This window comes from Melanotaenia boesemani, chromosome 17 (genome assembly GCF_017639745.1).
Source record: "Melanotaenia boesemani isolate fMelBoe1 chromosome 17, fMelBoe1.pri, whole genome shotgun sequence".
NCBI lineage: Eukaryota > Metazoa > Chordata > Actinopteri > Atheriniformes > Melanotaeniidae > Melanotaenia > Melanotaenia boesemani.
In genome coordinates, this window is record NC_055698.1 from 11,136,474 (window position 1) to 11,280,652 (window position 144,179).

The 144,179-nt window shown below is 39.5% G+C and overlaps 2 protein-coding genes across 6 annotated transcripts; one reads left to right on the top strand and one right to left on the bottom strand.

Annotated features, from left to right (window-relative positions):
- The first annotated feature begins 2,234 nt into the window (after positions 1-2,234).
- Positions 2,235-20,188, top strand: col9a2 (procollagen, type IX, alpha 2). The gene is made up of 32 exons (XM_042012239.1): positions 2,235-2,457; positions 3,752-3,826; positions 4,368-4,403; positions 4,976-5,038; positions 6,020-6,073; positions 6,342-6,377; positions 8,600-8,623; positions 8,728-8,781; positions 8,887-8,940; positions 9,920-9,970; positions 10,054-10,110; positions 10,189-10,242; positions 12,703-12,756; positions 12,851-12,904; positions 13,350-13,403; positions 13,484-13,537; positions 13,640-13,693; positions 13,781-13,834; positions 13,916-13,969; positions 14,612-14,656; positions 14,735-14,788; positions 14,877-14,930; positions 15,011-15,064; positions 15,140-15,211; positions 15,470-15,505; positions 15,603-15,647; positions 16,060-16,092; positions 16,236-16,382; positions 16,464-16,518; positions 16,669-16,857; positions 16,938-17,015; positions 19,091-20,188. The coding sequence occupies exons 1-32, from the start codon at positions 2,386-2,388 to the stop codon at positions 19,294-19,296; spliced, it is 2,076 nt and encodes a 691-aa protein (XP_041868173.1). The 5' UTR covers positions 2,235-2,385; the 3' UTR covers positions 19,297-20,188.
- A 1,084-nt stretch (positions 20,189-21,272) lies between these two features.
- col16a1 (collagen, type XVI, alpha 1) lies at positions 21,273-119,674 on the bottom strand. 5 transcript variants are annotated; one of them, XM_042012234.1, is made up of 71 exons: positions 119,329-119,674; positions 112,556-112,677; positions 100,178-100,246; positions 99,979-100,096; positions 90,033-90,156; positions 89,016-89,297; positions 87,930-88,010; positions 71,699-71,767; positions 66,925-66,957; positions 63,276-63,311; positions 63,127-63,177; positions 62,835-62,867; positions 62,632-62,676; positions 62,131-62,169; positions 61,964-62,026; positions 61,119-61,163; positions 60,933-61,028; positions 60,716-60,754; positions 57,031-57,075; positions 56,887-56,922; positions 56,663-56,785; positions 55,935-55,970; positions 55,435-55,470; positions 55,073-55,201; positions 54,821-54,865; positions 54,429-54,464; positions 54,290-54,343; positions 51,881-51,931; positions 51,660-51,794; positions 50,907-50,942; positions 49,857-49,964; positions 47,044-47,166; positions 46,908-46,961; positions 46,426-46,467; positions 46,178-46,213; positions 46,042-46,095; positions 45,889-45,957; positions 45,745-45,798; positions 45,370-45,396; positions 44,671-44,727; positions 44,352-44,393; positions 44,128-44,190; positions 41,639-41,683; positions 39,166-39,210; positions 38,879-38,998; positions 38,611-38,652; positions 38,443-38,514; positions 38,312-38,356; positions 37,794-37,838; positions 36,127-36,180; positions 35,979-36,032; positions 35,818-35,871; positions 35,687-35,731; positions 35,537-35,590; positions 35,420-35,455; positions 35,258-35,320; positions 35,098-35,169; positions 34,942-34,995; positions 34,811-34,855; positions 32,227-32,271; positions 31,971-32,024; positions 31,794-31,847; positions 31,659-31,709; positions 31,113-31,202; positions 30,947-30,982; positions 29,218-29,262; positions 27,061-27,255; positions 26,771-26,834; positions 26,427-26,603; positions 26,249-26,326; positions 21,273-22,866 (listed from the first exon to the last, which is right to left on the bottom strand). In XM_042012234.1, the coding sequence occupies exons 2-71, from the start codon at positions 112,629-112,631 to the stop codon at positions 22,673-22,675; spliced, it is 4,818 nt and encodes a 1,605-aa protein (XP_041868168.1). In that variant the 5' UTR covers positions 112,632-112,677; positions 119,329-119,674; the 3' UTR covers positions 21,273-22,672. The 5 variants fall into 5 exon arrangements, with proteins under 5 accessions (XP_041868168.1, XP_041868169.1, XP_041868170.1 ...); XM_042012235.1 differs by lacking the exon at positions 66,925-66,957; XM_042012236.1 differs by lacking the exon at positions 63,276-63,311.
- Between the last annotated feature and the right edge of the window lie 24,505 nt (positions 119,675-144,179).

A 144,179-nucleotide genomic window follows, 5' to 3' on the forward strand; every position in this document is an offset into this window, starting at 1 on the left:
GAGGAGCATGGATGTCCAGGAGAGTGTGAAGACTTTTGTCATAAAAAGAAACCAGGTCATCAGGTGAGCAACAGGAAGATACACTGGGAAAATTATTGATATCAGATGTGAAAGTTTCGATGTTTATGTCCTTTATATTACGAAAGGAGATGATGCGAGGGAGTATAATTTTAGACAGCTGCACCTTGATGTTAAAAGTGATGAGCTGGTGATCAGAAAAAGCAACAGAATGAGATTTACAACCAGTAGGGGCGATACCAGAGCAGCAGACTAAATCCAGAATATGTTTTTTACAGTGGGTTGGAAAATTAATGTATTGATGAAGACCAAAGCTGTCCAGGCAGGACGAGAAGTCCCTGGAAAGAGGAGCACTGTCATTGTCCAAATGAATATTGAAGTCACCTAGAATGATCAAGTTGTGGGAGAGGGAAGAAAGATGGGTAAGGAGGAGGGAGAAATCATTCAAAAAATCCTTGTTATATTTTGGAGGACGGTAGACGGTGGTAACGACTGTGGGAGAGGGACCGGGCAGCAGTGATGCAGAATACTCAAAGGAGGAGAAGACCGGAGCAGCAGGAATCGGCACAACTTTCCAGCTCTCACGATGGAGCAATGCAAGACCTCCACCGCGTCCAGAAGCACGAGGCAGGCAGACGTAAACAAAGCCCGGCGGGACGGACTCATTTAGAGAAATAAAATCATCAGGCAGCTGCCAAGTCTCTGTCAGGCATAAAAAGTCAAGATTATGATCTACAATAAGATCTCTTATTAAAAGGCCCTTATTGTTGAGAGAGCGTATGTTCAGAAGACCAAAGGTGGCGGTCGCGTGGCTGCTTTTGCAGGCAGAGTTACCTGCCCTTGGCAAACTAGCCAGGGTGGCGCAGTTAGCATCCCGGCGAATGATCGGAGAGCGTCGGCGTGAGGTGAGTAAGGTCGGTATTGAGGACCCGGAGATGTTGTAAAGCTGCTTGCCACGCGATCCACGGTGGACGTACCTCCGGCAGGGCTGGAAGAAGATCTCCGGAGGAATGGGGAGACCAGAAGGAGGCTGGAAAACGTCGACATGGCGTCGGAGCTTCAGAAGTTCAGCAACTGAGTACTGGAACAGTGCGTCTACCATGCAACAACACAGAGGTCACATTTTGAAAAACAGTGCTGCACAGAGGCTCCCAAATGCAAACTGCAATTGATTTCTGAAGGAATTGATGTTTTGTGTTATTTTTGGCATTTGAAACAGAGAAATCCTGAATTAATATTGATTTTAAGAGTGAGAGGTGCACAAGCGGAAATGAAAAACAAATAGACCGCAGCATAGAATCCACCACTGAAATGATTCAGTGCAATAAATAGATTTCAATTAAATGCATCTCCTTTCAGCATCCTCATTATTTCATCTGTTGTCACTAAGGACCAAATATGTCATCCTCAGCTTTAAATGGAGGCTTCCACAGCAACCAAACCACTCTGCACATATTAATGTGCATTTGCTGCCATCTTGTGGACTCAAGCAAGTGTTTATTTTGGTGTAATGTAGTATCTGTGCAATAGGTGTCACTGTGAGGTCATTTTTCACATCTCCATGTATTTTGTTTATTCTCCTTTCAATAGCCTCTTTGGATTAGTGTGGGAACTCTGCTCCACTGTGTAAAGTGACCGCTAGATGTCAGTAAACGAGTCAGCTTGAAAAGCAAAAAACAGGTAAGCGTTTAAATAGTGTTTATCCCTTTGTGTCAAAAGTTAAGCCCAGTTTTGGATGGACTCCTTTTTATTTGTTTTTTTTTTCTCTCTAAAGAGATTTACCATATAAACCATCACTGAAGAGTGTTTAGGAGTATTCACATCTGCATGCAAGATTTATCCTCCGGCTTGTAGAAACAAGACATCTGCAGAGAGAGTCAGAAACTACTAAACCTGCACAAAGGCCTGCAATTACATTTTTGTTCAGTTTTATATGTAGAAGGAACTTAATTGCTTTTAAAAACCTGTTAAAAATACAAATACATACATGTTTCAGTCATAGTGACAGAATCTGTTTGATGATTGAATTTGTGACTTTATTGCCACCACAGGATTAAAACAAAACCCTGAAATGTTGACTTATTGACTTTGTGTTTGCGTTGTGTAACTAAGGGTCTGTGTGTATGTTCTTCTGCTTTGAGGGGCCGGCACTGGGGGCAGGATTACACCTCCCTCTCTAATCAGCCCTGCACTCCTTCTCCACCCTCCTCATCCATCCATCCCTCTCCCCTCTCAGCTCTCTCCTCCAAAGAGGATTTTTTTTTCCTTTTCTCACTGTGCCGGCCTGGAGAGGAGTGAAGGAGCGGAAAGAGGAGCAAGAAGAGAGGATTTGCTGATCCGAGGAGAGACGGACAGGGGAGAGGGACCATGGCTGCTCTCTCTGCCTTGCTGAAGACCTGGGTTATACTGCAGACCTTGTGCCTGGCTCTGGCCCAAGTGGTGAGTGGACAGAGGGGGCTAAGGCTTGCTCTGCTCAGGTTTACCTCGCTTATTCAGGGGGTTCAGGGGATAAGGGCCCCCAGAAACGGGCCAGCAGGCTTTGGATATCTTCAAGAGATGTTATAGGTAGTGTGGAGTCGTGTGTGCAGGTTGAAATGATGACAATATTGGAGTCTGGCAGCAAAGATCTATAACTGGAGAACGCCTGGCTTTATAGCTTAAATGTGACAGAAAATGAGTTTGAAAGAGTTTTTCTTCTGTGGAGACTAAGAAAACTGGACTACCTTGTATGGATTATCAGCCTTTTCATGTGTGGACTTTTCCCAGGAGCTTTTAATAATAGGGTGGATTTGACCTTTCTTTAGTTACCACTTTGAGGCCAAGAGGAGCTTGATTTTCCAAAGAAATAAGTAAAACAATTGACCTTTTTTTTTAAATTTCCCTGAGGGAAGCAAATTTGAAAGATAAAAATCGATGTGGACTGACACACAAATGCAAACTTTGCCCACCATGTGTGAAAGCCCCCTCCTCCTGTCCTATTTAAACCAGCACCTGTGCATTTTTTATTGACCATGTATTATTTATTTTTTTTTGTTTTTGTAATTGTGTCTTTAACATGCTTGATTAAGCCAACGAGGAATTGAAATCGTTATCATGTGACACGCTGCTTGATGGCCCAAGACAACATTCGAGACAGGCAGTGGAAGGAGGGGGGTGAGGAGGAGGAGGAGGAGGTGGGGGTGGGGGTAAACAGTGCCAGCCTCATGACCCTCCCTCCCACATTCCTCCTCAATTTATTTAGCTTTACTTCTCATTTCTGCCAATTTAATTCCCTTCTGTCTCATATCTTTACTCACCGTTCTGTTATCATAATGCTTTCAGTGTTTAATCTGTCTATGATACATTAATATGATGTAGGTTTGGTAATCTATAATAATACTTGTCATTTATTTAGATTTATTTGGTTGCTGTAGAGTCATTGGTTTGGAGTAATATGGGCTCATTTTTTATGTAATAATTTAGGTAAAGCTGTATAAATATGTTGGCAAAATTTAATACAAGGCAGCTTAATGTATTTGTTTTAGATATTTACAGAGTGCACATGTATAGAGAAGAAATAAAACCTTATTAAAAAAAAAAAAGAAAACATAATAATTATAACAACTGCTATAATAGCCAAGAATAAAAAGTACTTCTCCAGATATGTAATTGTTGTTGCTCTATAGAATTTCAGCAATTGTACAGTACCATTACTACTATATAATGATTATTTTCCTCTCTTTCTGTGTTTCAGAGGGGTCCACCTGGACCTCAGGGCCAGCCGGGCCCACCAGGCCCCTCTGGCACTCCTGGGTCAGATGGCATTGATGTGAGTAGCCATGATGGTTTGCCCAACAAGTTTTCCCACAAAGGTTCTCATTGTGCTGCAGAAATACCAAACCCAGCTCTGCTTTGTAGGACTGAAGTCTTACCAGCAGAGAGCGCTGCAAATGAAAACACATATGCACAAAAAGAGCTCTGTTCCCGGCTGAGAGAGGGGTCTTTGAGAGGGGACCTGAGTTTGTGTCACAGTAATGTGATACATGGAAGCTATGCTAAGGGTTAACACCAGGCGCTTTGTATGAAAATGTTGGAGGTGGAAGTGGAGGCCACTGAACATATCTATATCTAAGAGATGACTGCATTAGAATGAAAAAGTAGATATTCTTCTTTTTTAAGTTCAAAATACATAAAACATTCATAAGTGCTTTCACAATGAACAACAGGTTGATAAAGATCATGTCATGCATTCCATTCTACTATTTTTTTAAATTAAACAACTACTTTCTAAGAGTTTAGAGGCAGATATTGCATCTCCCATTCACATGCATGTATAATTTAGATTACATGGTTGTGTGTTGTGTTTACAGGGAGACAAAGGACCTTCAGGCCCCCCTGGACCACCAGTAAGTTTACACTGTTTGATTTTCTTAATTTGATTTTGCACCCGCTTTAACTTGTGGTTTACCTGAATTTGAAGTAAACAGAAATTATCCTGCAAAATTATTAGTAAAAGTTTTCTTTTCTCAAAGCATTTTCCCTGATCTTGTTGAGAAAAACATCATGAGGTTGAGGAAAGGACTTAAAACCGACAATCACTCTGCACAAGAATCCACATTTACACTAAAGTGTGATGCAGGGGTTGCAGCGCAGTTGGTTCAGAAATATCTCCCACAAAACACCTTCTCAGCAACTTCTTTTTAAGGCAGGCTTTATTATATAGCATTTCACAGTATAAAATATAGGTTAGTGATTCAGAAAAAAAATTTAAAGGCTCAAAAGTAAAGGATGTTGTCACAAGCTGCTCAAACTCCAGTCCTCATATTTACATGAATAGTAGCGAATAGTGTAGCTTGACTAATTGAAAATAATCAAACCACACCTTTAAATGTTGCAGCTGCAAAACATTGTGTTCTTAAATTATCTCCCTTCATTCCAGTGCTGTTCCTTCATGACTGTACTGTGTGTTTTACTGTAGGGGCAAAAGGGAGAGCCTGGAGAACCAGGTCCAGATGGACCACCGGGGGAGAATGGCATAGATGTAAGTAAGCTGGTGTGTTGTTTTTGGGAAAGATGTTGAAAGATGTGTCAGAAATGAGAAGACGTTCCAGGAAACTTCACCTGAAAACTGATATTCAGCACATTTTGAGCTAAACTAATACTTTTGTCAAGTTTAGTCCATGAATTATTGATGATAAACAGATTTTTAAAGCTACGGTGAGTGGTGATGAATTGTTTGTTTAATCTGCCACCACATGCACGATGATGCCCATTCAGCTTTGAAAGTGTCATGAAGTAATCCCAATTAATTATTTACAAGTACCTTTTTCCAGAGGTTTTTAAAAAGTCACAGCAGATCAGCAGCAGATGCATCTTTGTTGCAAAGATAAATCTGTTTATATAAGAGCTCACTCTGTGTTTGACTGTAAGAATGTGTAAGATGTTTGCACCTGCAGACATTTGACTTCCTAACTGGTTTATTGTCATCAGGCTTATTTAAAACTTAACCCTTCATCTCAATTAACAGTTAACATGGTGACAACTACCATAACATGAATACAATATATATCAAACCCATTGTACTTTGTTCATTATACTAATTACATCTCTAGTAATTACAGGTAACATGCAGACGAGGATAAAGACACAGTTAAATCTAAAAAGGTTTTCAAGCTTTTGTTTCAGATTTACCTGATAATTGGATAACTCACTACTTCTGTCTGTATTCCCCAGAAATTGAAGTGATCACATGCTAATAGAAACACACAAACATACACACATTCCTCAGAGGTTTAGCCAGTAATCCGCCCTGGAATCCCAGTCTCAGGTTTTTTTTTTATTCCTCACCAAACAACGTCAGCTTCGATCAAATGTGTGGTTAACCTCATTTTAAGTCAGCTGTAGCCCCTGGAAAGCATACTGATAGCTGATGGTTTCCTTTTTTTTTAACTCTATTTCCATTTCTATACCTTGACCTCAATATCATGTGTGCCTGCTTTGCTTCGTTTCTGTCTGTCTCCAGGGTTTGATTGGAGCAAAAGGAGATCGTGGCCCAATTGGTAACCCAGGCACAAAGGCAAGTGTTACAACTGTCATCTGAATTGATTATTACTACAAACACACCATTATACAGCAGCTGCATGGAAAAACTGAGGTTGAAAAAACAGCTCATTTACATTTTCCTTATTCTAGTCATAACAAAAACTAAGGTGAATTAATGCAATAAAGTCAGCTCACTTGTAACAGAATGAGATTCATCTAATTAGTTAGTTATGTTTAGTTATAATGTTGTATTGATTTATGTGTTAATGATTTCATGTTTAACACTGTGGTTACATCTGCAGGGTCAACCAGGTCCAAGTGGTGAGCCTGGACCTCCAGTAAGTAAATATATATATATATTTTTTTTCTTTTGACATTGCACTAAAAATAATGCAACACAAATGCAACAAACACATCCTTCATGAATGTTATTTTGATTGTCTGCAGAACATCCAAAAGTAGATCAAAGTCAACTGCATTGTCATTTTGGAGGATGTTGATTGAGATGCTGCAGAAATAAATTACTTTACAGAAGAAGGTGTTATTGTTTTTTAACTGGACCTCACTTGGGACAAATAAGCTAAAAGAAAAAATACAAATTCTGTTGCAAAACTCACTAACAATTAGATATTGTCTAACACAGTAGGAGTAAAAAGTTTGGATACATTCCGACATTCTTGTCCAATGTTCAATGTTTTTAATGTTTGTATTGGCACTAATCACTTTAGGTTGTTTGGTTATGTAATAGATATTTTTTCCTGGTAGCATTAGTATCATATAGTGAGTTAGGGAGATTTATTTAAAGAAATTCAAGCTTCTTGTTTCAAATCTGAGTGATTTTAAAAAGATTAATGTGGCTGCACAAAAAACATTTTTCTAACATTGACATTTTTGTTATTTAGAGGATTCAAAAAGTTGTTTAAAGATGAATTATCTTGGTGATGGAACACCTACCTCTAAATGACCTGTGACACAGAACCCCATGTTTTTTTTTTTTTTGTTTTTTTTTTCTGCATGAGCTCATAAAGCAAATTCTTCAAAGATCCCTGAGTTATTCTGGATTGCAGTTTGCAAGCTTATCCAATGTTCTGTTAAACATTTTTTACTCATCTACTCCTGCCTTGGAAGTTGCTAGACATTGACCAGAGGTTCTGTATGTGAGAACCTGAATGTTTTCAGAAGAGGAAGCGGGCTTTGTTCCGGAGATCATCCTGACCGCACCCTAATAAAAGTCTGACTGCTTTCTGAATGAAATCTTGTCTGATTACAGTATAATTCCCACAGCTCATGATAATAACTATCTTGGCTGATGAGGCTTACTGGTTTTTCCTCTTTTATGTTTGCATCTACATCATTATATACACTTTTATCTATATTGGAGATACATATAAATACAAGAATATTTACATCAACACAAAACCATTGTAGCTGCGCTGTAAACTGTATTGTGGTATTTCAGGAGCATGCTTTCTGCATTATTTCCTTCCTTATGAGCTCTCCCAGTTCCACACTGTAGGCTTTCCAATAAATGAGAACAGGCCTTGGATTAAATGTTTGAACAGGCAAATATGGACAATCATGATCTGATGGTTTTTGGACTAATTTGATTAGTTTTGGTTGGGATGTTTCCTTTATGTCAATCTGAAAAGCTGCTAGTTATAGCTGCCAGATAATTTAGGTAGAGGAACGTACAATATGACCATCTTAAAGGAAGGAGAACTGGTTTATTATAGTGTCACAGAAGATATACTTCCTGTTCTGGAGTAAACATGTTCCCTGTATTTGTATTTATTAAGATGTATGGCTAATGAAGCAACAAAACCACATGAGGATTTTGCAATAGTTGTAAAATGATTTGCGACTGATTGAATTAGGCATTGTTTGACATCTAGTACATTTACTAACAACCATATTGTAACCCAGCTGGTCTCCCATGACAACCTTCCGAATCTCCTCTTTGTCATGCCTCAATGCCTGACCAGCTGTATCCTCTTTTGGTTCACTTCAGCCAGATGTGGCATATGCTTTCTACAGCTGACATGAGTTATTCAAATATAAAGGAGCTACATATCACAACTAAAAGCAAACACTGTGCACAAGCTATGCATGATGTCTAATGCATTTTGACACCACCAGGTGGTGCTCAGTGTCAGGCTACCTGACATCCTTGAATCTAAGTCCAGAGTCACTCAATGTCATGCTTGAATGCAACGCTATTAGTTAATCCTTTGTTTAGCATTAGCATTCCTGTCTAGGGTTTGTGCTGAACAGCCAGTCGGCTTACCCTGCACTGACAACAGATCCTGCCCTATGGGCAGCTTCTCTTCCACCAAGCTTCACTTCCTTAATTACTGTTTCCCTTTTATTCCAAGCAAAAGCCACTGCAAACATGACCTGACTGTGTTTCTGAGCAGTGTTTAATCTGCACTCACACTGTACACATGCATACCCATCTCACTGCATATTCTGGTAATTGGCTTTCACAAATATTAATTGACACTCTGCTGGATTTCCTGCTTGTTTACAATAATTTAAACCTTTGTCCTTTCTGTCCACCCAGGGACTTGGCCTTCCAGGTCTGGCTGTAAGTAACATATCTTGTATCAGACAGTTTGGGCTTTGAAGGATGGAACTAATTTGTGACAGATAAGGTGTTCACATATGATCATTTATATCATCCTGTTATAGGGGGCTCCAGGGCCAATCGGTCTCCCAGGTAAAATTGGACCAATTGGACCAAAGGTGAGTTTTTAGTTGATTGCAAGGCCTTCATGGGTTACAAACACAACCAGCCAGAGCTCTTACATCAAGTAGACTGCTTACTGACCGCTGTTTTCCTGCATTTAGGGTATAATGGGAGCACCTGGACCTCCAGGACTCCCCGGACCTCCTGGCAAGCCAGTAAGTGTGCATTCAGGATTAGTTGATAAAAAAAAAATATCCTGACATATAACATTAGAAATGTGATCTTGGAGCTAAAATTGTTTAAGAAGATAAACAGAATGGAGAACGGGATGGCTGTGGAATTACTGTTGAACATTTAGTGGATGGTTAAAATAACACACAAAAAAAGCATTTGTGGTTTTCTTGAAAGATATCCATTTATGTATTCATTTAAATTTTAGTTGTATTAGCTCTCTCTAGTGGATAAACTATGCTACTGTGCCTCCTAATCCCAACAAATGGAGTGTTACTTAGGTAAACTAACCTCAATCACTCCATGTAACGACAGTCTTTGTGGTAAGACATGTCAAATCAATAAATAAGCTAACACAAGTATACTGAGTTAAATCAAGCATACAGCTCTTATCCATCTGACTAAAGCTGACCTACGCTGCTGAATGGGGATGTGGGAGGAAGGCAATGACAAAGGATTACAGCCATGTTGAATGTCCGTTGGATTGAGAGGAAGCAGTAGTTAAAGTGTGTGTGTTTGTTTAATGATCCAAATTACCGCAACAAGAGCTTGCTTGCTTGTACAGGTTGCAATAAGTGATGAGGTACCGAGATCAGTTCAGAGAATTATGCTTTTAAAGTGTATGTACTCTCCTGTGTGGATTTCTGATTGACTCTAGGAAAGTGAGTGGGGGGTGGTCTTTATTTAGAGTGATTCTCCAAGCCCAGGGGAGTATATTTGTTTAGCTTTAGCGCTGTCCAAGGACAAATAAACCCCCATTAGATCAGTGGGCTGTCTAATCTGACTGTAGCAGGAATTCATCAGCTCCTGCAAGGCTTTGCTTCCTAACTTAATCTATAAACAGAGAGATGAAGAGATAGAGTGGGAATAGTTGGAAAGAAGGAGAGAGTGCTGACTCAGCACATATGGAAAAGAAGCAACTCTTTCAGGCTGGGACCTCCATGTGTCTATTTTTCTGTCTAGGGTTCTCCAGGAAAGTTTATTGGTGCAGAAGAGGGCAGTGCAGACATCCAGGTAAGATCTCACAACATCTAGTTTCTTATAAAAGTTTCTATAGTTAGTTTCTATAACCCATGTTTTTTCTGTCTCTACAACAGTGTCCTCTCACCTGCCCAGCAGGACCCAAAGGCCCCCAGGGACTGCAGGGTGTCAAGGTGAAGAGTGTGTCTGATCACCTTCTGTAAAATTGCAAAATTGTGATGATGCCATCTTGACCGAATTTTGTTCTCTAGGGACACAAAGGACGTGCTGGTGTTCTTGGAGACTCTGGAAGCATAGGAAAAATCGTGAGCGGCAAATAGATCTATCTATCTATCTATCTATCTATCTATCTATCTATCTATCTATCTATCTATCTATCTATCTATCTATCTATCTATCTATTTATCTATCTATCTAGTTGTATAGTGGTGCACATGCAGTCACCACTGAGGGCCAGAGGAGGTGGGGATTAGCTCTAATGAAGCCCACTGTGGCACATGACTGCACTAATCTGGCTGTGATTAGTCAGGCTGGGCCCTGGCCCTGCAGTCTGCATGCAACCAGCTAGATGAAAGAAGTGCTGAGGAGCCAGGTACATGAAGGGGAGGATGAGAGAGTCAGGGTTCGTGCAGCTCTCTCACCTCAGTGCATTAAGCAAAGCTAATGAGCACACAGTGGGCTCCAAGGGAGTGGCTAGCCAAGCCCAAAGAGTTAGCCTCTGATCTTCTCACAGAATGAGCCCTCTGGCAGCGTTCAGATGCTGGAAACATTCAGCTCTCTAAGTAACCACTCCTCTTAGACCATTTTTTTAATAGGACCTACCTTAACTCAAGGTTGCTCTGTCTTTTTTTTAATTGTTATTTTCTTAATGATGAACAGCTGAACTGTTGACACTCACACTGTCTCCAGTCTGTTTTAGGAAACATATTATTTTCTACAAGTCCTCTCATTAAAAGATTAAAGACAAAAAATCATATGTATCTCTAAACTATTGAAAAATAAATTAAATTGATGACCCAAGCCTTGACTGAACAGAATACACAATGATGTAGATCATATTTGATGCACAGAGGAGCAGAGTGATATTTCGAGAAGCATTTCTCTTTTGATGCTCAAATTAAGCTGCAGCAATAGCTACAGACTGAAACATCTTCCCTGACTTTAATTGACTGAGATACTGCATGTGACAAGCAGCAAGTAAATCTGACTGAAAACCTTTGGACACCTTGTAAATACATACGATCAGATGATGATCTTGCCCAAAAACCTCTTTAATCATTATGAGATTATAGTTAAAGGTTAAATGTAAAAATAAATAAATAAATTCTGATTAATTATTTTTTCAGTTAATGTCTCTGCTTCCTTTAAAATGTGAGCCAACTTGTGATTTATTAAAACACATTTAAAATATTGGAACGTGAATACTACTAGGACATAAATAACATTTGCTGATTGCTTGACGGGCTTTGTCAGTGAAAAGTCGACATGCTATATGGAGAATGATGTAGAAATATGATGCTTCTGTTAGTCTTAAACAGCTGTTTTAATACAGGTGAATTGATTTAGATAAGACTACACATAAATATGTTTACTACTGTGTAATGTATAAATATGTTTACTAATGTAATGAATGATATGGGTCCATTTTTATACTAGTCCGTGGCAGAGATGGGAATTAAGCTAGCTCAGCTCAACTTGTTGTAGAGGGCAGAGAGTGTGAACAGCTCCTCAGGCTCTTAAGAGAGTTCAAAAACCCTTCTAGCAACCTTAAAGCTTAGTGAATACACTGCATTTTGTTTGTTTATTTCATCACCTTTGGTTATGCTAATGGAAGTTTTGGTTTTATAAGACAAACAGATTTTATTGTCTTCATGCTAAGCTACATTGATCTCCTCATGTCTCTTACGACATGTTCTGAAACTAGGTTTGTCCAATTTGTCATTTCAAAGAAGGGATAAGGGTTTAGGATAAGGGTTTAGGGAGACACAAAATGTACAAAAAGGGGAAGTATGGAAGGCAGTTGTGTATCTGACTCTCATTGGAAACAACTAATCCCCTAAAAAAGAGAAAAAAAGATGCAGCCGTGGTATGTATTTGACAGTTGTCGCTGTAGGAGTTTTCTTTTTCTTTTTTTCTTTTTTTTTTGCATCTATTAATCTGTTCTGGTTTTTAACATTACTGTGTTTACACATTTTGGTAAACCAGAGGCAAGGAAGTCATTAATATGTTAAATCCTTTGCAGATTTTTCACTGAAAATACACACAACTCTACAAGCAGCCACAAAGCTAAGCTTGTCATTTCTTCTATTTACCACCAAACCTGAGATCAGGAGCTTGAAGTGTTGCCAAACTAAGTTTGCTTATCACAGCACAGCCACATTCCAATATTCCAGTCTCTGTGAAACCAATTTAATCTTTCAGTAGATCACACCTAACATCCTGGTTTGTTTGCATTTTGTGAGAGGGGGCAGGCCCACCATACTTCACAGACTGACATAATTACTGAAGCATCAGATGATTTGACAGTGGGACAACAGGAATGCAGCTCAGAAGTCCATGGCTCTGAAAAAGTGGAAAGTGGGATGAGATAATTAAATTAGCTAGCTCAAACTGGCTAATTATAAAGTAGATTTTTGTTTTTGTTTGATGTTTGACACATTATACAACCATCAAAGGCCAGTTGAGAAATCAAAAGCACCATGAGCCAAACATGCATGAGATTGTGCAAGTTTGGGGAAAGTGAGTTTTTTTGTATTCTTCATCAGGGCCCCAAGGGAGACATAGGCATCTCTGGGGAGCAGGGAATTCCGGGACCCCCGGTAAGCTGAGAACATTTATATTTTTGCTGTTATGATAAAATTTTTAGGATTTTGTCCCATTCTCTGTATCACATTGTTTTATCTTCTTTTTAAGGGTCCAATGGGTCTGAGGGGTTATCCAGGAATGATGGGTCCCAAAGGAGAGGCAGTGAGTACCACTCTTATCACATTTACATGGAACTGCATTGTGTTTTTGCTCTTCTGGATATAAGATGAGCACCTAGGAGGCAGAATTAAACTTGGCTTCACTATACAAACACCATCCATTACCAGCAATGGGGACATATGGAAATGATGCTAACACAAATCTCTCTCCTTATCTAATGAGTTGGGGTTGTGTGGGTCCACTGTGCCTCCATCTGTAGTTAATGATCCGCTGTTGCCATCCGTCTTACTGTTAACATTAGCCGCGTTAGCCAAGTTAGCACCCCGGCCTAGTGCCAAAACAAGAGTGGCTGGCTCACTGTGCAGGTCCTATTAGTGGAGTGAGTTAAGCTCTAATGATCCCTTTATCACAATGAATAGTAGGCTTCTGCAACTTAGCTTCCTCTCTGATCTGAAGTGACTGATGGCACTTTGTTGTTTTCCAACAGGGACCTCGTGGTTACAAGGGCATCAACGGACCTGTAGGAATTCCTGGGCCTCCTGTAAGAATACTCCCACTCAGCAAGTAAATGCTTAGAAAAAACAAATTTAATGTTCTGAAGCTTTTCCTTTTTTTCTGTAGGGTGAGGAGGGACCTCAGGGACCACCTGGAGAGGCAGGAGACAAGGGAGATAAAGTGGGTGATTCTTTTAGAGTTTTTCCTTCAACTTTACTGTACTTCAGAATTTGAATGGAAATGGTTTGAATATTCTGAGGCTGATGCGGTTATCTTCTGCAGGGCAGCCAAGGCATCCAGGGCCCACAGGGAGCAGTTGGCAAAAAGGGAGAGAACGTGAGTGAAGGCGGTTGTTTGTTTGTGCCGATCTGTTCCAAGAGCGTGCCAAATGAACTAATCTGACTCATCTGCCTGCTTTTTCAGGGTCTGCCGGGTATTGATGGAAAAGATGGCACACCTGGCATTCCTGGAATCAAGGTTCACTTCTGCCAGGTTTGATAATGATGAGAAACTTCAACTTGTGTTAAAGACTGAATATTTTTCTTCTGCTTTACGCAGGGTGCTCCTGGGCAGTCTGGGATGCCTGGTCCTCCTGGTCCTCAGGGAGCAGCGGTGAGTTGATGAGGGTGTATTGTATGTATACCACTGATCCCACTTGTTGTCACTCACATCCAACAGAAGAGGATCTATGTCCTTCCTTTGTGTAAGAAAGCTACAACATAAACAAATGAAAGACCAAAGCAGTCTGGGACTTTTGGCGTGCTCTGTTTTCTGGGCAGTCCTCCAGGTTAACAGCGACCCTTTGACCCATACTGTTTTAGAATATAAACCACCTTGAAATCAGAGTCTCCCTCCCACTGCAGGCCATTTATCACAATCAAACCAGTGGGTCACGCTGTGTGTGCGTCATTCTGACTAAGGGGTAATGGAGCATGAGATGCACACTTTGCTGTGTGATCACTACAGTGACACTAACACTGCTGCAGACTCCGATGCTGGAACTTGGCCTGCTTTAGACTGTGTCCCTCTGTGATGCATTGTCACCCACAACAGAACACAGAGCGGTGTGTGGCTGCAGCTGTCACTCAGGCTGTTTTCATTCTTTCATCAGGCAGTAATATTATTAACACTCAACACCATTAGCACCCATACACTAGTATCCACTTTCCTTCCTACTTGCACGTTGAGCTTTACTCAAGGGAGGTGAGAGATGTAGATTTGCACCGTTTCAAATCTTGTTAATTCTGCCTACAGGGATTACCTGGCACTCCTGGAGCAAAGGGGGGACCTGGAGATAAAGTATGTTTTTCATCACATCATATAAACATTTTTCCTTTTTCTTTAATTTTCTATTAATGTATTCTCTTCTCTTGCCAGGGGGAATCTGGACCCAGGGGCCTTGCTGGGATGTCTGGTGCCCCTGGACCTCTGGTGGGTGTATACATTTTGTTTTAAAGGGGTCTTATTCTTTTCTTGTGCCACAGGGTGAATTATTGTACTTTTAACTATATTGTTTTAGGGTGAGCCTGGTATTCCTGGCGAGCCTGGTATGGAAGGAGTCCCTGGGCCTAAGGTACAACCAATAATGTTACAGCAAAATACCAACAGCTGATGTGTTAAACCATACTGACTCACCTTTACTTACTTCTGCAGGGCGACAGAGGCCAGCGGGGAGAGGTTGGGCCACAGGGCATAGTCGGCAAGCCTGTGAGTTGGTTTCCTGTCTTTTCAAATGCATTTTTAGGATGCATTTCTCACATCATTTCTATCATCTTTCAAAAGGGAAACAAAGGAGAAAGAGGGCCCATTGGTGTCCCAGGTGCACAGGGTCTTACTGGAACAAAAGGAGACAAGGTTTGTCAAGTTGTTTGCAGGAACAAAATGCATTCATTGCTGTGTGCAAACCATGTACTGAAAGGCATATGTAATTAAGCAAATCCACCCATTGGGGGCAGTGTTTACCTGCAAATAGAACTGAAATGAACAGATCATTTAAGGAGGTGTGCAACATAACTTATAGTCCATGAATCCTCTTTGTGTTAAAAGGTAAGACAGCTTTTTTAAATTTTTTATTCAGAAGATAATAGATTTATAATATGTTTGTCCTCCCAGGGCTTCCAAGGCAAAGTTGGCTCAAAAGGGGATGTAGTAAGTAACCTATTTTAAACTGTTTTGTTTAAAACAAATTTTCTGCAGGCATCCTCCTCTATTTTCCTTCTCACCACCACTTTTCTGCTGCTTTTAGGGTGACCCTGGTGTTGAGGGATTGGCTGGCGAAAAAGGCGAAAAGGTAAAGATTGTTAAAGCGCTTCCCGAAGCTGTTCTCAAACTTCTTCTTCTAAAGAAAGTAAAACTTTCAGACTTTAGATAAGGAGGTTTAAACAGCTGGTTCTAACGGCATCAAAGCAAAGCAATATATAACGGAGGATGTTGTGTATCACTCTGGGAACCACGGCTAGGTTAAGAAGAAGAACAGGATGCCTGCTTTTGAATTTGCATACAAATCCCTATAATAATCCAGATGGTAGTAAGCTGTTTACACGGCAGTGAAGCAATGATGCACACTCGCTCTTTGAAGGCACATTTTTTAGACATTTGTTCACAATATTCCCTTTGAGTTATTGCTCAATCAGTGTCTCTGAGGTATAAGTGATAAATGGGAGAGATGATGTGAAAATGACCATCTGTCTTTGCTGTGACAGGGCATGTCTGGTGAACCTGGGCCCAAAGGACAGGTGAGTGTTTCACCATGTAGAAATCTGATGATGTTGGATGTGTTTTACGTTCTTTTATCTGTTCTTCTTAGAATACCCCTAAAAACCATACCAATAACAACAACAACAAAAAAAAGAATCTCTTTCTGCTTTTCTCCTTGCAGCAAGGAATTAGGGGTGAAAGTGGACATAATGGACCCACTGGGGATCCTGGTCAACCAGGGGATCAGGGATCACCAGGACTACCGGGTCCAAGGGGACTCAATGGCGAGCGCGGAGTACCCGGCATGCCAGGCATTCAGGGCTCACCAGTGAGTCCAGCTTGCTCTTCATCATTCATTTGTGGTTCATCTTTATCTCTATGATGCTCAGTTTCCTCTTCCTCTCTTCAGGGACGTGATGCGTCCGACCAGCATATTATCGAAGTGGTTTTGAAGATGTTGCAGGGTGAGCATCAAGACCTGAATATTCAGCTTTGATGTATGTAGGGGAGATTAGATTAGCTCATTTTCCAAATCTGCTTTCATCTCATGAGCAATCAGATGCCAGCCATTAAAAGGCATTTAATCATGATGAGGATGCTCTCTTCTGCTTCAGAGAGGCTAGCAGCAGTGGCAGTCAGTGCCAAGAGGGCTGTGCTTGGTGGTGCAGGTGTAATGGGGCCTCCTGGGCCCCCTGGTCCTCCAGGGGCACCTGGTCCTCAAGGTCCACATGGATTACCTGGTCCACGTGGCATCCCTGGTATAATTGGGGCACCTGGGCAGATTGGAAACACAGGACTTAAAGGTGACATAAAAATAACAACAAAAAACAAACACAGTATTCATGCTTTTCTACATTGTTTTTAAATTTTTCATCTTCCTCAGGAAAGAGAGGGGCAAAGGGAGACAGAGGGGATCCAGGTAAACCTCACCCAGGAGCACCAGGACCCCCAGGAATACAAGGTAAGGCCTGAAGCCGTTTCCAGTAGTTGTGTGCAAAGGTTTTGCAGATATGAGATTTAAAGCCAGGCATTAAATTAAATTGCAGGATGTGGAAAGCATGGGCCATATTTGTTTCAAGTATTAATTAATAAAACATGACCAGTTGGAAATGTTGAATTTAGACTGATGGCAGTCTGAGCACAGGTGTGAACATATATAGTATGAAGTGATAGCTAATGGCCAACAACTCCACCCCTAATTTTAAGCTTCATCAGAAAGGAAAGTTTTAAATCTAATCTTAAAGGCAGAAAAGGTTTTGTCCTCCGGAACCCAAACTGGCAGCTGGTTAATAAACAAAAATCACACACACACTTTTGACTGCATCTATATATTGTAGTCCGCAGGACACCGCACTAGTGCTGAACTTAAACTTGCAAGAAGTGCATCATTATACCAATGATGTTAGACTTTTAGGGCTAAAATCAATTATATTGATGTGGTTGACAAGTTGAAGTGACGAAGAACAAGTATGCTGCTTGTGTTTAAATGTAAATGTATGGGTTGAATTTACCATAAAAAGCTGAAGGGTTAAAGATAAACTGATTTTAAGAAGGTTTAAAAAGTTAAATGTCTTGTACAAAGGTTTAGGCACCCTTAAAAGTCAGTACTTCTTAGTACTCCAGGTCTCATTTGACAAGTACCACAGCTTGTTATAGTAGGAAGGACTCTTCCAGGTCTTGATTTTGGGATTGTCACCAACACTTGTTTTTTTTATATTGTGTTAGATTAAGGACATGCAAGGACCCAGCCAAAGTTTGCCACCAGAATTAGCTGGTACTCAATAAAATCCAGAAATGTTCCCTCTGCTGCTGACTTGAACATAAGCTCACAAGATACAGAACAGATGGAAAAGTGCTATTTTATATCTTATATCAGAAAGCTTTTCACACCCTCATCTTCAACAGCAGCCATTTCCAGGAGAGAACACAGAAAAAAAGGATTAATCTTACCTAAGAACTGCCACTATAGTCACCTAAATCTTTTCACAATCAAACAGGGGTTTCTCCTTTTTTAACAATCCTGCTAGCAGTTCTCTTAAAGAGTTGTCTTGATCTCCTAGACCTCAACTTTGCAGCCTTTGTTGCTGCGAACTACCATTTTTTTTAAATCACCTTATTACCTGAGGGAACAGTTCTTTGAAACAGCTTTGCTTTTTTCTCATAACCCTCTGTTGCAGGCATCAAATATTATTAAGAATGTCAGCCACTGATTGTTGAGACAAGGTCATGGTGCTCATTCGGCTTTGATGCATCTGGCTTGAACAGGTCATAACCCTAAATAGTTAATGAAAGCGTTAGACTTTTCAAAGATCAAAAATATGTTGCCTTTTTTTCTCTCTTCTTCCCTCTGTGCACAAAACAAATGATCCCCTGATCTTGCCTGAAATGTTGAGAAGAATGTATTCATCTTTACCTTTTTATTTGCCTTTTGGAGCTCAGTTCATGTTCTATTCACAGATTTATCATTCTGTTTTGCCATCCCTCCAACCGAACGTTTAAGTTACTTGCCTCAAATGTATTGAAATTTATTCACAGTCTGTTTTGGGAAGAAGTTTGTCACATTTTGCTTTTATGTGACAACTTTTCCACCTCAGCAGGGTGTAAACATGAGCATTGTGCAGTCCATTCACTCAGGTTTGCTTTTTTTTATGGGCCAAATGAAAAAAAAAGGTGGATGAGAAGACACAGGTAGAAGGAGAAGAAGGAAAGAAGGGGACAAAAGACAACTGAATGACTTGACATTACATCTCTCGCCACGGGAGAGGCTGCTGAAAGGAATTTTAAAGGCATCATTAACTCCAGTCATTTAACAGATGCTGCTGAATGAGAATGTAATAGGATTGCAACAGATCCTCCTAATTCAAACTGAAGAAAACACACACTCCTGTGCTCATATGCACACGATTTGAATATATACATGCATACATTACTCTTGAGTAATTTGGAATGGGGTTTCCACCATCAATTCTATGCAGCTGTGTTAATCAGAGATCAGTTTAAAATCCCCACTTGACATTGAACCCTCCCACTCCACAGGTCCTCCTGGCATTGATGGTGTGGCTCGGGATGGCAGGCCTGGCGAGAGAGGACCTCAGGGGGCAGCCGGAGAGGCCGGCCACCCTGGTAAGGCAGGCCCTCCAGGTCTTCCAGGATTCTGTGAGGCGGCGATGTGTCTGGCTGCGTCGGCGTACACCTCGCCGAGACTACAGGAGGCAGGAACGTTCAAAGGACCCAATGTTTAGAGACCTGTTTCTCCATCAGCAGCTCACAACACCCAGGAGAGAAGGAAGGAGAGAGACCATTCTTCTTAGTTGGACAACATCAAGAATGAGAGATGGGGGACAATAATAGCATGGTGACTGGATGTATAGCCCCCCCACATACCACCACCATCCCTCCCACTAGATCTGACAACCTGAAGTTTTGACTTGTGGGACAGCGTGATCTTAATCACCCCCAGCATCACCATGACAACAGCAGCTCACAGCCTCCCACATCTTTCTGAATTCTCCAATGTTTTTGGATGATGTCAGTGTCAGTCCCATCCAAATATCCTGTCCTTGTTCCAGCAGCGAGAGAGGAGCAGATTCATCCCTTTGTCTTCCACCAGAACAGTCTGAGCTGAGAGGAGCTGAAATCCAAACATGGTGAAGGTGTTTTTATTTTACACCGTGGTCACTTTAAATGGTTTTTATATAGAAAAGATTTTGTTTTGTTTTGTATAAATGCTTTATCTCTCTTGCAACATCACACCTGAAGCCTTAAAAATGTACAAAAAGGACCAATAAATAATTGCAGCCTTAATTTTTCACTCAGTACTGTATCATAAAATGTCTTTTACCTGTAAGCTTGAGTGAAATCCTTGATTTAACTTGTATACACCCCCCACCCCCAATCCCCCGCTTTCTACCTAAGTCTCATTAGAAACTAACGACTAGCTTTATCTCCTCCTCTTGTTGCCTGGCAACAGCATATCCCAATGGGCACTCCCGTCTCCCACAATGCAGTGCTGTAAATCTTTGTAAATGTGTGTTGATTATTGTGTAGAGAAAAAAAAAAGGAGTGGGCTACGATACGCACCAACAAAAATCCTGTGTTAATGAAATCAGTGACTAATGTGCAGCTCCCAGAGACGTAACGACTTTTCCTCAAAACGAATCAGTTAACGGTCCAAATGTGCTTTCTGTGCCACTGTCAACTTTCCACAGGATGACTGATTTATTTTCATCAAAAGAAGCTATTTATTGTTCTTTATATAATCATCTGTAAAAGAGGGCTTGTGACTGGATGTTCAGCTCATCCCAAACCAATAAAGAGGAACCTTTTGTAAAATCCGATGTTCTTCTGTATCATGCTGGAAATAGAAATTAATCTCTTTGCAATCATTTTATTTTACATTCCTACTGTTAATACTATTTAATATCATCAGTTAATGCATGTAAATAAACTCCCTTTCTTCTGAAGCTGCACATGTTCAGCTTTTGTCAGCGTTCTTGCAATACCATGGCTAAAAGTTACCAACATTCAGCAGTGCTGAGCAATCCCATTCTGATGTTTCTTACAGTGAAATATGGCAGCAATTTTCATTGACATCTCTGCTTTTAGAATCTGTGATTTCTTTTTCACAACAAATATAGAAAATAATAAACCGAAGGAAAAAAAAAGCAAGTCATGCTCAGGCCAAGCATTTTTAAAAGCAGATCAGTCACTGAATTTACATTCTGTTGGGTCACCTTAACATGGGGTTAGTGGCCTCTGGGCCAGAGCTTACATTTAAAAGGGATTGGATGTTTTTTCTTTAAAAGTTGAAATGCTACAAATAACTGGCTGTCTCATCCTTGCAGCTATCAGGTGAAAGGTGGATGCGTCACCTGTATACTAAATTATTAAAGATATATTTATAACTACAAAGATAAAACCACAGATGTACTAAAGAAAGACAACTACAAGTCAGAGACAGAGAAAAAAGCAAATGATTAAATATGAAAAGACAAAACAATTACAAATACACACAAAGTAAATACAAAGAGAAAATGACAGACTGGATGAATACGACAAACAGATAATAGAACTGAGTGGGAATTACAAAGAGACAAAACCACTAAAAACAAAACAAAAAGCACAAAATACTTAAAATAGTTATCAGTGAAAAAAAAAGAAAAGAAAAGAAAAAATAAATAAAAAAAGCCACACATAAACCGACTACTGCAAATTCTTTGAAAAGCATTTTAATTCAGTTAAATATTTCCCAGGGGTTTGCTTTGGAGCAACAAAAGGTCAGACCACAGCTCATAGTTCAAACTTTCAAAAATGACAGTAATGAACATGAAAATTATTACAAATTCCACAGATATAAAAAATGATTAAAATAACAGATGAACCACCCAAATACAGTGAAATGTTAGACTAAAAAGCTGTTAGTGATGCATTTTCTTTTCTCCTAGGTAACTGTGGAGGTTGGTTGGCTGTGATGAGTGGCTGTGCGTCATTACAGTACCTACAGTGAATGGGCTTGACTGTTGCTCATATTTCCATCTTATTCTTACATAGAGTGGTGCCAAATGAAGCAGACAGATGGCTATTAAGGCTACTTTGGAATTAAAATGAGACAAGGCACTTTAAAATGGCTGCATTCTCAGAAATATTGGAGTCAAAAGGACACTAAATGAACTTTAGCAATACATTCACAAAAGCAAAATGCTTTCTGTGTCGATGCAAATTTCTTTTATAAATAATCCGTCTTTTACTGAACACATTATTCTATTTTAAAAGCTTCAAGACCTTAGGAAAAAAAAAATCATTTGGTCATTTGTTGCAAAATAATCACTGACAATAAAAAGAACTATAACCAATAGTTTGCCCAATAACAAAAACCTTTGAGAATTATAAAAAGCCAAATATATATATTTACACATATAAATATATACAAACACTCAATCTATCAAAAAGTAAATGAATGCAATGGGACATCTGATTCAACAGAGCTGAAATACATTTCTGGGGATATTCTCTTACACGTCCAATTCAAATATAAATCACATCTCAACCACCGTGACAGAACATTAGAAATGTATGGGATGTGCTCAGAATAGGAGGAAAGTATAAAGACATGAGAAACGCAGCCAATGCATTACAACAACTGTGTCATGCAACAGACTTAGTCAAAGAAAATGACCAATAAAGAACAACAACAAAGAAATCTATAAAAAAAGAATTAAAGACAAAAGGCAGAGGCCAGAATGAATCAAGGACAAGAAAAGAAAGATGATCATTATTGTTACCTCTCTTGGGTTGTTTTCAAAAGAACAAACAGAATGAAATACAAGTAAAACAGAGGCTAGAACAAAATACAAAGCAGTAATACAGCTATGAAGTGGAAAGAATGATGCAATAAAAATAGCTGCTGGTGTATCTTTGCAGGCCTCAGTTCCAGCGGGACCCTTACAAAGAATTTGTGGGTTTTTACTCAGGTCTCTTCCATTACTCTATGTGGGTAAATTGGTCTATTCAACAACAATAAAGGTAGCTCTTGTTTTCCATCTTGTGGTTACATTTTATAACTTTGGGTAATCATCTTTGGCTTTTTTGCTCCTCCACATTCTGTAGTCTCTAGCTTCTCTACCAGGGGCCTTTGATAGGTGGTCCCTTGGGGCTGTAGTCTGCTTGATGGTTCATGCAGTCCACAGGATTACACCGGCCCTCTGTGCCCTTTGTTCCAGGTGTTCCGGGAGGGCCTGAGACTCCAGGGACACCCTGTTGGCCAACAGGACCAGGTGGTCCCATTTTTCCATAGCCAGGGGGGCCAGGAACACCTGGGATAAAGAAAGGAAATATGAAATCTTGAAGAAATCTGAAAAAAAAAAAACAAAAAAAAACAACAACAACTGGGTCTTTGCTGCAGAAATATTCTTATCCTTCCCCAAAGTTACAGAAACTTTGGAAAAAGTGGTAATCTCAATTCTTCTTGGGCTATAGTCGGAAAAACATGGCACACTTGTTCATAGAATTTGGCAGAATTGTTTAGGTCCATCCAGGTTAGCCAAGAAACATTAGTGTAGAGCCATGTTCTGGCCTCTCTGGTGAAGCATTTCAAGCTTCCTGTATCCAAACTCTAGGTATCTTTGGAGCCTCTTTTCTTGCAGGTTTGCTCTGTGTCATTGTCTCCATTAACATTAACATTCCAGAAAAAAGTTTTCACTCAAGAGTACACCATTGTAGAGGATTCCAGCATCTTCAAAATAAAGATTGGAACTTTTGTTTAATCCTGACTAAATTAAACATCTTTGAAGATTTTTCTCCTTACAGACATACAGTCTCTCTCACTCCCAAAGTGGGGGTCTGACTCAGATTTATGACTTGGTTTCCAGTTCCACAGGTCATCAAAGGTCGACCCTCCAAACCTGGACTGGGGTATACTTAGTTAAGTTATATACAAGATCTGGGAAGTTTCTGAACTTTAATCTTCTGCAACATAAATGTGCCTTTTTAATTAACAAACCAAATGCTTTATGATCCCGGATGCAACTCCTCATCCAAAATGTCCACTTTGAAACAGTTTCTTTCTAAACTTGTGTTTTTCTTTAACTGATAAACAAATCCCCCTTTCCTGCAGCTTTCAGCTCTAATGGGCCAGGACATCTGGACACACCAAGAAACGTTTATCTTACATACCAAAGAGGGTAATAAAGTGATTCAATGTTTCTCTGTGCCCCAGCATAGAAAGGACAAAGACTTTGTATGAAGTAGTAAAAGATTATACTCATTATTTTAGAAGGTTAAGTTTGATTAATTTTCCCATGCGAAGTCATTTGTACATATTTCCTTTTCATTTGTGCATGATTAGACTAGTAATAAATAGTTCATATTTATCCTAAACTGGTCTGGTTATTGTGAACTCCTCCTTTGAGCCATGTTATGGGTCCATTCGACTTAAGAATTCACGTTATTAGCGTCCTGGGACTGATTGATTGATAACTGATTGATTTGACTAGCTTGAATTAATTAATTTATTAAATTAATTAATTTAGTACTCTAATGGTGTCCACACAGCCATTAGATTAGTATAAGGCTATCTGTGTGGTGGTGCTCCCGAGGTATAATCAAAATTTTGACTAATAAGTCATAATTTTATGAAATTTTAAAAATGAATAATTTTGTTAAACATCTTTAATGTTCAATGACGCTAAATTGCTACACCATCCATCCATCCATAATATCCATCTTAGCTGGTTAAAGTATCCCTGTGAGGTCCCACTTTCATGTTCAAATATGTTAGCTTCTGCCTCCAGAAAGCCAGTTAACAAACCATTGGGTGGCACTACTGATCATTTAGTTACAGTAAAAACAAAACAAAAAACCTCTTATTCCCCAGGGTAAAGAAAACTTCTGCATGGACTGAGCCTGCCACATGTGTCTTTGATTGCATGGATGGTCCTGGTAAGGTTACAGGTGCTGGATTTCTTCACAACAGATTGGAATACTTTGTCCTTATGGTCATGCATTGGAAGAATTAAGGTTCTTGCATTTCGCGTTTTTGGCTGTTTGTAATGCTGCAGAAATTTACTTCTTCAGGATGATGTTCTTTGCTCTAGTGGCCTTTCTTATGTCATTGTGGAGACTAGAAAAGGGGTCAGAGAGAGGGGGGGGGGTGGCATACAGCAAAGGACACCAGGCCACCAAACCTGAACAAGCTACATCAGAGCTGTAGCATCTATATACACAACTGGCTACTCAACAATTTAAAATAAAGACCAATCCCTTCTTCAGATCTGTGTCCTGACACTATCGATCCCATCTCGCAGGCCCACAAAAACTTTTTCAGCAACTGCACATGATTATAACTCTGACATACCCTCATGAGAACTTAAGTAAAATTGAACATACCTTCTTCATGATGTCTAATGAATTCAGTTAAGCACAGGGGATTGTGGTGGTTTATTAGGCCGTTCACCTTCTTACTCTGGATTCTATTTTTTGCTTTAGGATGTATGACTAGAAGTGTTCTCATGTTTGGAAAAGTAGTGTGTTTGTCAAAGTTTCTTTTGTTTATGAGTTAATATAGCTTCCTGACCAGCAGTAGGAGTTGTGTGAATTTCCGGGTTAAAATCAGTCCCCATTCTGCCTATTCTGCAAGCCCCAAGAATTCAAGCAGTCAGAAGATTCTTTAACCAAATCCGTTCATTTTCAGGATGATGCTATCCCGGGAGAAAACTCCCTTATTCTGAAATAATGATTAAACAACTACATGTTATTACAAGAAGCCAAAAACAAGAAATGAGTCTACTTTTAAGGGTTGAGCTCTGAATGGTGTTTCCCTCATTCATTATATTTATTGATATTTTATGCTAAGCTAACCTTACCAGCTGCTGAGGGTAGCTTCAAATTTAACATGGATGGCAAAGGGAACAGGGCTTCTGCATATGAAGGTTTATTAAACCCTGAAATACAACTTCTAAAGTAAAATGATCGTCTTTAATGCCACCAGCACAGATTCTAGATGAAGGATTTCTTTTCATTAGCAATAGGATGAAATGATGTCTATGCATCACTTCAGAAGTTATAGTAAATGAGTACACATCAATAACCCTCATCTTTAATGGATGGTGGTATTACTATGTCTGTTTTAAAAGGAATATAAATGAAACATAGGCCATCATTACAGTTCTACTTTGATCATTTTATATGAACACATTTGCTTTTTCAACCCAAATTAAATAAACTGCTCCAAGTACAGTGAATGCAGCAGCCAGTTTGCTAATTTAGTCAGTGCTTTCTGAACTCTAGTGATTAAGGATTCTGGGACATGCTGATTTGACTGGAATTAATTCAAGTGGTAATTTTAATTAAGACAAGTTGAAAATGATGAAAAAATGCTTTCATCATACAGGCAATTTGCTAATCAACAACAAATGAAAACATTTGAAGTAATTGACTACAATTACACAAATGATGCTAATTCTGGGTGTAACATCAGGTTGTATAGAAAGGACTCTCCTGGAAGACTGTAGAACATGCACTTGCCTTACTAAAATGTGAAATGAGAATGATGTTTTAGAATGGCAATCTTTGAATGCCAAACAAGTAGCTAATGATTAGCTACAGGTTCAAGTATATGATAAACTGAGATCGAATAAGAACCATTTGCACACTCCAAAGTTACAACTTACTGATTAATGAACTAATCAGATACACTACCTGGTGCTCCAGGAGGTCCTATATCTCCCATCTCTCCAATTCCCTTGTCACCTTTTGGTCCCTGTGGTCCTCGTAGTCCTAAAGAAAGCAAAGCACACATTCTAACACATGGCAGCTGAACAGTTAACAGTGAGTTATCCTTGATATTTAGCATTAATGTGGTGAGTTAAAGGTTCACCTGGGGGTCCTTGCCCTCCTGGTCGTCCTTCTCTACCGATCTGTCCAGGGAGTCCCGGAGCACCTGGGGCTCCAGGATTACCAGGGGCACCATCTTTCCCAGGGGGTCCAGGTCGACCTGGAGATGCCACCATCTCTACAGGCATCTGCATGCGGGACATGTAGTAGCCCATTCTCTCTGGGGAGAAGACGCACAATGATAACAAAGAAAAAATAATATTCCACAGAGACGAGCAGCTCTGTCCCAAAGCACAAACTTATTCATTTTGTACATATAAAAAGAAAGTAACGCTTTGGCATTTAAATTGTGGCATTATGCACAGCAAACATTCGTGCAATCCTCACCATCAAAGATCTTGATGACCTGCTGGCGAATGAAGTTCTTGATATCATCATAATTGACGACAGCCTATTTAAGAAAAGAGACAAAGAAAAAAAAAAAAAAACAAACATAAATCAGGTAGATAATTAAAATATTCATTATTTACAGGAACAGATGGAGCTAGTGAATGCCTGTGGCCACCGTACTCCAATCTTTGCACAACTGAGTTGAATATAGAATGATTTGGAGCTGACTTGAATTAAAATGAAAAGAAAATAGAATAGTGTTTTGGAGGGATAAAAGTGTGTCTCACATCATTTCCTGGTGACCCTGGAGGTCCAGGGAGCCCGGGTGGGCCATCTGAGCCCGGGTTTCCTCTTTCCCCTCTAGGCCCGACTGGTCCCATTATGGGTTGTGCGTCCTTACCAAGATATCCTCCACCACCCGGTGGGCCTGGTCTACCTCTTTCTCCAGCTGGACCCCTCTGGCCAGGGGACCCTGGCTCACCCTGGTGGAAAACGTACAGAGATCAGGGTGGATAAGACTGGGAGGAAGATATCAGTCATGTTATTTGTTCTTTTGTTCTTCATAAGATTTTATTCAAGTGTTTTCTTTGAAAAAAAATTATACTGCAAAACAACCAAAAATAAAGGTGCAACTTGAATTTAAGTAAGCAAATAGGTACGAGTCTCCTATTGGATAATTAATACATGGATAGTTATCTTTCAACAACACACTTCCCGTGGTTGTGGAAAAGATGTTAGTCTGTTTAAGAAGTGTCAAATCATTGGCATGCATCAAGCAGAGAAAACATCTGAGATTGTAAAAAAACTACTAAAACTGGGTTGAGAACTGACAAAATAATTATTAAAAACTGAAAGGATTGTGGGAAACCATCGTTTTCCTGGAAGAAATGTAGTCAGCAAAAAATCCTGAATGACTGTGAAATCAAATGGAAGAAAAACAACGGTAAAACTCGAAGTTATGTTTAATAATGAAAGAAAGAACATTTCCACAAGCACAATGCAAAGGAAACAATAGGGATTGAGACTATGTGTAGCCATAAGAAAACCAGTCATTAGTAGGGCTCACTAGAGAAAAAGGCTTCAATATGCTAAGGAGCAAAAAGATTGGCCTCAATGGAACAATGGAAGAGGTCATGTGATCTGTTGAGTCCAGATTTACCCCTTTCCAGAGTGATGGGTGCGTCAGGGTAAGACGAGAGGCAAATGAAGGGATGCAGCTATCATGCTAGTGCATACTGTACAGGCCTACGTTGGCAGTGCTATGATCTGGGGTTGCTACAATTGGACAGTTCTAGGTTCATATTATGTGTCCAAAGAATGAGATCAACTGACTACCTGAATATACGGAATGACCAGGATATTCCAGCAATGGATTTCTTTTTCTTCTTTTGGTGATGACTCCTTTGTTTTTTTTGGTTTTTTTTGGCAAGGCAGTTTATTTGTCAAATGGTCTCCACTTTCAAGAAATAGCTTGATAGGTCCACTTATATCAGGAGTACACTGATAATACTAAGCTGTAATACATTGTCATTAACACTGCACTAAACATTTATTCTTTGCTTTCACTCCCTATTATGAGCTTAGTAGTATAGCTTTTTATTTCAACCTTCTCTTCCAACTCTGCAACAAAGCAAGCAGTTAAATATTCATTATTTTATTTATATTTATCAAAATGTAATTAATTTTCTAATTTAAGGAGCGTGCAGTATGAAGATATTATTAAATAGGTTTCTAAGAAGAAACAGGTCTTTTAAGTCAGCTTTTGCCCACGTCTCTATCACTCTCCACACAGCAGAGCTCACCATTGACATTGTGTAAATATACTTAAAAACGACCCTACTACATCACTTAGCGACAGTGATTTATTGAGGACAAAGAAGCCCATAATGGACGTCTAATGTTTACATGTCACCAACAGACAAGTGGCTCCTGAAATGAAGAGGAGGGAGAAGAATAGAGGAGTCAGTTCTTGTCTTTCTCCTCTGTTCTGTGCGGCTAAAACCCTGACAATGCCGTCCTGTCAGCGTGACAAATAGCCTCATCTAGCATCTCCCCTCATGCTTAATAGCATTATCCCAAAGGCAGAAAAATAACTCTATCACTGTATCCACCTACTGTAAGCCGCTGTCTGAGGAGAAGTTATATTGCTACTGCCAGTTTGGAAAGAAGTGAGGCAAAGAGTAAGAGGGGTTGGGTCTTGAGGGGGGTCAGAGGGTTAGTGAACTGATGACCATGTTAAGTGTGGATGCTGAGTGAGCAGAATGGGAGACGGTGGGTGTGTTTACACTATGATTTGGCAGCATAATTCTCCTGGGTTATAGGGAACAGAAATGGGGTGAATCTTGCTTTGTTCAGATGATCTGAAGATGTAATGGATGGTTAAAGCTCAGCTTGATAACACACACACATTCACACAACACCTCACCATGCTGAGTTGGTCTTACCTTTTGACCTGGCTGCCCATTGTCCCCTGGTAAACCTGGTGCTCCCTGTCAAAACAGAAATTATAACCATCAAGGATGGAAAACTTGCATTGATGCGGTATCATTTTCCTGCTTATAATGCAGATATATAGAGAGAGATAAGACCTTAAGCTGTACTTAGCTGCCTAACTGGTCCAAACATTGATAAATTATTGACCCAGTCATGCAGGGGTCGCGCTGATCAAATATTTTCTGTCGTTAACCGTCTTTTTTAAAACGATGACGGAAAAATCTGAAGACCATCTGTCATTTTAAGAGATTATAACTTACATCCTTGACCACTTTGTAGCAAAAGAGCATATTAATAATTTTCTTTCTTAATGCATGTCTTCATTAGCTTCACTTGGAAAAATGACCACTATGGGTCACAGACTAGTGCAGCTAAACCACCGGTACAGAAGGAGCGCATGATGCGGGATTTGGAAACTCGTTATTCAAAGAGTCTTGCAGACTTCTCATCACTTCACTTGCACAAATGTTCCCTGATTTAAAAACTTTGGTTAAAGTGGCGCTTGTAATGGCAGTCTCCAGTGTAGCAGCACAGCGTGGATTCAGCCTCCAGAACATCAAAACAAACGTGAAAAGTCGTCTGTCCAAGGCATAAGTCCAGAACCTCATGACAATAGCCTCTGCAGCAATCCCAATTGAGACATTTTAACACGCAGAAGTGGGAATGCACCTCAAGTTCATGCAGACAAGGCTGGAGATATGAAACTGTGTGTTCAGGCCACAGCAGGTGAACTGTTCAGATTTTAAGTGTGGATTTTCTGTTCAGTTTGGTCTGACTGAATATTAGTTAAAATGATGGTATTTTTATGACCCTGTCAGTCAAAATGACTGACCTGTGGACATGTGAACACAGCATTGTTTGCTAGCCACCATGCACACCAGGAAGAGGAAATATATGTTTCCTCTTTAAATCAGTGTTCTGAGTTCTCATTACATTACATTCACTCAAAAATGGCCCATGCCTGCTAAGCTAAAGCTAACTCTGACAGTGTAATGTGGCAAAACATTATAAACCACATTTAGATAATAGTTGTTCTGGACGCTGATTTGTTAGCATTGCAAACTATCTCTAGTAGCTACAGTATGCTAAAAGAAAAGTTTAGAGACTAATTATACATCATATGCTAATCAACTGTATCGTGACATGTTTGTGTTGCTGACATCTTCTTATATCTGTTTTCTCTTCTTCTGCTCTCTGTTTTTAGATGTATGTAATTTTGATATAGATTAATTCACAATAAAAATCTATAATTCACAAAAAAAAAAAAAAAAAAAAAAAGTTTACCAGTATGGACAGCATCTCTTTTGTAATTTAAAAAAAATTCAAATTCCTATTATTTGTTTATTTACACCCACAACCCTGAATTGGACTAAGCTGTATAGAAAAGCATTAAATTAATATATATTTATATATATATATTTAATACTCTAAAGCTAAATTTCCTAAAAGTGCAGGTCTGGCTGGCAAACGTATATTTGTACATAAAGTATTCGCATTTAAAAATAAAATAAAAGGTGGATTTTATGATTTTAACATATTAAACTGAAGGACTTGCTGATTAATTTAAAGTAACAATAAATAGTTATTGGGGTTAGAAATTGTAATCACTTTACAGATCAAAATTATACATTAAGCCACACCAGTCCCTCAGAGGGAAAACACCAGACAGACAATACTCACATCTTTGCCAGCAGCTCCATCACTGCCTGGCTCTCCCTGAAATTCAAAAACAGAAAAAAAATGTGAGACACATTCATGCAGACTTGTAGTTTCAATTATGTTTATTTCTTTTCTTTTGGGCTAAAGGGACCCATTTGGAACTTGACACAATTGGGAAATTACTAACCAAGGGTCCTGGATGCCCAGGTGGTCCTGGAGGTCCACCCATCCCTGGGAGGCCTCGCTCTCCATGTTGACCCTTATCTCCTTGTATACCCTAGGTAGTAAGCGCAAAAAAATTTCTTTCTGTTGTTTCAAAACTTGGCAGCCAGAGAGAATCCTAAATGTGTCCGGTTTCATCTTTTCTCAGAAAAACACACACTCGCGCAAACCAACATACAGCCTTTAATTTATTATAGCAACCATTTCTAGAGTCGTATTCATTTAAACTTAATAATCTTAAAATTGAGATTCCACAGCTGTGTCTTTTGTTCATCTGTTTTATGTATTTCTTCTCAGACTTTGCAGCTTCTATAACTACTTTTTAATTATGATTAATGTAAATACTGTTTGTGCTCACTTGTTTATTTATTTTATTTTTACTTTTTCTTTCAGCTGCGGGGCAACAACACATTTCCCCGATGGGATTATTTAAGGTTAATTTACTCGAGTTTCATCTTTCAAGTCCTGTTTGATAAACATGAAGGTGAATACATCTTTGAGAGGTTCTTACCACTCCTGCAGGACCAGAAGGCCCTGGAGGTCCTGCTGGTCCTGTGGGACCCTGATAGGGAAAGTAAACATATTACTTAAATTGAACATAAATAAAACAGATTAAAAATGTATTTAAAATAATAGGAGGACTTACAACATGGCCAGGAGGTCCAGGTCTTCCCAGAGCTCCTGGGGTTCCAGGATCACCCTAGAGACATTACTGATTTGAGTCTGGATGCCAAAATGGCTTCACTGATTTTTCTGCATGCACAGATGTGCTTCCTAATGTTTAGCTAATTTGGGTGTAATGATGGAAAGCACAAATACTCACATCATGTCCTTGTCTGCCAGGTGGTCCTGGTGGACCCGTAGGTCCAACGTCTCCCTGGAGAAATGAGAGAATAGTAAAATTGTCAGAGAAGAAGCATGAGAGGAAAACACTTGCATAATAGTAGGACAGTGAAGCAATTATGCAGGACTTTTATCATCATCATCAATTTGGTAAAATAATTAGGCATCATGCACAAATGAGAAGCAACAACTGCAAATACATGGTCTGATGGTAAAGCAGTGAGCTGTTGGCTAACCTTCTGTCCGGGAAAGCCAACATGGCCAGTTTTCCCTTTGAATCCCTGAGGAAAAACATCAAAGAGAATGAGATTGGTAAAGTATAAAAATTCACAAAGTCAAGGCTGCCAAACGAAGAGGCAGACTATCTTTGAAATCCTGAACACCTGCTCTCAGATAGAACACAAACTGAGATATAGAGAGCAAGAGAGATGTGAAAATAGAGAATAAGAGGGCGGACTAGAGGCAGCCACTCATGTCTTCACTGAAGCTGACTACAGTGTGCTCATCACCACTTGTGTCGATTCATGAGACAGAAAGTTAGGTAAATCTAAGAAGAAGGTATCAGGCTTTGAAGATTTAAATGGGTTCACTTCACTGGTGACATTTACAACATTAAGAAGGCACAGTAATGACTGCACATATTAATGTAGTACAGCAAGATGGGTGAGGTGAGTGAAATATCACCAGTCACACGCTGTGTTAATTTGCTTCCAAAGCTGCAGGTAAAACCTTGTACAGGTTAGGAACTCAGATCATCACACCCTGTGTCGCAACATTTCCACACATGAATTAATTTCAAATCCAAAATAAATCACATTTTCTAGTGGCACAAACTATCTTTTGCAATCCATCTCTTGATGAACGGCTCATTAGGAAAAAAGGTTTAGTCATGCAGGCTCATTTGCATTTGTGTGCTGACTGTGAAACAAAAGGCGAGCTGTGGCAGGCCAACTCCAAAGCACTACTTCTTCCTTACATTTTGGAACCACCCAAACAAGCTATTGTATGTGAGCTGATCATGGTGCCAGATGAAAATAAAGGGGGTCAGTAATTTATCAAGTACATCCCAAGAGAAGTAAGAATCTCTGAGCCCAGTTTCCTGGTAATTTATTAGACAATTAATGAGAAATGTTTTGTCAAATTGATAAATGTGAACCCAGAAGAAAGGTCAAGCTAATCTTCTAGGGACTGTGAACATAACAAAAGTCATTGAAGTTTATCCGTTTATGCTGCCACAATACTACAACCTACAAGTCTTATAGAGTAGTAAAAGTCAGTGTAATCAGGAATCATCCTCTGGGGATCATGAATGTGTGCAGTGCACAAAGATTAGCATGTCCTCTACGACACTTTCTCGTAACGTTTTGATTAAAATGCATTTTATGGCTTGTTATACTGACACCGAGACTGGTGTTGATTAAATATGTCAAATAAATCAGTGAATGAGTGATAAGAACCCATCCATGTGTCTTAAGATAGCTGACCTCACTTCTTTTCTTACTGGTAGGGGTAATATGAAGACTTACATCATTTTATTTTGTACCTTGGATTGAAAGCTACAGCCATGAGTGGCAACATGTGGCCTTATGTGGCTGTTGTATTTACAGCTGGCTGACAGAGTTAATAATATTTTTGAAACAGTAATTGTCAAGCCTACTTGAGTCCTGTTAGTGACTTAGAATATATCATGGTAGGAACCTGATTCCAACCGTTTTTTGTTTTTTAAATAATACAAAATGTTATGTACATAATATTTAATGAAAATGCAAGATTTGTTGATATTTTGTACATTTTCATTAATGTGAATGTGGTGGTTTGTACAAATTCATGACACTGATTCCACAGTTTTTCTAAACTTTTCTAGCTAGCTTTTCTGCCTGGGTTCATACTGTGCAGGAGAGACCTAAATTTCACTGATGTGTCCGTAACAAAACACATAGATGTATTTAGAGCTCATTTTAAAGTGGGGATTATGTAGTAGGAGTTTAAATTAAGTTCCAGATGGGAAGCAAAAGCTAGAACTGTGTCAGATTGATGGTGAGTCATTGTGTGCAACAGCATCAGTTGCGACCTGCCAGGACACAGAAACATGGATGAAGGAAGTTATGGCGACACAATATTGAGAGAGGAAGCTAATCGGTAACAAGTGCTATGAGCTGAAAGACTTCTTTTCAAGTATTTCCTCATTTAAAAGTGGATTTTTCATGCTTAAATTCTCCAACATCTTCCAAATATAGCTTCATTATGCTAAACAGTGTGTGAGATTACTAACATACCACTAGCTGATCCCTGGACAATAGTTCCTGTTTTTTGTTCTGATCAATACAGTGTAAGCGAACCATTGCCCTGTTTTATTTTTACTCTAATACATGATGGGAAACTAAGCTGTACTTTAAAACACAATGTTAGCAAACTATTTACCTAACATTGCTGAGGAGCACCCAGGTGATCTGATAGTAATCCTTTTCTAGTCTTTTTTACACCAGTCTAGCTAATAAGGCTATGCTCGGTCATGTCCATTTTTGATCTTCGTGTGGATCCATATTTTTGTTAACATTATCTGTACTTGGCAGCTATACATCACTTCCACTTTCAAGAACTAAATATAGTTCTTGCAATATTTTCTTAAACTGTAAATAGCATGCGTAAATAACCTGCAAAATGCTCCTTTTTATATTATGTGTTTAATATATAAATGCTTTATATTATGTTGCAGTAGATACCACCTGGTGTTCCTGTATGAAGTATATTTCTCAAGTTGTTTTTTTACAGTGGATACTTAGATAATTAAGTCAGATAAATGAGTAATGTGATGCTCACCGGGATCCCTCGAAGTCCTGCTTGGCCTGGAGGGCCTGGCTCTCCCTGGTAATAAAACACGTAGTTAGCATCAACTACATGCATGTGCTTGTGTGGTTACAATGTTCATTTAATTCACATATGAGACTCACCCGCATCCCTGGTTTTCCATCTTTTCCATCAATTCCCTCAATACCGGGGGGGCCCTTTCAATGCAGGCATGAGAAAAGTGCAGATTAGAATTAAAGATTAAAAATGGCATATAATTCATGGGTAAGTGGAATATAGCTTAAAAGTAAAGCATGTACCATCAACCCCGGGGAGCCGGGTGAGCCAAGGGGTCCAACCGGTCCTTGGGAGCCTTGTGCACCATCATTACCCTATGAAAGTACAGAGTTTCAGTTCAGTTCATGTGATGATTTTAAGTTAAGAGAGTTGGAAGTAGTGAATTGTCTTATTTGTACTGACTTTTTCTCCTTTGAGCCCTGGAAGGCCTTCTCTTCCAGGCTTGCCAGCAGGACCTGGGGAGCCCTAAAATGTAAACAAAGCAATATGGACAGGTACAATAGTAATCCTATAAATCGATTCATCAAGCATGCAAGCAATAGAAGAGTTAAAGTGGTTACATACTGGTGGTCCTGAAAAACCTGGCTGTCCTTGGAAACCCTTGAATTATAAAGAACGAAATGTGCTTTATTCATTGTGATTTTTTTTTCAGCCTAAAAACCCAACTTGCATTACACAAACCTGTTCGCCTTTGGGCCCAACAGGCCCTGCTGGTCCCTTTTCTCCTTTAACACCCTGCAGACAGAGGACATTTTCGAAGTTATTACACTTTGATATTCCAAACGGTCGGGCTCTAAATAATCCTTGACAAATTTATGATGAAACACTGACCGGTGAGCCAGCTTGTCCTTGATACCCAGGGTTACCGGGAGGACCCTGCAGAAGGAATCAAATGTTAGCCAGTAATATGCAATTCAAGCTGCAGGTTGACTTTGCATCACAGTGATAGTGCTGCAGCTCACTGATTCTCCTTTCTGTCCACTGCTTCCTGGACTTCCTCGATCCCCTTTCAGTCCCTAACAAAAAGACGGGAGCAGTGAATCAGTGTCAGGAGTGTGTAAACCGGTGAAAGTTGTCAAAATTATGTTGTTCCCTCATCTTTTATAATGAGGCAGGAACTTACAGGCAGTCCAGGTGGGCCCATGGCTCCCGGATAGCCAGGTGTCCCTGGAGGGCCCTGAGGTAAAGATCATACAATCAGTCAAACAGGGAAGCCAATTATTTTCCTACATGTTATAATTTTTCTAGGAAACTGATCAGACGATGCGTACCTGCTCGCCCTTCATTCCTGGCAGGCCGGATGACCCTCGCTCCCCCTGCTGACCCTGTGGATGACAGCAATAAGGACAGATTAGAAAATGAAGAAGAGTATGTAGGAACAGATCCCCTGGTGGAAAAAAAGTCAGTAGCACAGAAAAGAAATGCTTCACTGGTGAGGGACTAAATTTTATTTTGTCCTATGCTCTTTACTTCTGTGATGCTTTAGGGTGGTGATACAAGGAGCATGGGTCTTGTTTTTTTTTCAAATGATTCTGGTACTTTTACATTTTGCTCCTATCTATTTCATTTTACACCTCCTGCAGATTAGATGCAAACCTTAATTCTTTTTCCTACTTTACAATTTAAACAAAAACAAAACCAGTGAGCCCAAACAAACAAAACAACATGTTAAAAAAAAAAGAAAAAAGTACATTGATCTGTGCAAAAATATCCAATGACGAAGGCTCAAAAGGTTACGTGGCAGAAGTTTTTACACAAATGTGTTACTACACGCTTAAATACTCGTTGTGGTTCATGTGACACAACAACAAACTAACTGGCCACCACAGATCTGTCGTCCTTTAATTGTTTTTTGCTTGGATTGTAAAACTACATTTTGGATGTGGATACACATGCTATTATTTCACATTTTTTGGGAAAAATGTGAACTATAAGTTGTCTTGGCAACAGCTCATGCATCATGCAAGGTGGATGTGAAGAACAGAGCTTCTCAAAAATGAGGCAATAAAAGTATAAAAACATGAGAAATACTGACAATTAACTTTGTAATTAAGTAAAATATCTTTTAGAAATGTTAATTTATGGAGCGTTGAAACTAAGAGTGGGGAAAGTTATTCATTATGAGCAACCTCCTCACTACTGAATATGAGTAACACATCCAGGATGCACTTGGCCCCCTTCTCCATCACAACACTGCACACAGACATAGCACCTGCAATGAAGTGCCACAACGCCGCAAATGGAATCCATTCACTGATCACACGGTTCAACCATTTAGCACCTCCATTCTCCTACAACAATGCATTCGTATGAGGGGGGAAGGGGACAGGGAGGGCTCTGTCTGCACAGCCATCACACTTTCCATCTCTTTGATGGCAGAATAATTGAACAACTGGAGAAAAAGACAAGCGAATGGTTCCCTCATCAGAAATAACTTTCATTAAAGAGCCACACACAGCGGCAGAGAGATAAGAGAGAAAAGATGGAATAATCAACAGTGGCTCAATTTAGGAATGAGATGATCTGTGTTTGAGAGGGGAAAAATATTTAGATTAAGATTTGAATCTAATAAACACATAACAAGCTTCAGTTGCCCAATTTTGAGAGTATTTCCAAAAGATTGTTTGTAGTATTAGTTAGGAGTCATTTCCTCTGAAAATTTGTCAGGCATCACAAATACAAGTTTAAATATTCTGAAGACTAAAGAACTTTCCCAGTTTTTGCAGGAAGATAACGTCTAAATTTGTAGCTTATTCTCTGCTATTTGCCTCATCAGTCATTTCATGATGCTCCTGTTACACAGTACAGTGTGACCCACTGGAAAGAGATGATTGCTATCACTTTAACATTTCTTTTTTGTTCTTTTTTCTTATTAACAGCGTTATGGTATCACCACTATCATTTTTTTCTTAAGTGTGGATGTGTGAGCGGAACATACCGATAAACCAGAAGATCCCTGAGGACCTGGGAAACCAGGAGGTCCCTGTGGACAGAGAGGAATTAAGATTTTAAAACATCCAGGACAAGCTAAACCAAGAAACAAACATTAACTCCACTAACACCTCTGATTAAAGCAGGTTTCATCTTGTTCCTGACAGATAGGCGACTACTGCACTGAGCAGTGCAACATGGAGCCAGTGTGTGTTGTGGGAGTTTAGGAGGTCTGTGTTTTGGACCACACTGCGCCAGCAGGGTGCGCTGTGAATTCATGGGAAATGGCAGGCTTAAACCCGACAGTTCTGTCCTAAAATAAAGACAAAGATGTTCTTTTTCCTCAGAAGAGTTCTGCCAAACTACTTTAAGACAGTGTTTACAATGCACTTAAAACGTCTTTTTCCTTAAATTTTCTGTATAAAAAATGATTTCTCAGACTGCTAAGTTATTTATAATCTAAGATGTTGCATCAAACTCTCTAATATATGCATTAGTTGACCTCTGGTTTAAGTTAGCATTTACCATGCTTCCTGGTATTCCAGGCGTCCCTCTTTCTCCAGGTGTACCCTAAAGTAAAATAAGACAGAAATGTAATTCTAATCTTTAGGTCTGTTTGGATACACAGGTTTGAACACTCAATGAAAGAAGCTTACAGGGTCTCCTTTGATTCCTGGTGATCCAGGTGTTCCAGGAACTCCAGGTGTTCCTATACATGATCGATCACCCTGTGAAGAAAGTAAATAACATTCCAGGAAGTGTGCATGTGCAACCATGCATGAGTATAAATGTACATCATCAATATTGCTGTATTTTAAGCTGACCAGTGCTTGCGTTGACTGTTCCCTCTGAAGTCTCTCCAAACACTGAAAGTAAAGACGAATGCCTTATTGTCACACCAAGGGGGAATTACATCAAGCCATGCACTCGAACACAATACAAAATGATGGACTGTCATTTTGCATTCATCAAAGCAGAACAACAAAGCGGCTGTACTATTAGTGACTGCATATGATTCTGAGTGTGAAGAATCATGCGGGGAGGCTGAAAATATTTCAACCAGAGACTTCAAGTCCTCCCTCGAAGTCTCACCCTGTCACAGCTGTCCGAGAGGGCTACACCAGGCTTGCCCTGGTCTCCTTTATCACCCTTGGCACCACCCATGCCTGGCACCCCTGGCAACCCTTGGGAACAGCCCTCTTCACAGCCCTCCTGTGTTACACAAATAGAAACACGTACTGATATATAAAAAAATTTATATATATGTATAAATGAGGCATGCTGATTAAAAGTTGTCATGCAAAACACTGGCAAAGGAAAACGCATAAACAAAACTCCCCTTTGCACAAAAATGTACCATGTTTATGTTCTTTACTCACGTCTCTATTCTCATCTTGAGGCAGTAGGTGTGGTCCAGTGGGGATCTGCAGGGCAAGTGGAAACTGAATTATTACTTTTTAAATTATTTATGGCACCAAATTAATTAAGAGTCTGCAAACTCAACAAAAATATCCCATAATGTGTTCCTCCACAGTGTAATGCTGCAGAAGCTCCAGTCAACCATAATCAAAATTTTCACAATGACATTGTGCATATTACAACAGAAACATCCATCTCTGACATCCATCTGTTTTTTCCTGTTTCTCACATGAGAACCACAGAATCAGGATCCTTAAACATTAGCATGGTAACAGACCTTCCTCTCTGCACACATGCTGGCATAAAAAGTTAAACAAGAATAGTTACATAATGACATCAGTAATGACTCTGCTCTATTTAAGTGTGACTGGAGGACTCTTCTCTCCAATCAAATTCTGGTAATACCTCATGTTTATCTGAACTCTCTGTATTTCTCTTGATTTGTATGGCAGCTTTGTAGTACATACACCAAATTTTTCAAACCAGGAACTAGACAGGATAATGTTAAACTTGTTACTGTTTTATCAGGAAATTTGGTGCTACTGTACCATAACATAAAGCCATTCAGGGCTTGATGTCTGTGAAGTAAACTAAACTTTTTAACATGTCACACTTCATTCATTTACATTTAGCAAGAGGCGGGATATCCACAGAAACTGTCTGGACGTACACAGAGAATATGACCATTAAAACTCATATTTACATCACACAGTTAATTAAGCTAACATGCATGTCTTCAGAGGATGAGAGATACTGTGCAAAACATTCAGACACCTTTTTTTAAAAAGGTAACACAGGCACTATTTTTCTTTGTACTGATGACCATGTGTCTGAATCAATTCTGCCCAGAGAAAACAGCAGGAGAGTACACACAATGTATCAAAGTGTTGTTAAGGCCACATGTGGAGAAAAAGGTGTTATTATGTTTTACCCTGAGCTTTACAATAAAACTACTTATTCTGTACAGTAAAGCACATTTACTGTGCTACCTCCCCAACAAATCAGCAGGACCCTTCCCCCGGATAAAGTCTGTCGATAGCACCAGGCCTGCTTTCAAAGTCATTACAGACCCATTTGACATTGTTCAAACTGTAGCCTGTAACTAGGAAGGCTATTTTATGCTGCATACAATTAGCCATTGGACGAGCTAGAACAAGGCATTTTGCATTAACACTCATGCTGAAAGGAAGGTCCCCTATAATTATTTATGCTATGCACTCTGTGAGTAGGTAACTGAGTGACAATTCAGAGCAGCGTGCTGTTCTGTTTAAAAGACAAATCAGTTTTTAAGTATCCTGAGAGGCAGGCTGCTATTTTCAGAGAAATAGTACCTGTAATACTGAGTAAAAGAAATGAGAGGTGTTAATGAGATTTTTTTTTTTAAAGAAAGAAAGAGAAAGAAAAGCTAAATGTGGAACAGCGCATAAATGGGTGTGTGACGAGTAGAAAGTGCTAACAATTCAGCTGCAAGCAATTCAGTAATAGCTCTGAAGTTCAGCTGCAATCCAGGGAAAATTAAGGTTTCTTCCATTCTGACATGATGATGTGAATCTCCATCGTACCATGGCGAAACGTGCAGTAATTTCACATCAGAAGCGCTGCTATGCTTGCAACCAATCCACTCTTTTCTTCTAAGAGTTCCTAAAACATCTGTCTCCCTTTTCTCCCCTGAAACTGTGACTTTAATTCCCGTGTCGAAGGTGAAACTATCCTTGAGTGCTGGCTGGAGATCAGCATCGATGTTCCCATAATGGAATTAAGCCATAAACACAGTTGAAAGAAACAAAAAGTGGACACCAAATGCAATCAAGAACCATAGATACATTCACAATGCTGCACCTTTTTTGTTTTTTTCCTTGTCTCCTTTGGTGTGTCCTTGCATTTACTATAAGATACTTAACGTATTGTCAATTCAAAGGTTACAAAATGACAAAGGATGGACAACAACAGGCCATACTTCAGATTATTAAATGCCTTCGTGACAAGCAGGCATGTGCATAAGCATTACGTCTTGACACAGACTTATTTAATTTTGCTTGACTTGTCCTTTACTTTGTAAAGACATGAGCAACATTTACCAAGAAGTACAAAAAGTAATCAATTTAAAGGATTTCAGAGATATAAATATACAAGGAAATATACAGTGTAATTTAGGAGCACAGGGTGTATAACCCATTAATGAAACCTACATGTTAGAAAGAAAAACAGTTTTGCAGCTCATACCATTGTTTGGCTTAATTTGTTCCGTTATATAAGCTATTACAGAATTTGCCAATTCCCGAATCAAGCACATATGGAGGGAGGGGTCACTGTGCTTTTAAAATCTCAGTTCTTCACACATGAATTCATTTTGTGCTTTTGTATCACTTATACAAAAGCCCCACCACCACATGGAGAATCTCCTCTCCTCCTGTTCTCTCTATTTTTACTTACGGTGCGTCCAGGCAAACCCGGTTTCCCGTCATTTCCAGGGATACCCTGAAAGAAGGAACTGAGGTTGAACTGGTCTGTTGCCAATCGAGGGGCAGTCACTCCCATCTCAAAGGGGGCAGGCTCAAAATGATGACGCCACTTTTGTTTCCTGCCATGTCTAATGACACTTTTAAAAAAAGTCTCTGTCTCTAATGCATTACTTACACCTTTGACTCTTTGCAGCACAGATAAAAGGATCAATTTATTTGAAGGTCTGTTTAAATTAAAGATTTCACAGATGAATTTAAATCACATTTTAGATAAGCATCAAATCATTTTATGGACTTTGTCATTTCAAACCAGGCCTTCAAATAACTGTTCATGTCTAGGCTGACATTACGAAAGCTCAGTTGCTTCCCACATGGGTTAAAGCTCCAAGCACCAGACAGGTTAGTGCACTTGATCAACACGTTTTGCTTTTTATCCTATTTATGTCCAAGCTTTTGCACACATACTCATTGTCAGTCCATTTCATACATGCATTTTATGGACATTAATCCCCCGTATAAGGATGCAAAGCACTTTAAAGCCTCAAATATACCACAGGCCCAAGCTGAAAGCCTACATCATATGGTGCCACCAGAAAGGTTTCAGAAGCTTTCAAGGTTTTGCATTTTTTTGTTTTAGACTCATCTTAACATATTGTTCTTTTTTCCCCATCAGATCACGCACCAAACTCCACAATAATGTAAAAACAAGCTTTTCAAGTGTTTATTTCAAAGATAAAAAAATAAAATATCCCATTCAAATAAGTATTTTGACCCTTTTTAATAAAATATGGAGTCTGGCACATCCTAGTTATATTCTTGTGATGTTTGTACAATGTGACTCAAGCCCACTTGTGTCTAAATTTATTCACTGTGCATAATTGAAAGGGCACACATCTGCCTAAGTAAGATCTCTTGATATGAGAATGAAAATGCAACAGTGGGGTTGAAAGGTTTGACAGAACAAAGCTGGAGAAGGACATGAAGATTTCGGTTTCACTTTAAAGCGACCAATAGCACAACAGCCCCCCTTATTTCTAAAATGGAAAATATTTGGAAGTACACATGCCCTTTTCTTTTTTCTTTTACCTGACTGTTCAGCCAGTACAGAAACTGAATAAAAATGTTCACCATACTGGTAACTACAATGATCCTCCGTGGATATGGAAGAATCATCAAAGCTAATCTTGGGAATGAAGTGAAAATAAACAAACTCCCCTTGACCAATCGGTTGTGCAAAAATCTTCACCCCTCTTTTGTTTTTTTTTTTTGTTTTTTTTTTTATATATATAGACATGTCAAGAAAACTGTCAAAGTTGCAGTGATTTATTTAAATGTGGAAAAACAAATGGAAAAAGCATAAAAAACTAAAATCATAGAACTTTAACAAGCTTGATCATCTAAACTTTATATACAGCCTGAACTCTCTTATATAAGCGTTCTTGTAATGTCTTCAAGTAATCTTCAGGAATAGTTCTCCAGACTTCTTTCCAGACATTTCAAAGTTTGTCTTTGGATGGTTTCTGCCTTTTGCTCTGTACTGACAAGATGATCCCCCACTGCTTCACTAACGCTGAGGTCTGGGCTCTGGGGAGGATTCATCACTCCACATGACCCGGTGCCACTGACTCACAGTCATTTGCCATACCTCAGCAGTTTCCTCCTGTTTCCTTTTCTTCAGAATGCCTTCTTGACAGCCATGGGTGCCACGGAGAACATTTCTGATGGGACTTTGATAGATGGATCAACAGAAAGGTTTGACACATCTCTGAAGTTCTTTGTTGCATGTTCGTGTTCATTGCATCATTTTCAGGTGCTGTTGTAGATAGTTTTTCTTTTTTTCTAGGCCTGCTCCTTTTTTTTTTTTTTTGGCCTCCACGTGTCAATTTTCCTTACATATGTTAAGGAAAATATTGCACTCCATGCTGAGATGTACCAGGTTTTGGAAAACAAAATTGGAAGAAGTGATGCATTACTGCAGCAGTCAGATTCAAGGACCAAACTTAAAACAAGAGGCAATTAAACTAAAGTCCAAAGCAAAACGGGAAAAAAATAAATCTTCAAAAAGCCTGGAGCGCTTTTTCTCAAGTTTACTCATTTAAACGATCAAGATTTTAGGAAACTCTAGTGTCTTGAAAGGAAATGTGATGGGTGATTCTAGACTTTTGCACTTTGCTGTATGGAAGTTAAATATTTTAGTCTTTTATCTGTAATAAATTTGACAAACACTCCAGAAGAGTTTGCCTTTGAGGAGAAATATGAGCAGTTTAATGAGAGAAAAATTATCAGAATATAATTTAAGATGAGTATAAAACATGACAAATGTGGGAAAACTAAAAAGAGTCTGAAAACTTTCCATCGACACTGTCAAGTAGCTTCTGGTTCAATTCAGACAAAAGGAGCAGCTCCTGAATTGAACTGAAGAATTTTCCTCATCCCCATGTGACTGACCCTTTCTCTTACCTGGGGTCCTTGTAGACCCTGGGGCCCAGGGGGGCCAGGAGGGCCAGGAGGTCCTGGGGGGCCCTGCAACATATAAAAAGCATGACCACAAACAACACTCATTTACCAACCCAAATAAAAGTCTGCTGTGGTTCAAAAAACAGAGTTTGCAAAGACAAAGCAGATGCAAAGCTTTCAAACAAAACCCAAGTTGTCAGACAGTTCTGCTGGCTGACAGATCAGACCTGAGGCCCCGGCCACATGTTTAGTGGAGTTCCTGGAGCTCCCTGGAAGGCAAGAAGAGTCTAAATCAGACTCACAAAGGTGCACAGTGTGAAGTTAAAAATAAATGTCAACAAACGTCAAACACAAAAATGAGGAGGAGAAATAACCGATGAGTTTATGAGTATTTTATGTCATTCCACACTTTTTGTAGAGCCAGATATAACCCTCACAGGGAGAATGCTGTATACCACCACACCGGGTGCAGAAATGCTCTTAAGTAACAGCATGTCCACATGTGCTCCCTCAAATTTATGCATGTCTGAACAAGTGTGTACTCACAGGTCCACCTCCAATCGGAGACACTGGCATATTGCAGTTGCATCTCCCTGGTTCACCCTGGAATATATATCCAAAAGAAACACATGAAGAAACTGATAGTGAAGCTTTTTGCACAATTTCCACCACAGCCTGCAAACCTGTATACTTGCTCTACATTGAAACCACTTCTGCTGCAGAAAGGAAGTCAAGAGGAATGCAAATAAGTTCCAGACAGTTTTGCTGTAGCTTCAAAAGGCAGACTGTGAAAACTCCAAACACTACATCTACCTTCCTGTTCCTTTGCTCTCCTTTTTAAACTTTATTCTTGTTTTTAAATCAGCCTTCAAGAATGCTTGTGTCCCGCATCTTACACCCATAAGCACTTCCTCTATTGTTTAGTCTTTCCCTTCCTCTGTGAGAGTCTGGACGGGAGGCTGTGCTGCATGCTGTAATTAATAGTCTCATTCAAACACTCCCTCTTCAGGCCCCCAAAACTCCTCGTCTGCCAGGAACAGTAGACTTGTCACTGCCGCTGCTACTCTGTCTGTGGCCCCGGGTCGACGTGTGCATGTGCATGTCAGTGCAATTGTCTGAGTGTGTGTCTGAGGCAGAGTAGGGTTGGCGGAGTGTTGAGCCATCTCTCGTGATTACCATCTGTTCCACCCCCTTATACTCAAATCCCTCCAGTTCCCTTCATCCAAAACAAAACGGTAGACTTACTTTGTCCCCCTTAGCTCCATCAAGTCCCTGGAAGAGAAGGAGACAGAGCACACACACACACACACACACACACACACAAAGATAAACACTTAGTTACTCTTTCTTTGTTGTTTTGGTGGAAGGCTCACAGGGCGGTGAGCTGAGTGTGGATCGGGGCACAGAGGATGAGATGGGAGCAGACATTGCCTCTGTTATGGATCCAGGCAAAAATCCTTGGCTACAAACAATGCCTAAATCAAGGACAATTCCCAAAGAAGCTCAAAGAAAATTAATACATAGATTAACATAGACTTTAGTGTGCTTCTTGAGTTTCTACCTAAATTTGCTGACTATGTACGCAAAAACATTCAAAAGTAAAGGAATAAGACAACTCACAGGTCTGCCATCAGGTCCTGTTGGTCCTGCAGGACCAGTGACTCCATCTCTTCCCTGCAAGTCAAAAAATAAATCAGACATATAGCTTGAGAATATAAATGTGTTATATCAGATGCCCATGCCAAAAGATATAATTAATCTTACTGGAGGCCCAGCTGCTCCAAAACCGATTGGCCCCTGTGGCCCAGGAAGCCCCATGTCACCTTTGGAGCCCTAAAAACAGGAAACAGCCCAAGTGAAAGTTTGAACAGGCTCATCAAGATGAAAATATGATTATTTTTCTGCTTTTAAAGTTACCTTTTCCCCTGTAGGGCCAACAGGGCCAGGCGGTCCTTTGACACCAGTAAGTCCCTGCAGAAAATGCATGGATTAGACCAAATTCTGAATAGTTAATGCAGCTGCAGAGGGCTTTAGAAGTTTAAGATAAGCTTACTGCAATTCCTGGAAGTCCCCTCAGTCCCTGATCACCCTGTAACACACATCAAAAAAGACAAAGCATGAGGTTTAGATGGTCAGAGGAGAAATCAAGACTAAACCGGGGATTGACTTCTCCAGTCTACATCAAAGATACATTATTTCACAATAAGTTAAAGAGTCTGAGAGAGAGAAGGACCTGGGTTACTCTTAGATCGTCATTTACTAAGTTAATGATTCTGCTTTTTTTCCTCCTAGGAGTCTTACCTGTGGTCCAGGAAGGCCAACTCCTGCAGCTCCAGCTTCTCCCTTAAGAGGGCAAAATACATCACAAATCAGTATGATAGTGATACAACACATAAAAAAGCAAGTTTGGCAAGGCAAGTTCATTTCTATAGGACAATTCAATGACAGGCAGTGCTTTACAGGGAGATTAAAACATCACCACAGGGAAGAAAATAACAAGGATAATGTACAATTAAAAACAAAAGAGAAAGGAAGAAAAAAGAACATTAGATAAAAACAGTATTTGAAACATAACTGAGTATAAAAATTCAAGCTTAAAAGAAACAGTGCAGATTTAGACATTTTAAATATTTAAATGCAGCAGGTGAGTCTTTAACCTGGATTTAACTAAACAAAGCGTTTCAGCTGATCTGAGGCTTTCTGGGAGTTTGTTCCAGAAAGAAGACAATTTTCTGCAAGAGTATCATCAACAGGAACATTTAGAACAATAAATTGATTCATACCTTACTTCCTTTGGGACCGGGGGGGCCCTGTACACCTGGTAAACCTGGTTTTCCCTGGGAAACAACATTTATGAACTAAGCATCAGTATTCCCAGAGTACAGAGGTAAAAATAAAGAAAAAACACAATTCTCTCACATTTTTGCCAGACTTTCCTGCTCCCGGGGGCCCAGGATCTCCCTTGTCTCCTTTGGGGCCAGGCATAGCTATACCATCATTACCGACCGCAGTGCTGAGAGCGCAGCTGGTGCAAGCATCCCCCTGAGAAAACAAATTCAAACCATAATCCAGGACTTTTGGTAGAATAAAACTTGGGGGAAAAAAAAGTAATTGCTCCCATTTAGATCATCAGTTTCACGTTTTTAAGCGCTGGAATCTAACCTGTAATAAGCCTTGGTAAAAGTACAAAAAACCCAATTAGCTTTTTGTGATGCCCGTCCCCCAGTTTGAGAACCACTGGATTAATTGCACAAGCCACATCTGGGCCCAGTGTGCTCTGGCTCGAATTTAAAAACCTTACTAGCCTGGACTCGGAGTGGCTTCCTGGCTTGAGCTGGAAGGTTACCTGGCCTTGTACTCTGTTCTTTTGATTTGATTTATCTTACATAAATTATATTTTTGTAAATAACCACTTTGTGCCTGCCTCTCTTTTTGTTACAGCCATTGAGCCAGGCTGTAACAAGTAGTGGCTTGTCGCTTGTGATTGACCTGGTGTAGGTTGCAGTGCAGCTGATTGATGGTGACCGCATGACTGCCATTTTCCTGGATGGAGTGGTTGATAGTAATGCTTCCGTGCTTGGTTGTAAATTGTTTTGATGCAGCAGTCGCTTACATTATTGTTTCTGTGATTTCTGTGTTGCATGTGGTAAGTAATTGTGTTTAGTTGAGTTTACGTTGCTGGCCTGTTGTGATGTGAACCTGTGGGGTTTAGTCGGCTAATCCGGTGCACAGCGCGAGTAATTCACTGTTGTTCTGTCTCTGTAGGTTTCAGAGCGGCTTCCCTTTGGAGTTCGTTTGGGAGGATCTGGTAGTGTGGTGTCGACAGTGACTAGAGCAGTTGTCTAGGTAGCGCGTCCAATGTTGTGGGTGGAGTTGCTGCTTATCCAGTTGCTACACTGGGCTTGTGGGTTTTAGATACCCACCACTGGCATTTGAAGACTAGATGGAGAGCTTAGTCAGATCCTGGTAGGCAGCTAGAGGGACTGGACTTTGGCTTTTTTTTTTTTTTTTCTTACATCAGTCATGTTGCCCTGTTTTGGTAGTTTGGGCTGATGTTCTGGCATTATGGCTACAGTTGAGGAATTTTGAAAGCTCTGTCTGAGGAGTTGTTGGTGCCCTGTTCAAGGCAGCAGCAGTTAGCAAAGATTGCAGAGATTGGATGTTGGTGATAAACGCTTAAAGGAGAATATAAAAGTGATTTTGAAAGAGAACTTGGTAAAAGCTAGAGTTCTTCAGTCAAACCTGCAAGCTGTTGGTCTGGATTTGGGTGGCGCTGCAGCTGGAGGAAGTACTGGGTTGACGTTTGCACAGCATGAGACCTTACTTATGTTGCAGGCTGAGATTAAAAAGCTTGAGCATGAGGAGCACAAATTAATGCTGCTTAGCAGGGGACAGGTTTCAGCTTCTTTCCCTGGACCTTTTTTTTTTCTTTTTCTTTTTACTTTTCTGTGACTCTCCACTTCGTTCCCCAGTTTTACTCTATAACTCAGTTTTAGCTGACAGTAAAGATTAGTCTGATGCTGAGCACACATTGCTGCTGCAGTAAGTGCTAACCGGTAAGGTGCAGGTAGCATCCTCAACTCTTGGTGTGGCTCAGAGTAAGTCACAGTGATGTTGAAAGCTTACAAGTTGCTGCCTGAAGTGTATGGGGTTATTAGGGTTGTTATGGCCTACTGATGTTATTTATGATATAAAAAAAATCAAGATCACTTATTGTATTTTGATATTAGCAGATAAAATCAGAACATATTTGACTGCAAATTGGATGCATGCCTTTTATAGCTCCTCCTTCCTGCTTTGATAAGGAAAGAGAATGCCCAGATGCTACAACTCGATCAGCATTAATAAAATAAATAACTTAGACTAATCAGTAGATGCGAAACAGAAATAATTGTAATCAGGTGTTATTAGCCCACTGCATTCTTATTGTCACCCTGATGTGATCTTTGAATTTAAATTTGACAAACAGATCAGCCGGTCAAGGGAAGCTTTTGTCATTTAAGTCTTCTTAGTAAGGTGAAGGCCCACATCCCTTTGCATGATTTTGAGTGATTCAAGCTTTTACATCTTGTTTAGATTGCTGTAATTTATTATGTCGTGTTGATGAATCATCACTTCACCGCCTGCAGTCTGCCTTTTGACAGGGAAGAAAAGGTGTGATGACATTATACCTGCGCTGGCCTCTCTACACTGGCTTCCAAATCATTAAAGTTAAAAGTTTCTTACTTGTTTCTAATAGTCTCAAAGGCATGGTGCCATCTTACCTGTCTGAACTTTTACAGCCTCATACTCCATCCGGAGCTCTGAAGTCTATGAATCAGTGGACTTTCTTAGATCCAGGCTAAAAGGCAGAGGTGATAGAGCCTTTTCAGTTATGGCTTCTAAGAAATGACCTGCCTTTACAAGTCAGAGTAACTCAGTCTCTTGATCTTGGCTTATAGATGTGGTTAAGTAGCATTCTTTTTTATTTTTTTATTTTATTTTTTGTCATGCAAGTACTGTTTTTGTCTTACAAATTTATTTTAACACTGTTTATTTGAACTATATTTATCGCTGTCCTGGATATTTGTGTGTGTGTGTGTGTGTGTGTGTGTGTGTGTGTGTGTGTGTGTGTGTGTGTGTGTGTGTGTGTGTGTGTGTTTGTTTAGACTTGTTCTGCTTGTGCAGCAACCGTGGCTTTTAAATGTACTATAGAAATAAACTTGACTTGATTTGATTGTGCTTGCATGTACCTTTTCTCCCTTTAAGCCTCTTAATCCATCCTGACCAGGCTCTCCAGGCAAACCTGGCACTCCAGGAGCCCCATTCAGTCCTTTGTCTCCTTGGTCCCCTTGTTCACCCTGGTAACATCACAAGACAATAATCAAAGGAGAGACCATAAGCCCCTTCTAGTAAAGTTAGAAGGGATTTTTTTATGGGTTGACTCCCAGTGCTTTGTTTACACTGTGCACCTGTAAGAGACTCAGAATAATTCAATATGTAGTAGCACATCTGCTGTGATTGTACTTATTGTGAGCTGGTTGAAGGTTTAATTAACTGTTCCAAGCATGATTTAGCAAACACTGTACAAGAACAGAAATGCATGCAACAGATGCTAACAGCAGCCACAACATTTTGGTGAAATATTCTTTTAGAAACATGACTTCAACAAAATAATTCCAACTACATTTCTTTAAAAATACATGTGGTGATGTTATTGACTTTAACAAAGAACCTCATGAAGCCAAAATCTGATGATTTATTTTACCCTCAACTACCAGCAATAGTGTCAGTCTCAGTATTCCAGTAAATACTTTGAAGAAGAAACTGAGTTATTCCTCTGGATGAGTTTGAAGGTGATTTAACGCAGCCTGGCTCTGTTGATGGCAGATTTACATCTCAGATTTTTGGGTGGGTTAAGGTGAAAAGAATGTTCTGAAAAATAGACTTGCTGGTCTAAAATAAAAAGCTGAGCTCCCCACTTGGCATCATTTGGGTTGAGACTCCTGCCGACACAATCTTGATCTGAGTAATGTTAAATTAATTAATAACATCTGGCTTTCTCAAAATCTCCTCTTTCAGGTTTTTCAACTGATAATTCAAGGAGGACTCTTTGTGATATGTGGACAATGACTTATTTAAAAACCAGACATTGTCCAAGAAGCTTGAATAGTTGGTTTTAATTACTCAGCTGGCAACAGGGCTCTAAAATGTGGCCATTCAGGAGTAAACAGATTGGAAAACAACACAGAGTACAGCTTTTTATAGAGTGGATCCATAAAAGACTTAAGCAGGAAACTTACCTTTTCTCCTTTAGCACCAGCCAGACCTGGTGGCCCCTGTATGGAGCAAAGATACAAGCACAGTCATCTGCAAGCCTCTCTCCATCCAGGTAAAATAAAAACTTTTGACATAAAGCCAACCACAGAAGCGTACAGCATATAAATGAGAGGTGTGACATGAGCCAAACTGAATTTATTATACTTAGCAAAACTGCTGCGGTACAAGAAGAATCTCTGCATATTCTGTTTACACAATAAGCATTATGGGTTGATTTGCCCTGAGGGGGGATCTTTCAGCATCGCAAACTTTTCACTCATCCAGATGGCAGTTAATCTGTTCAGCAACATAGCAAGCCAAGAGGCCACCCTGGCCCTGTGACTTCAATGACTAATCATGATGAAGATCCATAATGTATGTAATGGTGTATGCAATGTTTGAATTTCTTTTTTTCTTTTTTTTTCCATTTGTTCTAAGGTTGGCCTGTTCCATGTTCCAGTCAGTCAGGCTGTGTTCAGCCATACTGGTGTCATGGAAATTTTCTAATTATGCTGAAGATCTCTATGGAAGTCTTGCTCTAAAATTTCATGGGGTAAACTGATGTTGGAAGTCTAATAAACTCTTCTGCTCCTGATTTTAGGTATTTAAAGGGGATCATACTGCCTCTGTAGGATGGGGAAAAATCCTAAAAACTACATCTATGTTATTCTACAAATTGAATTTCAATGTGTATTTTTTCGGGTTACAGATATCTTTTTCTAAAAGAAAAGTAGCACCTGTTTGCCATCAGCCCCAAGACCTGTGGGTCCAGGTGGACCTGGGGGGCCAGGTTCACCTTTTGTTCCCTTAAGCACTGTAAAGTCGGTGGATTTGCTTCCAGCCTCTGATGGTTGGCACACACCACACTCGCCCTAGGGAGGACCATAGAGTCACGAAGGTTAGTTTAAATATCAGTTAAGTTAAAAGATACATAACCAACACATTTTCCTACCCTCACCTTTTCACCCTTTTGGCCAGGGATACTTTCACCAGATGGTCCTTGTTCTCCCTGTAAAAAGATAAATATAATATTAAAGTCTCATTAAATTATATGAAGTATGAAATTACATTATCAAGAAAAAATGTGCATGTGTTAATGGGATTTTTTTCCACAATCACATGACTTGCATATGCACATTAATCAGAATGACTGAAAGCTTATGAGATAAGCATGAGTTTTTTTTTTTCTTTGCACAAATTGAAGAAAAAAAGAAATACAATAAAAGTGTTCAATAACCCAAAGAGTAATCTGCCTTTTCAGCTCAGAGTGCATGACTGATTGTTCAATGAGAATGCTTTGGTAGAATTTTCAATTCCTTAGTGTGAAAATTCAAACTAATTTATTTATCTAGCTGATAAATAAAAATAATACCTTGCCTTGATATATAATTTTATTGGTGGTTTTGATTGATTTGTAACTTGGTTTGCTGCTGTCTTGGTCAGGACGCTCTTGTAAATGAGATTCTTAATCTCAATGAGGTTTTTCCTGGTTAAATAAAATTAAATAAAATAAAATAAAGATACATATATATATATTTATGAAGCTCCTCCACCTTTATGGTAAAGGTTTTGCAATAATGAGGCTATGAAATATAGTTTCTTTTAATTTTTTTTTTTCAAGTGGGTTGTGCAATTAAGTAGTCAGCATCTTACTTGCAGTACTGCTTCTCAATTTGGAGAAAAAAAAAAGAAGTCAAGCTATCAGCTGTCCCAGCAGCTTCTGGGACCCTGGACACCCTGGACCGACTGCTAGTCTATCACAGGGCTAACACAGGGGTAACATGCCAACTCCTTGTCACCATCTAATGTTCAAATTTAATAAGTGCTTCAAGCAAATGCTGCAGTGTGGATTGTTAGCCTGTTTCACTTTAGACTTAAGCATTTACATATGCACTATATTTTCTCAATGATGATGCCCATGTTATGCTGGTAGTGCACACAGCCAGCCTACAAAGAAAGAAAGAATCATTGAACACGGTCTGCAAAACACTGGTGTTGTAGATGTTAAAAGGTAAAAATGTACAATTGCCTGAACAACTGTAAGGTTATGTAAACAACAAAAAGGCATTAGTTGTATCCCAATTTTGAGTAAGTGCTAGCTTGACTAGTGCATCCAAAATTCCTCTCTGCATCTCCACACTGATTGTGACTTTCTGAGTGAAAGTTAATTACAGAATGATGGGGGAAATCAGCGCTCTTATACTCTGCTAACAAACTTCAACAATTTACATGCCAATACTACTTTTTAGCCAAAGTTACTTCTGCAGGGGAGAGGTGGAGTAGGTTGGTATAGCTGTTGTGCATTGATGGATCCTACCTGAGTCAGTCCTGAGTCTTGAACGGTGCCCTTTCTGAGTGCTGAGCCAATGTATGTACTATATGTGTGCTCAGACATGGTCAGGCAATGTTTAAATCCCTCACCTTTTTCCACCATTTCATTACATTTAATTTTATATCCCGAGTAAAATTAGCCCAGAAAGAGAACTCAGTCTATTACAACATGGAAAAACATGCCCAATGCTTAAAAACAATGCTACTACAGACAGCTGGGCCACGCTATCATTTTCAAGTGACTTTGAAGTCAATTGTTAAAAGTTTCTTTGAAAGAAAATTCCTCTTGGGCTTGTTGCCATTGACTGATTTAGACCAAATGACCACAGCTTTGTGGTGCTATCAGTTGGTAGTCGTGCATTATGAGTTCGCTTCAACAGAGCCTCACAAACCGAGGTGTTTTATTCAGCTGTTTCAGTTAATCTTTCAAATACAAGACTTTGAAATACACATAAAATGAAACTGAACTCATAAGTGAATGCTTTCTAACTGAAATAACCTGAACGCATCTAAATAGCAGCCATGATGATATCTGCTCAAATTCTCTAAAATACAAGAGTTTTATAAACTGCTTTAGCCTATCACATGACTGAACTACTTTTTGTACAAGAAAGGACACAATTTCATCCCAAAGTTTTTATGCTGTTGCAACCTTCAAAGCGATGCTCTATTATATTTATTTTGTCATACTAACTGTGACTTGTATAGATAAATATGAGGACAGGAGCATGAATGAAGCCTGTGACAACAATATTTTTCACTGCCAACACTCATAATAAAGTAATACTTTCTATTTTACTACACTTAAATGTAGTTTCACTACTGTAGACTCACATCACAGCATGGTCTCACTGATTCTCACTGCAGCATGGTTGGCTTTTATTTCTTCCTTACAAATTTCTCTTACCACCTTTTTTCAACCTCATGACATTTTCCAACAAGGTCATGAATGAGCTTAGGAACAACATAAGGTTAGGAGTGTATTTTTCATATTTTGCTACTCAACCATAACCTCTATCTTACTCTGTTCTCCTACCTTTGCACCTTTCTGTCCGTCCTTGCCACTGGGTCCCCTTGGTCCAGATTTGCCCTATCACATGATCAAATTTTATTTTATAGCACTGCCATTATGTGAACCAAAATAATCATTTTTAAAGTAATGAAGCTGAACTTACCGGCTTACCATCAGCTCCTGTGCTGCCTGCACTCCCCTGCAGACAGTCAGGGGAAAAAAGAAAAAAAAATACCCTGAATTTTATGAATTGATAAAAATGGATGGGTTTTTAAATTGGTAATTCACCCTTCATAGTAAGTTGCACCCTACAGGCTGCCATGTCAAATGATATTGGTTTTTGAGTATCTAGGCTTTTTGCTAATAAGTTTCCTGCTGAGGAAAATCCCTATGGTAGACAGTTTGGGCCCTGAGATTAGTACACCGCTGTGATTATCTTCCTGATCATGTCTATTAAGAGCTCCAATCAGAAACCTGGGTGAGTTCCTGTTATATAAGCCATGTCTGCTATTGAGGTCAGCCACTTTTACTACTATTTCTGTTTATGTTTCTTACCTGCTCTCCTTTAAGGCCAGGTGAATCTACATTTCCTGGGTCCCCCTGTGGAACAGAAAAATCATACAATATATCACTTTAATGAAGATGCTTATTACAGCTCGTATATGCAAGAAAGCACACCAAGGCAAGCAAAATCAGAAAGAGAAATGTAGTCAAACAAAACATCTACCTAGCCAGTTTCTTTTGTGGATTTTGTACTGCATATATTTTTTTCTTCCTCTTAGTAAAAGTAAAGCAAACCAGACTTACTTGCTCTCCTTTCTGACCAGTCCCAGGCTCTCCTTTCTCACCCTTCTGCTGCATGGTTTGGGCCAGGACATTGGGGCCAAGGTTAGGAGTTAGGTCTCCAAGCGTGGGGCACACAGAACATGACTCTCCCTAAAGCATGATGACAGAGATTGTCTCAAATATTTCATCCACAGTATTTCTCTTTGAGAAAAGAAAAGCTGAGCTAATGGGTATAAATGTTCTGGAGCTCAAAGGCAAAGAGCAACATGAGCAAGACAAGGAAAAATCACAAAGCATAGTTAAGTAATTAGGCAGACAGCTAAATAATGCAGCCTAAACTAGAAATCTTTAATTCTCAAATATAAGACAGGCACTTAGCTAACCTTTTCTCCTTTGGTGCCATCTGATCCTGGTTCTCCCTGAAAAAGCAAACAAACAAAAAAAAACAAAACAAAAAAAACCAGACATCCATGAAGGCAAATTAATCCTAGCCTGCTCTGCCAAGTATGTTTGCTTTGAGATGTCTTGTCTGAACACGGCAGTGGAAGCATTCTGGTCAATGCAATTAGGCAGATGTCAGACTATATCAGTAATGTTAGTGTGGGTGTGAGTTGATGGCACTGTGTGGACTTTGTTTTTAAGCTTTTACAAACAAGTAATTGGTTAGACCTAAACCTGTGTGAAAGCTAGGTGTATGTGTGGGCTTTTGGATTTTGATTTTGCACAGTTTGGCTCAGCTAGATTTGCTTGCATCCATTTCTTCTACACTGCTGATGTTAGCATATCTGTATGTGTAGGAATGCAGATGAGCATGTATAGGTCACACCTCCACAGAATAAGAATTAACCATAAATTATGAATAAAAGAGGGGGGAAGTCTATACCTTCTGTCCAGCTTTTCCATCTGTACCTTGAGGTCCCTGGTAAATACAGAGGCAGAGCAAAGCAAAAGTTTATGGGGGAAGATTCAGAAGTAAGAATATTGTTAGTTGAGCTTTGCAAGGAAGAGGTCATATCTACTTCTTCCTCTCTATTGCTGTACCTCTTTCTCCCTCTACTGTAACCAGGTATGACAGAATGATGCTGGCACTATTGGAAATCGTTGCACAGAGAATCTCATAAGGCTCAAGATTTATATTCTATTGCTCCCTACACACAAATCATTCTCTATTTCAGCTGCTGGAGTAGATGGGGGTTGCAGAAAGAGAAATAAAGAGAAACATAATGTGCAAAATGCTGAGTTTGGAGTCACTAGAGAGACAAAAAGAAGAGTTAAGATTACACTAAAAAGGAAACACTTCTCTTGGTGACTAAAGTTTTGACAGCATATCATGTCTTCTACCCTTGAGCTACTGAAACAATATGAGAATTACAAGGGCAAATACAACCTCAGGGTGGAAATAAATGCCACATGTTTTTCTCGGAACGATAAGGAAAATTAAATATATATGCTATCAAATAAGAGCTCAAGGTTCAGTTGTCAGATACAACTCAGGTCGTGTCTAGATCTCTCTAATAAAACATGCAGTAAGATCATAAAAATGTAAAGCTGAGGATTCCAGACAAGTACAGAATACATTACATTATATTACAGTCTAACTGATGTACTTACAGGATGTCCTCTTTCTCCTCGTCCTGGTAATCCAGGCTCTCCTTTAGTGCCAGGCTTCCCTTGCAAAGCCACTGTGTTGCCAATATCTGTTGATAGGACTGGACACACTTCGCAAGGATCACCCTGAAAATTAAACACAAAATCAAATAAACAAAAGCGTCGATGAGACAAGACAAAGATGAGCAGATAAAAAGATTAAGGACACTGTTTACATTGTATTATACCTTCTCTCCTTTAGCCCCTGCTGGTCCTCTTGGTCCCTATGAAAACAGCAGAATGCTTGTCAAACACTTATGGATTGAGATATTACTGATTGTTGAAATTTCATACACACCTTTACCAATCAATGTTTAAAAAATGTCTCTTACTGGATCTCCTGGCAGCCCGTCATTTCCTGAAGGTCCAGTTTCTCCCTATAAGCAAAAACTAAAACTTGAAAATCACTCATAAGAGCTATGGTATTATTTTGAGTTTGGCAGCCAAAGGATTTTCCAAAAATTCCTGTAATACTCCCTGGACGGTACCCATGTTTTGCTCTGTATAAAAACTGAAACAATGATGGTAATATTTACCACACAGCACAACTGAGAGCCAAATTTACAGTAGACCCATATTACAGTGAGCTGCTACTTTGTAATGTTGGACTTTTCATCCATTTTTAAGTTAAATACTTAAAATTTATTTTAAGCAATTGAAGTAAACTTTCAACAATTTATCAGTTAACTTTGAGAGTTAATATTTTAATGCACTGTTTATCCAGTACATGTACTGAAGAAGCCATTTTCAGCTTGTGGATTTAGCTATTTTTCTGTTATAGTAAACTAACTACAAAAAAACAAACAAACAAACAAAAAAAAAAAAACAAGCTTGGTTTCTCAGTTAGGAAGAGGTACATTAGTGAAAGAACAAGTGCTCAGTTTGTTGAGGCCATTGCTATGTTACCAAAAACCAATGCAGAGTCAGTTGATGGACTCCTGGATCATTTTAATTTTAAAACTGACAACGTAATGGATGCTGTTGCAAAAGTAAGAATCAAGAGCACCTTGAGCAAACAGAAAACACCACGACAAAACACCAGTATGCTCACAAACCTAAAGAGAGAATGCAGAAAAGCCAAACTTAAGTGGTGGAATACAAAACGTCAAATTCACTATGAGCTGTACGAACAAAGCCTTTGTAACTATAACAATGAGCTGTACAAGGCCAGATAGCTGCATTTATCTAAAATTATTAACAAGAATGTCAACAATTCCTCCTGCACAGATAAGCCCAGCGCTCCTTTCCACTGAGAAATGCAACTAATTTGACAACATTTTAAGCCACTTCTAAAAAAAAAAGGACTCTAGATGCCTCTATAATGAAAAACTATAGACCTGTATCTAACCTCTATTTTATATCAAAGGTTATTGAGAAAGTTGTATTTCACCAGCTTAATGACTTTTTAAATGAAAGTGGAAATCTTGATAAATTTCAGTCCAGCTTCCGACCTCATCACAGCACTGAAACAGCTCTGGTCAAAGTGTTAAATGACATTAGGTTGAACACTGATTCTGGTCAGGTATCAGTCTTGGTTCTGTTGGATCTCAGTGCTGCGTTTGATACTGCAGATCACAGACTCCTGTTACACAGGCTGGGAAACTGGTTTCGACTTTCTGGATAGGTCCTTAACTGGTTCTGATCGTTGGAGGCTGGAGTAATTTTGTTACAACCAGCAGCTATGAATCTGAGCCATGACTGGCCATGACTTGGGAAGTCCCCCAGGGGTCAGTCCTTGGAACTTTTCTGTTCAACTTTTATATGCTCTTTTCGGGTCATTTTATATTGTTAGGTATTGTTTAATGTATTGTACTGTGAAACACCCCCTCTTGTTTGTGTTACTGCTGCCATGTTGGCCAAGCCATGCCCGTAAAAGCATGTGCCTGGTAAAATAAAGGTTAAACAAAATAAATAAATAAATAAATATTCCAGGTTTGATTGCAGCCCAATAGACTTACTGTGTCAGAGTCTGGAGCAAATAAACACCTGGATGAGACAGAATTTTCTACAATTAAGTGAAGACAAAAGTGAGATTATTCTGTTTGGTAGCAAAGAAAAGAGGGTCAGCATTGGTTAACACCCACACAACCACATTCTTGACCTTGGAGTGTTGATAGACTCAGATCTGACTTTCAGCTGCCACATCAAAGCTGCCACTAAGACAGCTTTTTACCAGCTCAGAAACATCAACAGAATTAAAAGTTTAATCCATGCATTCATCTCCAGTAGACTGGATTACTGTAATGCTCTTTTAACAGAACGTCCTAAGAAGAGCATTAAACATCTGCAGCTCATCCAGAACGCTGCTGCTAAAGTTATAGCCAGGACAAACAGATCTGAACACATCACACCAGCTTTAAAATCTTTACACTGGCTTCCAGTCAGTCACAGAAGAGATTTTAAAACCCTTCTGATTGTTTAATCTCAGGTTTAGGCCCAGAATACATCTGTGATATGTTCAGAGAATATAAAACTAGCAGAGCTCTTAGATCAAAAGACTCTGGTCAACTAGTCCAGACCAGAGTCCAGACTAAAGAATGGAGAAGCAGCATTTAGCTGTTATGCTGCAAACAAGTGGAACAAACTACCAGTGGAGATTAAACTTTCACCAAATCTAGATCCTTTTAAATCCTGGTTAAAAACATGTTGTTTTTCTGTTGTGCCTATGCATGAAATCTGCACAGTAACTTATAACTTAACTTTTAATGCTTTCGATGTATCATTTATTATGGTTTTATTGAGATTTTTACTATTTGTTGCTGTCTTTTGATAATTTCTTTGCACCATTTGTAACGCTTTTAATGTTTTATGTAAAGCACTTTAAATGGTCTTGTACCTGAAATGTGCTATACAAATAAATTTGCCTTGCCTTACCTAACTATCCCAAACTATTATGCATTAATTTAAGGTATTATTCTGTTTGTCTGTCTTATTTGTTTATTCATTATTCAAGCCAACTAGTTCAAGTTTGATAAATTTTTTTCCAAATAATTTAAATTTATGTTAATTTCAGTCATTAACATTTAAAGAGATTTGTGGAAAATTTAGCAATTTCAAAAGCTATTTTTTCTGGGGATATTTCTCTAACACAGTGATTCTTAACATTTTTGAGCCAAGATAACATTTATTGGTGTTTGCGAACCCTCACCTGCTCCCCTCCAGACAAGCTTGTGATGTGCCAAAAACAAGGTGTTGAACCAAAAATTGCAGCCCTTAACAAATGTGTGCTTGACATCGAGATGAAAGTGCTTCGGTGATAAAAAAAACTTGCTCCGTCTTCAAACGCAACATTTTCGTTGATTGTTCTTCTTTGTAATTCTCAAACTTTAGTTTAAAAGGCCGACAGGTTTTTTTTTTTTGGATTCCTCCATCCACTGTGGTCACAATCATGTATTCTGCATATGAAATGACTTCTTCTGGTTTTCTGGCAGTGGGCATGCAACAATTTGATGCATTACCACCACTGATAAAGAGTGTAGATCAGCTTTTCTTGCCAAAGTAATGTCAAATTCAGATTTTTAATATGCCATCAAAAATAACTTGTTCTTTATGCATTTTATGCATTAATTTGTGAAAAAAATAACACCACAGATTGACGTTGCATCAACACCTTCATTTTGACAACCCTAATAAACAGACATAATTTATTTGATAAATTTATATTTATATATGTTTTTTTACAATAATATGGCAACCCCCTGAAATTATCATGGGACCACAAAGAGGGTCCCAACTTACTTATTTACTTGTCTTAATTCATAAGATAGCATTGACCATGTTATTTATATCTCAGTTGTTAGTCGCCCCACAAACTAATTATTTTATTATTTGGGCTCGACCATTTTTAATTTTTCATATGTTTTTTTTTGTACATCTGTTTTTACTTTTAGGATGTGTACAACTATCTACTGGCACCTATAGAGATACATGCAGATGTAAAAGTACACCTGACAATAATCTCTATTAGAGATGTGAAGAACAATGCAAAAAAGGTTATATTTCAAAATGCAATCCTACCTTTTCTCCCTTTGCACCACCTGTTTCACCAGGGGGACCCTGTCATGATACAAGTTGATAAAAGATATTTTCAGAGTTTGTCAAGGACAATGAAACAAAACTTAAACAGCACTGCCAAATCAAAGAGAAGAAGTATGAAGACATAACGATAATTACAGTGACGACACCATCCAATAATTGACCATATCCTTGATTTTTCCATTCAAAGCAAACTTACTGGAGGACCTGGCATTCCAGCACTCGGCAGACCTGGAAGTCCGGGCTTCCCTGGCTCCCCAGCCAACCCTTCAGGACCCACCACACCAGGTGTACCCTGAAAAAAAATGTTCAACACAAAATCTATTAAATCCAAACTGGAGTGAATATTTGTGACAGAGAGGTTGATGACTTAAAGCAAACAGACCTTCTGTCCCTTAGGGCCAACTACACAGACGGACCCAGCTTGACCCTGGGAAATGGTGACAGACGGAAAGAAAAGTACCATCATCAGTGACATCACAGAAGTATCAACACAAGCGCTGCTGAAATCCATTTCCAACAAGTCGTCACAAATTGCTGAGAAACACTGCTTGATTTCTTTCATTTATTTTACATTTTACAACAGGAGATATAGGGAGAAGTTTAGCCTGTGAGATACTCTCTTCAATAGAGCATACAATATTTTCTGCCAGCCTGGTTCAAGCCACATCAGCAAATGTATGAAGAATCACAATGTCAAATGGTTATCCTTGAAGCTATCCTTCACCAAATCTGGCCACATCAAGCACTTGGCCTGGCATGCAACTGAAAATGAACATGTCTGATAGCAAAATCATTGGAATATCTCACAGCTCACACACATAATTTTTACTTAAAAGTTTTCATGCATCAACAGGATCATTGCACCGTACAGGGAAGATTAAAAGGTTTAAGCCTTCGTGAATAGATGCCTGCCTGTTTGAAAGACAAATAGCAACAGTCAATGAGGCAGCATTGATTGTGCAAGCTTTGTTGCTCTAGCCTAATCTAGCAGGCATTAACAGGCTGACTTAACGCAATGGGAGTGAGGAAGTGGAAGGGTGGGGGGGGGGGGGGTATCAGTGGAAGTCTGAGCTTAAAGAGTAATACCGTATAAGTTCACTGAATATCCGCTGAAGCCTGATAAAAGTGGCTGCATATGTGGATGTGTAAGTGTGTTTGGAGAGGAACTTTCACCCACTCTAATGCTCTAATTCTAACGCAAAAGAAAACAAATATAAAAATACCTACATCTCTCCCTGGTTTGCCTGTCAGACCCTGCAGACCGATTTCTCCCTTCTGACCTTTTTCCCCCTAGACAAAGCCAGCAATAGAATGAGAGGTTAGCATTTAATTGGATGATCATTAAAGGGTCAAATCTTCAATATTCATCATCAGGAGTTCCTTAAACTGTTCACCTTGTACCCAGCTGCAGCATCCCAGTTGGGAGCCATGGCCTGTGGAGAGAAGCAACAGAGACAAGGCCTAGATCAATGACCTGGCTAGAAAGAGACAAAATGCACACGTCGCTGGAGCATGGCAAACAACAGAGTGTCCAGTCAGCAACCCATATGGACTACCAGATAGAAGCATTTCCCTTCTTCATGCACACACAAACGGACACACAAGCTTAAGAAAAGGAGGATTCAGTAGTATACAGATACAAATAGAGGAACCAGATGAAACTCAAAGACTCTTCTCACTTATATTTATGCATACAAATGCATGGTTAATGACTCACTGCATTTAAATAACTATTCAAAGAACACCATTAATTTTACTGAATAAATAATACCACTACTGGATGTTTAACAGTGAGGCTTTGCATAAAAATCTAACTAAACAGCTACCAGGGGTTATATGGGTTGGAAGGCAGTGGGATGTGTGACTGTAACCTGCAACAGAACACTGGCACTTACCGGTTCGCCTTTGTCTCCCTTTTGGCCTTTGGGTCCTTCTGTGCACTAATGTTGGAAACAATTGGTTGGCATGTGTCAACACAGAGAAATTTGGGTGAATATATCAGGCGTATAGCCCTGCATGCCAAATGACAAAACACTGATTTTCTCTGTAAGATGAGGCACATAGGGTGAGAATGGGACACAATGGAAATGCTACTTACTGGACCTGTAAGGGAGCCAGCACAGTCATCACCCTAAGATGAGGAGAGATGGAGAGGAAAGATGATTGGTTGTTGGTGTGAAACAGAGAAAGCTGAAGAGAGTCTGGATAGGTGGTGAGTTGGTCAAAATCCAGCATCATGTTAGGCAGTAGCCCTATCAAAGTGTTTGTGTAAGGGAAGATAATACTAGGCATGTCTATGCACATTTAATTACTTCATACATTCCACTGATAGTTTTATAAGACACACATTTTGTATCTGGATTTGCTTTAATGACATCCTTCATTCTTACCCGTTCCCCTTTTTCTCCTTTCAATCCAGCAATTCCACCGAGGTTTACTACCTGCAACACACACAAACACACAGTTACATAGCTCTTGGTTTAATACTGCCAACTTGATCTGATGGAAAGAAATCCAAGTAAAGATCAATGATCCTTACATTTTCTTCCCTACTCAGGAGTAAACAACCAGCACACTAAAGACAGACACAGAGAAAGAAAGATTCAATATCATATTTTAATATCAGTGAAGGAGTTTGCAAAATAAACATCATGTAGTTTCTTCTGTCACCTGCCAGTGGCACTCTTGCACAAAACTAAATGTTGCTTAATCCATGTGCTCCAACACTGCAGCTAAAAATGTTGAGAGGTGTGCAAGTGAGTGCACACACACGTGAATGCACACAAACAAACATATCTCCCATGGGAGCAGGAGATCAATAAGAATGTCTGATTCCCAGAGCACAGGAGTGAGTGGACCAGCTGCTCTTCACAGGAGGGCATAGACACGCACACAATCACATGCACATACCAAATAAGGACAGCCATTATGAATAACTGAAGCATTTTTAACAGAAGCGTGTGATTAAAACTGAATTCCCCCACACTGTGTTTCTGGGAGTCCTGCTTTCACACACCAAGAAGTTTCCAAATGCTGAAGCAGAGAGTACGAGCTTGCTGACACATCAAAAGAGGGCTTGTGAAAGTACAGACAATGTGTAATTTTCCCTCTTCTCCTTTTTTCTATTATTCTTACAAGCTACAAATCCATCAATACTGAGCAACACCAGCGGCAATGACTAATCACTCCTTCCAGGCTCTCATCTGCAACTGTGGACATACTCCAGGATCTCAAGAATGCCCACTTAAAACCTCAGCAGCAACATTTTGGTCATTTATGTTTTCAGAAATGAGACTGAAAGTTAGAATAGAATCAGCTTACTTTGCAGTAGTCATAACTTACACTTTCGAATATTTTGTATTAAAGCTGTTTTTAAGTGCAATATTCAATCCACTTTTAGCTCTGTCCCCCCTCTACTGACTGCTATCAGCTAAATGCTTTCTTCTCTTGTTAGATTTCTGTGGGTAAAATAAGTAAAACTCCTACTATTTTATCTGCTTGTCATTTCACCTGCTGTCAATTTAAAACTAAAGTAAGAAGGTCTACGTGTTTTGAAATTAGCATTAGCATTTTTGTCCTTTAGTTTTTATTTAAGTTTGTTCATCATCTGCCAGGTCTTACCAAAAGAAGATTAAGACCTAGCATGTGCACTACAAATTCATCACTACATAAGATATGGCTCAAAGTCAAGGAGAAATCCTTTTCAAGAAAGCCACATCATAAAGCATCATCAAGGGGCAACTCCATCGCTAAATATTCTTTGCAAGGCCATCATCCGGTGAAATTTCAAGGATGGCTCAGTAAATTTGTAATAAATCTGTGTTCTCGCAGCACCTACAACCCTTTCCGTGTGTCAAAGAGACTGTGGAAGTAAGATTGATGAAGTTGGTGCAATGCATGCATTTTAATTTTTTTAATTACGGGTTTTAACCATATTAATTACCATCATTAAGTTTTTAGCATCTTATATTAAGTAAAAAGGCAGCAACGTATTACATACCAGTATAAATAAAGTTTATGTGTTTTTTTTCTCTAAAGTCTCTCCTCACTATCTGGTGTTCAGGCCTCTCATCCTGCTACTCTTTGTTGCTTCCATTTTCCGTGCTGCCAAATTCACCTCATTCATAAATTCTATTGGCACAACTCTGGTTCACTGATTTTCTTGCTGTTATTTTTGAGCTAATCAGTCTATTCCCCAATCTTTAAAACTGTCTTCTGTTCTGCCATTCACCCCCCAGGCTGACGAGCCTCATCAGAAGTATTTACCACCTTTTATCTCCGCTCATCCACCCCCAACATCTAAGCTCAGAGGGGGGTCCTATCCTATCCTCCTCCTTTATGCATACCAGAGCTCCACTGAGATGAAGCACTGGAGTCTAATTGCCAAACAAAATTGTTTCACATTCAACTGTTGTACATCAATAAATTTCCTTACATCTTTTAAAAATGCTCTCTTTTTATTTAAATGTCTTGTTAAGGTACTCAGCCAAGAGCCTGTTATTTAGCTGTGCTTTTTTCTGCTGTGCTGTGACATTTTCCCACTTGTTATAGATCAGAAGGACACAACTTTGAAGGTCCCATTCAACAGATCTTCGACTGAGAAGCAGACTTCTAGAATTTTTATTAAACTTACTCAGTGGTTCTCCAACTGGGGGGCAGGCCTGGGGAGGCATGGTAACATGATAGGTCCCCAAATATGTGGATGGGTGCATGGGCACATGGGACTGGGAAAATGTAGCAGACAAACTACACAGACAACTGGGGCTCTTGGAAAGATTCTGGTCCACACTCCAGACCACTTGGTGGGAGTAATGCACCAAATTGTTTTTACCAACTGCCAAAAACAATAAAGAAGAAGAAGAACTGTAGCAAAAATCAGGGTTTACTGAACATATTGAAGGCAAAAAAGAACAAGAGAGATATGGAGAAACAGGTAACTGTGATGAAAGAAGGCAAATATCTTGCTCTTGGTTGAACAGTAAATGTGTTTTCGTATTACATCTCCCTCATGTCTGTGATGTTATGAGTATAGTAAGTTACTTTTTTTTTTTTAGTTGTATAGTTATATAGTTCTCTGTATATAAGGGTGGGGATGTTTATTCCTTCAAACAGGGACATTGTAGAAAAAGTTTGGGAACCACTGAACTAACAAATGTAATAACTAAATCACACATGTTAAAAAAGCAAAACCAGGAACACATTTTTCAGATTTTACAACTGAAATTGCCCTAACCAACAGACTGGTGGACCTGAGCCTTTGACTTGACCTTGAAGGATTCATGCAAAGTAAACAAGCTTAAGTACAGACAAAAAAGAAAAATGTGAACACTGATAGATGGTTGAGCTTTGGGAATGTGCAGCAGAAGTCAAATCTAACACATATTTAGCCCATTTAATAACAGATTGCATTCATTCAAATGCCCCCTTGTTAATATACAATGCATAATATTAGATTTTATTATCAGTGAATTCCTATAGGTGGTGTGTTTATCTTTACCTTGAAAGAAAAAGAAATCCCTTTGTAATTTGACTGAATTGAATTAACTTTTGTTCTGCAAGTGTGTGCCCCCAGTGGCAGGACAAGTGTGTGCTCCATCCCAGGTAATAACCTACATTGAGGAAGTCAGGAGAGGAGGCCAGCTGCATTAGTAAGCACACACAGGAGCAACGTAATGAAGCGTCTGGAGTTTTGTATTCTATTTGTGAACAGAACATGCCTATTGTAGGTGAATGACAAAATTAATAGGCAGAAGCAACTCCCGGCTGAGACGCTGTGCATAATGAGTTGTAAATCAGTTCTCAGTCAGTCAGCAAGTCTGAAAGAAAGGAAGAAGAAAATAGAGGCGGATGCACAACATTGCCTAAACACAGTCTTCTTGCTTCAATTTCAACACACACATGTAGAAAATCTCTTGCCAACCGTGAACAGGGTTTAAGAAAGGGTAAGCACTTTCTGGACTGCCCTTGATTCCTAGAGATTCTCCCGTAAGCCTAACATGCATGGCTTTTAGACTGAGGAGGAAAACCAGAGCACATCTAAAGAACATGCTTCTGTTTTTGAACCAACAAGCTCCTTCCTTTGAGTTGACCATCCTACTTTGAACCAGTATGCTGTGCCACAGGTCTTGTTAAATATTCAACCTTGTCAAATCAAATGTGTGTGTGGGTGTGTTAAATGTGAGGCTTACTTTTTCTGCAAGACCCTTGGATGCAAACACATTCTGTTGATAAAAAGAAAAATAAGAACTGCATATTTAAACTGCCTTGATATACTGTTTACATTACATGAGATTTTTTTTTTTTTTTTGCTTTTGTATATGTGCTGCAACACTTCAAATTCTAATTCCATTACAATTCATTGCATCAGATTAACGATAAAAAAGATTACACACAGGCCGTCTTGGTTGCACCCAGGTCATTAGGAGTTCTTTATTCTTTTTATTTTTATTTTTTAAAAAAAGAGAGTTGAAACAGGATGAGGAGACAGAGGACAAGGAGTGCTATATCCCATAAGCCCTGAGGTAAATGAAGAGATGGGCCCTGCTGTGCACAGAATAGGAAATCAGATTCTAAAAAAAAGGCAACAACAAGAAAGGTAGAGGAAGAACATGGAAGCTGCATGGAAACAGTTTTTTTCCAAGACAGCAAGTTATACAGAAATAGGAAAGAGGTTCAGCAAAGGAAAGAAGGGAAAAGTAATTTTACAGGTGGTGTTGGGCTTCATCATAAAAAGTCAAGTAGACAGGCATGGAGGCTCTGGGAGTATAGAAAAAAAAAGGGAAATATAACTTTGGGTCTTTTGAAGACTGGATGACCTTTCAGATGGGGACTGGGTTGAAAGCAAGAGGGAAAAAAGAGGCATGCAGTGCAGAAGGATAAGAAACAGTGTGGGTGAGATTTGTTATATCTCAGGAAGGCAGTAACTGCTGTGACCCACACACAGACAAGCAATGTGCACACAACCCTGTACAAAACCTGATTTGATCGTAGTTACAAAGAAAGGTTGTTTGACATAGCTAGAAGATGGGGTTCAATGCTATGGGTCAGAGCAGTCAATTACTGGTATGCCTCTTGTATCTTGCTGCCCCGCTGGTGAGGTTGCTATTTCAAAGTGCAATAAAAGCCAACAGAGTTTTGAGGCAAAGTTCTCATTTAGGCCCAGACATTTACAAATGTGACAAATGTCGGATTGGATTTATGATTCCATATGTAAAATATATACGTAAAATATCTGCACTTATTTTGCACATCTGCACTTTTTTGACTTGTACTATGTTAGATTTGCTACTAACAGTAACACAGTGTTTCTTAATATAAAGCTTGAATGTTGCTGCACACATGGACTTAGATAACATGGATTACCCATGCAGAGTCCACAGATCAGTTAAAACTGATGTTACGTTTTACTCTTTTTCCATCCATCCATCCATTTTCTGCACTTATCTGGAGTCGGGTCGCGGGGGCAGCTGCCTAAGCCAGACTTCACTTTCCCCGGCCACATTTACCAGCTCATCCGGTGGGATTGAGAAGGTCTTCGAAGTATTCCCTCCACCGCCTCACAACGTCCCGAATCGAGGTCAGCAGCCCCCCATCCCCACTGTATACAGTGTTGACAGAGCACTGCTTTTCCCTCCTGAGCCGCCGGATGGCGGACCAGAATCTCCTCGAAGCCGTCCGGAAGTCATTCTCCATGGCCTCTCCAAACTCTTCCCATGGCCGAGTTTTTGCCTTAGCGACCACCGAAGCTGCTTAGCTGGCCTATACACAGGCCATTCACCCCCACAGGCCAAAAAGGCCCGATAGGACTCCTTCTTTAGCTTGACGGCATCCCTTACTGCCGGTGTCCGCCAAGGAGTTTGGGGGTTACCACCACGACAGGCACAGACGACCTTACGGCCACAGCTGCGGCTGGCCGCCTCGACAAAAGGGGCACGGAACACAGCCCACTCGGACTGAATGTCCCCCGCCTCAACCAGGACATGGTTGAAGCTCTGCCAGAGATGGGAGTTGAAACTCTTTCTGACAGGGGACTCTGCCAGACTTTCCCAGCAGACCCTCACAACACGCTTGGGTCTGCCAGACCTGACTGGCATCCTCCCCCACCATCTGAGCCAACTCACTACCAGGTAGTGATCAGCTGACAGCTCCGTCCCTCTCTTTAACCTGCGGCCACAAGTTCGATGATATGACTACAAAGTCATTGAACTGCGGCCTAGAGTGTCCCGGTGCCACAAGGTGTTCGTTATGGACAGTCCATGACGAGCACAGAAGTGAGGTGACATTCCACGTCCCTAGAGCTAGCTTTTGTAGCCGAAGATCAGACCGCCAGGGTCCCCGCCTCTGGCATCCGCCCAGCTCACACTTTTCGTTGGCATTTAGCTTGAATAACTTAGAAAAAGTTGAACGAGAATATATAGATAATGTTGGCCAACCTTGAAACTAAGGTGAATATTTTTATCTATTAATAGATTATATTTTTATTATTTTTTTGTCTGTGTTTCCTAAAAAAATCTGAGAAGACTGATCACTCTTTCTGCCTGTTAATTATGACATTTGGCTCCAAAAAGGAGAAATGGCTAACACAGTTTAGTCTAATGCTAACAACACCCAACTATTAGGACATCTAAAAATGAATACTTTGATAGGGTATGTCTCCTTTGTGAATTTGCAACCAGCTTAGATCACATCCAATGAAGTTAAACTTGCAGACCTAGAGTGCTAAGCTAACTCTAGGCAGTTCATTTGGGGCACAGTGACTGCTAGCTGTAGCTGTATTTGTTTGTTTGCATAAATTTTTTCCCCAATGTTGCAGCTCTCCATGCATGAAAGAAAGGCTTGTATTTCCCTTTAGGTTACATTACAAGGGGGGAGAGAGAAATATAGCCACAGAAGGGATATTTCACCAAGAGCTTATCCCCTGTGCTTCTTTTGTAGCAATAATGCAGAGTATTCCATATATAGCACAAACAGCATACCATGTGGAGGGTTTAATATGCTCTCAGTTAGCCAGGTTTAGCTTAATGGAGGCTGTGACTCAGTAACATCTGGGATACACAGTGAATCCTGGATTTCACAGTCCATTTATTGTGTACAAAACTTGTCTGTACTTTGTGCTTACATTTACCAGTATTTATGAAAAGAAGACACTGGGAAAAGGGACATAATGGATAAAAAAGTGAAATAAAACGTGAAAGGAGAACAGAAATATGTGTCATCTCTTGTTGTTAAAACTACTTTCATGGGGCCAAAAGCTGTATCCTGTAAAGGACATTACATGTACAGGGTGGTACTTAAAATAAATAGTGATGTAGTCAAGTTTGCTGGTCTCAACAAACTAGCTGTTTTTTTTTTTTTTTTTTTTTTTTGCTGTCATTAGTATCTATTACAACTGTTGAACAATTATGCATATTACCTAAAATAAATCAACAGAAAAGTTCCAATCTTAGAAAGGTTAAAAAATAAAAGTAGCTAATCCATCATTTCATGCAATTATTTCTGTAAAAATTCAGTTTAGGCACATAATGACATGTTTAATATGAAAATTAATGTTGCATTAATATAATTTTTCCCATCACACTTTGGGGTAATTTATTCATATTATACAGTTTGTTGCACAGACTTTAAGGAACACAAAATGAAGTCATAATAAAACAGCCAATCTGCAAAAGGAGATGGCAGAGAATGGAAAATAAGAACTATATGAGAGAGAGAAACATCAGATGCTTGAGTATGTCTGGAAGCATCAATGGGATTGATTACTAAGATCTGAAGTCTGCCAGAGCTTGAGCATAACAATAACACTCCACAGGACAAACACGAGGCCCCAATGAATAAGTAACTGGATTGAGATCCCCTTTGTATGAATCATTAAACAAGCAAGTGTAAAAATAAAAATGGATTTCAGAACTTAATCAATACTGAAGTAGGCACCTGATCAGACTACACAGAAAACTCAGAAGTGATGGAATTTACAACATAATAAAACAACTTCATCATTGTTCAGATTCTAAGGCAAACAGCAAGCTTATTTGGCTAAGTGGCCAACAGAAGCATCTCAGACAGCTCAGTCTTAAGAACAATGTCCGTTTCTGCAATGAGTCATGCCTACACCTGCTGGGATAGTGGGTGTTGTGTTCATTCACAATAGAAAAGATGGATGCAAAAAGGTCATCCTCAGCTAATTTTGTTCCTGGATATAACTGCTTACCTCTCATTTTTAGAATGACAGCATAATAAAGATAAATGCAGCGTATGGTATTTTGTGCCCAACCCTGTTTCAACAAAAAGGTGGAACATAAAGTTGATACGCTAATATGTTTACTATTGTGTTGCATCAACTTTATATTTTACACCATTTTTTGTAAGAACTGAGGACAACAACTGCTGAAGTTGAGAAAGTGAAAAGTTTCCCATGACCTCTTTGTGAAGTACCCTTCCCATGAATAAACCCAGTATCCCTGCAACCTCAAAATGTGAAAAAAGTGGCTTTGGAAAATTATTAATATTGAATAAAATGAAAAAGAAGGTTGAATCTAAATGTCTCATGATAATATCTATTATTTTTTGTCTTTGTTGTCACCATCAAAATAATAATTTTTCATTTGTACTGAACTGATTCATACTGAAAATGATACAATTTGACGTAAACCCAACATCTTTGGGAACAGGCTTGCATTTGTATCCCTAGTCTCTATCTATGGTCTGGGGTGTGTGTGTGTGTGATTATAGGTTGTACTTTTTTCCATATAAGAGCAGAAACTTCATTTTCCTACTTAGCTCAAGAGCAGCCTGCTTGTATACAGAGGCTACAGCTGGCCCAGTTTGAATCCAACTCTTTCGCTCTCTCTTTGATCCCCTTTCTTGTCTCTTCCACTGCCACTAAAGACCACTATAGCCAAAGAATAACATCTTTAGAAAAGACTATTTCTTTCTTTGTGTATGTGGAGGAAGTGTGCATTTTACCTGGTTAAATGTGTTGTCAAGCAGGTCATTTTCTGCAGCACGACGGCTCTTGGAAACATCAGGAGGGCACTACAAGCAAACAAAAGACAAAACAAGATAATAGGTTCAAATACATAAGTGACATGCCAATCTCTCTGTGAAGCTTTACTTATGGCACATTTCCATTACATGGAACCGTTCGGTACTGTATGGAGGTATTACCTCAGATGATACTTCATACTGATTCTCAAACACTTAAGAACTAGTCTCATCGCAAACCCATTCAGAGCAATAACCAATCTGAACTCCATGCTTGTAAGGTATTTAGATGAACTATTTGCTGAATCAATCTCATGTAATAAACACATACAGCAAAGTTGTGCTTCTTCTGTAAGGCTACAGCTGATCTAGCAAACAGGGAAATGGTGCTGTCTGTAATGGAAAATGAAGTTGTACCATGCCGTACCATGCAATAGGAAAGCAAATTAGACCTGATGGTAATATATAAAAGCTAACATGCTAACAAGCTCACAATAAGTACTATGCAAATATTTCACAAGATTTCAAGAAGAATAAATGTATGGTCATTTATTCTGTTATTTGAAGTGAAATATCAGTGTGGTGTCATTTTAGTCAGAGGTATGAGAAATGCAATCTCTTTTTATTGCTCTTTGGTTGATCATTAGCTTTGGCTAACTAGCATTACCATAAACTGCTGATGTTTAGGTCAAGAACATCCTGCAAAATTCTTGTAAATTGTTTAAAAATATACAATATAATTTAACCCTTAGAGCTCCAAGCCATTATTTTGAGCTCTTTGATTTGCCTGTTAATTTTTTTTTTTTGTTGTTTTTATTTGTTTTGGTTTTTTTCAACAGCACAGAAAGGCCAGCGCAATAATAGCGTTATGAATCTTGCTTTCCATCTTGCTAGTGCCCGCTGAGCTGCTGTCTGTCATTCAGTTATTTCTGCCTGTGTATCCTAACCTGGCCCCTGATCACTCCACATCTCGCACCCCAACCCTTGCAGCTTCTGGCATTTTTCAAAATTAAGCAGCAGGTGGAGTTATGCAAAAAGTAGGGGGTGTAGTTACACTTTAAGCAACTGTAAACACACTTCTGTAACGAGGCTGGTGTATTTTGGCAGAAACTACGGTCCATGGTAAAGAGCAACATTGTCTAACAAAGCCGAATGAAAAAAGTTAGCTTTAGGCTCATTTAGGCAGTACCGTTGACTTGTCAAGGAGAAAGCTGGCAACTTCAGCATCCCTTTAAAAATGCAGGTGGATCGCTCAGTTGGCAGAGCATCCATCTTCCATGCAGGGGACCAAATTTCGATTCCCCCAGGAGATAAACATTAACACTTTCCAATTGGGTCCTTAAGGCAGATTTATGCTCGTGCGTGGTATGCATGCGGTCGGTTACAGGATAGCTGACGCTGGTGAGTGTGCTCTCACACTCGAGCGTAGAGGGTATCATTTTGGTGTCATGTTGCAGTTTCTCCTCCTGATCTGAAGGTGGCAGCAGGAGTGATATCAGCCGGTAAACTCACCAGGTCGGAGTTCTTTTGATGGTTTACTTCAGTTCTGGTACGTATTTTCTGTTTTAAAATGACAATGGCGTCCAGTATGGTTCAGTGTCTTTATTAGCTTGACGAAGAAAATGAAGGAATAATTCTCTCCTCAACTTGATCCACTGGGTGTTGTTTTTAAAAATGGTGGTTACCACACAAATTCAGTGAAAAGATCCAGAAATATGGAAACTCGTAATCCAAAATTGACCAATCACAAGGGAATACTTCCGCATAATCGTTTGTGTAGCAGAGGTGCACATCAGGAAGAGGTGTGTGTCGGGCCTCTGTAGAACTATGGAGCGCCTACGGCGGTGACGCAGATGCCGCTTGAGTATAAATCCGCCTTTAGGCAAGACCCTTAACGCTACTGCCTAACCACTGTAAGTCGCTTTGGATAAAAGCATCTGCTGAATGACTCTAATGTAAAATCTTTTTCCTTTTTGAGATCTTTCTACCTGGGGAAGGCTAGCCCAATGTTTTTCCTTTTTGTAATTGTCCTTTTTGTATCGTTTGGTAACAATGTCTTTAAAATTACTATTTTTATGCTCTTTTAATGATGGTGAAATGGCTCCCATGCTGCTCCTGGTGCATATGTATGGTCCTGTATTTTTGTGATGAATAATTTAACAGACTTTCCAGCTTGCCGGGGTAGTAAGTCACTCTTGTTTATCTTTATCTCTCCCTCCCATTCATTTCACTGTGTGCTGACTCATAGGTAAAACGCATACTTGGTGCTCTTTTAAGACAGCTGTAGTTTAAAGATGGCAGACCGTCATGATGCTGCCCTACTGGCATACCCGTCCTACATAAAAACAAATCTAAAATTCTTTGCTTACGAGAATGTGTCAGATCATTAGCAGAGGTTATACGACACCAATGATAACACATATATACATACATACCAGTAAACAGAAAATGTTACACAATGTCCCTTTAAAAATGTCATAATCAATGTCAGTTTGCCTCAGGAAAGGTGCAGAGAGAATGCATTGGGTATTACAATAATGACGCATGGCATGTGAGGCCCCTATCTCCCCTCTAAAATTGTGCAAAATGGTTTAGTCTACATCAGCATCGGGTTGTTCAACTGAGTTACACACAGAGTGCAGCCAGAGAAGAAAGTCATGTACTTCCCAAAGAAACTGAATACAGTCTGAAAACCAGAAAAGGAAGAGAAATAAACATAGTTTAGGAAAATTAAGTAAGAAGCAGCAGCTTCTTTTGTAATCTCTTAGATAAGAGAGTTGAGTTTAGTTGATATCAGAAGCAGTTGTCTGTATGCTGCTGGTCAGGATTCATTTAGGGCCAACACAGATTGACTACCAACAGAAATTCATCAAAGTGTTTGCTGTAAATCATTTGATTTTACGAATGGATAAAAAACAGATCTATCTATTTATCAATCTGTCTGTCTGTCTGTCTAAATCTTCAGTTATTCCCAGTACTGCCAATATTTTAATGACAACTGTATTTGTAACAATTTATTCTACAGAAAATTATCTAGGCCTGTTGAAATGATGTGAGCTGATCTCAGAGACATATTACTATGTTCACACTAACTTAAAACTTCAAGTTGAACTCATGCAGCCTTTACATATTTCATTACTTATATGATAACCATATTTATTACAGCACATTTGAACAAATTGGGAAGCCTTAGTATTAAGATTGAAGGGAACTCCTGTTTGATATTCAGCACAAACACCTAAACCTAGCAGAACGATGGTAATTACTTTCCTAAAATTCAGCAACAGTGTTAACACATCTCCAACAGTCAAGTCTGTTCTCCTCCTCCTCCTGAGATCACTTCATCACCTCTTCTTCTGTGCACTGATTCTCAGATGTTTAAGGGGGTTGTGGTCTTTCCACACATCGAACTGTGCGTCATTGCTGTTTGTGGAGCTGAAATGTCTCCACACATGACAGCACTTGGGACTGATTGATCACTGATCAGTGAGTGAGCAGCACGCTACTGTAAAGCTACGCTGTGCCTTATTTTGCAGATGACAGTGGCAGACAAATGAAGTAGTTCCTACTTATCCTGACAGTTTACTTTCCACTGTGTTCACATTAATGATAATTATTAATATGGGAAGAAGATTAAGTTTGAGAGTCAGTTCAAGAATAAAAACAGTTGGTATGGGAGGAATGAATATTTCAGTATCAATCCGGACATCACTGATAATTTTTCTTCTCAGATAACCACGTGACTCAAAAGTATTCATTTTTTAAATTTTATTATGCACACAGCAAAAAAAATACCAAACTCCAGACCCCGGTGTCATCAATAGCAGCTACAGCCTTGATCCTGTTAACCAAAAAAACTGAATGCACCCCGAAGTCTTAATGTTGATAACAAAAGTTAATTTGTTATCAACTACTATTATATCATATCAGGTATTATCAATATAAGTAACAAAATAAAACAGAATGAAAACTTTCCAACTTTAAGGCCACAATGAATTTTAGTCAGAGTCTGATTATTATATCACCTACTGTTGGTGCTTTTGAGTCAGTACCTTATAAATAATAACCTGGGAAAAGGGCTGTCTTATAACTATTACTAAATTACTTCATTTAGTGCATTAACTTGAAAATAAGGGACATATATCAGAAAGTTCTCCAGCCTGCAGGTGTATAAGATACAGAGTAGAATAATTTTCCGGTAAGACAGGAGGTACAGTAGAAAACATTCCTGTTGTTGTTGGTGCAAATAGCTTATTGCATAGCAAATATATACACGGAACCTTTCGGTAACATTGTAACATCGGTATTAGCAAAGCTTAAAATCATAAACCACATGGACCTCAGTTTCAAACACAGCAGCAGGTCCAGGTGATAAGAAGATTTGAGACACGACGAGCTCATGGAGGCCGTTAAGCTTTTGAATTCACATACAATCATCTGCAGATGATTTAGGTGAAGGAATCTTAGTAACACAAGTTTTATCCTATTGTATGTTATGTTATAAGCAGGTTCAAATCATCTTATATCTGACTTGCGTGGGATTTGTCCTTGTTACAGAGTGTGAGATAGAAGAGGCAAGTGAAGAAATGGGAAGTGAAGGTTGCTTTGAAGGTAGTGAGGAGGTTGAGGAGAGGAAAGCTGAGGAAAAGGAAGACAGTGAGAGGCTGAGCAATGAAGAAGAGTGTCTGCCAGATGAATCAGTCCTCTGGCCAGAGAAGCCATTTTACCATTTAGAGGTTCAGCTAAGATCATACTTGTTACCTTTGTCTTATACCAAGGGAAAAGTATGTGCGAGAGCTATCGATCAAGTTCAAAGAGGGGCCCACAAAAATTTGTTTGCACACAGGACCCAGAATTTCATGCTACGCCCCTGCTTAAAGGGTATGCTGTTGATCACATGATATTGTGTAACAGAGTTACACAATATAATTCCTGAGAAATTGTTTGCAATTTAAGCAATACAACAACAGTTATGGAAAATGATACTTAATGAAAACTCAAAGCACAAAATCCAGTCAATAGAAACAAATCATGTTGCACTTATAGGTTCCCAGCAGATGCATATGGGGCACTTATATGTCCGTTCTGTTAAGTGAAAGTAAAAAGTAATCCTTTTGCTCCTTAACTTTTTAGTCTTTAGACAAAAAAATATTTCTTACAATGCAGTACTAACCTTTTTAATAAGTCAATTTTCAACTTTTTGTTGAAGGTCATGTAGGAAATTCAGATTTTTTGGTACATTGCTGTATTTATTTGACTTTCATAGCAACCCCTAGGTTAACAATATTAAACTATTTTTAATTATTCAAATCATATAATTTGGATAATTTGTTTAGTTATTTAATTTTATAAACTGTTTTTCTTTACAGCTCACGATGGTCCAGCAGCTTGAAGCTTCAACCACAGCAGGCTACATAATGTTATGATCAAATATAATTTGAAGGTGCATTCTTCTGCTAATTATTTACTGATCAATATTTTTTAAACACTGATGCATTCTCAGCTTTCATAACTCCGTTAATCTCATTATTGTGTGGCTAAATATTACATTAGGCAAGAGACAATGTAAAAATCCAGATTTCTTTTTTTTTTTTTAATGACCCCAGGACCCCTGCTATTGAGGTGTCTCTCCCAAATTGCTCTCCTATCTTGAAACATAACCAGGTGCTCATGGTTCTACTACCATGCATCATAATGAACCTACATCCTTTCATTTGTCAGCACTACAGCCACCACAGGTGTGTAAGTGTCTACATATTTGCACACTTGCTCTTCCACTTCTCATCTCAAATTTAAATGCAGCTTGGAGGGAGTCCAACAGCACACAAGCCAAGAGCAAAAGAAAAAAAAAATCTTTTCTTCTTGAGGCCCCTCTAATCAATTTTGCAGCATGGAGTCCCTCCTGCAGAGGACTTCATTTTCATACTTCTAAAGCAGCTTCCCACCCTATGCGAGTATTCCTACTTTAAATTCATTTTGTAATAATAATAAAAAAATGACATATTCGTGCATACCCAGACATGCAAGCCCAGACACCCTGGAGAATTCTGTCAAAAAGTTTACTGAGGACAAAATATATTCAGCTTAAAAAATAACTCCACTTGCTTGCAATTGTTTGCATGCTAAACTTACTCCTGCACTCTATTGTTCTAATCCAATAGATGTGTTTTCTATTTGATAAAGAATTTGTCTTAAGTTTCTGTTAGACAGTAAAACAAATATAAAAGAGGTGAAAACATTAGGTGGATAAAACAGACAACTGTAAATACAAGAAAATGTGAGGAATCTGCCCTTTCTGAAGCGGTTTACATATGATCAAATGTCACAGAAAGTCTGACAAATTCATCGAAAGCAAGTTAATAGAAACTAAATAGAGCATAATGAATTTTAAAGACATTTTACGATGAATAACAAAAACATGGATCGAGCAAATAAAGATTTTTTTCTTTCTCTTTTTTGTTTTGAAGACGCTGCAGAGGACAGTATGTTGAGTTACTGTCACTGTTAGTATAAAGGAGGATATATCCTTTTGCGGCGTCTGCATGCGATCGGTTACAGCATAGCTGATGCTGGCGAGTCTGCTCTCGCACTCGAGCGTAGGGGGTGTGCGTTTTTTTGGTGTCGTGTTGCAGTTTCTCCTCCTAACCTGAAGGTGGCAGCAGGGGTGGTATCAGCCGGTAAACTCACCAGGTCAGAGTTCTTTGGCTGGTTCACTTCAGTTCGGTAGGTATTTTCTGTTTGAAAACAACAATGGCATCCAGTATGGTTCAGTGTCTTTATTAGATTGTGGAAGAAAACGAGGAAATAATTTGATAAGCCTCTCATCAACTTGATCCACTGGTTATTGTTTTTAAAAACAGTGGTTACCACACAAATTCAGTGAGAAGGTCCAGATATCAGGCAACACGTGATCCCAAACTGACCAATCATGAGGGAGTACCCCCGAGCAACCGTCTGCGTAGCAGGGTTGCACGTCAGGCCTGGAAGAGGTGTGACTTGAGCTTCTGCAGAGCTATGCCAAGCCTATGGCGGTTACGCTGACGCAGACACCATGTGAGCATAAATCTGCTTTAGTTTAACTGATGGGAGAAGTGGTATTAAAACTACAATTTCATTGGCAGATGTTGACTAAAGTTAAAGTTTACACAAGCCTAAAATCTCGACTTAGGCCTGGTACACACAAAAGAATTGTTTTAATCTAATGAGATTTCTTCTGTTCGAGACCTCACACGTGAAGATAAACAATCAGACATTTAACAGTTATGATCATACTGTGTGTGGTTTGCTCCGATAATCTCATCACAGAGCAACACATATCGATGCTGTCTCACAACCGATCTTGAATCCTCCGAGCGGGAAATCTGTCATGATCAAACATGATCTAAAAGAAACGAAGAAGAAGAACCATGGCAACAACCAGAAAACACAACATCCAGCATGGAAGAGGATATACAAGATGAGGGAATGATGGTGGTTTTAGGACTATTGTTTACAGAAAAAGCCGTAAGTGCAAAAAAATAACAGCTCTCTCTCTAATTGGCCACGTTCCATTCCATGTCACAATCCACACAGTCACAACTCAGGAGTCGTCGGCTTTCCTCACACATCTGGAGGTATTTGGTCGTAAATATTGAACATGTTCAATACTTCCAACTGTTGGCCGCAACCTGTTTAGGAGCCGATTGTCGAGAAAAATGTGCTCATAATACAACTCAGACCGAATGATAATTTTATCTTAGAAGACCTAAGATAGTTGGACATTTGCCACCCTTGGTTTTGCAGGGGCAAAATCGGGACAAAAAACAGCCCAATAATCTTTTTAACCAGGCCTTAAGAAGGACTTTGGTCAAAGTTACTTTGTGCTTTATTAAGGAAAACAGCTCCTTTGCTTGTTGTTTAAGGTTTGAAAACATGAAAACAGATGTCTAAATAATCAATACTGAAAATAGTAGTAACATTTGATTACTGCCTTTTCGTTTTGCCTAAAAACTTGATACTGTCCATGTAACCCTTATATACTTTTAGGGTCAACTTTGATTCATTTTGAACTTGACAGCATTAAATTTACCCTAAATATTCATTTGGCCTGAGATTTGATGACTTTTCTAAAAGTGACCTAAAAATAGAAATGAAATCAGTTTATTTTTTTATACAGGTGCTATAAATTTGTGGACATTGAGGTTCTTTTGGGTCATATTTGACCCGCATTCATTTAGATAATTTTTAGATGTGACAATGTGGGTCCTATTTAGGAAAATTGTGGTTTTAGGGAAATACCAAAGGTCATGTTTCTGAGTATTTTTTTTATTTATTTATTTTTTTTAAAAATAGTGGTGAGAGAGTTTAAGGCGAACCTGGACAATTGCACAAGAGCTGTCTGCGTGCACACTTAATCAGACCTGCTGGCCTTTCATAAGCAATGGTGGTTATCTGGAAATAGTGAAACAGCATATAAATGATAGTAAAATTAACAATTCTGAATTAGTTTGGATTTGGAAGAGGATGGTGGGGCATTCGTAACTTTATAAAGGTATATAAGCTGTTATTTCGTTAACTGATATGCAACGAGACAACAAATCTTTGGTCTGATCTTCCACGATGAGGAGGTTGATAGTGATTCGGAGAAGAACGTGTCAGAGTAGAAGACAACTCTGATTACAGCACCTCCGATGAAGATGACTGATAGTGAGGCGCAGGCAGCAAAGCAGATGCCTATGTAAAAAAAAAAACAAATACTATCTACTGTTCTTCATGCAAGAAGTCAACACAAGGGTCCAAAGGGAAGGAAATGTAACATCTGTTATTCAAATCTCGTAAAACTGCAGAGACTAGTTCATAATGAGCATTATCATTTGTTTTATCTTCTAAGCGATAAATGTGGACTTATATTGATACTGAGTGGTGTATTGCTCGACAGGTCGAGCAGCCAGTTCATGAACAGAGGCTACGGCTCTTCCACAAGGTGGCCTTTTGCTGCATGTCTGACCCCCTTTTCTGTCAACTAGCTGTATAATAAAGGTCATTAGAGCCAAGAAAATATTAATAAAAAGAAATACTAATGATTTCTCATGATTAAATCCAGGTCAAGCATGCGCCTATGCTTGAAATCTGCACAGAAACTTTTTAACTTATCTTGCTTTTAACAATTTTAATGTAATTTATTATTTTATTGTGATTATGTGTTGATTATGACTTTTACTATTTCTAAATATCTGTAATGCCTTTGTTTTATGTAAAGCACTTTGAATTGTCCCGTACATGAAATGTGCTATACAAATGAACTGCCTTGCCTTGCCTTGATATAGCTATTAAGACAGAGTTGAGTGGCTGCAATGACAAAATATGGTTATATTGTAAATTCTAACATTTCCAGAAAGCATATGGTATTTTTAAATTAAGTAAAATATATCTAAGTTATTATGGCATTTTTGTCAAACAGGACATGATAATGTGCAGTAATTGTTGCTTCTTTCCAAAAAATGAGTCTTACAAAAAATAAACTCTATCTGCTCTCTAAAAAATTTATTAATGTGACAAATGTTATTTAGACAAAAGCTAAATAGATCTGCAGTTTAAAGTTTGATGCAAACACCTACTACGAGGGACTTCTTGGTCTGGGTCAAAATAGAAGGCCCAAAATATGAAGAGTATGTAAGGGTAAACATTTGATTTTACTGTCTCTTTTTGAGACAGTGAACTTATGGCTTCAATTCTAAATTCTTTAACAAAATAAAGGAAACACTGCACATCTATGCATCGAATGAGAAGCCCTTCCAGTGCATGATGTCTTCTGAGGTCTATGGTTCCCCTGATTAATTTGCTGCAATTTATTGGCAATTGCATGTACAAAGCGTGTGCAGGCGGACTTAAATTCTTGATGTTACACTGCATCTGGCAGGTGTGAGTTAAAATGGCACATGCCCTCGTTGAAAAAATAACATCTTTTTTTTTTTTCCAAATGTTTATAAAATTTTTCCTTTGACAGAGAATGAAACCTTTTCACACAAGCCCTCTTCATTAATGTGTATTGTCTCTGCATAATTGCCTGTAATTGTCAAATTAGTCACTTTTCACTACTGACTTAAGTGACAAAGGAAATTGTTTGACACGATTGATCCCCCTGATTCATTTTAGACTATAAAAAGCACAAAACAGTCAACTTTGCACCAAACCTCTAAAACAAAAGGAAATGTGTCACTGGTCTGTCCAAAATAATTTGTTTACTCTGTACAAACAACAGATGAAATCTAAGCTTTTTTTTTTTTTTTTTTTTTAATACAATAATGATGCAAACTAGAATTTCTACTCAAGTTAAGCAGCCAGCAGAAATGTTGCAAAGCTAGTGCTTCCAGACAATGAGTATTTCAGTACATAACATCCCATCAGACTCCATTTGTTCATATTAGACAAATGAGATACAACATAAAATTTTGAACTACTTCATATCAGCCCTGTAGAGGTTCAGAATCCAGGAAAGTGTCTCATTGGTTGCAAAATTAGTACATGCCCCAAGTGCAAGATAAATCAACATTCTTAATTGTTTTCTAGGAAATGACAAACTGTATCATGCCATCAGGGACACCTAACAGACTACTTTTCTTGTGCGCTGCACTAGAGACTGAGGTGCAGGTATTTTGTGCAAGATAGACAAAAACAAACATGAAATTGGATTTCAGTGAGACGTGACGTACCATCCTCATGTGCTTTACCTGACGGTTTGGGAGCAGTGGGAATTCTCCTCAGTTAAAAATCAATAAATCATCATTTGCTGGAAAAGTGTTAATTTTTCTTCCATGGATACGCAGGTCAGCTGTTTTACTTCCAGTATGTGTGTTACTGTCAGCTTGATGCGGCAAGCTAATGTCTCTCAAATATGTGGTCCGCAGTTATTCTGAGTCAATTCTATTAATAAACTTATAATGAATATATAACTTCAAATTTTTTGTTAAAGGTCCCCTATTATAAATTTTTTCAACAATTTCACATGGGTACCAGAGGTTCAACTATTGTGTTTTCAAAGTGTGTTATTCCTAATTCAGCCTCGGTCATTAATTTCAGCCCTTAAAAAATGTGGCTCTAGTGAGCTTTACTGAGAACGGGTTGTTTCGGTGTCTGAACCTTTAGATGTTCATGAGTGGTGCCTGTCCACGCCCCTCTCTGGAAGATGATCCAGCTTTCGTTGGACCCTGCTCGGTGATTTTAGAGGGCAGGCTCAGCTAGTTGAGGGGGGGGGGGGGGGGGGGGGAGTCAATGGCAGTATCCACTACTGGGTGCAGTGGTTATTTTCCCTTTTTGAGGTCATTTTTGCTTTGAATCTGCAGAACACCACGACCATCACAGAAAGGACAGGACAGACAAACTGTATTTTCCATGTAGAAGACTGCAGCAAGCAATCCTGACTACTTTTGGCGTAGGGCAGAAAAACTATTTTGAATGTATGTTTTGTGTGCTGATGAAATGAGAAGTTTGTGTAAACTACAAAAAGATAAAAAGACAAGTCACAGGGACTGGTCCCTGCCAAGGTATTGCTAAGCTGCCAGATACTCGGATTTCCTTCCATCCATCCATCCTCTATCTGTTTATGCCAATATGGGGTTGCAAGAGGGCTGCAACTTAACCCAGCTGGCATCAGGGGTGGACTGGGACAAAAAAATCAGCCCATGCAGTGAGTTAGCAGGAGTCAGTGAGAGCAAACACTTTAAATACTGCAAGATGTGGATTTTGTTTTTAAAAATAAACATCTAATAGGAAATAGGAAAAAAACAGACATGATAAATGATGGATCAGATGAAAACTGTTCCTGGACAAAGTGTACAGACTGTGTCTTGTGTGCCTGCTGTCTGCTCTTCTCATCGGGAGATGTAATCTCACCCAGGTTCAATATAAGATTGAATAGAGATAATAATTCAGTCAGGCCAAGAATTACTGGATTCTCTGATAAAGAGCCAAAAAGCAGCATCAGTATAACATATTGACAAAAATATGAATACATAGAAATTGTATATATTGTCCACAAACAATGAAGAAGAAGCTGCCTCTAACACATTCGGACCCAAACGTAGCCGACTATCAACCCACAACCAATATCAGATAGGCTGATCAAGAAAATCAGAAAGCTACAGATTCACTATTAATGCTGATGAATGAAGGTTAAAAATCAATAAGATGATTTAGTTCAGGAAGACAAAAAAGAACTACATTTAAGATCTGCTGTTGTGTACACCACCAGTTAACCAGCTGTTCCCCTGCTGGAAACACTGATGTCATCCACTAATTTCCCAAATGTAAGGAAACAAACTAACATGGAAATAAAACAGTTCTTTTATTGGCATGTTATATCCCTTCATCATAACTTTGTAAACAACTAGCATGTTCAACGCTAACTGGCACATGTAGATGAGATTTAATGGGTTTAATGGGTCTCTACTCAGAACAGAAGCTCAGTGATGTGAAAGCAGTGCAGCTTATCACACCCTCTACCATCAGTATCATCCACGGCAGCTGATCGAGGTCCTGCTGTGGCAAACGGGTCAATCCTCTCTGGACAGACATTTTGGCAGCATCTCTATGCACTACGTATGCTGTTTTGATAGGTTACAATGACATTTTATAGTAAATTTAGTCATAATAATTGTAAAGTTAATCATTACATGTTCAGTCACACGCAGTTTGGGAGACAGCACTGGATGATAGTAAGTCAATGCTTCAAATGCTAATTTGCTATTTAACACAGAAATGTAACTGCTTATGGGTTCACAGTCGGCTGTGTGCTGACACAATTTCTGAGAAGTCAGTAGTATGCTAAATTGTTGGGACATTTGCTGTCTTCTGTGAAATGCTCATTAACCAAGTGTATGCTAATCTGACAATGTATGCCAAACCGACAGAAGATCAGCATAGATTAGCGGCCCAGTATTAGTTGGGCTGCTAATCTAGTGAGTTTTAGGGACCAGTCTGAGCAATAAAAAACAGGGAAAATGCCCACAATGCCAGATGGCCAGTCTGTTCCTGTCAGGTATGAAGCAGGTTAAACCCATAGATTACCAGTCCATCACAGATCAACACAAAGACATTTACTTGGATTTGAATCAGCTCAAAAACCAGGAGCTAGCAGCTAGCCACTGGGATTAAGCTTGGCTAAGGAACAAGGAGCTAGTAGCTAGCAACTAGGACATTTCAGTGCATGGCTAACAGATCAGGCATGGAGAAGATCTGTCATATAAAAAAAAATTCAAATGTACCATTTTGAGACAAACAGGGGAGTTTTTAGTTTGCTATACCTTTTTTTTTTCAAATGCTCATATTTTTTAAACAATGGATATAAAAATAAAACAAAATTAGAACATGTAAAAAACAGCATTTTCTGTAAGTAACTGGAAATATTTTATAATTATATATTAGTTAAAATAAATGTTCATGTTGAAGTGAAACGTACAGAGCCCCCTGCTGACATCTACAGAAAATTTTTTTTAAAAAGTTACTATGTCTTGATTGCTGATTACTAATGTGTTGCTAATATATTATTCTGTTGCCACGCATTAGGACGTTGTGGCCATGGATTACAGACACAAGGGAACACGATAATAAACTTGTAACTAAGCACTATATTCATTTTATTTTATTCTGTTTTAATGTTGGGGAAATTATAATATTACAACAGAGCTTACTACGTTTGCCTAGCTTAGAGGCTTTTATGTACTTGAAAATTAATTGAAATATGTTATATGACACTGCTCTCCCTATCCTTCTCATCTTCCATGCTGGTAGATGGCCTACTGTGGGACAGTAGAGAGAACAGAGTGATGTGTGATGCATCTTTGAGTAAGGCTGCTTAGTGACAAGAATCAGTGCATTACACCACTGAGACTAACACCAGTCTGCAACAGCTATAGTCTGACTTCAGTGCCTCACCACTAGCTGTGTTCTGCAGACAAATTCTAATTGGGTATTTGTGATGGTCAACATTTCATTATTAGCCTACAATGGTAAATACAAAATAACTGTGAATTCTGTAAGGCCTAACATGGATACAACTTATATTTGTAGGGCGACAAAATAATGTACTAGGCTAATAAATCTTGTATCAGATTTGGCTGCCAAACTACATTGTGGACACTTTTACATGGTTCAATAAAATTTGTGGAAAAGTTCACTTTTAAAAACCTGAGGTCCCCCAATCATTGTAACGCGCTTTGAGTGTCAAGAAAAAAGCTATAGAAATCTAAGGAAATATTATTTATTATTAATTATTAAAAGGCCTTAAACAGTTAACATGACTCTGGGCTTGTCTCTGACCTTTCACCTTCATCATCTTCCTCCTCATCCTCATTGCTGCTTGATGGCTTCATCCAGGCCAGCAGAGAGCTGCTCCCCTAAGCTGCCTGCTGTAGCTCATTTAATTTTTGTTTTCTTAATCTCTCTTTTCTAGGCATGCTGCAATTGATAAAAGCCGAGGCCAACAGTGTTATAGACTGCTTAGAATAATGCTGCTTGTAATAAAGAAAAAAAATGATTTTTCAAATAATTACAATCTGCGACAAAAGAGATGGACAACTGGAGAACGCTGTGCGATGTGGTTTATGAATATGTCGCGAAAACTTTGTGGAAGAAAAGGCCAAACATACCCGCATTTGTAGTTACCACTTAGCCTAACATTTAGCAAGGTACTACTGAATATGGCTAGACCAAAGCTCATTAAGCAAGCAGTTGGCTGTAATGAGACAAACAGGCTACTTTACAATAGGAGCAAGCGGTGCTCTCGAAATAGTTCAGTTACCTGAGTAGTGGCAGGTGGAGCGGTGGGAAGTAACTTCGCGGATGGTCCAGCTGTTAGACATGCTTACGATGTGCCTCATTGGTGCCCGCTTTGGTGATCATGTTGCCAAAGAAACAATGGGAACGAAACGGTGCATGTGTGTGTAAGGGGTGTGTAATCACGTCAACATAGTGGGGCACATACAATACACAGTATATAAAAAAATTATTCTGATAAAAAGGGCCCTTTTCCAGCCCCGATGGCAAGGGCAAATGCTTCAGCACCACCAAGGCTCTATCTGTGCACGCCAGTGCTTCCAAGTACTCTAACACATGTTAGAAACCATTGAAAAGCAAAGATTCTTGTGATCTGAATGATGTACACCACTCCAGGCTACAATCATAACTGTACATTCAGTGAATACTTACAGTATTTTTGACCAGTCATGAATGGAATTTGTCTTTAAAGCCATATTGTATTCCAGTAGAAAATGATATGGTCCTGTTACATCAGCAATGGTCCAGTAAAAGTAGTCCAGTTAAAAAGTGGGTCTACAACAAGTCTTTTATCTATAAAAAGCCATATTAGGATAACATTGAAGAATTGCATGGGGTTAACCTCTATAATTGTAGAAATGTTTTACAATAGTACTCTGGCCAAGATGGCAGCAAAAGTAACAACTAAATTACATAAAAGATAGAAATGACTATAAAAACTGATGATAAGAATTTAGAAAAGAAACTTTAAGTAGTAAAAACAATAAGACACATATCAGATAACATCAATAACAAACAGTAAAAGACTCATTTAATAGAATAGTTATCACAGACTTAAATTCCTCTAGCTTTACCAAACAGTGTGAGCTTAGTTTATTTTGTAGCTGTTCCAAGTACCTGTGGTAGAATACATAAAAGCTATTATTCCCTTCTCAGTTCTGATGTAAGGGACCGATAACAAATATGAATTGTTTGACCGAAGGTTTTAACTGTAACTTAAATTCCATTTAATATATTTGTTTCGGAAGAAAGGAAATCCCAGTGTAGGGAAAACTACAAATCCCACAAAAACAAACACTATGGTAACCCTGAGGGGACATTCTTCATACTCTATCTTAACAGAACACTAAAGTAAGAGAAACTTAATTTAAGTGCTGAAGGTCCACAGTTTGAAATTAAAACAATATGCGAATATTGAGCAGGCTATTGATGCATTAGTAATGCCTGGACAGTATTTAGTTATCTCATTCCAGCACGTTTGTAATCTGTGACCACAGGATAACATCTTCTGGCTAAGCATCAGTAACATGTAGCCACAAGTCAATTTTTTCTATCGATGTTAACCAGAGGGGCTCTGCAGGAAGGTGATTACTATGTAGGGTGATTCAGGTTGACCGAGCCTCTGCTCCACACTACATTCTCCTAACTGTTAATCACAGTTAATAATAGTCTCCAGTCTTACCCGGGCACCAGGTATCTCACAGCAGGCCTCTTCAATGGCGAGCAAAGGGTCACAATACACCATCACCTGCTGAATATCCATCTGCAATAGAAAGTGGAAGGAGAGAGGAAGTTAGATTACAAGATCTTTTGCATGCACAGCTATAACTCCTCTGTTTTGTTTATTTTATAAGTTTAAATGAAGCAGTAAACAAGGCTGAGACCCAATTAATTTCTCATTTATAGGAAGCATCTGGGAAGCTATTTGTCAGACGGTTCACCTGTGGGTGTGTATGTGCGTGCATGTATCAACACGTCCTTCCTCCAGCAATAAAAGATCTTTCCTGCATTCTAACAAAGCCAGTTAACTGATTATGATTGTTAATGATCCTACCATCTTTTATAAAGTGGTCCACTCTCTGGTGGAATCAGGACAAGAAAAGACTACTACAAAGAAACTGAATTTCAGGGTATAACCCATTGTCTGACATATGCATGCATAAATGCATACATGCATGGACAGCATAGACAGAATGGACAAAAGCTTTCGGGGGGAAGAGGATTAATGTGAAATAAGTCTGCATATACTTTGTGCTAGATAAATGTTTCTATGTCTGAAAAGTGGATAGAGCCCAGTGTGTTATTTAAATTCTATATGACACTGGAATATTAAATTATATCATATGCCATTCTATATGCTGCAGATCTAATCAACAGATTTCATTTTCCTCATTATGCTGCTGAAACAATTTACTCTTCAAATGTAGAGATACTAAAGGTCACTACATGTTCAAACAGTAACTTTAGATGACATTTACATCACAGTAAAAAATGTTTATAAAATTATTTCTCTATCTAATAATCTATTTATCACCTTTAACATAATTCTATTGTATATTTAATATTTTAATTAGGTTTGTTGAACAAAACAGGCGTTGTGAAGATGACAGCCAGTGATCAGGGAGCCGTTTTCCCACAGCATTTTTACACAAGTAATCTATTGATAAATAAAGAAAACAGTTAAAAGTTCACTTTCAGATTAATGGAGGAGCAATAAAAACTAAAAGAAAGTGCTATATAAACAAAGATTTTATTGCTAATGTCATACCAGCACTGGCCCAGCATCTGAAGCCTGAACTGCCAGCAGTGTGTGTCCATTGGTTGCTAGAACCCCTCGGGGCTCAAGAGGCTTTGTCTCAATGGAGCTGCAGTCCACATGAAGGGAGGCCGCACCTTGTTGCACGCTCAGGGCCAGCTTGTGCCAGCGGAAGTCCATCAGGGCCTTCACTCCCTCCCCGGAGAAAATGCAGCTCACTGGTTCGGCCGTGGGGTCCACCCCTCTGGCTCGAAGGGAAAGGGTGCCGTCTGGACCACTGAGTTCCACTGAGAGCTTGGTTTTGAGTGGAGAAATAAGGATTAGCATTGAAAGAAAAGTGAAAGAAGAAAACGGAGGGCTTGTATCAATTAAAGACTAAATAAAAATGCACTGTATCTCAAGTTGTCTGACTTGCCATGGATTCAACAAAGAGTAATAAACAGATGAGTCTAGCACCAAACAAAGCTGTAAGACAGACAATCAACGATGAGGTACAAAGGAAGACATATTAATTACACACAGGAGCAGTATGGCCAATCAATCACCCCTAATGAGGCGACTTAGCCTCCATCCATCATACACACTAAGTATTTAAATCTGGCCCCAGACTCATAGTGATTATCGGCACTCAGACGAACCCTAGTGCTTCATCATGGAACACATATGAATAACAATGAAGGTGGATGAAAGAGAAGTGCAAGAGATGATTGAGGAAAGGCCGATGAAGAAACAGGGAGAGAGACAGTGGGTGCCCGATGAAAAATAAGAAAGGACAAAAGGCGAAGGGGACAGAAGGGCTGAGAGAATTGAAAAGATGTCACGCGAGAGAAGAAATCGAAACTGAAAGTGGATGACTATGCAAAAGTGTGATGAGAAGGGGGGAAAAAGTGGGATGATTAAAAGGTTAAAGATCAATGAAGAGAGTAAAAGGGGAGGAGGGAATGATTGAGGACAGGAGGAAACAGAGGTGGAAGCGTGAGTAACACAAAGATGTAAAGCAGTGGATGATGAACAAAGACTGGGCTTCACCTGTGGATATCCCTGCTGATCAGATATCTGAAAGAGGTAGATGGTGTCCCTCAGGGCAGCCTTCTTCAAAGCCAGGGTGAAGATCAGGGTAAACTCATCAGGTAAGCCATGAGGGAACACCTGACTGGAACACAGAAGTTGAAAAAGTCAGATTGTGAAAATACTGCAAATACAAAGTATATCGTGTTTATTAAGCAAGTACCAGCTTTTTATTAAAATGAATGTGACTCTTTATCACTCCTAAATGACACTAAAAGCCAAAAACTGAACAATTACCACTGGGAAAGTCTTGTTGCAAATTGTTTGTGCAAGTATTAAGCAGCTTTTGATTAATATAAGGGTGCAATCACACCAGGGGGGTGCAGGGGACTTGGTTCAGTTGGGTGGGGAATGCTGAGAAATGCTGCACCTTAACAACTGCTTGCTAGGGGCAGTACTGTCCAAAACGAGCACTGACAAGAAGAAAAACAGAAAGGAGGAAGAATAAAATCCAGCTCATCAACCAGCTCAAACACAGAAATCCTCGCAATTCAGCTGGCTGGTTGACAATCAGAAAACAATGATGCATAAGCAAATTCATGCAGTCTTGGTGCTTCTGTTTTTAATTCGGCGTTAAAATCTAATGAGGTTTTTACAAGAAACTATCCATCATATGCAGACAGGGCAGTGACTGCTAAATGGGCCTTCATTCTGGGCCTGAAATTCAGTGCGGGATTGCAGGACTCACGCATAATATAATTCCTACAAACTTAGCTCTTATAATGCGGGAAATTCCCACATTCAATTACAGTGGACGGTGTGTAAGAATGTGCAGTAAAGGTTTGCATCGGAGCCATAAACATAAACGGGAGAAGAATACTTCCTCACAGATCAATCATACACTCCCCTTCTCTCTCTAAGCTCTGAGTTTCCTCTGCCATTGCAGTGTTGCTCCCGCCGTTAAACCGATCCATTCACAGACGGCTGATTTACATGCAAATCTAGCCTCACATCGTCTGAAGGGAAAAACATCAGAGGAAAAGATCGGTAGCGTTGGTGGTGTCAGTGATGTCGTAGCACCAGTGCCGGTAACGTTACCAAGTTTCAGGCTAACTGGCTCAGAATATATCCATGGCTTGAACGTAACAGCGGTGACTTAAACAATTTAATGTACGGTGTAATGTCGTTTCTAACACAGCTGTTGTAAAAAAAGACAGAGGTGCACTTGCAGTTTGAAGATGAAATAAAGGTTTCTTAAAACTTTATAGCGACCCGTGATGAGATTGAGAGAAAAGAAATATATATATATGTACATTTTTTATCCCCCCCCCCCCCCACTTACTTGTTAAGTAAACACAAATTTACGTGCAATTATGATTTAATCATGTTATATATTAATGTTTTAAGTAATTTTAGAATAGTAACTGAGCTTACTGGGTTGTTGATTTCTTAGAAATTGTTTACACAATTTAAGGATAAGTGGCCCCATTTTTTATTTATTTATTTTTATTTATTTATTTTTTTGTTTGTTTGTTTGTTTTTTTGTTTTTTTTCCTGTCGATGTAACCAAATGGTTTCAGTACTAAATGGATTGGCTAATGTAATTTTTGCTCAACTGGTTAAGTTCATGAAAGAGATGGAGTATCCTTCTAAAAACACAAAAATGTGGTAGATGCATGAATAAAAAAGGTTTTGCCTGAAATGCACCAAGAATTTACAGGTAGCTACACTTGTGAAAGAAGTTAATTAAGCTGTGATAAAAGTCCCGTCTTCCTTAATAATGAATGAATCTACCGTAAGTAACACCAAGTAACTCATTAAGATACACAGATTATAATCAGATTTAAAGAAAACTGTCAAGGAACTCCTAAAATCACATGAGCATGGATTCAGCACAACGGAGGATTAAAAAACAATTAAGAAATTAACTGAATAATACAAAACTCACCAGTCTAATGTTCATTTCAGTGCTTGACCCTCCCCAAGACCTGTTTGATTTTACTCGAATTCTCATCAAATGGAAAGAGATTAGGTAGAGCAGGCAGAGGAAACATGAAGGGAAATGACTTTTTACACTGATCCAGCTGAAATAGTCACCAAACAGCAATGAATACAGTTTTTATACCAAGTCGGTAATAACTTGATATGTGAGCAGATTAAGATCACAGAGATGAGACAAGAGAGTTATCTGAGATGACGACTAAGAAAGGAGAGACGACAAATCGAAGCTGCATATTAATCTGAGGTACAAGTAGGACACTGCAAGAACTGTAGTTAAGCTCACTGCTAATATCTCCCCAAACTGTATAAATTCCCCTAATGTGATGCATGTAGGGGTTGGGTGGGGGAACTTTGGCTACATCATTATGAGTACAGAAACAAAGTAATTCTTTGTATATTTATGTTTCCAATATTCTTTGCTCCAACATGAGTAAGTATTCTGTATATATATTCTGTGCACTTTCTTTCCACATACATTCTGAGATTAAATAACTACAATACAGAGCCCTTGTGTGTGACCTCCTGGAATTAACTTTTATAGCAGATTCAGTCCAGCAGGCTTCATCCTTCAGTTTTGGTCAAGGTCATTTATGCGTACCAATGCAATACAGTCTACACACACTGTCCATGGAGGTGTGTACTGTAGATATATTGAGAGATAAGAGTTCAAAACAGAGCCTTGTGCATGCACACTGGGATGGTAAACAGAAACATTCTGTCTTGCTCAGTTTTGATTCTTTTTCCCTTTCATTGCACGCACACACGCACATGCAGACAGACACGCATGCAAAATTGTTGATGCTGGCAGCAGGTTACCCCACTACTAGAGGTGGGGTGACAGTGATTTATGACTGAGTGAAGATCCGAGGGAAAACAGCCAGCTACAGGATGTCAAAACAAAGGAAAGACTAGTGGGGAAAAAAGGTGAATAAGAGAAAACTTGAGAAGAAAGAGAGAAAAATAACAGAGACAGAGGGATGAAAAACTAGTGAGGGGTCAACAAAATCCAAATGAAAACTAAAAATGCATAAAAATCGAGCTGTAATAACTAATCCATTGTGAAATGTGTAGGAAGACAATATGAAAAAAGGAAAAGGAAAGTATGTGAACTAAACAGCCACTGACAGAGAAACAGAGTTGTTCTGCTGTCGATTAGAGAAATGAGCTGCAGGGCACAAAACCACTCACAAAAACTATTGACTTTTTAAGGTGGAAGTACTGCACCCTGGCCTATTACGTTCAGGGTCCTTGAAAAAATCTAAACCCATGGACACACAAACACACACACACACACAAAAGCTAAGAGATAAATCATTCAGTACAGGCCAGACAGATTCAGATCTCCCAACTCTCAGAGAAAGTTACTCCTGCTTCTTTTGTTTAAAAAAATAAAAAAGAAAAAAGATAGAGGGGTAGAGAGCCAGTGGAAAACCAGTGTGAGCCAGAGAGGCACCGGAAAGGGGGAAGAGGAAATCTAATGTTGTAAAGGGTAGTTTAATATGAGAAAAACACCTTGAGAAGTGTATAGGCATACATATATTGGGTTATAAGTGTGCTAGTATCAATTGCTTTTAGTAGCTTGGGCTTCTGTCCTCGAGTGTATTAGTATGTACAAATAAATGGTAGGAATTTTAAACAGCCAGTACCTAGGCTAGCGTGAAACTACATCTGACGAATGCCATTACACACCTAACATATTTACCTGTTGCTCTTACTTTTTTATTTAAACAATATGTGAACAATGTAAAAACAAAATCTAATTTGCATTCAGTATTGTGTCTCAACACTTCATGAACATCCCAGCCCTCACTTTTGCACTATCACCTTTAGCTGCTTCTAATTTATTTGTACAGTTGTGGTTATTACCTCATATGTTCTATTAAGAACAGCCTGAACTGGGCAGCTGCCAAAGGCGGGGACTCTGGTGGTCTGATCCTTGGCTGCAAAAGCTAGCTCTAGGGATGTGGAATGTAACCTCTATGGCGGGAAAGGAGCCTGAGCTGGTGTGCAAGGTTGAGCGGTTCCGGCTAGATATAGTTGGACTCACCTCGACGCACGGCTTGGGCTCTGGGACCACTGTCCTTAAGAGTGGCTGGACCCTCTTCCATTCTGGAGTTGCTCCCGGTGAGAGGCGCCGAGCAGGTGTGGGCATGCTCATTGCCCCCCGACTTGGCACCTGTACTTTGGGGTTTACCCCGGTGGACGAAAGGGTAGCCTCCCTCCGCCTTTGGGTGGGGGGACGGGTCTTGACTGTTGTTTGTGCTTATGCACCAAATAGCAGTTCAGAGTACCCACCCTTTTTGTAGTCCTCGGAGGGGGTGTTGGAGAGCACTCCTTCTGGGGACTCCCTCGTTCTGCTGGGAGACTTCAATGCTCATGTGGGCAATGGAAGCGAGACCTGGAGGGGCGTGATTGGGAGGAACAGCCCCCCTGATCTAAACCAGAGTGGTGTTTTGTTGTTGGACTTCTGTGCTCATCATGGACTGTCCATAAAGAACACCTTGTTCAAACATAAGAGTTTCCACATGTGCACTAGGCACCAGGACACTCTAGGCCGCAGTTCGATGATCGACTTTGTAGTCGTGTCGTTGGACTTGCGGCCGCATGTTCTGGACACTCGGGTGAAGAGAGGGACGGAGCTGTCAACTGATCACCACCTGGTGGTGGGTTGTCTCAGATGGTGGGGGAGGATGCCAGTCAGGCTTGGCAGACCCAAGTGTGTTGTGAGGGTCTGCTGGGTAAACGTGCCTCTGTTGTCAAGGCAGCCAGACGCAGCTGTGGTCGTAAGGTTGCCGGTGCCTGTCGTGGCGGTAACCCCCGAACTCATTGGTGGACACCGGCAGTGAGGTATGCTGTCAAGCTGAAGAAAGAGTCCTATCGGGCCTTTTTGACCTGTGGGACTCCAGAGGCAGCTGATGGGTATCAGCGGGCTACGCATAGCGCAGCTTCGGCGATCACTAAGGCAAAAAATCAGGCATGGGAGGAGTTTGGAGAGGCCATGGAAAATGACTTTCGGAGGGCTTCGAGGAGATTCTGGTCCATCATCCGGCAGCTCAGGAGGGGAAAGCAGTGCTCCGTCAACACTGTGTACAGTGGGGATGGGGGGCTGCTCACCTCGACTCGGGATGTTGTGAGGCGGTGGAAGGAATCCTTCGAAGACCTTCTCAATCCCACCAACATGTCTTCCGATGAGGAAGCTGAGGTGGCTAAAAAGCTCCTCGGTGGCAAGGCCCCTGGGGTATGAGGTCCGCCTAGAGTTCCTTTAGGATCTGGATGCTGCGGGGCTGTCTTGGCTGACACTCCTCTGCAGCATCGCGTGGACATCTGGGACAGTTCCCCTGGACTGGCAGCCTGGGGTGGTGGTCCCCCTCTTCAAAAAGGGGGACCGGAGGGTGTGCTCCAACTACAGGGGCATCACACTCCTCAGCCTCCCCGGTAAGGTCTATTCAGGGGTGCTGGAGAGGAGGATCCGTTGGATAGTCGAACCTCAGATTGAGGAGGAGCAGTGTGGTTTTCGTCCCGGTTGTGGAACAGTGGACCAGCTCTACACCCTCTTCAGGGTCTTGGAGGGGGCATGGGAGTTTGCCCAACCAATCTACATGTGCTTTGTGGCCTTGGAGAAGGCATTCAACCGTGTCCCCCGGGGACTCCTGTGAGGGATACTCTGGGTGTATAGAATGCCGGACTCACTTGTACGAGCTGTCTGGTCCCTGTACAACCGGTGTCAGAGCTTGGTCCGCATTGCCGACAGTAAATCAGAATCGTTTCCAGTGCGGGTTGGACTCCGCCAAGGCTGCCCTTTGTCACCGATTCTGTTCATAAATTTATAGACAGAATTTCTAGGCGCAGCCGAGGTGTTGAGGGGATCCGGTTCGGTGGCCTCACGATTGGGTCTCTGATCTTTGCGGATGATGTGGTTCTGTTGGCTTCATCGGGCCTGATCTTCAACTCTCACTGGAGCGATTCGCAGCTGAGTGTGAAGCGGCTGGGATGAGAATTAGCACCTCCAAGTCCGAGACCATGGTCCTCAGCCGGAAAAGGGTGGAGTGCTCTCTACGGGTCTGCAATAGGGTCCTGCCCTAGGTGGAGGAGTTCACGTATCTCGGGGTCTTGTTCACGAGTGAGGGAAGAATGGAGCGGGAGATCGACAGGCAGATCGGTGCGGCGTCTGCAATGATGCGGACTCTGCATCTGTCTGTCGTGGTGAAGAGGGAGCTGAGCCGAAAGGCAAAGCTCTTGATTTCCGGTCGATCTACGCTCCTACCCTCACCTATGGTCATGAGCTGTGGGTAGTGACCGAAAGAACAAGATTGCGAGTACAAGCGGCCGAAATGAGTTTTCTCCGCAGGGTGGCCGGGCTCTCTCTTAGAAATAGGGTGAGAAGCTCGCTGATCTGGGAGGGGCTCAGAGTAGAGCTGCTGCTCCTCTACATCGAGAGGAGCCAGATGAGGTGGCTTGGGCATCTGGTTAGGATGCCTCCTGGACACCTCCCTGGTGAGGTGTTCCGGGCACATCCCACCAGGAAGAGGCCCCGGGGAAGACCTAGGACGCGCTGGACGGACTACATCTCTCGGCTGGCCTGGGAACGCCTTGGGATACCTCCAGATGAGCTGGTGAATGTGGCCGGGGAGAGGGAAGTCTGGGTTTCCCTGCTTAGGCAGCTGGCCCCGCGACCCGACTCCTGATAAGTGGCAGAAAATGGATGGATGGATCAACGCAAAAAAGCTTCTCTTCAATTACTGTACATACGTCTAACACTTTAGTCAAACTCAGCTGTGATGAATTAAAAAGTCACTTGAGTGACAGAGTGCCTTAACTGGATGGAAGCCATTTATTAACCTGCTTCTCAAACACAAGAGCACATAGAAGAACTGGAAGGAGAGTGAAATCAAGTGAAAGAGGCTACAATCAGAAAAGAAACAACACATTTGCTCACAGCTGCACAAAATCTATTGATGCACAATATTAATATAAAGAAGACAAGCACGATATCATAAGATCATTTCAACTTGAAATAGACAAGCAAGGCCATGTTCAAGTAAAAAGAAGATATCCTACAAATAGTATGTACAGGTGCAGAAGTGAAATGCAGCCCTTGTCAATACACCGGTGATTATCACCACAAATCCAAGAACTGTAATTGTTTATATATTGTTATACATTTTAATTGTAAATGTACAATTAATATCATGGAGCCCACACACATGCATAAATGTGCACCTTCAAGGTGGATGATTGGCGATTCGACACCCAGACTCAGTGTACCAAACATCCTTGGGTGATACACCTAAACCCACCTTCTATTCAGTTTGTTAATTTATGTACAAATTTCACGAGGTAGCGTTTGTCCTTCAGCTAGAAGGTTGATGGTTGGATCCCCATTTTCCTCAGTCTACAAAGTGAAGTATTGTTTCTTCTGTTAAATGAATGGATTGAAAATCTTTTTACACCCTTTGGTTCCACAGGACTCTGAAGGGTAGACTAAAACTAGTAGCCACAGAAGTCAGTCTCTACTTGCACCTCAATGTGAAGACATTTAAATCTGCTGAGAAGACCACTGGTATTGCAGTTGTTCGATGGCTATCATAGCCTAGGAGTTTACTTTGACCAAGGGACTGCTGTCTTACAACTGTACCCTTTGCATCCTTTCTAGTCCAAGACGAAGAACTGCTGTGGTGAGCAGGGGAAGCAAATTCCTGTGCAGCCTTAAAGACTCCGCTCTGAAGCCCCAGGAACAACAGTGGATGATGAAAAGCCAGGAAGCTAGCATGTAGCATGATCTCTAGCTCTGCATATATAAGACAGCGTGCTACCATCTGCACATTTTTTAACTTTTTATGTTTTTTAAACAAGAGAGCAAATAGTTAGAGATAGGGGAAAATATAAGATAAGATCTTAAATTAATAGTTAGTAGTAATATCTAACTGTACTAGTCTTTACAGTTTATGTGAAACCTAGACTGAGGATTTTGAGCCTGCTATTTTTCATCAGTCACTCACTGTGTCATTGACTCAAATGGCAAAAATGAGATTTTCTGGTGGTCCTATTCTGAGCTGTGGTTGGCTTGGTTCATCCTTTGTACACTTTTTTTGATTTTAAAAACTGAGTTTGTTGAGTGTCCAGTATGCTGTTAAAGACACCAACTAATCATAGGTGTTTCACACATCCCCACTGAAAAGAAAAGAGTAATATTCCTTTAATGATGAACAATCTTTAACATTTTAGGATCAACATGTGCTGCTATTTACACCATTTTTTTTTCTTTTTAGAGAAGCTCTTGCTTATTTCAGCAATACAATCCCAGCATGCAACTTCATTATATATATTTACTGTATATTCTGTGGGGTTGGGACTGAATTGCAGAAGTCTTTCTTTGTATAGGCTTGCTTATTTCTAATTGCCCGTTTAGTATGTTATCCTTGTTCTATTTCTCAATAAGTACAGGCTTTAATTTAATATTCAATTTATTAATTGTGTTTTAAGATATATTTTACAAAGAACTCCAACTTCCTTTCTGAAATAAGAAGCTTGTACTTGTAAGCAAAAGAGGAAAAAAAACAAAAAAAAAATCAAAGACTTCTTTATAAGGTTCTGGGAAGCAAGGAAAAAAAAACACAATAAAAGTCAGTGAGTTCTATATATACAAAGAGACAAAATGAAACAAATGAAAAAAGCCAACCAACAAGCGAGGCTGATGTTCAAACATTGATTATTTTCTGTCTCAGTCAAACAAGAGTCACCCAGGTAGCACGCTTCACTGATAAAACTGACAGCGAAGCTCTCTGTGGAATCAAAATTTCAATAAAAGCCGCTCCCAAACAAAATCCAATACCAGCAACAAAGAATAGATAGAGAGTTGTGTTCCTGTCTTTGCTTTTGTTTGAATAGAAGAAAAACAAAAACATATATATATATATATATATATATATATATATATTATTTTTTTTGCTGGCTTCAATGATGCTGATTTCCTGAAAAGTGAGTTGATTTTTTTTTTGTTTGTTTGTTTGTTTTTAAGAACTTTTTAAGAACAACTTCTCACCAAAACTGTGACAAAGAACATTTTTTGAGTCTTTAAGAAAAAAATGTCTCAACCAGAAAGTATGTTTTGTAAGGAGATTTATCTCCGAACTGAGCTCACATATCACATCAGCAGACAGAGTGATGAAACACTCTGTGCTGACCCATTTGGCAAGTCCTGAAAAACAGCTTTATTAATAGAGAGTGTAGCAAGAATTCACAAGAACTACAGAAAAAGAGAAAGAAAACAATAAAGTGCCTGGCACATATAAGAAATTTTAACAGAATACCAAAGAAAATCTACACCCAGTTACTCTGTAATAACATGGAAAGCCATGAAAAGATAATGACATAAGTGCAGGGGAATCATCGGCTGTTGCATTTTATACCTGCAGGTTTCTTTGACCAAAAGCAAGTGGAGAACAAGCTCTCAGATCCTGCTAATAAATTCCAACTCTTGCATTTTTTACTTTTTGCTGTCATCTGCATTGTTCCAACTAATTAAGACATCACTTCTGCAGTTTCATGTTCAGGCAAAATAGTCATGATGAAAGCTTATTATAATAAGTACATGCGGTTACAACCAAAGAGCCAAAAAGGCTGTTAAAGTTCAGCTATATAGGACAGCGTTACTGCTAAGGGAAATGAAGTGCTGCTGGAAATGCAATCAACTGACCAGTATTGTATTTTATACAGCAGCCACCAGACAGTTGGGTGAGGTTTCAGAGGCTGAACAGCTACAGCGTGTCCAGGGTAATCTGCTCTTATTCAGACAGTTAAGCCTATAAAAAGGCTTTGGGTGACACTGGAAAATGCACATTTCGCATCCTGTAACACCCTTCCTCCCAGCTCAAGGTGTTTGCGACTTGTTTGTGTGAGATGTGTTTCTCTTATGGTGTCAGGGAAAAGAGCAAGGTGCTGAAAAAGAAATGGAACGTGCACTTACTCGGTTGGTCGCAAGAGTGTCGTCTTGCCCAGGCGGAGAATGACAGGACCTCGAGGGTTGCGGATTTTCTTGACATCTGTGCTCTTGAATAGCAAGAATTGCCTGACCAGATTAAAACCTATTAATGATAGGAATTTGATTAGCACCCAGCTGAATAAAACCAAGATAACAATATGTGTTCTTGAGCTCATGATTTCACCTGTGATATTCTGCTGTGCCATGTGAGGAAACTTCCAACCATCCACATGCAAGGGTGGGCATTGTACACCTGTGGAAACAAAGGAAATGCACAGAGGGTTATGCAGGAAAGATATTAAGAAAAGTGGTAGAACAGCTAAAAGCCTGGACTACCTGTACTGTCATTCATGAGAGGTAAACAAGTCATTGGAGAGCTTATGTCAAATATTATCCTTGACACTTCCTGCTGAGTTAAACAGAATTTGCATAAGAGAGAATAAGCTACTTCAAAAATACCTTTGAGACTTATTGAAATATTTATCCGGTTATAAAGTGAATGAGTTGGGGTTGAATGAGAGTTTAAAAAAGGTGTAAAACATGGACAGAGAGATGAAATGAGGGCAAAGCAGTGCAGTGTGAAACACAACCCGGTCTGACAGGTTGTCTAGCACCAACCGTGTCTGCTGCGGCAGCCTCATTTTGATGGATATGTTCTCACCCTGTCAGGGGAGGTTGCAGAGAAAAGTGTTGCCTGTCAGAGCGGCCTGCCTGGCTGCAGGGGGAGATGTGAGATGTGTAGAAAAAACACAGTTCTACAGGTAGATATGAACCCTGTGAATCACTGTGATCCACAATTAATTGATCTCTTTGGGGCCAACGACTATGGCCCTAAGCAAGACATTCTACTAGATGGTTTTTCTTTTCTTTTTTTTCTTTTCTTTTTTTTAACATGACTGCAGAGAATCTTGAAGCAGATGGTGCCTTCTGTTAACCAAAAATAAAACTTAATAATTATCTCAGAGTTTTGTTGCTGTCAGTAATATTCTAAATCATTAATATGTGCCGTGTGCCAATGCTCAAGGTTGGATATTTTAATTCAATCTCATTCAATGCTGCTTCAAGCATAGCTGCTGTGGTTACATTTTTTTTTTTTTTTTTTTTTTTTGTCTTTTCTGATAAGTAAGGTCTGTAACTGTTAAAAACTTTAAATTTCAGATTTTTTTTAATATGTTTGAAAGGCATTCATATGCTTATGGTATATATACAATACTAAAATGAAAATAAGTCTTTTCAATACTTTATTCAATTAAAATATCAAAAGATGTAAATTTTTGGGGGTGGCAAAATTAAGTACAGCCTTCATTCGAAAAGCAACTATAACACAAATGAGCAAGAAGTACATTTCAGAGGTATTTTGCATGATTATTCAGATTTCAGCTGCAGAAACTTGTAAAGCATTGTTGCCACTGTGATTCCTTCAGCCACAAGATATTGAGGGGTTTATGTGCATGTGTAAAATCTGAATATTGACCTGGTCACTCCTCGGCCTCCCATTTTTTTCTTTTTAGCCTTCCTTAGTTAGCTTTGGTATGATGAGAATGCTGGTAGGTCTATTATTGGTTCATTGACACTTTAAGCCTTTGAGCCCTGTGCCAACTTTGTAGACCCATAATGCAGTAACTTTATCTATATAACCACAAATTCTATTAGAATAGTTTTGGAGGCATAATTAAGGGACCACTTGTCAGATTTGTGAAGATGTGAAAATATCAGTATGTGTGTTACAGATGTAGAAAAAGAAAGAAGGCACAGAGCACAAATGAAAAAAGCCTAAGGCTTACCTAAAACAAACAAACAGTGAACTCTAAGGAGGAATATGAATATCTGTTAGAAATGATTCAGCTGTAACTCTAAAGGCCAGTTTCACAGCTATAAGCGGCCATTTTAGTCAATGGTTTGGTTCCCACGGGGCACGCCGCAGCATGTCAGAAGCGCCTTGTTGCTGCTCTCTGCTAAACATACGATTGAGTCTAATTTTGACGGAGCATGCTGCCAGAACGCATCAAGCTCAGTAGTTCAGATAGACCCAGACAGGAAATCATACACAAGAGCAATGTGAAGTTAGAGTGCCTCTAGAGAGAGAGTGGCGCCATCTCCGTTCACTGCAATGGTTCAGTTTTTTCACAGCAATGGCGGCGTATGGAGCCCCTCAAAAGTTCCCGGAAGTTAGCAAAAGCTAAGCGACGGTCAATGTATTTCAATGGAGCAGATTGTCGGAGCTACACTTCTTCAAGGTAAGATGTTTTAATAGTCATATTTCCATATCAGTTGTGCATCTAAATCAACTTGACAGGAGTAAATAAATATGTTGACGGATTGTCACCGTCTAGATTAATATATTTAGAGATTACAAACCGATAAAAGTTTATGCTAGCACACTGATAGCAGCAGATGCCACAGGCTGATGAATGTAAATTCTGTTCGTCAATATAAATTGATCCAGCGCCGTTGATAGCGAGGTTAATGTGTAGGGAGAGCGATTGTAGTTACATTTTTATTTAATTTTAATGTATTTATAAGGCTGTGGAATTATGGACAAAGATATGAAGATGATTCTGTATGTGGGTCATAATGTGTGACCACCGCATTTCACACATTTAACACTATAGGCCAGGCCAATAATTACACCGTTTATTTTACATAATAACTAGAAAGTGAGCTGTTTTGTCGAATAGTACAGCCCATACAATTATACAATATTAGGGCTTTAGGTTGCCTGCTGTTAACTGGGATACTGTTCTTCTTCACCTTCCTGCTTTGGCCACTTTTAAGTGTTGTTTCCTGTCTTTTTTTCTATATTCTGCAACCTCAACCATATAAATCTCCCTGTGATGTGTTTAATTTAAAAATAAACTTCCCAATGATATTATCTTTGAAAATGTGTAAATGCATTGTTTTAATATGATTGCCTCACATATTTTTTTGTTTTCACAGTCCCTGATGGTGGTCAAATGTATCCTGCTGACTTTGGCCATCCATATTTTCCTTCTGTCCCTGTCTTTGGGGAAGCCATACATACGCACGCCTTTCTCTGAGCGAGTGGAGCATCCCCATGCAGCACAGCATACCATGGTGGAGACTGTATTCAAGGATAGCAGAGAAAAGAAATGGCTAAACATGCTGATCTAGTCGAGTTTTATTGTAAAGGAATTCTTTTAGGTATTAAATGCATTTGGAAAACAAAGGGTGTTTGTCTGATTTATTATGTAAATGTAGGGAGTAAGTCTTGGGATAGTTAACAAATAGTGATAGAAAGCCATGTATTTTCCATGAATTGAAATCAAAATTTTATTCATTTGCCATGGATTTTCTGTAAGAACACATTATATTGTGAGTCCAGACTTAGTTATCAGTCTGCCTCAGTCAAAATAAGTCTTAAGACTTAAAAGCAATTCACACAAGTAGATACTAATAAGTAAGAATAGATAACCCATTTATTTGAAATGAATTGGGGATCTAAATTTTATTTATTGGATATAGATTTCCTGTAAGAACAGTTATCATTATGCTGTGAGCCTAGATTTATTGTGTAGTCAATTGGTAAACCATTGTCGTCACCTGTTGGTATGCCTCAGTCTGAAAGATAAAGTTAAAAAAACAGAAAATATTATGATTTACATTGCTGTTGATGTCAAACAGGTTTAGTAAAACTTTGATGATTCATATCAATGAACACAACTATAAAAATATTGCAGAGCAAAGCCTTCATTGATCATTATTTACCGATTATCGTAGTTTTCCTATTATTTTGTATTGGCCGCCAAGCACTTCCTGGAACTTTTGGAGGCTACATGGACCACGTGATCGGCAAGCGTTTTGAGCTTCCGGTGGCGCCACTCTCTCTCTAGAGGCACACTATGTGAAGTGTCCAGTAAATTTCAAAATAAAAGTCCCCATGCAGATTTGCTATGTAAACTTTATGTCATTATTCGGTCAGGGGGTCTCATTGTTTTATTGTTTTTTTTTTTTTTTTTCATCATGGACAACAAGATGTTTATTCTGGAAGTGGGGAATCAAAAGACTCTAATTATCCTGTGATTTCATGATCTCGCAGATCCAATAAAGTGGACTGCACTTGCAGGTGCTTCGCCTCTGACACACTCCCGGTGTGAAGTTACCCGCCGCGGAGCTCAGAAGGAAACTGCGGCATACACAGACCCGGTTGAAATTGGCCATAAATCTTTATGAAATCATAGTACAACATTTCAGCATTATCTCTGCAAAATCAAACTTCTGATAAAGTGAACCAGAACAAAATTAGAGATGTTTTACAGAAAGTTCAGGCTAGGTCTTCAAAATGGCAATTTTGTCACAATTTAGAACCACCCGTTCTCAATGACCCCCAACAGAGGGCCCTCAGGTTTTAAAAGGTTAAAAAAGGTGGCCTCACATCATCTTGTCACACTGATACAATGAAAAATGTATGGTTGATTCAATGACTGCAAGCTATGTTGTCCCAGGGGCAGCAAAACACCCCAAACTCATGACGCTCCCACAAAAAATAAACCAATCATAATCATTTTAATGTTCTTACCCCAAGTCTTCTCACAATTTTGACAGTGAGTGATGAGAGCTACATTTTACTGCCTGGTGGTAACGAGTTGTTGAAGTTTGCTACTGTTGAATAGTTATAGAGATATGTCATTCTTTATTCCACTACTAAATATTTAAAGCATTTTCCAACTAGTTCCTACTGAGGTTTTATTGTGTTGCTCTTGTGTGTCATGTCAGAGACGTATTTAACCAAGTATTTAAAAGTAAATGAACTAAGACAGATGGACCTTAACTAATGGTCAATAGAACTAAACATTAAGAGTTATTTTAGAGGCACTACTAATTATACTATTAATGAGAAGAATAAAGCCTCAGGAAAACCCTTTCTCAGGCACTTAAACACTAATCAAATGTTGAGAAGGTTTTTGTGATAAGACAGTAAGAGTATAACGTAAGTGCCCTCAAGCATCCAATGGCAAAATACTGTCTATGTTTTTAACCAGTTTAGAGAAACTTTATCCAGGCCTGAAGAGAGAGTAAAATGAAGTGAAATAGTCTAATATAATTACTAAAATAATAACATTCAACTGACTTTAATTATGAGCTAGAAATTTAATTTCACGGAGGCCAGCTCAAAGAAAAATGAAATCCTTCTTAGTGCTACATATTATCAAGACCATCGCTTGACACCCCGCAGTTTCTGCTCATCTTGAATTCAAAATAACAAAGACAGTGTTTCAAAGCAAAAGACATTTCATCCTGTCTGACTGCACAAAGTGTCATTCTCTCATTTCTTTCTACAAGCACAAATCATGGTGTGGAAAACAGATGTCAAACAGTTGTTTTATAGGAAACTGAGAAACTTTAGGTGAAAAGTCAAAGAAACTGTATGAATTGGACTTCCGAACAACAGTTACAGTGGAAAGAGCATCAAGTACAAGTTTGGGGTGTTCTGAGACTTATTCAGTCTCACACATTGTGTATTTTATAAATTGATGAGTCCATCCTGAAATCCTGTCTGCTAAATCAGCACAAAGTCTGCAGCTTCACCAGCACACACACAAATTCACACACTTAAACTGAAGTGTTTCTTTATATCCCCCAGTTGCAGGTTTTTTGAAGTCAAGTTATGGTAAGTTCTACCTTTGTCACTGCTTACTCCGCTTTATTTTTCCTTTTCTTTTTTTTTTTTTTTTGGTTTTTCATTACCATCCTATTTCCATCTGACAAAGTAAAGATGAAGGTTCTCTAAGAAGTGAAGAGATCCGGGCTGCAGGCAAGGGAGCAGCACTATGAAAAGCTGAAAAACTCAGAAGAGAAGAATTCTGGGAGAGTGAACACTTTAAAGCAGATAAGGTGAAATATACAAGGTAGGCTAATGGGAGGTGTGAAGTGACACTTTAAAAGTGCAGAAAAACACTTCAGAGGCATTGATTTTGTTGTTCCTGTTAATGCTAAAAATAGTTACCCTAAAAGAAAGCAATTATCTTCAAAAGAAATAAGTTGCCACTATATACTACTGCATGCATAGGCTGTATTAGGACAGCTATAGGACAAGCTCTGTATTGACTTGGATTAACTATCATGAGTCTGAGTTGTTATTTAGCATGCTTAGATCAAGAATAAGGGGAGCAGACATCATCCTCTGAGGATCTTCCCCATTTCTAATGACCTGTATGTCTTTTCAAATCACAGCAGAAAACATTGAATTTGATAAACTGGGTTTAACTTTTCTATTTTTTTTTTTTTTTTCATATTTATTACATAATTATTGTCATTATCTTGTGTCTTTTTTTTCTCCACATGTATCCCTGGCATACAGTTATGGTACTTGTTTACCCTCTTTCCTGTCCTCACGCTTCCCAACAGGTCACAGCAGATTGTTGCCCTTCTTGAGTTTGATTGGATGCTTTTCCTTCCTGTTAAAGGGCAGTTTTCTTTTTTTTCCAACTATTGCCCACCAGCCCTTGCATGCTCAGGATGGGGTACTGAATCACGGCAAAGAGTCAGTGCAATCTGTTGATTTCCTTAGCGATGCAACCATTTTTCATGAATTGTCTCAAGTGAACACAGTTATTATAAATTGGACTAAGGGTTATCTGTAATAGATTTGTTTTATTTGGACTACATTATACTGGACTACAATGAATTGGATTGAGCTGGACTGCATCTGTAAAGGTGTCTTGAGATGACTTAATTGTGAAATGGCAGGAGAGTTTAGTTGACAAATTAAATAATAACTTTCAAGCTAGAAAAGTCCTAAATTTTTGTTTTTCTCAGTAATCTGATCACATTAGTGAACAACAATTAACAACACAAAACCATAAAGATAACACACAATAATGGTGGCATAACAAAGATGTTAGTTTGCTAACTTAAAGCTATAGCATGCTGAACACTAAGATAAAATAGCAGAGCAAGGCTGTATGCAGAAGAATTAAGCTTAAGCTAACAAAATAAAGCAAGATAACTTAGGTTTTACTAATGTAAAATGCTGAGGGATCACCAACTCTGGACCTCTTGGACCACTCTCCTTCAGTATTTAGATCAGAGCTACTCACTTCAGTCCCATGGGTCACTGTGCAGAACTTCATAGACTGCTGGATCTATTTGATTTGAGTCAGGTGTGTTGGAGCAGAGAAACATTGAAAACCTGTAGGGTCAAATTGAGTAGCCCCGGGTTAGATGTTTTCCGACTGCAACACAGCTGACTGTGTTGTGTTTTTGTAGCTGGGAAACATTTTAAAACTGCCGGACCCAGGCCCAAGAGATCTGTTGGAAGTAATCCCTCCTGTGGATCCTAACCAGTGCATTGCACAAACCAAGTTGCTGACCTCACAATTTGCACATTTTTCTTACTTATGGATCCTCATTTCAAAAACTCAGTGTTCATTTGCTACACATTACATTTCACCATTTAAAATATGCTCTTGTAACAGGACAAAAATTGTACATATCGTCACTACAAAAACCACCTGTTTATTCCAAAGCTGCTTGTTTTTGTTCATTTGTAAACATATTTGCACTTGTTTCTTTTTTTTTTTTTTTTTTTTTTTTTTTTTTAAGCTTAGGATAAAATCAAATACTGTTTACTTGTTAGAGTATCAGACATTTACTCACAGTCATGGCAGGAATGCAACATCTCTACAAATCTCAAAGGATGGATGATGTTTTAGTGGACTGTTGCGTTGTCAAACACTTGTGCAGTTTGGCAGCGGACATGGTGCATAACTTGAACCCCACTTCATTTCAAGCTGTGATCAAAGGAAAGCTTTTGCTTGTTGACAAGCTAATTAGCACAAAGTATGAGCGCTTCTCCAGGATCCCGCTAGTAGCTGCATGTAGCCTTAAAAAGATTGGATGGTTTTGGCTGGTCTCACTTCCTCCTTGATGGGTCGTGTTTGAGTCTTGCCAAAGCAAGCAGTGATATTAAACTAGCTGGCATGCAGTACTGCTGAGTGTTCTACCACATCTTCAATCTATAAGATCTTTAGAGAGGCCAAGGGCCACATTTAGATGAAAACACACTTAGCATTAGGAATGTACACTTGAAATGTGTCAAGGCAGCACATACCTGAATAATTTGATAACTTCTTCAACATAATGATTGTAAGGGAACTAATACACCTTGTACAATGTTAGACAAGCATATAGACAGTCATTATAACATGAAAAATGCACATTATACACTGATATTAAAGATACTTTTAGAAGATTTAAGCCTCAGTGGCCTATCTATCATTGCTTTGTTGGGGTAAGGCCTTAGTTATTAATTCAATTTTCACAGCAGCAGAGACTTGGCACAGTGCTTTCATTAGGGGCATGGAGGTCGAAAGTGTGCTCACAGTTTCAGAGTTTGCACTGCGTAGTTTGGAAAGGACCATAGTAGTTATTCAATAAGCTTTACAATGTGGCATTCCAAGATAATTGGACTGGGCTGCTGATCAGCAGAAAACCAGAGTCAGTGGGTGAAGCTTCCATGTCCTGAATCTATTAAAGACTTGCACATAGTGTGCGGGATGGAGAGAAGGGTATATGCTGGGTGATGCAGTGGATGATTCAATACAATAAATATAGTCAGGGTCACTAGACTGAGACTGTGAAAAAGGAAGTATTGAGACAATAAGTCTGACATTGCCATTTTGGGCCAAAGAAAAAGACAACAGAGAACATTCCTTGTTACTTTCCAGAGATAAAATTGCAGTACAGAGGAGCGGAAAGACTTAAAACACAGCACTTCAGGGGGATGAGCTCACTCATTTTCCCTTCGTAGGCCTCTGGCACACTTTCAGTATGCATACACAAGCTCACAGAGATACAGACTGACTCATGACACACATTTACAAGCTTTTCACATCAATAAACTTGCACAAATGAGATTGTGTTGCTGCACATAATGTCTGCCATCCTGTGTGTTTGTGAGTGTTTTCACATGTTTACACACATTGCTAAGTGACGCTAGCTCAGATCATGGGAGGATGTATAATACCTTTAGAAAAAAAATCAACTTTATCGTAAGCTCAAAACTTAAATATTTATATGTAAGAGAAATGTATGTTACCTACTAATAATTTTTAGACCTTGTACAGTTCTGAGATGAGATGCAATGCTACACTACCAATGAAAAGTTTGGACACACTTCCCCATTAAGTCTAATAGAAAAGTGTGTCCAAACTTCTGAATGGTAGCAAACATTCCTAAACACTGAGTTAATGGAATTTGAAGACATTGTGCCCTAGAGTGCACTTCAGCATAAACATGAAGGATTGACATTGCTTTTCCAACGTGAGCATATGTGGACGAAAGACAGCCTCTTAACTTCTGTGACTAGAGTTCTCTGAAATACACGCAATTATCTCTGCACTTCCTGTCTGTCCTCTGATTCCATTTCCCTGTTTTCAACATACTCAGCACCACATAATTGACAATAGCTAGCAACTAACTGGTGATAATGGATATTTTTTAATCAGTCTGATGACCAAACCAGTTACCCTGTTACCATTCAGTAGTGTAGCAAATGTGAAGCAAACTTTTAAAAAGCAAAATCAAAACATTAATTAGACATGTTTTGATGGACTGGTGAGTCAGACCTCTGTGATGGCTAATGGCAGTTGGGATAGGATGGATTTGGTGTGTTGCCAGGGGGTGGAGGTATAGAATACACAGCTAGTGGTAGCAGTTCAATAGAAATAAGAATTTCTTCCTAATGAAAATGGAACTCTTCTTGCTGGGAATATCTTTCACATTTGAGATATTTTAAGATATGAACAAATGATAAAATTCTGACCTGATAAAAATGTTAGACGTAATGGTTTGGCTGATAATTGATATCACTTGTTTTGTCATTTACTTTCCTTTTATATGCAAGAGGAGACGGAAATATAGCATATCTTACTAAAATACAACTCACTGAACATTTTAAAGTATTTCATTCCTTAAAATCAAATTATTTCTGCATCCACAGATCATCATGTTAGTCACATGAGTTTACCAGACCAGAAACAGCTGGTGGTTTACTTTTTAATCTTGCCAGATCATATGGAATTAGTCTTTTCCATCCTCTCTAACATAAATACATGCATATATTTTTTGTTTCAAAAATGACAAAACACACCTCAAGTGAGTTAATCTATTCTTTTGCACAGTAGAAGAGCATTTTGATCTTTTTACTATTTTCATTAATCTAATATTCATCACACCTTCTAAATGCACATCATATTGGGCAACAGAAACCTGGCATTTTGTACAGTTGTACCTTCCAGTCTTGGAGGCAAGTGGAGACACTACCAGCTATTCATGTTCACCACTAAGTCTGAGGCACGATCCTCCTACCTGCCCTTTCCATTACTGCTCCATTTTGAGGGGATAGAAGCCTTGTTTTTAAAGAGATCTGAAAGTTGTAATTTGCCACCAAACAAGGTGTTGGTGGCCATTTGGATGAATAGATGTCCACTATCACTCAAACCAAAAAAAAAAAAAAAAATCAAGAGGAACTTTTTCTTTGCAAATTGGAGTGATGAGGCATAGAGAAGGAAAAGAGCTCCAAACCACAGAAAATCGCTTGTATTTCCTGAGTTTGAAAGCTTATTTTACTTTAACCATTTGAGGGTATTGTGATAAACTCAGCACAGATATTTATTGCTGCTTTATCGACTCTAGTAAAAGAAAAAGCAACAAAACAGAAAAAAACATTCCTGCATTTGCTTCTGACTTTTGTGTTTCATCTCTAGCTTGTGTTGAGGCTATTAAAATTCATTGGCATTGGACAACACACAAATTGCAATAGCCCGGATGCAGACCTGCTCCAAAAAACACAATACATAAAACCTGTGCTTCAGACTACATAGGATCTGCTGCATAGAGCGCCTAATACACTATGGACCTGCAGCGTTGTCATGTAGCTCAACTTTTTGACACTAATTTTACCTAAACCTGCTTTCCTGCTGTAAAGTCAGCAAATTACCCATAAGTTTGGATTTTGGATGAGTTGGAGGATCGTTATGGTGTGTCTTGTGCTTGCTATGACAAAGTGTTAAAGCACTTTCTTCCACATACTAGAGGGGAGGACTCGGGGGAGCTGCAAGCTGACTTAGTCTCATCTTGGATGCTCTGACTAGGATCTCCCAGGGGGGACCACCTTCTCCTCAAAGCTCCCTTCAGAGCTCTGCAAGCTATAGAGGATTGCTCCCCCCCAACCCCAACTGATATCACAGAACAGGCCCCTGAGAACATACTGACAGTGTGATGAGGGGGTATGACAGTTCAGAGTGAAATAAATAAATAAAACAAGACAACAAAAGAGATTTTTCTTCACCTGTCTGCTTCTTGATATCTGGGTTGTCTGTTTCTCTCACTTGTCACACACACACATACACACTCACCTGGGTGCAAATAGTAACACTTCAGATTCTCTCCAACACACCAAGTGATAATAAACTAGACTATCGGCTTGTATACAGAGACTCTTTACAAATACACATCCTCAGAATGACTGATGGCTCATGAAGAGGAACACAGCCACACACATGCCTCTTTGCTACCACTGAACCACACTGCCACCGATAGCCACAGAAGCTGTAATTACACGGTTTTCACTGTGGCCTAAGGCGTCACAGAGACACTGTAACATCAAGAGCAGAGCAGTTTTACAGCGAGAGAGGTTGGCAAAGCAAGCAATGCCATATTCAAGACAGAGAGCAATACTTTTTAAGCAGCTTTTGTCATTAAATAGAATTTACGTTGATGTATGAATTTAATAGAGCTCCACTATACCTACTAATGGAGCACATTTCAACATCTACATAGCCATCCAAATGGCCAGCAAACAGAAGGGCTACATGACCAACATTCCAAGCAGTTCTTTTGGGTCTATTCCTATTATACTGGAAGACTTTACTTTCTGTAAACATTGATGACTTATGAATCGGATGTGACTGGACCATGCGTGCAGAGTTGTGAACATCTTTCTACCAATGTAAAGCAAGTCCTGAGTCCCCCCCTAACATTTTCATGTAGCACAGCTGAAAGATCAGTGCTATTGATGCTTTATCTGCAAGAAGTAATCGCTGCTATAAGTCCCACCTTCCAACCCAGATTTAAGTAATATGATCGGCTCTGCTCTTTTGCACTTTTGTGATTGGCTCTGTTGAAAGAGCTAATGGTGCTAGCTAGTGGCAGAGTGTGTCCCCTAACAATAGTTGTATTTTCAATCAGAATTTCAAGAGCAAAGAAAAGAAAGATGGACATCAGGAGTTATTTTAGAGTGAGTCAATGTAAATGTTTATGTCACAAAGAAATTATTTACTCAGATGCTATTCATTGATAATATGTTATAATATTAAAGTATCTGTGTGTTATTTATTTTACTCATCAGTACTTCTAAGCATAGTGAGAATATCTACATTCTGAATTAATTCATGATTACCCAAACAAAATACACTGCACTGTATTTGGGATGATCATGATCAACAATTCCTTTTCTCTTACAGCAAGTCACTTTTTTGTGCTACATTTCAAAACATATGCAGAGCCAGTCCTTGGAATGTTTGGAAATAGGGCAACTTACCTTGGTCTGACGTCACTGTGTCACATGATGCAGTGCTGAGGGCCAGCAGAGTCAGAGAGGAGGAGAGAAGCCACATGGTTTCACTCCACTAACAAGACAACTTCACCTCACCTCGCCACCAGCTGATGAGAGAAATAAAAGTGAAAAGGGGAAAGTTAAAAAAAAGTCAAATCCTTTTCCTGTCAACAAACAAGATGTCCACTGACACTGCTGACAGTTTTGCATTACACTGGACTCTTGAAAAGATGTTGATGTATATTTATGAGTCAGTTCCAGCTGATGTGTTAATTATGTGGTATGATGCAGGCTTTGTTAGCAGCATGTGAATTAGAATGTCCCTCATAATGTACTCTAACTCTATAAAGTCTAATCATGATCATAATCTTGTCCATCTGGTTGGACTTTGACTGGGCAGCAGCTGCACACACACAGGAAATTTAAATTTGTATAGGAAAGTACACTTAGATGCACACACATGTGAGCAAAAGAAATGTGATTCTACAGACCAATAGACAACACGCATATTCCAGTAAAACAAAGCTTTCTGTATATGCAAAATGCTCACATGAAAGTAAAATGACTTCCATGCAGGCTGGTGGCTGTAGAGTCAAACAGACAACAGGGCCAAAACACACAAACACATCTGGAGACTGTTCCACTGGAGCCATGGTTGTGTTGTACCAGATGCTTCCACGTGGCCCAACAACAAGCACACCAGACACACACACTCACACACACACCGACACAAAGATGAAAAAGCATGCCACGTGTAAATAAACATTCTATTTGTTCTCTGCAACACCCCCAACCCCCCCAACCCCCCACACACAAACAAGTATGTACACACATCCACACCGCCCACTCTGACTCGCATAAACAGATCCCAGCTGACCTGGACTTGCCCTCAGCATGTGAGAGAACCCCATAACTCTACAGTGTTAAGCAGTACAGCAGGGCCCTCCGGGCAGGCAGGCAGGCAGGCAGACTGTGTCTCCAAACACACACCTGTCCTGTCTGCCAGGAGAAATGACCCCCACACTCCCCTGGGGATGCACTATTTGGTGCTCCAGCCCAGCCATAGACACATTGCTGGAACACCATCCAACCTGACATGGCTGTGTGCAGCGGGCAGCTCAAACACTGCAGTGGAGGACAGCGTTTTAAATTTTGCTCTGAAATAATAATGAGGACATTGTCCTATGTCCCCCCCCCCCCCCCACCTCCTGTCTCACCCCTATGTCACTTGTGCCTTTGGTTTTAGATTGTAGCTGCTTTGCTTGTTCTGTTTTCTAAATTCTATGTAAGAAATTAGCTTTTAGCCTGTATAATCACGCTGTCTAACAATTTATCTGTGAGACCTTCTACGGAAAACACTGTTTGGGTGAAAGTAGCTGCAAGCTAAACAACAAAAGGGACAAGTTTCCTCTTGCAGCTGGATGGGTGGACAATAAATCAAAACCTTAGACTGCTGCTGTGTTTAGAGCACTCTGAAGCTGCAGCTATTATTCCAGGCTTCATGCAACATGATCACAATAATAAGAAGGTTCACACAGTACATAATTCATAACGCATCACAGTGTGCAGAACACAGGCTGTGGTAAAAGTTACAGCTCACTGCTATTATTATCTGGCTTTAATCCAAAACAGCTTAATAGGCTTCCTAATATGTGTTGCCAAGGATGTCTTTCTTTCTCTCATTCTCTTTGAATTTCTATGGCCGATAAAGTCAGGATGGGGTTAGGCTGCTAGGCTGGACCAACGGTCTGGCTGCGAGCCCGGTTATCAGGCGTGAAAGTGATGGGGTCACTGCATGTGCAGCCAATTCAGGCAGGAAAACAATGACAGATTTCCTCTAGCCCTAAAAGCCTGACGACAAGAGCTGGATAACAGAAGTGATGACCAACATTATCAATCCCAACTTTTTCTTTTTTCTTTTTTAGCTTCACTTATTTACCTTCTGTTACCTTATTAATTTATTTTAACAAGTACATGTCTCTTTCTGATTCAGAGCAGCTCTGTGGCATCTAGCTGTTGTTCAGTCTTTTTTGTCCAGATCTTCTGTTTTCTGTTTCTATTACAGCTCTAAGTTGTGGCACTTTTCACAGTTCCATTACACAGACAAAAGATGCATTGATATTGTACTGCATTGCATTACAAAGGAGGCAATATGCACTCAGAGCTTGGTAATTTTGGTTGTCACATATTTCATCATCATTGCCATCACTTTCAGATGGAATAACAAACCCCAACACAAGCATGTTCAGAGAAACACACTCTGACAGAGTTAAATGAAACATGTCCACTTGATGCCCTGACAGCAGTATTGCTTATTAGCCAGCCAGACATGGATGATTAAATAACAGTGAACCACTGTTTAGAATACTTTGCATCTGTTTAAATGGGACAGCCCAATGCAAATCTGTCAGTCTATCAGTGATATGTGCAGGTTCACTGGCTTTCCAGCTGTCTCTTCCAACATCCTGCAAAAGGAAGATTGATGGACAGCTCATTCACAGACTCTGCTTCCAAACATCCATGATGCTGACTTTTTTTTTCTCTAGTTGAAAGCTTATATAAATAATTTCACAAAGAAATGGAGACATAAGGGAGGTGATTGCAGCCACTTTTACAGAGAGGTGGACAAATTTGAAAACTTCATTAAACTTATATAAGTACAAAAAGAAATGTCTTGATTACTTTGTTTCCAGGGACAAATAGGTAGTTCCTGGGCAACCAATTTACAGACAGGAGACAGTTATACTGCTGAGCACATACTGATTCAAAAGAAGTGGGCAGGTGTGTTCAAACTAAACATATATATATATATATATATATCCCTCAACAACATACAATGTACAACATAAGTTTGTGAATTTGTTTGCCTTTTATCTTTATGTCCCATAAAGTCTGAAAAAAAAAATTTATAATAATAATAATTTGGATTACAGTCATTTAGCTGACGCGTTTCTCCAAAGTGACTTACAGTGGTTAGGCAATAGCATTAAGGGTCTTGCCTAAGGACCCAACCGGGAAGTGTTAATAATTTCCCCTTGGGGAATCAAACTCTGTTCTCCCGCATGAGAGACGGATGCTCTTCCAACTTAACTATCCATTTGAAAGATAAAATAAAATATCTGTTATGTCTTCTTTAAAAAAAAAAAATCTGCCTATAAGAGGGTACATTCACCATAAATATGGTCCCATGGTAACTGTTGTAGACTGTATAATCAACACATGCATTTCATGGTAACTTTTAAACATTATATTTTGTATTAACTAAAGCAAACACTAACTGGTTGTCATATATTTTCAGAAATAAATAAAAAGTAGTTATTTCTTAAAACTACCAACTTAAACTGACAGAGCTGAAGCAGTCTGATGTATTATAGCATCTTTTAACATTAGTAACTCTTCATCACCCAAAGAGGTCATCCTAAAGGCCAACCTTCCTATGAAAAACCATAATGACTACAAACGAAATCGTACTGAATTTACAAATGTGCTCTGAATGAAAATGATTATATTTGTGCTGCTGTAAAGTAAGAACTGAACATTAAAAAAATGTCAGATATTTAATTGTCTTAGTTACAATAATTAGATATTACATTTTCACATTATATAACTGTGTTATTTAAGAGGATTTATTTTAAATTGTGTATCACATGTCCCAAACTTGAAGACCTGCCTAAAAAGTGGAAAAAGCTGTGTAAACACATTATTACATGCTACATTTTATGCAGCACAGTATGTATCCTACTGAAGCTATAAGGGGTAAAGATGCAAAGAGGGGGTCAGATATATTTAACAAGAGTGGGTCTGACAGAGAAAGGTCATTGCAAGCATTCCTCAGGTCAGTCATAAAGTCACTTCCTTCTTTGCAAAATGCTGCTAAAGCCTGGTTTTAATGTCTTTTTTTTGTTTCTTTGTTTGTTTAAGTAAGTTTGATAGTGAAAAAAAGGAAAATAGGCATCAGACTGTTGATTCTGCATCACTAAAAAAAAGGGAATAAAGGTATGACACTCAGAGTCAACAACAAGGTTAACAGAGGTGTTACGCTTACTCTACTTATGCTTTTACTTAACCAAAATCTGCTCTATCAGAGCTTCTGAAAGACAGATCACATTTGCTGTTTTTTGCACTAGCTATCCCAGTGCATATTTTCAAACTGCATATAAATCACTGAAAATGAGAGTGACGTCAGTAGCAGAGTCTAGATGAGTGTTTTGTCTGCCAGAAGCATGTGTTCATGGACTACCTAAGCAGCTTCACCAGAGGTTCATCAACTGTTGCCTCCCATCCACCTCCATACCTCACAAACAGAGCTGTGAGTTAAACAAAGGTACAACACTGCCTTTGCTTCAAATGCTACATGAAAAAGTGTATTAAAAGATGGCTTCACATGGTTCCCATGCTGAGGTATTCCAGTTAGTTGGCATTGGATGTTTCTGATTCTTTTCATGAATGCATTTCAGCAGTGATAAATGGGACCTAATATTCATGTATAGAATAAAAGAAACTAAGTAAATGTGGTAAGTAGAGGAGCACACATGGTGCTACCAGACTGTTTAATTTAAATTAGAAATCGTTCAGTCTGTACTCCAGTTTGTGCAAACAGAGTCTCTGCACTGGATGATGTTTGATTCATGACCTAACATCTGACTGTTGGCCTCATTGTAGAAATGAAATGGATCTGTTTGACATGTCTTTAAAAAACACATCAGCTATACACACACTTGTCAGTTTCTTTATTTCTAGAATGATTTTATTATTCCTGCAACATACTTGCACTTTTCTATGAGCACATGCCCTATGTGCTCCATATTCTGACTTTTGACAATGCAAAATGTTATACAGTAACTTTCTACAGTAACACTGGCAACCTCTGTGCAAGGAAACTTGTAAACCCCAAAAATCCCAGAACAATATGCATTATACGACACGATCTGTGAAAAGTTAAATACCAAGTCACCTACACTAGTTATTACAGGCATTAGAGTGAAAGGTAAATCTGACATTTAAATAAAATCCACACAAAATGGATAAAAGATCTTTGTCAACAATAGTTGTTATTCCTGCAGAGATCCTGCTGTGAAAGCATCAGCACAAACACTGAAACTCTATCTGAACTTGAATCTTCAGACGTGCTTCAGGCTACATCTAAGCGTGCACTGCATGCCTGTTACAACAACTATGAGTGTATGAACGTAACTAAAACCCCAAAACCTTGGCATGCACTCTAAATATCCATTGACCTGTAGCAGTGGAAACTTTTAAACTAGAAAAAAGTAATATCCAAACCTGTTTGACACCTAAGAGAGAGGGAATGGGGCAAGTTTTTACTAGTCTTACCTCCTAGGCAACATCCAAGGACTTTACTTGTGATAGAGAAACAGGATGGCTAACTAACACCCCCCCCCCCCCCCCCCCCCCCCCACACACACACACACACACACACATCTGCTCAAGGCTACCTGGGCATCCCAGTGCTAGGGACACATTTGGTCCAATTGCAAAAAGTAATGATGGAAAGTGAGGCCAACTCTGATGACATGACCTAGTTGGCCCCGAGCCACTGCCATGCATGACAGACTTGGCCTTCAGTTAACAGATGACCTGCTGCTTTTTTTCCTGCTTTAATTTACATTTCTGATAGCTTAATGTTCATTGCACCACTGACCTGAATGAGCAAAGAATGAAGTAGTATCATAATTTACAGCAGGCCCATAGGACAGTCTAGAGTTGGGAGAAAAATGTGAGACTACAACTATCCATTGCATGGGCAGCCTTAAGCAGCTTAACTGTGCAACACTTAATGCACCTAATTCAAATATTAAAGGGTACATTCCCAAGGGTCTGAAGGGAGCAGAGTATATCTCTGCAGGGGAGAAATATATTCCTGAAGATTCTGCTGAATGGGAAGATTTCTAAAATGTGTAATGTGCCCAAGACATTTGGGTTTATACCCAAGACATTACTGCAGGTGAGAATAGGAAATGTCTAAAACAGAACTTTCAAAACACTGTGTGTGTATGTGAGACCGGAGGTGCACACACAGGATGCAAAATCCAGCAAACATGGGTTAGTAATGAGAAAAGCAGATGTGGCATTTGAGCTTCCTTCTCTGCATTTCTTTCCTCAAGTAAAGAAAATAGAGCTACATTTTGGTGTTTTAACTAAAATCCTTGCAGAGTTTTGCAAAACATAACCCTGAATGACATAAACACGTAGGAGATCCAGAAGAAACAGTGATGTTAGGAGGCTTTTCCATGCTACGGGGGTTGGACGCATGCCAGCAAGATTTACACTAACAACTCAGCTTGTTATAAGTCTGTCGAGGCCTGGTTTAGGTATGAAGGGAAACTTAGCATCACTTTTGCCAGCAGCTGTAGCAACAACTGTAAAATGGCTCAAAAGTTTCTTGCAAAAAAAAAAAAAAAAAAAAAAAAGCTACATCTAGCATGTGTCTTAGCCACTGAGGAGATAATGATCTCCACTGGGAGAGTGAGTTTATGTTACTTCAGTTATACTGAGCTCACAGTTGGTTTCTGGTATTTATTTGGTCATCTGTTGCTTCTTGATATGCTTATAACATTTCCCTGCATTAATCACTTTCAACTTTCTGGAGCAGAAACCTACACAAAAACTTTAATCATCAAGATTTAAACCACTTAGTACAGTTTTCAGTCCCATTATTGCCTAAATTGCAACATTTTCTTAATCCAAACAAAAAGTTGCTGAGCTCTTTATGCAGTTTATCAATCTTTAACACTTACCTTCAACTGTCTTCAATCCACAAACATGTGATTATATTAATCCCTTAAAATACAGAAAGCTGAGAAGAATTTTTTCCCAAAGTATTCCAATGTGGGTTTTGTCCTCCTGCTCTTTCTCTTTTTCTTGAGTCTCCCTCCACAGAGAAAGAAAAGAGAAAAGTTGCTCGAGGATTGTCTGTGTCCAACTTTCCCCTCCCCTCTTCCTCTCTGCTGCACAGTCCAACTCCCCAGCGTCTCTAACCCTCTCCTCGCCTGTTCTATGTGTGTAACTCGGTTTCTTATTACTTTTCCTCTCAGCCTCTATCTCTTTCTCCCATCCAATCTCTTTTCAACACCCCCTTTTCTCTTCCTCTATTCCTCCTTTCTTTTTTCCTTCTCTCAATGGGAGATTCCTGTATCAGACATGTGGTGACATCACCTTGTCCACAATGCAGGAAAATGAGCCTGGGGCATCTCTTTAATCTCTCTGGCAAGCTTTTCCAGGCCTCTACCCTCTCTTTACCCTCTACTCCCCTCCCATCTTTCCACATCCACCCCCCTTCTACTGTTCACCTCTCACTCTGTGATTCATGGCATACTGGAGGGGTAAAGAGACTTACTTCCATTCTGTCTAGGTTGAAGCACTGTATTAAGACAAGAAATACAGATTACGGTAGCCGGTTGGTGCATTATAGAGAAGAATTTCCTCCATTAAAATTAATGAACTTACTTATCTCATTTTCCTATGAGTGAAGGCCAGGTCAACAGCTCCCATATTGTGATATCACTGGGTTATTGCATCCAATCTATGAAGTGGCTTTGGTTGCTGCCCCTGACCATTCAGAAACAATCACCATAACAGCTGCATAAATTCCACTTTTATTGTCAGCAAATAAATAGTTCAGCAGGCAAATAAATATCACCTCACCATTTGATATGTGCATACTACTCTCACCTGAATGCATGAATATGAGTATTCACTTCTTCAAGATATTTATTTCCTGTTATCTGTTGAGGGGTCAACTTCTAACCAGCCATTATCTTTCACTTGTTTATTAGGTTTAAGGTCCCAAAAAGTTGTAGTAGCATCCATCCACTCAGTTTCATTGAGAACTTTTACAGCTGGCTTGTACAGCTGCAAAATTCTCAACCATGGTGAACATTTGGTCTTTCAGTCCACGTTAGTTAGACATCTGGAAAATTGTGTTTGTACCTCTGTCTCTCTTGGCAAAAAAAAGAGGCCGACATAATTCCCTTCTCCTCCTCAATTTGCATTAGGCCATGTTATATGATTAAATGAGTCAGTTAAATATAAATATTCTCATCACGTATGGTAATTCTTCTTTTGACATAGAGAAAGCCGGCATGTGGAAAGTTATCATTTTTATCTTAAATGTTAAGTCTTAATGACACACTATGTGACTTTCTGACCTTAAAACTCTGTGTTTCTGACTCAGTTGACACAGTAACATTTATTGTGTTGTTGCCACCCAGCAGCATCCCAAGGGTGAGAAATTGCATTTCACAACCTTTTCTTCCAGCACGCAGCATGATGTTACAGCTGTGGTTTGCTTTATGGATTAATCTATAGTTTAATTATTTTATCATTTTAAAAAACATTTATTTGAAGTATTGATGTTCTTGATTTATTTATATATATATATATGTATATGTACATATGTATGTATGTATATATATATATATATATATATATACATATATACACACACATATATATACATACATATGTACATATACATATAAATAAATCAAGAACATCACTACTTAAAATAAATGTTTTTTTTTAATGATAAAATAATTAAACTATAGATTAAAATGACTTTTTATTATTATGACTTAATGAATGGAATTTACATAAATATATATGTGTGTGTGTGTGTGTGTGTGTGTGTGTGTGTGTGTGTGTGTGTGTGTGTGTGTGTGTGTGTGTAAAAACAGTAATATGATAAATATAACAAAACATAATATGCAATGGCCTGCATTAACCAGGAAAACAGCAGCAGCATCATTCAGACATCTGATAGGCAACCATAATCATGTTACACAGAGGGAATAGACTGGCTGAGCTACGCTATTTTATTGCATAAAACTCTCAGAAATTAAAACAAATGACATGTTTTGTATCAGCAGAATGGCATTGTTATACTAAAAATGTATGAAATCCGATATTTTGACTGGCTGATATTGAATTGTCGATACTCCAGAGTATCTATCCTACTTTATACTGTATCACACATTAGCAACTGAATATAATGGCTGTGTTGGTGGCGTACCATGGCTAGTTAAGCACAGAAATGCAATAGGACATTACTGAAAGAAGACAGGAAAAGAAAGAGAGAAAATGACATAGCAAGAGATAAGACAAAAGTCAACATCAGACTGACTTTTACTGGCAGGAGAGAGTTCAGAGTATAGACAGGATGTAAGAAGCCTTATTATCTGTCGTTAAGGGGAGCATCATGAATAAAATATGACAAAGTTCCGTAATGCATCTTTAAGTTCGCTTATGGAGTTTGAGTTCAACTAATTTTAACTTGTTAAATTTTGGGGTGAACAAGCAAAGGTGGTGTGATTTGTTCCCATCTTTTTAGCAAATTCCTGTTCTGTCACTTGTTAAATAATGGGGTTTTAGATAAAAATAAATAAATAAATAAATAAACTGCCAGTGTCTGCAGTCATTGTTATAGCCCAAAGCATGAGCTGGTGAGGTGGGAAAGGCAAGAGAAGAGGCCGTCTCCAAATGGCAATTTAATGCTGGTTAGAGGGGAAAAATGCAGCCTGGTCATGAGTTCAAGCCATTACACCGTGCACGTAAATGGTTAGTAACAACTAGCTTAAACTTGTAAAATAGAATCATCAGTCTTTGAAAGTGACTGCAATGCTTAACAGATTATCACAAGGATGATCTGATCATTTTCACTTTTAATAGCCTGCTAGACTAAAGAAGGAGGCAACAACAAGCCAACTAGCTCATCTGTCGTTTAGTGAAGAGTAACAACTTGTAACTGTTTTCTAAATAGAGAACAGTTACAAGTTGTGCATATTGTAAGATTTTAATCCACTCTTTTAAAAATATATAATATAAAAACAATATAAAATTAGCAAAACTTCAGTGTTACTACTACTTAATCTGAAATATGTCTTCCATTTGGCAACACTAGTCAACATCATATTACAAATAAAATCAGAAAACATTAACAGATGATCTGAAGCCTGCTCTACGACGCTGGAATAACATATCCAGGTATAACTCTCCGTTACATTGGTTGAGCAGTACGATGGAACTGGTTATTAAATCTGTAATTGAACCCAGAGTTTTCCAACACTGATCAGAGCCTGCTTGCATAAAAGAGGTGGTGTTTGCAGCAGGTATGGACAAACCCTGCAGAGCAGCCTACTTCACCATAGATTCTTCAAAACTATGGAGAATTCAACACATCATCCAGGCCAAAAGCAACACTGATGCCACAATAACAGCCAGGAAGGAATGGCCAACTCTGTTAATGTGTAATTCGCATTTAGTTCTTTTGAGACTCAGACCCTTGTGTGAGCCCATTTTTTGTTAGAATATTAATTCCTCACCTTGACGGCACGAGCAGGTTAGCCATTCAGCTTAAGTTACCATGGTGATTTACCCCGGTAAAAAGTGAACCAGCGTTGTAGGATGGAAAACCCAGGGTTAACCCTGAAGTTACTTCAACCTCTAACCATATCAGCAAGTTATAAACAAACATCAAAAAGTTTTATTTATAGTGTAGTTTGTGCAGCCAAGCAGGGAAAACTAAAGTAACTATTAACTTAAGAAACATGTTTGTAAGGTAAACTGATAAACACAGAAAAGTCACACATAACATTTTCCAGCCAGAAAGGCATCTACCAAAATGTAATATGTAGACTCAAAAGTAAGTCATTGTCATGATGACAGTCAATCACTTTCAGTCTCATCACCTCACGGTTTTTTGGCCAACATCCAGAATGCTTCTTCAAGCCAAGACTGCAGTTTAAGTAAAGGTTATTGTTTCCAATGCATCATTTCTACACATGTGAAAATGCAGTGTTTTGTTGAATAGGTTGTACTTACCTCACATATGTCAACCTGAGATAAGTTTTAAAATGGATCTGTCTTTGATCCTGAAAATAAAAAAAATAAAATAAAATAAACTGGCCATTGGTTCTATTATTAACAAGGATTTTCTGAAAGTTACATCAGCTCACTGTAAAAAATACATGAAATGAACTCTGGAGAAAGCATTGCATTGTAGAGGTAAAAATTACATTGGCATAGCAGAAACTGACAAAGTTTACCTCCAGCCTCCTTGTTACCTGCTTCTGTAAAAGGCCATAAATGAACTTTCACATACACTGCAGACATACAACCTTAAAAGTAACGTAGTGATGCCATTTTTGAAATGTTGTGAGAAAAGACATCATACAGAGCCGATGAGAAAGAGCTCACAGTAGGTGATGCAGAGTGGATTACAATAAAAGCATGAGGCATAAACACTTTTTCACTGTTTCTCAGCAATTAGCCATGTCTGACTCTGGAGGGGAAAATTTGCCTTCTGAGGTTGATGATTGGTTATCTAACAAAAATGAAAGTGATGCTTGTGTTGGAAATCATGGTGCATCTGTCCACAATAATGTTCCTGAAGCATCACATGTGGAAGATGACAACTCTGAGGTCGGGGAGGCCGAATTCCAATATTTAGGAGAGTTTCTGGATGTTCTAGATCGTAATTCAGAATTCATATATTATCATTTCACCAACCACTAACCAGCAGATGTGACGACTGAAGTTAAAACTGCCAACACTGATGAAGAAACTGATAAAACTGATGATCTGTCTAAACACATGTTTTTCCTTTTATCATTGAAGTGTAAGTGTTTGTGCAGCAGTGATAAAAGTCCTACAGCAGCATCACCCAAAGTAAACTGTTAATAAAACAGATCACTGGCTGTTTGTTTTACAAGTTTTTCTTCACTTATTTACACTTTTTTTTCCTGGTCTGCGCTCCTGCCTGGCCCCCTTCAGAACTTTTCTAGACCCGCCCCTGCATAGCTGAACTATAAACCTACAGCTGCATCACTGTGTTAGCGAAGGTCCTGCCAAAAACAACACTTTGGGGTAAACATGTGACAGTGTGAACCATGGACAGATAGTTTCCTCCTTCTCAGCTGAACCATGAATAAACGCAACAAGAGAAAAGCCTATCAGCTGATCACCGACAGCAGTTGCTACACAGAGTCGACCAGAGAGCCACTAGAGCAGACACGTTGGTGCAAATCACAGCTGGACTGCCGCAAGTTTAAAAAAGAATGTGCAGGTTGGAACCCTCTCCAAGTCCATGGGCTGCTCCATTACGCTAAGGTTGACTGGGTGAATAATCTGACTGGGTAGTTCTCCATCTGCAACTGGCTGGACGATCCAGCTGTGCAGTTCACTGTCTGTGAATTGATTGAATGATTGATTGAATGAGGAGATGGTTTGCTCTCTAAAAATTCCCTGTGTTTCCTCATCTCTTTAACTGTCCTGTAGTTGCCATCCATGCAGGCCATAGGTTGAAACTGAGGGCTTCGCTATTGCAATCATAAATCTGTAGTTTGAACTCAGCTATTTGTTGTGGAGTCTTGTGTCAGTGACTTGGGTTAATTTGTTTTTGTTAATTGTTAATAGTTTAATTTAATTTCATTTGTTTACTATTCCTGACTCCTGCTTTCAGATTGTGTTTTTCTTTTCTTTTTAGGTTTCACTAATGACTATATAACTTTACCTCAGCTGATTCTGATCTCCCTGTTACTAACCCCTCTTCCCTAGCTGAACTGGACTCATAACATTCTTAATATCACCTTTAAAGGGTCATGGAAATACCAGTATCCACCTCAATATGGGATAATCTGATTTTATTTTTAATCCATCATTACCAATTCACTCATTAATTTTCTCTTCTTTTTCTGTGATGTCAGAAAGTAAATTCAACACCACCTCACCATCAACTGGTAAGGAGGCTTTCTTCATTTATATCTGTGATTGGATTGAAAATGCATTAGAAAAAAGCCTCTTAGATCAGCATTTTTTTGAGAAAGGATATTGTTGTCATAGGGAGAGTGCATTCAGGAACAAATACATTAGCACAAGCTATCCCCTTTAAGAACAGATAAAACCATCATATTAAGAAGCAAAGATGATATGTACCTCAAATACGCTTTCATCTTAATCGACTTGTAGCTATTTACCTGCTGCACTCTGCCATCATCAGTAAATGTCAAGATTATGAATCAAATATGATCTCTGCCAAAGTTTTCTGCTGCTGTATTACTCAGATCAAACCCTGTCAACGCAGAGGAAAATAGCTGCAATAATTACTAGACCTTTCCTTCAGAGGCGTTCTGAGTGTTTCTGTGCCACAGAGGGAGAAGAAGGGAAAGGATTGACAAGGAAGATACAATTATTTGGAAGGTGTCTGTATTACACATGAGAGGATGTTGCCTCAGAGCCCTCCAGAGAGTTACATACGGTTAACAGATTTGTCTTCTCTTTCAATTCCTCACAGTTCTGCTCGGCGTACAAGGAAATCGGGCCATGAAGCGGCATGCGACGATGGTTTCAATGAGAATTGGTGTAAATGCTCCAGTTCACATGCATATGAGCCATTCACATCTATGCCAGGTGGGACTAAATTGTGATGACAACCCTGAGAGACACAATCATAAAAGGCTTCATCATAAAAAGATGGAAAACAAAAGACAATAAAACAAAATAATAGACTGCCATGAAGGATCGACAGTGGAGATATAATCATACAAGTCAGAGCCTCGAGGGAAGAGGGGGTTTCCGTCGAAATTGGCCTCACTTCAAAACACTGTCTGAGCTGTTGTTAAACAAATTGACAGCGAACATAAGGCTTCTGAGCTTAGCGTGGTTTGGCTGCAAGTTTCACAGGATTTCTATGTGTATGTGGCCATATATTGTAGGTGAGAGTGTGTGTGTGTGTGTGTGTGTAATGGTGTGATCCATTACAGTCCCACATACTGAGCATGGTGGGTGGGTTTGGCTGAATTCCAGCAACTGGCTGGGGAGAGTCTCTGAAAAGTAGGATCAATGAGCCAGTCAACCAGCATCGTATGGTGGTCTGAAAATGTTTCATGATTTATGAGATACGAGGCCTCTGTCTAACTAGCTCTATCCTGTCAACACTCAAACTTTTCTCTCACCTTCTGTTCATCTTAAATCCTGCATCACACCTCTGTGGGTTCATCTTAAATGAGAACCTTTATATTTCCTAACAGGACTCCACTCCAAATTTAAACTGTTTGAGCTTCCTTGTGTTCCTCTAATTGAAAATGAGCTAAAAAGCAATCCAGTCCGATTATAGCTAAAAACTCTTTGACTTTCAGCTGCAAGCACATATTAAGAATCGTAAGTCTACGTTTTGTGACAGAAGGGGATTGCACCTGTTACTGAACCCAGAGAGGATACTCCAGGACTGGCCAAGCTCTCCATCACTTGGCCCCCTGCGTAAGGTTGCAGCATCTAGGGTGAGGAACCCAGATGTGTGGACAAATGATCCTTCCCAAAACAATGTACATGCTATCTAAATCTCTCCATCTTCATTCTATTGTGCCTTCTTTCTTCATCCCTATTGAGTCAAATTCTCCCAAGTCAAAGCTTTCCTCATCCATGACCTTAGTCTCATTAGAGATTGCTTCATCTTTTTTTTTTTTTTTTTAACCATCGCCTTTGTACCCCTCCCTACCACTTTTTCTCTCCTTCAGTGACCACATGAGTCAAAGGGAGTCAATGGATCCTGGCAGTGTCCTTATTGGCTCAGTTATCTCCACTGCATGCTCCCATGCCCCCCTAAGAGGATGAGGGATTGGGGAGCAAGGGAAGCCTAGACATAGGGAGTTGTCAGGGTGGGTGGATCAGCGTTGTTTAGGTGCAGATGAAGTAAAGCGCAACGAAAAGAAAGCAGAAGAGTAGAGAGGACTGAAGGTCTTACAGTTCACTTTCAGCTGAGGGGAGGATGCAGTCAGTGCACCCAGCGAATCCCTGCATCATCACTGCAGACAGAGAAGAGGATTCTATTTCAAGCATGAGTGCCGATATAAATCAGTCAATCAATACCAAGAGAGATAGACACAAATTATTATACATGGGCAGTCACGCAAAACTCACCCCAGCACACACCAGGGAATTAGTGTGAGGAACTCCTGTTTTGATAATCATTAAAAGCTTCAGTACACTTGTATGTACCAGTAAATTGGCTTAATGCTCAACACCGGCTCTTCTTGGCCACTAATGTAACCCTGGAATCAGCTTAGCATGAATTAAAGTGCATGTGTGCGTGTGTGTGTGTGTTTGCAGAGCCGTTCAGTTTGGTGGTCTGCATTACTGCTGCAATGAGCTTTGGAATAAAGGCGAACTGCCAAGCATTGAGCTAAAACATTCCCACTAGTGCAGCACACCAGCACAAACTAACATCAGCGTATACCAGCCACTCTCCAGGTTTAATGCTGGAGCCAGACGCTGTCATATGTTACTGACTTCTAATTTGTTTGTTGTTACCATCAGGAAGAGATACAAATACAGAGCACCATTTAAAGAAAGAATGGGATCAATAAAGAAAAGAGCAAAATATAGTTACTGAGGGATACAACGAAGGAAACTTTAGGAAAAAACAAAACAAAAAAAAAAAAAACACAGCTGGTGAATAAGGTAGAGATTAAGCATGCCACATCCTGCACCATAACAACAAGAATGTGGAGCTTATTTTACCCAACTGACACATATTCCAACAACAGTGTTTCTTTTCTTTTCTTTCCTTTTTTTTATTTTCTTCCCCCTCTAACCTCCCCCTCTAGTCTTTCCATTTGGAGGAGAGGTTCAAAAGGCATAGGAGGGGGTTGGGTCAGGAGGATATGCTGACACAGGCTAATTAGAACGAGGCTAAGACGGGGAGAGATACAAAGAGCCACGCATATGGAGGGAGAGATGGTTAAAAACGTGGTGAGCAGTGCAGGAAATACAGTTGCTGCAGCAGTAGTTTTCCACTGGAGTCTGAAAAGAGTCTGTGATCTCGTCAGACGTCAGTCATGAAGCATGTGTGTTATTACATGATCACCGTGCCATGTTAGTTGGGTTGATGGGAACTCACTGCTGTCACGACTCTGGAAAGAAAAGGATTTCATTTCTGCCAAGTTTTCAAAACATCCACAAGTCTCTCAGCTGCCATGGCAAATGAATTTTTCCACATACAATAAAACACAGACAACTCTCTTGTTCCGATTGTTCCCACTCCTTTTTCTTCCCCCTCCAGACTAAAGTCAGCAGCAGTGGTGTTCTGCATGAATTCTAACGTTTCCTCTATCTAACAGACATCTGTATTTCTGTTTGTGCTCAACTTCAAATACCTGTTTTTACATGCAAAGGATACACAGGATGTGTGGACCAATGACTGTGTAATTTATTTCATTCCTTTAAGTCACATTATGGTATCCTGTCCAAATCCTTACATGAGCACACCTGTGCAGCCCTTGATCTGACAAGCCTCTACCTGAGTCTCTGCAACACTGTGTCAACCTTGTGTGGTTCAAAACACAGTTGCTGCAGGTTGACCAGTGTGATTGCCACTTGTATCTACTTTTGCAAATACTGTAGTATCCATCTTGAGACTGCAGAAAATGCCTTTTTAAGGCATCTGGTTCAATATTCATAACTGTTATGGTTCAGTTACATTTGTTTACCCTTCAGTCTATCTATGTGTAGCCCTGTACACAGTTCATATAAGTTACAGGGCATAAAAGACAATTACAAGTGTAATAAAAGTATAAGTTTCAGAAAAGAGTTTGTAAATAGAGTTCATGATGGTTAAAATTGTTAAAAAGCATGCTGGTTTAAAAGCATAAATATAATATGTACAAGTTAATGAGACTATTTACAGTTAAAAGATAAATTCATATCAAAGTCTTGGGTTTATCTGAGAGAGGAGAGAAACTGTGGTAATGTGTAACCTAACCTGTTACCTGTTTTAGGTCAATTATCTAATTCCTGTTTTGCAATTGGTTGTTTATCCTCACGAGCCAATCAGAGTACCATCACCCGTTAAGGGGCGGGACTACTGGCACAGGTTAGTGTGGAGGGTAGTGAGCATGCGAGAGAAAAAGACGCAGAAGCTGTTGAACAGAGAGCGAACTGAGAAGGCCTCGTGGTGTAGGAAGCATTAAAGTTTTGTTGTGAAGGTCGACTACCCGTGGTCCTGATAAGAACTTTCAGTGTGACCTGCAAGAGGAGCCGGACGTTGGTGAGAGAGAGACTGGTTTCCAGCCGATGGCCCTGCTGTTTTGTGCCCCCTGCGGTTTGGCTGCGGTACCCTGTCGCACATGGCCCGTGTCCTGCCGGTTTTCTCCTTTTGGTGACAGTCATCCCCATCACCATTTGCCATAGAGAGGCCCGTATTCCCCATTTACTTTCTGCCCTTACTGACATAACTTTGGATCCGTGAGTACATTTTTTCCAATGCACGTGCTTTTATTTTATGCTCAGTTTGAGTGAATCGGCCATTACAGTTTTAAGGCCCAACGCACACAAGCACCGAACAGGCCTGCAACGGGTTGGGTTTTATTTAAGATCAGCTAAGTCTTTTTTTTGTTTTGGGAAACAAAAGGTTTATTTACTGGTGGTTTTATTTTGAACCATTATTTACTATTGTGTTGTGCCACTTTGTGAGATATCCTTATTTATTTTAAGACACCCAAATCTTATTTCATTTTTGTAAATAAATTTTTGTAAATATGTTCTTATCCAAGATACAGTTGTGGTGGTCATTATAAAAGGTTATACAGTATACATTAACAAAATAACATAGAAAAAACAGTTATATTTCCATATAACGAGCCCAGGCCCAGTCTCATTGTATTAACCACTCCAGCTTCATTTTAACTACATGGGACCTGGGTTACATAAATTGGAGGCACCGCTGGGATTTGTATTAATGTATGCTGTGATTGCATTAGTGTATGCTGGAAATTGAGAGTAACTGTACCCCACAACTTGAGAGCATTAGTATAAAATCAACGTGCAAAACAGTAACTAAGAGTAATTCAAGTAAATGGCAGAAATGGCCGGTCAAACAAGCAGTCCATCTCAGCGTGAGCTGATTAACTGGTGCAAAGGAGAATCCTTAGATTTAAAGCATGCCCTTCTGTTACATGGAGTGCCTGAAGGTGTTTCCAAAGAAGACATTGCAGAAACAGCAGAGACCATCAAAGCTTTGGGAAAAGTTACAGTTAGAGGCCAAATGTATCACCCTCAACAACAATCAGTGATGGTGTTATGTCAGTGTCGTGAAGAGATCGACCCCTCTAAAATCCCACCTGAGATTATTCCTATAAGTGGAGGTAGTAGCTGGAAATCTGTTTATTACACCGAGCCTCAGCTTGATGACTTTGAAGAGAAGCTATCTACCTTTTTGCAGAGTGCAGGGAAAACCTTAGAGGACATCCAAGGTCTATGTTCCCCCACTAAAGGAGGTGATAGTAACTCTGCAGACATCATCCGTGCGGTTGGAGATGCTATGAGTAGAGTAAACCCACAACCTGACAGTCACCCATACAGGCGTCTGCGGACATTCTCTGGAGTCAGTCCCACTCCCACTGGAGAAGAGACTTTAGATAACTGGTTGGAGCAAGCCACACTCTTAGTGGAGGAAGGTGAGTGCTCCAATAAAGAGAAACGACGTCGGATATTGGAAAGTCTTAAAGGGCCCGCCTCGGAAATCGTTCAAGCTGTGCGTTTGACTCAACCCGATGTTAGCCCACATGAATACATAAAGGCTATAGAGAGCATTTTTGGCACAATAGAATCCCCAGAAGAACTATACTTGTCATTTAGAGCCCTCCACCAACATCCTGGTGAACGTCTATCTGAGTTTCTACGAAGAGTAGAGAGATCTCTTGGTAAGGTAGTACAGGCAGGTGGTTTGCCTGTTAGCGCTGCCAACAGTGCCCGTTTAGAGCAGCTTCTTAGAGGGTCCACCTCTGAACTCATGTTGCTTCAGTTGAGAATTAGGGAACGAAATAGTAATCCCCCTACGTTCTTGAACCTGTTAAGAGAAGTGATGGAAGAGGAAGGTCGGCAGTCTGTCAGACAAAGCCACGTGTCACACATGCGTCCTCAGCGTGTACGCACTGTTCAAGCTGAAAAGGAGAAAGAACCTGAATCAGTCTCTAGGATTGAACTACAAGCTCAGATTAAAGAGTTGAGAGAGCAGTTGGAGCAGAAAAGCCACCTACAACCTCAGCCACCCTCTGATGAGTCCTTTAAAGGTTCTAAAGAGAAACATAAACTCAAAACTGAGTCACAGAGTGAACTGCAAGCACTCAGGAAACAAGTGAAAGCCTTAGAAAATAAAATGAGTGTGATGGCTGTGAAATACACCTCTGACCCCCGACTGGAACGCACACACCAGCCCCACCAACAAAAAACAGTCCCAGATCACAAGCCTGCTCATGTCAAAGTCTTCTCTCCCCGACAAGATGATGAGTTTTTCTGTTATCGGTGTGGTGAAAATGGCCACATAGCCACCAGATGTACTGCCCCTGAAAATCTTCAGAAAGTTATCAGAAAGCTCATACGCTTGGTGCGAGTTTCCCATTCACCTACCAAAGAAAGCTCAAGGCCTGCAGCTGAAGAGCAGTGTGTAGCTAGAGTCAACAAGGCTGAAGTCCCAGAACCTACCACTGAGTTGCCTGAAGGTCTTATAGGTCCATCATTTATTCACACCATTAAAGTTAACGATGTGGTCTGTGATGCTCTCATCGACAGTGGGTCTAATGTGACTATCATTTTTGAAAGCTGGTATAACCAACACTTACCCGATGTCCCGATAAAACCCCTCTCTGGTCTTGGACTCTGGGGCCTATCTGATGCTGAATTTCCTTACAAAGGATACGTTGTGGTTGAGATGGAGTTCGCTGAAGAGATCACTGGTGTGTCAGGACGAGTAGAAGTGCTCGCTTTAATTTGCCCTGAGCCAAGAAACCAACAGCAGACCCCCATATTGGTTGGCACAAATACATCTCTGTTCCGTCGCTTATGGGAGCTGGTGAAAACCAAAAGTGATGAGAACATTGTGTACTCAAGGAGGATTCAGTCTGTTTACGCCCCTGTTAAAGCACGAGAGCAGGTAACCCAGGATGAAGTCTTGGGACAGATAAAGTGGAAAGGGACTGGCTCCCTCACCATTTCTCCAGGTGCAAAATACTATGCAACATGCAAAGTGGAGAGACAGAGTGCTCCGACCAAAGACTTTGTACTGATTGATGCCCCCACTGACCCGTTACTCCCCGCTGGTCTGCTGGTACAGCCTGGCGTGCTCTCAGATGCTAACATAGACAATAACAGCTTTACTGTCCTCATTCAAAATGAGTCAAAAAGGACAATTTCCCTCCCAGTTGGGACCATTATTGCTGAGATGTATGCTGTGGACACAGTTACCCCAGTTCAGCCTTCAAACCTCCCCGCTGAAACCATAGACCCAAGTGTCTTCAAGTTTGGGGACTCTCCGATTCCCGAAGAGTGGAAGAGTCGGCTTCAGCAGAAATTGGCTGAGAGGCGGAATGTTTTCTCGTTGCATGAGTGGGATGTTGGTTGCGCCAAGGGTGTTGAACATCAGATACGCTTGCATGACCCCAGACCTTTCAGGGAAAGGTCAAGGAGAATAGCCCCTGCAGACATAGATGATGTGCGGCGGCATCTACAACAATTAATGGCCGTTGGCATTATCGCTGAGTCCCGTAGCCCATACGCCTCACCGATAGTTGTAGTACGCAAAAAGAACGGAACCATAAGAATCTGTATTGATTACAGAACACTTAACAACCGCACCACACCAGACCAGTACACAATGCCACGCATTGACGATGCCCTGGATTCTTTATCAGGAAGCCAGTGGTTCTCAGTTCTAGATCTGCGCAGTGGTTATTACCAGATAGAGATGGCTCCGGAGGACAAAGAGAAGACAGCGTTCATTTGCCCTCTCGGTTTCTATCAGTTTGAGCGCATGCCCCAAGGAATCACAGGAGCGCCAGCAACATTTCAGCGCTTGATGGAAAAGGCCATTGGAGACATGCATCTTCTCGAAGCCCTCGTGTACTTGGATGATATCATCATTTTCGGCAAGACACTGGAGGAGCATGAACAACGCCTTTTCAAGGTGTTGGACAGATTGGAGGAGGTCGGATTGAAGGTCTCCATTGACAAATGCCAGTTCTGTCAACCTGAGGTCAAGTATGTGGGTCACATTGTTTCTGCTAATGGAATAGCTACCGATCCAGACAAAGTGGAAGTAGTAAAACACTGGAAAGAGCCCACTCACCTGAAACAGCTAAAGTCCTTCCTTGGGTTTTGCAGTTATTATCGGAGATTCATTGCAAATTACTCCGCCATTGTCCGTCCTCTCTCTGAGCTCACCAAGGGTTACGCCCCCACCTGGCAAGACCCCAAGACCCTAAAAAGTACTGATCCAAACAAAGTCTATTTCAAGCCATCAGAGCCTTTTGGGAACCGTTGGACTAAGGACTGTCAAGACGCTTTTGAGCGTATCCGTGACTGTTTGATCAATGCTCCAGTGTTGGCATTCGCGGATCCCACAAAGACGTACATCTTGCATGTGGATGCCAGTATGAATGGTCTAGGTGCTGTCTTGAACCAAGAACATTCTGAGGGCCTCAAGCCAGTAGCTTTTGCTAGTCGAAAGCTTAAAGACTCAGAACGCAACTACCCAGTCCATCAGTTGGAATTTCTGGCTTTAAAGTGGGCAGTCGTGGACAAGTTTCACGATTACTTGTATGGAGCCAAGTTCATTGTAAGGACTGACAATAACCCCTTAACGTATGTGTTGACCTCAGCCAAACTCAGTGCCGTTGGACACCGTTGGTTAGCCGCCCTTGCCACTTATGATTTTACCATTCAGTATCGACCTGGGAGACACAATATTGATGCTGATTTGTTGTCTCGACAGTACTCATCGGAGGAGACAAAAGAGTGGACTAGTATTTCACCTGCTGGCATCAAAACCCTCTGCAAACAAGCCTGCATCAGTGGAGAGGCTGATGTGCCAGACAGATTTGTGGATCAGTTAGGAGCTCCTGAAACTGCGGTACCTGATGCTTATGTGTTCCCAATGAATCTTAGCATGAACACCCTTGAACAGTTGAGCTCAAAAGATATTCAGGCATCACAAGATATGGACCCCACGATTGGGCCATTGAAGAAAACACTGGAAAAAAACAAAAGGCCGACGCGCTCCAAGAATGACTCACCTGAGGCTGTTCTACTCCTGCATGAAAGTCGCAAGCTGGAGTTAAAGGATGGATTACTCTACAGAGTAAAAGAAAAGTTGTCCGGAAAACAGATCAAACAGCTTGTCTTACCAGCTAGATACCGCCAAATGGTGTTAAGGTCTCTACATGATGAGTGTGGACACATGGGAGTGGAACGCACCACTGAACTGATCAAGGACAGATTTTACTGGCCGCGAATGACAGCTGAGGTCGAGCAGTACATTCGAACCTGTGGCAGATGTATTGCCAGGAAAACACTCCCTCAGCATGCTTCGCCCTTGAACCAAATAACAAGCACTGGCCCCTTGGATTTAGTATGCATTGATTTTTTGCAGATAGAACCTGACTCTAAAGGTGTTGCTAATGTGTTAGTAGTGACAGACCATTATACACGTTATGCACAAGCATTTCCCACCAAAGATCAAAAAGCTCTCACTGTAGCTCGAGTTTTATGGGAAAAGTTTTTCGTGCACTATGGCTTACCTGCGAGGATACACTCGGATCAGGGCCGAGACTTTGAAAGTCGCTTGATCAAAGAACTCTTAACCATGCTTGGAGTTCGGAAGTCAAGAACGTCCCCCTACCACCCTCAAGGGGACGCACAACCCGAAAGATTCAATCGAACACTTTTATCAATGCTCGGTACTTTGGATACCATAAAGAAACAATGTTGGAGTCAACATATCGCTTACCTGGTACATGCATACAATTGCACAAAAAATGATTCCACCGGGTACTCCCCCTATCATCTCATGTTCGGAAGGGAGGCAAGGTTGCCCATTGACATCTGTTTTGGAATCTCGCCAAATGGTGAAAGTGAAACCTCTTACCAACAGTATGTCACTAGGATGAGGAAAGAACTGCAAAAAGCTTACCAGTTGGCATCTGAGGCTGCTACCAAGAGTCACCTGAAAAACAAAGCCCGGTATGACCACCGTGTGAGAGACCTACCTTTGGAGAAAGGAGATAGAATCCTCATTCGGAATGTGGGTCTAAAAGGCAAACATAAACTCCAAGACCGATGGAAATCAACACCGTATGTTGTGGTGGAGAAGTTGCCTAACCTGCCTGTTTACAAGGTCAAACCAGAGCATGGTTCAGGTGTGCTGAAAATTCTCCATCGAGACCACCTGTTGCCCATCGGATACATGGTCAGGATGTCTAACCCATCAGAGGATACAAACTTCATTCGGAGACCTGTAACGAGAACTCGACGAGCTCTGAAACATCAACCTATTGAGTCTGGGAAAAGTGACACAGAGTCATCAGATTCAGAGTTTGAAGTTGTCCATAATCTGCCAGATTTTGATGTGGATGACATCAGAAGACGGGCGGACATGAATTACTTTTTGGAGAAGGAAGAGAGTGAAAACTCTGAAAAGGATGAGAAGTTTGAAGAGGAAAGCTGTGAAGATACGGAAAGTCAACAACTTACAGAATCAGAGTATGAGGAATTGTCTGAAGTTGCTGCGCCTCCTATGTCACCTTCTGATATTGAGGAGACAAATACTGAATTTGTGGAAGAAGATTCACAAGATTCCGAAAAGAGAGCAAGTTTTTCTCTGTTAGATAGTGACCGGTGTAATAAAGCTGCTACTGGCACCAGAAGTGGAAGTGAAAGGTCTTCTACAAGTCGGAAATCCCTGAGAAACCCAAAGCCACCTATGAGATTTACTTATGAGAAACTTGGTCATCCTTCTTGTGAACCAGTCACCATTATGCACCAAGGCATGGTCATCCAGCTCAAATTAAAATCTCCAGACCACGAAAAGAGACAAAGGAAAAAGTCCAAAACATCTAAAATGTACAGGGAAGAGGAGAAAAGCAATCACCCTTTCAAGTTGAAAAGAGATGAAAGGTGTGACGAGGACGTTCACACATTCAGAAAGGGGAGGATGTAGCCCTGTACACAGTTCATATAAGTTACAGGGCATAAAAGACAATTACAAGTGTAATAAAAGTATAAGTTTCAGAAAAGAGTTTGTAAATAGAGTTCATGATGGTTAAAATTGTTAAAAAGCATGCTGGTTTAAAAGCATAAATATAATATGTACAAGTTAATGAGACTATTTACAGTTAAAAGATAAATTCATATCAAAGTCTTGGGTTTATCTGAGAGAGGAGAGAAACTGTGGTAATGTGTAACCTAACCTGTTACCTGTTTTAGGTCAATTATCTAATTCCTGTTTTGCAATTGGTTGTTTATCCTCACGAGCCAATCAGAGTACCATCACCCGTTAAGGGGCGGGACTACTGGCACAGGTTAGTGTGGAGGGTAGTGAGCATGCGAGAGAAAAAGACGCAGAAGCTGTTGAACAGAGAGCGAACTGAGAAGGCCTCGTGGTGTAGGAAGCATTAAAGTTTTGTTGTGAAGGTCGACTACCCGTGGTCCTGATAAGAACTTTCAGTGTGACCTGCAAGAGGAGCCGGACGTTGGTGAGAGAGAGACTGGTTTCCAGCCGATGGCCCTGCTGTTTTGTGCCCCCTGCGGTTTGGCTGCGGTACCCTGTCGCACATGGCCCGTGTCCTGCCGGTTTTCTCCTTTTGGTGACAGTCATCCCCATCACCATTTGCCATAGAGAGGCCCGTATTCCCCATTTACTTTCTGCCCTTACTGACATAACTTTGGATCCGTGAGTACATTTTTTCCAATGCACGTGCTTTTATTTTATGCTCAGTTTGAGTGAATCGGCCATTACAGTTTTAAGGCCCAACGCACACAAGCACCGAACAGGCCTGCAACGGGTTGGGTTTTATTTAAGATCAGCTAAGTCTTTTTTTTGTTTTGGGAAACAAAAGGTTTATTTACTGGTGGTTTTATTTTGAACCATTATTTACTATTGTGTTGTGCCACTTTGTGAGATATCCTTATTTATTTTAAGACACCCAAATCTTATTTCATTTTTGTAAATAAATTTTTGTAAATATGTTCTTATCCAAGATACAGTTGTGGTGGTCATTATAAAAGGTTATACAGTATACATTAACAAAATAACATAGAAAAAACAGTTATATTTCCAGATAACGAGCCCAGGCCCAGTCTCATTGTATTAACCACTCCAGCTTCATTTTAACTACATGGGACCTGGGTTACATATGCAAATAACTCTCAATACTGTCAGGATACTCTGTACCCAAACACATGCATTTAAAGCTGAGCTGACAGTTGTATACACTACTTGTCCCCTGCAGTTCAGTGTTGCCACTGTTTAACGTTTTGTTTATTAGTCAGTTACCATGAACAGAAACATTATACACAGGGTGGAGATGCTCTGGATAATAGCATTCTTGTTAATTTCCATCTGTAGCACCTGAAGCATGCAGAAAGAAAGTTACGAATCTAAAAAAAAAAAAAAAAATCTTAAAAAGTCACTTAAAATAATATATTAAATTAATGAAAAGACATTAGTGCTGACAGGCTTGATATCTAAAAATCTATTTCTTTGTCTCTCCTGTTAAGTTTTTAAAATTTCCACATGCCTTCAGTTCAGTGGGGAACTTGTTCCATCGTGTTATGGCTTTGTTTAGTTTTTCGTAATGAGATGCAACATTGCCAGCTAGATGAGGATCTTTTTGTTCTGGCTGTTTTTTCAGAGGTCAGACATGCAAATGCTTTTAGAGTTAGGGGTGCAGTACTATGAATTATTTTTAAAACCAAGTAAACATTTACATTTAATATCATTTTAGCAAAACTTATGTGCAGCAAGTATACGACAGTGGTGATATTGCTGTGTTTTCTCATCCAGTATCTTAATGGCTTGTTTCTATAGAGATTTAAAGGATTTCAGAAGTGTATTTGCTTGTGACCACAATGAGAAAGTTGGGCAAAAAATCATCACATCAGAAATATTTTTGCTCCATTTGATGTAACTGAATTTCTGATACATTTAAAATTAGCAATATGGTATTTCAGAGTGCAGCTGTTGCAGTTTAGGTGTTAAATAACCCATTTCACTCCCATCCCTTTCTACTCTGACTCCTTGGTTCAGCCTAACCAGGTGATTTTTAGACGATCCCCAGCAGCTTGGGTCCTTAGGCTGCCCTCATGTGTGCACTCCATGAGGCCATGCCCAGCAAGACCTCAGAGAGAGGTGTTCAGGATTTTTCTTAAAAGAAATCACAACCAAAACTTGAACAAAAAAATAATAAACATTTACCTTAGTCAGGTGGCTGTCACGCCACACCCTCACAGTGGCTCATGTGATTTATGTGCTTTTTAAAGCTAAAGTGTTGGCTCTAATATAAGGCCCAGATACTTGAACTCTATTACATTTTTTTATATTTCCTCCATTAACTGTCAAGACAGAAATTGTTTTAGACACAAAATGTTCAAAAGATGCCCCCAAAAGGTTTTGTAGAAATACACATAATTTTTCGCTCAGTCTTTGCGGTAAAGGATTGATCAGATCTATTCATGTTATTGTCTTCCATTGCAATAAATAAACCCACGGCTGATATCCTCAAGTGGTATGTTAATCTGGAAATGCCACCAGATACAGATTAGACTGGTTTCTGAACATAAAGCTACAGTAAGTATCTGTTCAAGCAAATTTTTGTTATTTTGAACCAGTTAACAGTCAAATGCTCACACTGACAAGGCTAAACCTTTAGCGGCCTCTATTAGCATCAACTTAGATTGAACTTTAGCATGCTAGCATTTGCTAACATTAGACATTAACAAAACTCTGAACTAAAAACATCACTTAAAGACAAGTATAATTCACCAAGAGGTGATCACCAATACCTGTACAAAAATCTCATGGTTGCTAATCTTTTCAATTAGACATTTCCCTAAAACTGACAAATTTCTCATGTTTGTAGCTCACCAGATGGAAGCCTTGATTAGGATTAATTAGGATATTTGAATTAATCTCCTGACACTAGGTTTGAGATAATTGCATCACATTTGGCATTCCCACAATGGAAACACAAATGTGTTTCATTTCAAAAGTTGAATTGTTGGATTCTAGTTGTCTCTGACATAAATGCACAGCCTCTCAACTAGTACGATGTTAAGAAATATAATGCTGTGTAGGATAGTGGGACAGGGCCACCATTTATGAGGAATGCTTTTCAGTTTACAACCACTGTTGCCTGAATAGATTTTGTTTTAAATCTACTGTATAAGGTAAGAGATTTAATAATGAAAAAGAAGATGGTCCTTACTAACAGCAAATGACTGAAGCCACTTAATGTAAAATCTGCTTATCAACAAGCCAGTACTATGCTAAAATTTTATCCTTTACAAAATCCAATTTCAGTTTTGTTGGTGAATTTAGTAAAGAAAAAAAATTATAACTCTTCCAGATACAGTCAGTGATGTATTTATCTTATGGAGTTTGTGTTTCACTATAATAATGTTAAATATGTTTTAATATAATTAAACATGTTTTTTAGTGTTTTTTTTTTTGTTTGTTTGTTTGTTTGTTTTTTAGCTAGATATAGACAGATACATTTTAAGAATTGAAAATGGACTGAGATATTATTTTAGAGTTTGATCCTACAGTTTAAGGATTGAAACACTATCCTACAGCCAGAATCCAGGGTCTGTACATACAAAAAAAGAGCCTTAGAGGAAGTGAGAATACATGTTTGTCTAAAATAAAATAATGTGCAACATCAGCTTCACATTCTCTATAGCCCACAAGCAATTCAAACTTTCACAGGAGTGGCTGCTGTTACAAATCTTGCCCGTTGGCACAACCCTTTTACTTAAAAGTTAGCTGCACCCAGAGAAACTTTTTCAAATGGACAGTCTACTTCCACCGGCCTTAAACATGAAACTTTTACTAATTAGATAATGGAGAGAAAACTACTGAAAATCAGTGAATATTAAATAGCATTGCAAAATCCAATGTGATTCATACATAAATAAGAATTTATGAAATTTGATTTTGTGTATTACAGCAGAAACTAAGTCTTTGCTAATGTTAATGTTTGGTTACACATCACGTGATGCTTCGGAAACTAAATTTCAAAGTCATTATCAGTAATGCTCATGTTGGTATGCTTCCACTGGGGCAAACACTTTCCTTTGAGATGTTGCTTTCATTTCCATCAGTACTTGAAGTTAATTAATTTATTATTGAAGATGTATAGGGGAGCCAAGCAGCTTGGCAAAGAAGACGTCTCTCTGAGGACTCAGGAAGTGATGTCGTTAGTTCAAGGGCTGGAGACAGCCAAAGGAGCATTAAGTCTTGGCCAAGGTCGACTGTTGACACTTGCCTCCTAATTGCCAAGTGGGTGCATGGGCATGAAATCTGCTTTCAAATGCAAAACTGCACTTTAAGAGATTACAGAGACACACCTGGAATACATATTACCATTTAGCATCATCCATGACTTCTATCTAGGTTGATAAAAAGCACAGAAAAGTGTGTGTGCCCACTTCCCAAACAGACACACTCAGCAATAACACAATTACCAGATTAACACCTCGGCATGCAAAAGCATGCTTTTGCACCAACAAAAGCAAAACTACATTGCCACATGGAAGAGTTTTGCAAGACAGTTTAAGGAGGGGATGGAAGCATATGCATGTCCTCCAGTGGCTCTGCATCCAATTATAGGAGGTCATAAAGCACATACAAAACACCTACCACAGCAAGTGCCCGACTGAATCAATACCAATATGCATCATGTGGAGGATGTTCGTACACATGCATGCTTTCACTCATAAACAGACAGGGTGTTTATAACCAAGTCAATATGAGCAATATCGTGGCTGTGTATCTCAGCTGTAACCTCAGTGCTGTGTCGACCATATAACCGTTTGTTATTTCATAGGGCAGGCACTCCAGTATACTTATATTTACTGGTGAAGTGGGTGTTTTTGCATGTAGAACAACTGTTATCTACGGCAGATCTTGGAGTGTCTTAATCCTGGTATACATCCCAAAAAACAGACAGGAGGAAAAATGTAAATTAGCTCAGAGTTGAAGGCTTTTAGGCTAATCGAACTGTCCACCAGGTAAACGAAGCACAGCAGGAGTTCGGGATACTTCTGACAGCCAATGGTGGCAGGTTTAATGAAAGTGTTGGCTCATTAATGTAGAGTACCGGCAGTGACCATGTGCCGTCCTTTCTGGGCTCGTTATCTCAAAAACGATCCACCACAGCCTCAGCTAATTAGCCTCAGCATACAATAAAACTTCAAAGATTTCCAGAGATCATTAGAAGAGATTTGTTTTTACAGCCTGCTAAAATGTGATCAGTAGGTCTAACAATACAAAGGATCAGATGGCTGCAGGTTCACCTACTTTCTGGGCCGTAATGATGTGTCCTGCAAAATGTGAGAAGTTGGATTCGAAGGTTATGGTGACACAAACAGCAGGGGGTCAGGCTGTCCTCCTTTTAGAAGAAAACTACATTTTGCTTGTGTAACTACAGCATTATAATACAGTTTTTCTCAAATGCTAAACCACATTTCACAAATGTTTCCTCCATGTTCCCCAATGCCTAAACACAACACCCTTTTCTAAAGCTACATAAACACAACCACACCTTCGAACTTCAAAGCTCAAACTTCCACACCAAAAGAGCAGCTCGAAGCTTTAAAAAATGTAAACACTATACACATCATTACACACTACAGCAAAACAGTTGAAAACACAATGCTCAATTTGTGAGATGGGTCTTTGTGTGCCTGTTACATTTCTATCTTCTTAGTTATGTGTGCTTAAGCCAAGGGACTCCTCAAAATTTTGTTATCCTTGCATTATTACAATAAAGATCTTGAATCTTGAATCTAATGCTTTGATTAATTTTATTCATTGTACATTTATTCTTCTGTACAGCCCTTTGGTTCACTGTGGTTGTTTTAAATTGCTGTATATATAAAGTTGGATAGGATTGGCGTATTTACTGTGTGTTTTTCATATAAATGCTCCAGTGCACAAAGATGCTTGAACAGAGGTAATCACTAAGATATATATCAATGAAACTACCAGGGAATTATTCTCTCAGACTGTCTCCTCTTTGCCTCCACTTTCTTTTTCGAACAGTTAACAAGCTTTTGAGTGAGTTCAGCTCTAGACTTTCAGACAATATGGAGTCCATACATGGGTAAAGACAGTTTCAAGTAAGAAAAGAAATTCCATAATGGTTTGTGCAGAAACAAGAGAGTGCCAAAAAGCTGAGTGCAGGTGGTGAAAAACAAATCTTGATATCCACTATAAAATCTACAGCTTAATCCAGCCTAAATACCAGAAGTAGACCATCGGCCAATTTTGCAATTGTGAAGATAATCGGATAATTTTCTTATTGCTGCTGCTAACTTCTTAATGACATCAAGGACTTGTATGATTCTTGGTTGCTCTAACAGCAGTGGAAAACTTCAGTTGTAGACAAAAACTGAATGCGTAGAACACAAACCTTTAAATCACAGACATTGCCCCTGTCCAAGACCTTGGTTTATAGATTTTCCTGGGCGAGCACAATACAAGGACGTTCGAGAGAAGTGGGTCAAGAATATTAACAGAAAGGATTTTATTCCCAACAACAGCAGCACAGTAAGTTGCAGTGAAAAGTTGTCAATTAGACACTAAATTCTGCATTTCCATGTTGCTGTCAAGTGGCTAGTTCTTGCTAATGGACAGAGACAAGAGTTGCCCTGCTGCTGGGAATAAATGACTAAATTTGGGAGATATTGTGAAATTTTACTAAGCGTAGACCTGCCATGCCAGAAAAAAACAGTTGGACTTTGGTTCTAACCTCATAGATTATTTTTAAAGAGGGACATTTTTGTGATGCGTTTTACTTTTAGAAAGTGAAACATGAAATGTATTTAGGTTTTCATCTTTGAATGAGGAAACAGTGTTAATACAGCAGATCAGAAAAATGTCTACGTTACAAAACCTGATTAAGTTGTACTTCCTACTGAGACATGGAGAGGTTCTGCTGTTAGAGGTTGGATAATGCAGTAATCATGTTGACATTAGACCCTTAAATCAGACACGTTGTTAACTTTATTTTCCCCCACGGTTCATATAAATTATTTTATATTAGTTTACAGACGACAGCTATGAAATTGGGCTAAGTGCTGGCATATGTTCATCAAGAGCAACACACACATGGATGGACAGTTTCACTGCGTGCAGGCAGGTGTCTTCTGAGTGTCTTATACCTGGCCCTCTATGAGAGACCTAGAGTTAGCATTTTGTTGCTCATCACAGGTGATTGACTAAATAATCAGAATACCTATGACAAACATTGAATAAATAGGATCATTAGTTTGCAGTGATGGACTACAACTAAACAATCTAGCTACAGTAGTATCACAGTACTTAATCCGAGATGGGGAGGAATGTCAAGTAAACTTGTTTTTTGTGTGTTTCTCCTTTCTCTATTCTATTTAATTTATAATTTCTAGATTGGCAAATAAGCTATCATCATCAGTAAGGAGTAGGCTGTTAGTGCCCAGATCGCAAGTTCAGGACCCAGACTGTGTATGTGTCCCCTTAACATCAACTCAGAAAGCATGTCCAAATTTAATCCCATCACATCAGAGG

Excerpts from the sequence above, each read along its gene's own strand:
- col9a2 (XM_042012239.1), top strand. The coding sequence starts at position 2,386 with ATGGCTGCTCTCTCTGCCTTGCTGAAGACCTGGGTTATACTGCAGACC. Across the intron at positions 9,971-10,053 it reads AGGGCAGTGCAGACATCCAG|TGTCCTCTCACCTGCCCAGC; the intron begins GTAAGATCTCAC and ends TCTCTACAACAG. Across the intron at positions 14,931-15,010 it reads AAGGAGTCCCTGGGCCTAAG|GGCGACAGAGGCCAGCGGGG; the intron begins GTACAACCAATA and ends TTACTTCTGCAG.
- col16a1 (XM_042012234.1), bottom strand. The coding sequence starts at position 112,631 with ATGTGGCTTCTCTCCTCCTCTCTGACTCTGCTGGCCCTCAGCACTGCA. Across the intron at positions 45,799-45,888 it reads TTGGAGCAGCTGGGCCTCCA|GGAAGAGATGGAGTCACTGG; the intron begins GTAAGATTAATT and ends TTTGACTTGCAG. Across the intron at positions 44,394-44,670 it reads CTCCGATTGGAGGTGGACCT|GGAGCTCCAGGAACTCCACT; the intron begins GTGAGTACACAC and ends CTTGCCTTCCAG.